Genomic DNA, 121,896 nt, shown 5'->3' on the forward strand with positions numbered 1-121,896 from the left:
ATTTTTAAAAGTGAGGGAAAATAATATGAAATTCAATAAAAATTCATTAAAGGTAATAATTAAAATAATACTAAATAGTTAAAAATAATTACTAAATAGTTAAAAATAATAGGTAATAATTAAAATAATGACGTATTAAATAATTAATCACGTGTCAAATAATTAAAAATAATAAATTAAAAGTGGTCTCATTCCAAACACATGGCTAAAGATACCGTTGCCATAAACATAAACAAGTATTATCGCTGCTACGAAAAAATAAAAACTTTCTAAAATAGGGTCGTTGCCACAGAATCAAAAGGAAACTATTATGACGTCTTTCCAATGTGTCCCTTTTGGAGAAATCCAAGATGGCGCTGATATCGTCACTTTCGGTTTTCACGTGATCCAAGATGGCGGTGGCGGCACAACAAAGACACACCACTTGTTGCGTTATCTATTGTTCTATTACGTCATGACATCCTTTGAGCTCCTGAGAACGATGGCTTACTACTAACAACAAATTTAGAGAGGTGAGTATTATGTAGTAGCACTTTTTTACGTGATGATCACCGTTGACTATTAAAGCAATAATAAAACATAGTACGTAGTATTAATAGTACAATAAAGCAACAGTATTGGCCATCAGGAACAGACGGTTCCTCAACTCAAGATTGGTCACCGGTGACTAACAAGGCGTAAAGTTAACTTCCATGATAATCACTGGTGAGTAACAAGTGTATAATGTACAGTTCTGTGCTGGTCTCCTGCTGCTAATAACCGTGTTATACAGACAGATATTTGTCGCTTTTGGCCAGAATAACATAAAAGAAATAATCTTGTTTCTCTCTGGTGGCAAATATTTGATAAAGGAAAGTTTGGTTTATGTCGCTAGTGGCCTACGTGACTTTAAGGAAAGCCTGGTGTTTGTCGCTAGTGGCTAAAGTGATGTGAAGGAAAGGTGGTTTTTATTGCTGGTGATCTATGCAGCGAATCGTGGCGAACAGTCACCAAAAAGAGAAGCTCATAATTGAATATTTACGACTAATGATCATCGGCAACCAATATGAGGAATAGGAAAGCCACAAAAGGTTCAGAAAATGATAAAGGAAATATGAAAAGTGTTCGAAGTTGCACATTTGGAACAATGAGACAAAACATAACTTCACTATTTCCCTTCCGCCAGAGAACGTTTGCAGCGAGCAAGTAGGCACAACAGCAAGTTCACTATTGATCACTAATTTAAATTTTCTTTACGCTTCGCTGTTCAACGAACGTAAATGAAAGTTCCATTTTAGCGTCGGTGGAATCCTGACGATGATATTAAAGGATTTCCATCTTTTCCTGAATCGGGTTTTTGGTAAAATGCAGACCAGTGATGTCTCCAAGAAGAAAGATTTCATTGAACTTTATTCTACGATATTCGCTAAACCACGTTCGTTATTGTTCTCATATTGTCCATAGCAGGGTGATTGTAGCCGTCCAATACGGCTGACGTGTATTCAACATTCTCCTCATCCAGGGGTAGCCTTCCGCTGCATAGTTTCTCGACGAATGCTGCGACGTAGCTATCCGCCACGACGTTCATCACAGTCCTGAAGCGTTCCCTGAAACAGATAATGACAAATTACAATTTAAGGATGATTACTTACAACAAGAATCTAAGCATCTTCCTGTTTGGCATTACAGAATTTATAAACTTTCAAAAATCCTCTCATGCAGTGTTGCAGTTTGATAGTACACGAACATTTTCCATGTCATAAATATTATGGTATGGTCACGTGTTTTATGGCTGATTATTCCTGGTAAAGAACTTAATACTTTGCATGAAATGGTGAAGATCTGATTATTTTCAGTGTGAGACAGAAGCAAAAGAGACTGCGAGTAAAACAGACGACACAGTACTGTGCACATTAAAATGTCAAGCGACGCCGCCTCTGCAAAACAATTAAGATGTGAAATTTTAATAAACTGAGATATATAATTTACCCCTATAAAAGGGGGTGAACATCGGCCGCAGAGTTGGGCTGTAATTGGAATGATTTTCGCTCAGCACAAGCACATCTACCGACACAAATATCCAAAGTTTCACAGTGTACAGATGGTGTTTACACATTTTTAGAACGAATTCGATAAAGAATTAAAAAGATCATATGTTTTGACATAAAAATTTCTGACAACAGCTTATTATTTGAAATGAGAAATACTGTTTGGTGCTTATAAATTTATTCTTCTTTCAAAATGTTCAAGCTTGGATTCAAGGATATATTTTCGCGCTTTCTGAAGAGAAATATTCCTATTCCGTAATTCAAAAGTTGTGAAATGTATAGTATTATAATTTCAAAGTGTAAAATAACTAATATCATTAATCGGAAACGGGAAAAACAGTCAGTCATTACTTCTGCTTAGAAAGGAGACTCCTAACGAATACCCTAAAAAGGTATGTACTTTTCCTAATGTTTCTTAAGTTAAATCGTTAGTAACAAGAGAAAAATCCACCGAAGTAGAAATCAGTCACAAAGTGTGTAAACATATCTGTAGCAACAATAATTAAAAGAATACACCGAGATTTATAGTTTCAAAAAGCTAAAAAGCGTAATGTTCATCAGCTTTCGCCGAAGCATGTGGTTGAGGAGATTAATGGGAATACACTGAGATACTTCATAAAGCACTAGTTTACCTACATGACTGAAAAATGGTCTATTTATCATCGAAAATGAAGAGAATAAAATGTACAAAACTGGTTCCGTCAATGTAAAGAAAGTTTCAGTAACTGATTTGTGATTGTCGCTGGATTCTTGTATAATGGGAATTGAAAAGAAGAAGAGTAGAAAAAAATGTTAAAATCAATTCAACGTACTGCAAAGAAAAAGTTTCATTTCAAATATTTACAGAAGAAATTCCATTTCTTTATCCTGCTGAATTTAAAAGAGCAAAATTGCATCAAGACAAAGGAACAAATCTACTTCGAAAGAAACCAACGCATTCCTTGAAAAAAATGTGATGTATGTATTGCATATACACCTTTTTAACGTATTTCTGCACAATTCACTGATATTTAACCAACGGTCTATTGTGATTTTGATTTCAAATTTTACGAAAGGCACATCTATTATGGAAATCATGATACAGACTTATAGTTCAGTAAAAAAAGCTATCGGATCGAACATTGTAAAAAAGTATCTTTTACAATTTGAATCTTTATTAAACGGCACTGAAACCGTTCTAAAAATGTGTAAACTTTCTCTGTAACAAGGTCTTCTATAACAAGGACAGGTATATCTGTATGTTATAAGGACTGCTATAACAAAAGACACTCTGTAACAAGGTTCTCTATATTCTTCTGTAACAAGGACCCCGAATTTTAGTGCAATGTCTAGCTCTAGGATATGACTGGAATTTCTGTAATAATTTTCTGATTTCGAAAGTAGTCAGTATGAATTTTGTCAAAAATTTTGATACAGTTTCTCCAAACTTATTTCTTTAAATTTTTTCCTTTTATAAAGTGGGTAGTTCAAAGGCACATTTGAAGAGGTCAGAAATATGTTATAAACTTTCAGGGAATATTTCAGAAAACTTTCTAATAATGGCCGAATTTATGACCGTTGCCTCAAGCACCAAAAGAGACTATTTTGAAAAACAGGAGCTTCACTTTAGCCTGCAACATATCATTGAATACCTTTAGAGACTTTAATGTTACAGGGCTTTTATATTTATTCTGATAAATTTGCAGAATAACAATGTGTTGTTTAATGTGATCAGTTTTGAAAGGCCCCCCATTAATTATTTTCTTTACATATGGAATAATAAAGTTGAGGTAAAGAGGAATCTTTTTCCCAAATACGAAGCAGCACATATTTGCATGTTTTTTAAATATGAAGACCTTTGCTGCCACTTACCGTAGCTTAATTAGCTTTGCTGCCGATGTCTAGCTTGGCGCCATCTCTTACAGAGAGTCGTAATCATGCCGTCGTTGCCTCCGTATCCTTGAACTTAATAAGTGGCCTCGGGACCTTATTGAGATGTTTAAGTTTCAAATAGTCACCAAACTACTCCAGACCGAAAAATTTGGAAAGACTGCTGCGCTATAAGCTTTTTCTAGTCAAAACATCTTTGACCAAAATATATTTTGCTTTTGTAAAGGGAAAAGATACGAGGTCAATGAGGTATTACTTACATGAGCCACTCTGTGGATAGGAAAAGGGAGATGAATTGTGGCCTGTTGATTCCAGCTGCCGCCATTATCGTCAGCAAATAGACTGGATTACCAGATCCCGCAGTTGCTGGTGCCGAAATCAGCAGCAAGATGGCAGTGACGCTGCAAAAGATAACCTCGATTAATTATACTTCATGTAATGTTCCCAATAAGCACTGATGAAATCACATAGTCTAGCGAATTTTTTTCCTCGACTCAATCAGATTCTTCTTTCAGATATTGAACAGATACAATTAATTTAAATTTATTATTTCTTATCTAGTCAATACAGAGTAAAAGACTGTGCCTTTTGTACGGACATCTATGAATTCCAAACTTAAAGTTAAGTTAATTCAGTTTTATTATTCAGAATGTTATGTGCATTTAAAAATTGATGTGAAACATTGTTATTACATATTTTGTCTCTTTCATGTTTCTTGGACGCTGATTGATATCACAAAATTACACTTTCTAGAATCATTAGGTTATTTCAAAGCAGGAGACATGAAACATGAGCAATGCCCTCGCGGGACTCGAATCTGGACCTCTCGCGCCGAGTGTACTACCGTTACACCACGAAGGCATGCTGAAAGGAAGGAGAAAATACCCAATACGTCAAATGGATCTTTAAAAAATGTGCAAAAAGATTCAGTAAATCTCTGAAGGAGTTCCATTATAGCCTTTCGTATTTATAACCCACTCTTAGCGTTTTGTCAGGAAAATTTAAAAAAAAAAAAAAAAAAAAAAAAAAAAAAATCAGAAATTATTGCTTATAATAGGCCTTTTTATCTTAAACTCCGTAAATTACTGAAGATTCTTTAATACTTCAATAATTTTTTCAAGCATCCTTGAAATACTTTCCAAATTTTTATAAATATTTTCATTTGCTTAAAAACGAAGACACAAATAGGAGTCTTCTGGAGGCACTTTTTTACTACTGTAAGGAATTTAATGTTAGTCCCAGTTATTAATATTGCATTTCGAAGTTTTAAGCGCGTTTATTCGCAGCATATAAATCGTGTGATGCTGCCATCTGTTATCGAAAATATAAAACAAAAATCGGACGTGACGCAGATTTTTTTTTTACCATCATGCGAAAAAAAGCACTGAACACTGAAGAGGATGAAAACATTAAAAATCCCAATAAATAATGACACCTATATATTGAATAATCAATATTTTAGCATATGATACAGTATGTTATAAGATTAATGTTTACATTTCATATGAATCAATATATATTAATTTTGGACTCATATATTTTTTATCGAACAATTTCTTTAAACGTGTTTTGAAGAGATAGCTTTATTTTGTCAAATAATGATCAAAGCTATATAAAGTGGATCCCTAAATAACAAAAGCCTCTCATCACAAATAAATCGATTCATTAAAAAATAATCCTAATAAAAAAAAAAGGATCGGATAACAAACGGTTTCTCAATTTACGAATATCAGGTTGTGAAAAAATTATTTTCAAAGGTGTTTCTAAATAATCTCTGATGCAGAATTAATAACCAGGGTCTTCACCATTTTAACAATTTCCGTTGTTTAACTGTGATTATGAAAATCTGCAACAAATGATTCACAGGATTATGAATTTGGTCTGGGGAAAATTATGGTTAGATTGTACTCCAAGAAGAGAACTGAGGGCTTCGACACTGATGGAGATTTTTGTGTTGTCTAAAGCTGCGATTCTCAACCGGTGGTACGCGTACCACGCAAGCGAAAAATAGGTGGTACACAAAGAAACAAAGTATTATAACCATTAAATTCAAAAATTTCGCGAAGAAAAAGAACAACTGATAAAAATTTCTTGTGATCGATCGAATTCTAACTGAAGATTTCAAATATAAAGGCATTTCAAAAAAAACTATTAAATTTTTATTGCCTTTTTACACTTTGTTATTTTTCACAACGTATTTGTTCGAACAAAGATATTCTTCTATGTTATATTTGAAAAACAAATAAACCACCACATTAAAAGTAGATCCTAATTTATGGTTAAAACTAAGTGAAAAAAGACCAGACATAAAGAAAGTGATCTCTCTTAAACAGGCCCAAATTTCACATTAAATTTATGATAAAAATATTATAACTTAAATTTTGATAATTAAATTTTAACCAATTTTTAATCTAATACTTTTATGCGTATATATTTAATACAAATAGCCAATAGGTTGTGCAAATGGCAAAATATGTATTTTTGAATATTTCTATTGAGAAATTAAAAAATAATGATTGTAAAATGTACTGGTAGTACAAAAATTTTTCAATTTTTGTTTAGATGATACACTATAGCCAAAAGGTTGAGAATCACTGGTCTAAAGGATTACGTCTATCGATAAAACCAAGAGCTTGGAAGGTAACAATGAAGATGCTCAGGAGTTACCAAAGAAATATAAAATTTAGCCTTAATGAGAACAAACAGGAACAACTTTAGAACAGTATCCCAAGAGGCGATTATGGTGAAAATTTATCAAAGGAAGAAGAAGCGTTCTTTGATTCGCAAAATTTGTGCAAGATGGGGTAAGTTCTACTTAATGATATCAAATTACTCCGATAAAGCAGTAGCAAACTACAGCATACGCATTTCCAATGACAATGCCATATCTCATTTTTGAAACACTTTAAAATGCAGACGAGAGCAAATAACACGGGATAAATTTTAAATGAATCGCAGGTTCAGTGAGTTGGTTGACTATTCATTGAATCGAGTATTTTTCCTTTAATTTTTGTAGTGTAAACGCAAAAATATTCATTATCTGGTTTCATTGTATCGGGTAAAAGAAATAGATTTTTTGGTACGGAATTAAGTTTGACAGTTGAATTGGGATACAGGATTGATTATTTCATCTTTCATTTTTGGAAGCTGCCTATGAAATGTTTTCAGATGATGGATGAAAACGTTACTATTTAATGGAGGAAAAGAGTCTTCATGACCCATGATGAAGGGCATTAAATTTATCGTGGAGGGAGGGGAGGCACAGTTCGCACAGCTGTCGCAGGGTTGGTGAAAACTCGTGAAGTGTTCGTGGCCACAAACAACTTCGACAACGATATGATAGTGCAGGATTCAGATGTTAGAAAATTTCATGCGAGTATCACTAGAAATGAAACAACAAAATCGCAGACTATTGCAGTACCCGCCGCTAATTAAAATCACTTCCGTTCCGAACGCATTTAAGTTTATTAAGCGCCCATTTTATTAAATAGCGATTTATATATTGCAGACAGTGATTTCAGTTTTAAATTTTGCACGTAGAATAATAACTAACAACTGGTTCATTAATTAATCCTAAAATAATAATTAATAAATAAAAAATCTGAAAGCTAAATATAGAAATAGAAACAATTTTTAGCGTTATAGCTTGAAACAATTCTAGAAAATTAATTTCAATGCCTCTCGACTTTTCGCTTTCAACTGAGACATTTGTATTATTTTTATTAGTTCATCATTAACTATAATTTCTGGTTTAAATATATTACAGAATGTTGTTTGAGAAATTTCCAGGTTAAATGCAGTTTTTTCCTTTCCGCAGTTATCAAGATCATTAAAATCTTTTAATAATTTATCCCTTTTTTTTTCAAGTTTAAGCCCTTTTTGCTTGCCATTTCGATATAAAGTTAAGCAGACAGTATACTAATAATGCGAATTCCATTAAGGTATTCAAATTGCAAAATTTACGTTTCTAGCCAGTAGAAAGATTGCTTTTGTCTGTTTAGTCGATCTGCCACTTCATGATTACAGGCATGACTAATGCTTTCCTTGACTTTTTTTTTTTTTTTTTTTTCAATCTACAGCTATCACTTCCTTTCAATTCAAAGGCTCTTAATGTGCGGTAGTGCTAAGAGGCATTTCATTAATTTTTTTAATTAGTCTTTGTTAATACAACGTGTCTACTAAAAAGGGAAGCTTTTTGAATGTGGAAACAGTAAAAGATGGAATATAGATTTGCACTCCCACTTCCCATCAGCTGGAATTCGCGAAGGAACGCTTCATTTATTTACAGTGGCACTAGAGGATTGTTTTCTTTTAACTTTAAGGTAAGGAAATTCTGTTCCCTTTTTTATTGATTAGTATCTATTTATTTTGGTTTCTGAAAATTTGAACGTAATAAGTGGCTAGGTTTATTAACCAGTTTAATAAGCGGTAGATACTGTAGTATACAGTTAAATAAACGTTGTTATACACTTTTATATGTAATTTACAACTATACAACTTTAATTTGTTGGGATGGTGTTTTTACACACTATCATATATTTTTAGATGTTTTTTTCCCCCATTAAGTAGCATGTTCCTCCGCCCAAAACAAATTATTCGGCATCGAAATTGTAGCTGCATGAGAAGCAACGAAGATCATTTACTGTAATTTCGAGAAACCACCTTTTCTTGTAATCTAGAAGTCCACCAAAACGTAGGGTAGTTCTTAATTCAGATCTGGGTTTTGGAATATGATTATTTTGCAGCATATTTTTTGCACAAAATCTAACGGAAAATAGCATAAAAAGAATTTTAAAAAAATAAAGGTTTCAGATTTTAAATTACGTCCAAAGAGGCGTTTTTTTTTTAGTATTTTCCGTGTTACCTTTATACCTTTATTTATTAAATATCATGTTCTTCGCACTTAAACCATAAAATTCAGATAAATTACAATTATCGCAAAATAATTTTATAATTATTTTGCGATAAAAAGCAATTATCGCAAAATAATTTTAAAATGAGCATACCTTTAGAATTTACAATACAGTCTCGTGCGCTGGAGATAAAAGTTTTTTTTTTTTTTTTCCCTCCCGTACAGTGTTACCATTGCTCGCTTTGAAATCGTTTAGTTTGTTAATCAAAAATTCGTTGAAGTGTTCCAAAATATGAAATCGATAATAGAACAAATGGACTTCCAGATACCCATATTTGCAGGAAGATTACGTCATTCAAAACTGCATGGCTCTAGGTACCGTTGTTTTATCACAATGCGAGAAACATACATACATTTATGCAGATTTTTCGTTACTTAATTTCTTTAAATATAATACAGGGCGATAATATTTGGTAGCAACAATTTGAAAAGTGAAACAACGCTTATCGTGAAACGACACAAAATGCCAAAACGAAATCAATAGTCCTTTTGGGCAAATTGCCCCTTTGAACTAAAAATAATCTAACAGTTGCAACAAAAATAAAAAAAAATGGGGTGAAAAATTTCGAAATTCGCGTGTTTATCCAGCAACTGCCGCAAAATCTGATTTTCGCGAAATCTTAGAGAACGATCTACAGTTCTCGTCGCAATAAAGTTACAGTAAAACCGATGAATTATAACTATAGAGAAATAACATTTAGACACAGAATACTCACCATATGACGACTGTTTCCGCCAAACCGAGGTCGATACCTTCCAGCTGTGCCAGGAAAATGGCCGACAAGGGCAGATAGAAGGTACCTCCGTTCATGTGAACCACCATTCCGAGAGGCAAGACGAATCTTGTGACGCACCGGTTCACGTGGTTAGATTCTTCTGCACACCGCACAGTAGCAGGTAGTGTAGCGGCGCTGTAAAAAACCAAAATAAGTAAACAATATAAACAGCCCCGTTTAAAGGAAGTTAGCTTTACAAAGCATTCGTACTATAGTACAAGTATCATAGTCGGAATTTCATTGTTGGTAACGTGACATTGCTACGTTATCAAATGTGGTATAAAGTATAGTGAACCCTCTCATGGCGATCACCTCTCACAAATGACCACCTGTACAAGTATTTTTGTGGAAAGTTCAGGACTTCTGAAGTTTTTCTTAAGGTAAAACAAATTTTATCAACTTATCATCGGGCCTATTCAATCTATTACGAACTCATCCGCACGCAACAATTATGGGAAGTTACAATTGCTTCCTGCTGTTGCTAAGAACTTCTTTAAGACGTCAGTTTCTTTGGTGACAGCAGAAACTCTGTCATCGGTTTGTCATTCTCAAAAATCTCAAGGAATTTAGTATAAAATCTGACTCCCAAGCAGCTATTCTAGCTATTAAGAATCCCTTACCTTCCTCTCCATTGATATCCGACATAAATTCTCTTCTTGGCAAAATTCCAAACTACAAAATTAAAATTTCATGGATCAAAGGACATAGTGGCCATTTTGGTAATGATCAGGCAGATGAACTAGCCAAAGAAGCAGCTATTAATCAAGATGGTACTGAAATTATCATTCCGTGGCCTCGCTCAAATTTCAAGTACCAACTAAAACAACTTCCTTCAAAATCTTGGCAAGATTTGTGGAACAATGCTCCACAGGGAAGACGCACATGTAACTTTATCTCCAATGTAAGCTTCGCATCTCTGTACTCGAATCCTTCACTAAATTACTTTATAACAGGTCATGGACCCTTCCCCACATATTTCTACGCAAGAAATTTGACAAATTCTGATATCTGTATATGTGGGGAACAGGGAACTCCTGATCATCACACTTTCTCATGCTCCTTAACTGAGGATATTCACATAAAATCCCCAAGAATTGACCTCCTGGCATTCAAAGGTTTTTAATTAAAGATAAACATCAGTATCCAAAGTTTCAGAAAATTATGCAACGACTCCCTTCCTACGGCCTAGATCTCTGTCAAGTGCAAGTCCACATACTGCTTAAACTTAGTGAAGTTTTACATGCTGTGATTATGGACAAAATGTCTCAGCTCGTGAACTTTATAAACTGCAATAATATTTGGACACCCACCTCTTTAGCATTATTATTACAATTCATTTTAACATTGTGTTGCGGTACTAATTATAATTATCTTATTATGTTTATCTGTTTATTAATTATGTTTATCTCCTATTTTTGTTGCACCAAATCAGATATTCAATTTATCTTGTGAATCTCAAATTGTATTCCGACTATTTTTTAATCTACTTATTCCCTACATCATTATTTTTAATAAATACTGGATGCGGGGCGTACTGTGGGATTGCACGATGTACCATAATAGGCAAACTCTAGACTTTTTGGAAAGCTTCAGTCTATGCAAATTCGTATAAAACTTGCCCTTTTTTTTAAGAGTTTGTATGGGAAGGCATTACCAGTTGACCTATGGTATATCGCTGGTGTCCTCCATACTTTTACCTTTACCTTTATCTGTCATCGGTTTGTTGTTTCATGGCTGAAACTCTCTCTTCTATTTGTTCTTTGACAGAAGAAACTCTTTCTTCAGTTTGTCCAACTTTATTCTGAACGGCTCCATTCTGTCTTCCATAGCTTCAAATTTGTTTTCTATTATTTCCATTTCTATGCAATTTTTTCATTTCATTTACTCTTGACCTGCTTTGATCTTTTTTGAACAGCTTACATCTCTTCTTTCAATGCAGCAAAGTCTGCCAGCAGCTGTCTTAATTGCTCCTACATCACTTTTGCGGGTTCGAATCCCACTTCTGGCATCAAATTTGTTGATGCATATGGGTTCGTAATAGATTGAATGCACACAAGTTCGATGATAGGTGATAAGATTTATTTTATCTAAAGAAAAAAAAAAACCCTCCAGAAGTCTAGAAATTTCCACAGAAATACTCATACAAGTGTTAACAGTATCACAAAGTACAATCAGTAGTTACATTTCAAACTACTAAGAATGTTAAGCACAACACAAGCAAAGCGCATTTGAAAGACTAAGCTTCCAATACTCCGAAGTCGCCCTGAACTAGCAGCTCACAAAAACAACTGAGAGCAGATGCTCTCTTCGGACTTTTATAGTTTTCAATCAGCCGCCAAAATATTTCTAGTACCGAGATCGTCGAAGGTGTTGGCCGTTAAACTTCGTGCTCCGATTTTAGTGCATTTTAAAGGTGGAAATAGCTAAAGTTGGTATTTTTCATGTTTTAAAATGTGTGCATAAAGTGTTCCCGATCAAGTAGATACCAATTTTGTGAAATTCGACCTGCAAATTTCAAAGTTATGGTGATTTTTGGATACTTAGTTGTGGTATAGTGTTGCGAGATTCCAGCAATGGGGTCTTCGTTTTGTGAAGTTTTGGATCGTGTTTTGTGCCAAACAGGTGTAGAAATTATGTTCTATAGCTTCCGTGGATTGCATCGATTTGCGTTATATGTATTTTAGATAAGTATTTACTGATTTATCTTCAATTTTGCATTTTTTTACATTGTACTTTGTGTTCATAGACTGATATTAAGCTAAAGACTGTTTTCGAATTAATTATGATCCTTTTAATGAAATTAATTTCAATTTTCTTTTAAATATTAATGTTTTTATGATTTTATGACTTACATAAAATTTTTGGACAGTTTTATCACAAATAGGATAATTAATTAAGATTTTTATACTATGGTACAAAAAGGACGCTATCTTACACCACTGTTCTTCGAAATTTTTAAGAGTCTGTAACCGGAAGTTGCCATACGCATATAAAGTATGTACTAAATTTATATGTTGTTACTGATTATAATATCTAGAGAAGTAATGTTTTTGAACTTGTCAAACTTACGTTCTAAGACTGTGGTTCTTTCCTGGGAAACTCCATAGACTATATGTTAAATTCATGCTTATATTACTACTTGAAGTCAAGTGATAATTGTTTTAATTTCTGTGCTATAATGTTCCTTGGGGTCTTTTTTGTTAATTTAATAATTAAAATCGAACATAAATTAAATAATAAAGATGCAGCGAAACTTAAAAAGTTTGTAAGCAATATCAGATCACATTCAAACAAACATGAATTATACATAGCTAACCTGGAAGGTTTTAACGCCTGCTTGAAGGAAAGAGTCTCTTCATTGGAGGAAAAGAATTCTTTGTTGGAAAAAAGACTTTGGGAACTTGAGTTAAAATTTATTCAGTTAACACAGCTTGACCAAGCCACTGTCTTACCACATTCGGAAATAGCGTCCGATTTACAGGCTTGTCATTCACATAGTTTATACGGTAAATTTGATAAAGTGAATTCGGAGTTATCTTCTGCACAAATTGTTAGGCTTACTTCGAAGCCTTCACAGGTAAGGAAGATTCCAGCTCAACAGGATCACGTTTTGATTATCAAGGCTAAAGATACAAGTAGATCGCCAAACAGTATTAAGATGCAATTAGTTCAGAGTATTAAACCGTAAAGGCTCGGAGTAAATATTTTACAAGTTCGTCAAACAAGAGCCAGAGTTACTTGTTCGTTGTAAAGAGGAAGAGCAATTGGTGACATTGAAAAAAGCCATTTTGGAAAACTCGGATTTGAAGGAACATTTGGACCTGAGAATTCCAAGACTGCCAAGGGCGTCTTTCATAGTTTTTGGGGTTCCTCAGGATACTACTTCTGAGGAACTATAAATAGCTTTTCAAGAACTCTTATCTTCAGGTGAGAAGAATTTTGTTTTTCCCAGGGAACCCAGAACCAGAACAGACGGTACGTGCAACTGGCTTGTTGAGGTGTCTAGAGAACAGGCACAATTGTTGAAGGACCTGAAGAGAGTCTATATTGGTTTCGCATCGTGTTTCTTTCGAAAATTTCATAGTGACGCGTTGTTATCAGTGTCAGGCCTTTGGTCATTTAAGTCGAATTTACAAATATCCACCGGCCTGTGCAAAGTGCGGGAAGGGCCACCTTACTCAGGAGTGCTCCGTAAGCATTGCAAATTGCGTCAATTGTACTCACTCCAACGCCTCTGCAGGAACGAAGTACGAGACATCACATCAGGCTAGCTCATCAGAATGTCCGCTTTACAGGCAGGAGATTCTTCGTCTCAGCAATACTCAGAAGTGACAGGCTTAATGAATATACCGGTTACTCAGAGCATCTAGGGTCTGACTTGTGCACAAGTAAATTTACAGAGATCAAGGGCAGCTACTTTAAATTTTATTGATTTTATGATTAGAAATGAAATACAGCTCGCTCTCTTACAAGAACCTTATGTCAAAGATGGCAAGATCATTGGATTACCAAACTTATAAAAAGTAAGATATTCTTTTCTGGTTCTTTTAAAGCGTTGATAATATATAACGGCCCTCTAAATCCGTTTTTTTGTGGCGAGAACTTTAGATGTAGTGACAATTCGCTTGCAATTTATCAATAGAAGTATTATTATTACTAAAGTTTATTTTCCACCGACGGACGATTTAGATAGCAATTTGACCGAACTTTGTTCACATATTATTCATAATGATCATTTGCTTATTGCGGGTCATTTTAATGCTTCGAGTCCTCTTTGGGGTGGAAATCAAGAAGATCATAGGGCTGCTAAAGTTCTTGATTTTATCCTAGAACACAGACTGTGTGTTCTTAATTCCTCTGATTCAAAGGCAACATTCTTGACTGTCAGAGACAAGGGTTGGCCTGATATTACATTAGCTTCATATCCTTTTGAAATTTCTATAGCAAATTGGAGGGTGTTGACAGGTTTGTCTATTAGTGATCATCAAATTATTTTGTTTGGAATTAGAATCTCGGAAGACATAATTTTGAAACGTAGATTCAAAACTTCATATGGTGGACATGAAAAATTCATTGAGAAACTTCGTCCACGAATTTCTCAATTTATAAATTTATTTGAATCTAATACTTCTCGAGGGGATTTAGAAAATAACTACGACCTTTTAAATGGCTCATTGATGGATGCAGGCAACAGCGTCCTATAAGTCGAAAAGAGTACGGATTAAAACCTCTACATCATGGTGGTCCGACTCGCTCACAATAAAAAGGAACAAAGTTCGTGCTTTGAGGAGACGTATTCAAAAAGAAAGGGATGACAATATAAGGCATTTACTTAAAATTTCTTATTAGAAGGAACTAGCAATTTTTAAAAGATTGATTATAAAGACAAAAAGTGAATCTTGGAAGGCATTTTATGCAGCTATTGAAAATTCTTATGGCATCACTCAAAAGATTGCAGTGAACAGAGTATTTCGACCTCTTCAGCTGCCAGTTAAGATAACTCCGGATTACACTTCTCTGGGAGAGAAATATAAAAAAAATTAGATGAGTTATTTCCATTGGATTTGGAGATTGACAATATGAATTTACATAAAGTAATGCCAGAAAAATTAAAAAATCAAACTTGGAATTCTACTGTGACTCTGCCCTGCTGGAGCTTGAGGAGTTAGAAAATACAATTCGTTCACTACCGTCTAAGAAGGCCCCCGAACCAGACGGTCTTGATAATATTATCATGAAGATACTTTTCAAAGAATTCCCCCAATTGTTGTTATCTTTATATCGAGCATGTTGGAAATTGGCTTTATTTCCACGACAGATGAAAATTGCCGAAATAGTTTTATTTGGCAAAAAAGGTAAAGATCCTGTTATTTTGTCTTCTTATAGACCAGTGAGTTTTCTTTCTTCTTTAAATAAACTCTTTAAAAAATTAATATTGAACAGACTAAATTATTTTCTAACTGAAAATAAAGTGATCAGCGACTTTCAAATTGGATTTAAAAAGGGGTTTCAACTGAAATGGCTGTTTCTAATCTGCTGAACACAGTAAACGGCAACAGGGATTGTAACAGGCACACGTTAATCATCTTCATTGATATACTACTTGGTGCATTTGACACGGTCTGGTGGCCGGACATAATTGATGCATTGGATAGCGCAAACTGCCCTGTAGAAATTTTTAATTTAATTCGAAATTATTTGGAACAACGCAAAATTAAATTAACCCTTGATAATGAAATTTTAATAAAAGATTTTCAAAGAGGCTGTCCACAGGGTTCCTGTTTAGGACCAACCCTGTGGAACTTAGTCGCTAATACGGCCTTTGGTATATTTCAAAATACTGAACAAGTAACTCTGCAAGCTTATGCCGATGATTTTCTCTTAATTATCTCAGGCGTAAAGGATATTGAAGTAAGAGCTCAACAAGCGATTAATAAGTTTGTAGAGTGGGCAGACATGCATAAATTAAGAATTTCCGAAGAAAAAACTACTATGTTGTTTATCGGTAGGAAAAGAAAAATGCGTCGAAATCCGTCAATAAAAATCCATGGAAGGCCCATAAAATGTGCAAACACCTTGAAATATTTAGGCTTTGTTATCAGCAATACGCTGTCTTGGTTTCCACAGTGAAACATCTTAAACAGAGATGTGCCGTTCTTACGAACGGCATGACAAAGACTATGGGCCTTAATTGGGGTACTTCCCCAAAAATCTTTCGGCTGTGGTATAAAACAATCACTGAAAGAGTTCTTTTGTACGGAGTCTCCATTTTGGGTTCTGATATGAACAAAACTATGAGTGGCTTACTGAATTCAATACAGAGGCATCAGCTATTGCTATTTCCAAAGGTTATAGAACAACCTCGACAGGCTCACTGCAGATTTTAGCGGGTATATCTCCATTAGATCTGCAGGCTCAAAGAGACTCTTTCTTAGGACGGATCCTAAGATTACGATTGAATGGGGATTTATGGAACCAACATCACCTAGTAAATGATTATGAACTACGGGCTCCATCTAATCTTAGCCATCCTGCCTCTTTAAAACTAAAATCTGCAGTCAATTTATACTATACGGCTCCAGTAGCCAATGACATTGCTCTGTTTACAGATGGTTCTAAAACTGAACTGGGAACAGGTTGTGCATTTTGTGTATTTAACAATACTCAAAGGTATATACATGGACTCGAAGGCTTAATGACAGAAATACTGTTTTTCAAGCAGAACTTTTAGCGATAAACGCTGCTCTCACTTATGTTAAAAGAAATCTATCGGGCAAGACTAAGATCTTCAGTGATTCATTATCTAGTCTGCAGGCTATCTTAGACATTACGAATAGAAATCCGATTGTACAAGTTATTCAAGAGAAATTGCTAAGATTTAATTCATCTGAAAGACCACTTCTTACCTGGGGTTGGGATACTGGGCAACGAAGAAGCAGATACTTTAGCTAAATGGGCTGCTAATGATATCAACAGAATTGAAAATCCAACGAAATTGCCTTTTTCACACTTGAAGAGCAAGACTTTAACCTTTTGAGGCCGGGGCTTTGGTAGCAGTAAAAGCTACCAAAGGACAGGGAACCTTGAACGGAATGCTTTCCCCCCTTCAAGAAATCACCTTCTATTTGCAACAAAGATTCTTGTGTGTAGTTTAATGGATTCTCATTGGGGTGCATCTATGTCGCAAAAGGAAGAACTTTGAAAGAGATAAGTGGTTAAAACCCCAGGGACGTCAAATTTGACATTTCACCCCACTTTTCAGTCTGGAAAATGGGGGAAAAAGACATGGCCACTAAAGTGGACAACCTCGTGTTTTCAAAGAGAGGACTCTGTGGCCACTATAATGGCCATCCCGTCTTCAAAAGGTTAAATGCACTGCTTGTGAAATGGCAGGAAAGATGGACTAATGACTCCACAGGAAGACGAGTCTTCTCTTTCTTCCCAAAAATTTCACTCAGTCAAAGAAGCACATCGAATTTTTATACTCAATTTTTTACTGGTCATGGACCTTTTAATACATATCTCTTTCGATTTGGACTACGTACGACTGAGCTTTGTTCTTGCGGGGAGTTGGGAGATCCTGAATACTTTATCTTTCACTGTTCATTTACTAAAAAACTTCACTTGAATAAACCTTTAGATCAGGCCAAAATGGGCTGAATTGATATTAGAAAACTCTAGTGAGAGTAAGAAATTTAAGGAAATTATGCTTTTCTATCAGGAAATAAATTTTTCTGTGAATAATTCTCTCAGATCGTCTCTATTGGAAGTGAGTAATTGGCTTTCAGCGACTGTTAGATTTTTACTGCATAATGGTAATTGTTTATCTTATTGTGTTTGATGCTTATTATTGTTCAGTTTTGTTGTTTCCACTACTTAGGTTACTGATTTAAAATTAGAAATGGTTTTACGTAGAGCAGACGTATCTGGCATTGAATGCATCTATGTTCTTATAAATTGTAACGGTTACTTGTAGCCTTCTTATATTGTACAAATAGTCGGTTTTATTTGTGACGCACATACTATTTGTTGTATGGTACTGAAATCGTTCTTAATCATATATATATATTGATTATTTTGTTCAGTTTTGCAATTGTGAATTAAATTTAAGAGAAAATTTTTGTGACAATTTTAATTATTTTGCGTACTTTAATGCATTCTTTTTTAATTGATTTGGTGAATTTGATAGGCATTAATTGTGCATTCTATTATAAAAATTTGCATTCATGATAGTTATTTTATATTAATTTTCTTTGCTTTAATCTTGAATGCATTTTGTATTTAATTTTGAAATTCTGTAAAATTTTATGTCGGCATTTTTCTAGTATTGCATTTGTCTTAGCGATGCCAGCAAACCTAATCTAGAATACTTATTTTGTATACCTTTTTGCACTTTTCTGAATTGAATAGTTGACCTGTTTTTGTGAATTTGATTGGTTTTACTTGAGTTCTCTATTGTAAAATGTGCATTTAAGGCAGTATTTTATAATAATTTTCTTTGAATTATTTTTGAATGCATTTGGTTTTTGAATTTGAAATTTTTCATATCTTTATGTTGGCACTATTCTTGTACTGTATTTCTATCGCGTTGCCAGCAAACCTGATGTAGAGTTTTTACATTACCTGGAGTGGGTTTGTTTTAAAACCAAATTTATGATTTGTATCGTAGTAATATCTCAGGTTCAGTGTATTTTATGATAATATTGTTCAGTTATCAAAGTTATTGGTTCTTAATTCTGAATTCCTATGAAGAAATTTTATTTGGCAGTTTATTATTGTCTTAGTTTATCTCTATGCATTTTTACTAAATTAAATGGTTCTTCTTGATATTGTGAATCTAACTGAAATTAATTGTGTATAATACAGTAATGGATATTTCGTTTGTTTGTACCATAGTTTTTATTTAAATTTGTTGGACTCAGTTTTGAAAGTATTTCGTATTTTCAGTACAAATTATGAAAGTATACTCGGTTTATGGTTTGAATGCTATAGGTACTACTTGTAACATGGTTTCTTTAGGGTTTATTAATGACTATGTTACTTATATCCTTGTGTTCTTGAAGGCCTTGTATGCCACTGTAAACTTATTTAGCTTAGTGATAATAAATAGCTTCTGGAGGCAGGGGCTTTAATCCGTGTAAGGCAGACATCATGTCAGCTACGTAATGGAGTTCCTGTTCTCTGGTTAAGAGTACTTTCTGATTCTCAAAAGAAAGCTGAAATGTCTTGAGCTGCAAGTCTTCGTTTTCAGTCAGATCATTGGTTAAGTCTTTAATAATGACTCCAACGGTTTTATAGAATTGTGTAGGTAAGTATGATAGGGTATATGTTCTTTACTGAATTTATCTTCAATTTTTCTATGATCAACAACGCTGTATAATTTAACTTTGAGAGTGCCAGCTTTAACTTTGCCAGTATGAAGGAGAATATGAAGAAATTCATATGAAGAAAATGCAGAAATTCAATATCAGTATGAAGAGGTTCCATAATTTTTTTACTTAAAAGTTTTTCAACTTCTTTTAGGAACAGTTGTTATTAAGGAGGAGGTCTTCTCAACACATTTTAATTGGCTTCTGAAAATCGCTTGTATCGGATTTAGATTGATTTTCATTACATAGGGGTTTGATGCGTTCGCAATTATCGTTCTCGGTGCAAGTTATGCGCAGTTCGCATAACGAAATAAAAAAAAAAGTAATTACACAAATGGGAGCAGTAGACGTTGTCAAATCGGAAAGGAGCGTACGTAATGACAAATATTATGCATAATTCCAATTTTCAGAGTCCACATCTCTAATATGTACCTTTCGACGTTCAGATTAGTGCTTACTCTCCGGCACTTTGATCACTCAGCTGCAAGCTACTGGCATAAAACTGGATATGAATGCGCATTTCAATAAGAGGTATTTATTGTGTTGGCTTCTTTGTTTAAATTTTAGACAAGAGCTTACCGAATTACAGGATTAATAAGGTGACATAATGCGGATTAGTTTTCTAAATGACTCACTTAGGATTTTGGGAAGGGGTCATAATCAAGTTAAAATGAGGAACCAAAGAACTATTGCTACATTAAAATTAACAGGTTTCTTTCATGTTCAAGCAGGAAACTGACAACCCAATAATACTAATATTGAAGGTGTTAAAAATTGCAACCACCTAAAAATGTTAAAAATTTATAAAGTTTTCTTGGAAGCATTAATGTGTATCATACAATTTATTTCAAATTACGCAAAAATTAGCCGCTTTAAGATATCTACTTAAGAAAAAGACTCGACAAAAATGGACAACAAAGGTAGACTTTCAAAATTTAAAAAGTGCTTTAATTTCCAGACCCATTTTAAAACTAATTAATGCAAAATAACCCTGTCATGTACTGTAGACGCATCTAAAGAAGCTAACTAAGCAAACGAGTTTAAATTAACTATTAAAAAAAGTAAAACGCCTGTTAAAAATTAATTAATTTTTGTTTTTCAACTTATTTAGTAAAATTGATTAAAAAAAAAAACTTTCTAGAAAGTATTTGTAACCCAGATTTATTTTCAGAGTTTTGACACTTTCTCAATCTGGCTGCCTTCCTAGCTTAACCCTTTCCTTCTTAGCAGAATTTTTACTTTCAAAACTTCTTACGTACTTCGCCCAAAGCAAGGAGGTGAGGATAGGAAAATTTCTGGACCACGTTTTGCAAGACTACAATACCAGATTCTTGAAAGTCGAAAGTATATTTTGCTGTGCTCTGACTCGAGAATTACGCAATATGTGTTACTCCTTGCAGCCTCTCCTTCGTGAGGATACAAGCAGTTACAGTATAGGTCTGTTGTCCCCCTTGTGTAATCCTAATACGGAAATTAAAATTTGTTTAGGAGAGTTAGCTACGACCATGAACTGGTTGAGTGTTTCACTAGTTGTATCCTCTAGCCATAGTTTTAACACAAAATGCTATCACACAGATAAGCACCCATACGCATACGCACATTTAATTTTTATTTCCTTGTACGAAGTATAAAGGAAGTATTGTAAACGAGAAAAGTTTCAGGCAGCATATTTCAACGAAAATATCCATTTTGACCGCTATCGAATGCAATTTAACAATGGTTTTGCGTGACATCTGTACGTAAGGACAGAATAAATGACTGTTTTCCTCCAAAAAAATTATAAAACTGCTTTAAAAGGAATTCTGAAGAGAACTTTTCGTGGTGTTTGTAGGTACGTATGTATCTCGCATAACTGCATAACTCAAAAACGAGTAGCCTCAGAACGTTGAAATTTTGTGTATAGGACTGCTATAACATGTAGATGTGCACCTCGTATTTTGGTTACAATCGGCCGCACCAAACGTATAAACGTATATAAATATATTTGTATCTTTGTTACCCGGCTCAATGATCTCAGTTTTTTTTACTCTTATACGTTAGTAAATTCGCTCATTTTTGGCTTTAAAAATGATTGAATTATGTTGTTTTTATCTTCCGGTTAAGGTTTTTATGCCTTTAGTAAATCTGTATGCAATATTTTTAGAATTATCAAAAGTTGTTTAAGTGCCACTAAGCCTTTTTTTTATGGCGGACATTGATTGTTTACATTTGAAACAGCAGACTAGTGGATTTGTTGCCAATCTAGAGAAACTTAGCTTCGCAACAACAAAGATAACGCCTTCATTTATTATTGCCAATTAAATCATGCTTAATCCTTTCCGGAATTTTTTCGAGGAAATAAGTGTTTAAGATTTACTTCGTAATTTTTAATACAGATATTTTGAGTTTTTATATATTTTTGCCTTCTCGCGAAGTGAGATGTTTTTGGGATAAAGCTGTTCTGCAGAGTAAAATTCTTGTGCAGTTTTTTAATTTAATGCTTGTTGTTCTCTTTAGGTATTTTTCAAGTACATTTAAAAGCTAGACGAAGGCTGGCCGCATAGCGGCTACTTAGTGATAAAGTTTTGACTATAGCTAAGATTTCCACTTTACGTTTGGAAAATTTTATTGTTAGCTTCTCTACTTTGTTAATAAATAAGCAACTTCAGTAAATTGTGTGAACAATGTAAAGCAGTCAGTTACTTACCTGGAGGATGTTCCGAAGGCCGTGAGAATAGCGGGCAAGAGGTTGATGTGATAAGGTATCGGGTTTTTCCTCACGATGATGACGTATAACAGCGGCAGGAGAACAAACTGATGAAAGGCTATGCATCCGAGACCCGTAGCCAGGTATGCCCCCAAGTATCCTAGTAGCTCTACCGGCGCCGAAGACTCTAAACCTTCACGAAACATCCAGAAGAACATTCCGATGGGCAATAAGCTACAAAGAAAAAAACAATAGTGGTGTTAAAAGAGGTTGTGTGTGAAACCTCTCGCAAACCAAAATGGGATAAAGCGAAACAGTTACCATTAAATTTATATTTGAAAATGATCTGCACGTTCCCACATCTTATAAAAACATATCAAATCCTACCAAACATCCAGTAAAAGACGAGTAAACAACAACTTTTACAACAGTAAAAGGACATAATGATATTATAAAAGCACAAGACCGTATAAACAGAACTGACATTCGGGCTGTATACATAGTTTCTTCTTCCCAAACCCCTGAAGAGACAACAATCACAATGAAAGGCGTAAGCGTAATGGTTGTGAAGATAGTATGTTGAGTCGATACTCGGAGATTCAGTAATGGAAGATAAAAGGCTTCCATTACTGAATCTCCGAGTATACATGGAGAAAACCACAAAATAACCGTGCAGTCAGCTTGACAGCCAGACTTCGAACCCGGCTTGAACTAGCAATGCTGAGCGGTTTCGGTGCTACTTTGGTAGACGGTTGCACGGATTTTGGCGATTTTTTTTTTTTTTTTGGCCAGCGATACGACTTATGGTAAACCCATTGCTAGACAAGTTATTTATGGAAACCGATACTTTATTGTCATTTTATTTTTAAAATAATGCGTTTTATTATGCATAAATTACGTGTTTTAAATATTATTTATGGCTTCTAAATATTAAAAATCAATTTAATTTTGCATTTTTATTTGAAATAAAAATTTTATTGTTTATGATATTTTATGGAATTTTATGTTGTGGATGATGTAATGAATGACGTCACTTTACTTTAAAAGTAATTCGTTTTAATATCTATAAATTTAATTTAATGTTTTAAGCATTATTTATGGCTGTTAAATATTAAAATACAATTTAATTTTGCATTTTTTTAAAAATGCTTTTATTATGTAGTGTTACGAATTTGGTATTTAAAAAGCTAATGTTAGTTCAATTATAAATTAAATGGTTTTATTTCTCGCGCAGTGCAGCGCGTGACGAATATTAAAAGAAAGCTAAGCCGGAAAATTGAAAATACAAGAGCGCGTGCAATTAAATAAATAAATATCTCTTTTTGATTTCGAGAAAGTACTGGAAAATTCTAGCGCGTGATTTTAAAATCTTATAAAAGGAGGAAAACATCTCAGTTTGTAGTAGTTGCTTAGTTTGTTGTTGTTTAGAAAACTGCTCTTGTTGATTGTAGCGAATTCGCGGATTAGCTTTCTTTAGCTGTTTCGAATTACGTTCTATTGGACATTTGAGTAGTTAAAAGATAACTACTGTGAGGTATTGTAATACTGCATGATAATTTGAGAAGATTTAAGCATTTTTGTTGTGATAATAATAAATTTTTGTTCATTTTGCATCGGACTTGTGCATTCATTTCATAACGAACCCGTACGCACGCAACAATTTTTGGTGTCAGAAGTGGGATTTGAATGCCAATAACAAGAGCGATGGAGGAGCAATTGAGACAGCTCATCAGTGCTTTTGCTGCATTTAAAGAAGAAATGAAAGAAAAGATGGATGCTGGTCAGGAAAAGATGGAAGATTCCGTTAAAGGAGAGATGAGATCTGTTAGGGAGGAAATGAAATTGGGCCAGGAATCCTTTAAGGACGAAATGAAAGCCGTTGAAGCTGGTCAAGAAGAAATGAAATGAGAAATTACCTGCATAATAGAAAATAAATTTGAAGCTATGAAAGGCAGAATTGACACAGTTGAAAATAAAGTTGGACAAATTGAAGAAAAAGTTTCTTTCGTAAAAGATCAAATTGAAGAAAGAGTTTCTTCGATGAAAGAAGAAATAGAAGAAAGAGTTTCTTCTGTAAAAGAACATATAGAAGGAAGAGTTTGTGCCGTCCAACACCAAATCGAACAACAAATTGATGATAGGGTTTCTGCAGTAGCCAAAGAAGTGGATATTTTAAAGAAATTCGTAGCGACGGCAGGGAACAATAGTGATGGTTTTAAATTTTTACCCATGCATGCTCGTCCCTCTCTGAAGTTATCCACTTATGATGGGAAGACCTCCTGGCAAGTGTATAAAACACAATTTTCTATAGTGGCGGATGCGAATGGATGGGATTCCCAAACTAAGGCCTGTCATCTCGCCACTTTGCTGAGAGCAGACGCAGCGGATATCCTGCAGACGCTTCCTGAAAACCAAAGACTTGACTTCGAAGCTCTATCCGGCGCATTGGAGCTGCGCTTTGGCGAGAAATGTTTAAAAGACTACAGCAGGCTGCAATTAAAATCCCGTCAACAGAAGCCCACCGAATCACTCCAGGAACTCGCCACGGATGTTGAAAGGCTGTCCCACCTCTCCTTTACGGAGTGCCCGAGAGAAACGAGGGAAATCCTGTCGCTGCAATATTTCGTCGATGGCATCCGGGACCCTGAAATACAGAAAGCACTGCGAATGGCGGATGTTAAAGATTTGAAAAGCGCTTTTGTACGCCATGAAATTCGAGGCAGCCCAGCAAGCCACTCGTCGAGACCGCCACCCAGTCAGAGCTGCTCAAGTCCAGGAGCCAGGGGATAAAGTCACCGCTCGTCTAGACGATTTAACTAGACAACTGAACGCCTTGAGACGGAATATTGGTGAGAAGAAACTGACCGTTAAGTGCTGGAACTGCAGTGCTGAAGGACACATACGACGAAACTGCAGAATACCCCAGGGTACGGATGTTAAGACCGCTCCTAACAAACAGCAGGGAAACTAATTAGTGGCCATCTCGCGGGGCGGAGGTTGCCAGATAATGAAAAGCCCCAGTTTAAAGCGTTTCAGATTTCTGCAGTGAGAGGCGGCAGTAACGGACTTTTTATAATAGGACATATTCATGGAGTTTCTTGCAATATGACGATAGATACAGGAGCCAACGTTAGCATCATCCGAAAAGATTTGGCTCAACAACTGGGAAACAAACTTATCTGGACGCCGCCCTGCGTTACCCTCCAGACTGTGTCCGGTGAGAAGATCGACATCGATGGAAAAATAAACGTTAACATCACGTTTGGAAGTACCGCTTACCATCACACGGCATATGTAGCAGAGATCACTGATTCTTGCATACTCGGATTGGACTTTCTAAGGAAATACAATTTTTCCTTGGACTTTAAAAATAACGAATTGCGTTCTACATCTGAGGACATAGCCCTATTCGGAATTAATGATGGAGTGAAATCTATCCACAAAATTATAGCTCAAGATGATATCACAATTCCCGCAAGAATCGAGTTTTTACTTCCTGGATCCATAGCCGAAAATAGAAATTTCCACTACGGCATCATAGAATATCACGATAACTGTAATAGCCCAAAAGGAGTACTAGTAGCCTCAACACTCGTCGACCTATCCAGAACGGTTATCCCGGTGAGAGTCGCCAATGTAACTGAGAAGGCGAGAGTTATTAAGAAAGGTGAAGTGGTTGCAACATGTACTCCAGTAACCATCGTTGAAAGAAAGAGTAACATCCAAGAATCCGTGTCTTCAGAAAGCATTACATCAGAGTTACTTCAGAATGCGCAATTAAACGATGAAGAGAAGAATGCTGCCGATCGCGTTATTAAAGATCTTCAAGTTGTTTTCTCCCGCTCGTCTTCTGAAGTGGGTCGAACTAGTTTGACACAACATAGAATAGACACCGGCGATCATCCCCCGATCAAGCAACATCCAAGGCGTCTACCGTTTGCTAAGACGACATTCTAGACACTCTTTCTGGAAGCAAGTAGTTCTCAACGCTTGATTTAAAGAGTGGGTATTGGCAGGTAGAAATACACCCTCATGACCGAGAAGAGACGGCATTTACTACGGGACAAGGGTTTTGGCAATTCAAGGTGATGCTGTTTGGACTGTGTAAATCGCCGGCAACATTCGAAAGCCTCATGAAGACTGTTTTGAAAGGTCTTTCCTATGAAGCCTGTCTGATATACATGGACGATATCATCATCGTCGGAAAGAGTTTTGAAGAGCATCTAGAAAATCTTAGAAAGGTGCTTCAGAAACTGAAAGAAGCGAATATAAAGCTGAGTCCCGCTAAATGCAAATTGTTCCGAAAGGAAGTGACTTACCTGGGACATGTCAACTCTGCAGAAGGTGTGTGCACGGATCCTGAAAAGGTGTCAGCCGTTAAATCCTGGAAACGTCCCGAAAATATCCATCAGCTGAGAAGCTTCCTAGGGCTTTGCACCTACTATAGGAGATTCGTGAAGGACTTTTCTTCCATCGCAAGACCGCTTCACAAGCTGACAGAGAGTAAGCAAAAGTTCTTGTGGACAAAAGAATGCGAGGATGCATTTAACAACTTAAAGGATGCTTTAACATCTGCTCCAATCCTGACGTATCCTCAGCTCGACAGACCATTTATTCTCGACACGGATGCGAGCAATGAAAGTGTTGGTGCTGTTTTGTCCCAAGAAATAGACGGCCAAGAACGTGTAGTGGCGTACTGGAGCAAGTGCCTGTCTAAACCGGAGAGGAATTATTGTGTCACCAGGAAAGAGTTGCTCTCCATAGTCAAAGCTGTAGAACAGTTCCATCACTATCTATACGGCAGAAAATTCCTGCTCCGCACCGATCATGCACCATTGACCTGGCTTTTAAATTTCAAGAATCCTGAGGGTCAAATAGCCAGGTGGATACAGAGACTCCAAAAATATGACATCACTATCCGTCATCGTAAGGGATCATCACACGGAAACGCCGACGCCCTGTCTAGACGACCTTGCCCAGAAAGCTGCCGATATTGTTCCAGGGTGGAAGCGAAATACGAGCTGCTGACTCCGGTCGCAAGACAAATTACAACATCAACATCGGCTGATCGAGACCCGTGGAGTGATGATGAAGTCAGGAAAGACCAGCTGGAAGACCGCGACTTTAAACCCATAATTGATTTAATGGAGTCATCAAACAGAAAACCTACTTGGCAGGACATTTCTATCTGTAGTCCTACAACAAAACAATACTGGGCACTCTGAGTTTCACTTCACATTCGAAACGGCGTCTTATACCGGAAATTCGAATCGGACGATGGGAAGACGTTTCGATGGCAACTGATACTTCCAAGATCCCGGATTCCTGATGTCCTTAAAGAACTACATAACAGCCCTACAGGAGGTCACTTTGGAATTATGAAGACCTTACAGAGAGTTCGTGAGCGCTTTTACTGGAATAATGCAAAGGATGACGTGCAAAAGTTGTGCCGATCTTGCGATGCCTGTGCAGGTCGGAAAGGACCGAGAAAACGCAGCCGAGGCAAGCTGCAACGTTACAACGTAGGTGCGCCGTTTAAACGTATCGCCTTTGACATCTTGGGACCTCTGCCACGAACTGCTGATGGCAACAAATACATACTCGTTGTCATTGATTACTTCACCAAGTGGCCTGAAGCGTATCCTATTCCTGATCAAGAGGCTGTTACAGTAGCTGAGGTGATGATACAGCACTGGATTCCCAGGTTCGGAGTACCTCTTCAGTTACATTCCGATCAGGGAAGGAATTTTACCTCGGTAGTAATTAAAGAACTATGCAAACTACTCGGCATTGACAAAACCCAGACGATGCCGTTACATCCCCAGTCGGACGGCATGGTAGAGAGGTTCAATCGAACCATCCTTAAAAACCTCTCATTAGTGGTTTCCAGAAACCAGCAGGACTGGGACAAGAAATTATCGCTGTTTTTACTGGCTTGCTCTCCACGAGACTACCGGCTATTCCCCGTCACAGATGCTCTTCGGTCGTGACCTTCGTCTGCCTTGTGATCTCTTGTTTGGTCGCTCTCCGGATGCTCCTTCATCGTCTGAGGAATATATTCAAGATCTCCAGGCCCGGTTTGAAGTGATGCACAACTTTGCACGAGAGCGAGTCAACTTGGCGACGGAGAAGATGAAGACCCGCTACGACACAAGAGCTACTGAACATCAATTCCAAGAAGGAGACAAGGTGTGGTTGTGGGATCCGAATCGACGGAAAGGACTTTGTCCGAAATTACAGTCACCTTGGGATGGACCACACACAGTTCTAAACAGGCTGAATGACGTTGTGGTTGGGATTCGTAAGTCTTCGAACTCTAAACCTAAAGTCGCTCATTACGACAGGTTAGCTCATTACTATGGCCATAGTACATAATGTAAATAATTGTAAATAGTATCAGACCATGGTCCTTTTTGTTTTTAAATGTGTATTTGATTTGATTTGTATTTAGTATTTGATTTGCATTTAGTATTTGATTTGCATTTAGTATTTGTTTTGTATTTAGTATTTGATAGCATTTGATTTGTTTAAGTTAGTGATTGCATTTATTGTTCATGTTGTTTGATATTGTAATGTAATGTTTATGCCACAGTTGTAAGTTTAGCTTCCTGTCCAGGGATTGTACTGCCCGTGACGTGCAGTCCTTGGGAAGGGGCCAGTGTTACGAATTTGATATTTAAAAAGCTAATGTTAGTTCAATTATAAATTAAATGGTTTTATTTCTCGCGCAGTGCAGCGCGTAACGAATATTAAAAGAAAGCTAAGACGGAAAATTGAAAATACAAGAGCGCGCGCATTAAATAAATAAATACCTCTTTTTGATTTCGAGAAAGTACTGGAAAATTCTAGCGCGTGATTTTAAAATCTTATAAAAGGAGGAAAACATCTCAGTTTGTAGGAGTTGCTTAGTTTGTTTTTGTTTAGAAAACTGCTCTTGTTGATTGTAGCGAATTCGCGGATTAGCTTTCTTTAGCTGTTTTGAATTACGTTCTATTGGACATTTGAGTAGTTAAAAGATAACTACTGTGAGGTATTGTAATACTGCATGATAACTTGAGAAGATTTAAGCATTTTTGTTGTGATAATAATAAATTTTTGTTCATTTTGCATCGGACTTGTGCATTCATTTCATAACGAACCCGTACGCACGCAACAGTATGATTATTTAAATAATTTTAATTCTATTTGTAATGTAATCAGCTCCCTGATTAGTTACAGAATACTTATGCATTAACGAGCTGTAATCAGCTCCCTGATTGGTTCTTGAATATTTGTGCATTACCGCGCCATTTTAAAATTTTATTATTCATCTCTTCGAATTCCTTCGATTACATTTTTCACATTTTTTTACAAATTTTTTCAAATATTTTTCATTGATAACTAAATAATAATTCCAATTTTTTTGTGGTACTTATCAACATATATACGGCAGTTTAAACATTAAAAAAATGTATGTACATATTTCTCTTTTACTTTATAATTGTATACTTCAATTTTTATTAAAAAAATTAATACACTGTTTTCGAAAATTGCCGAGATATTTATTGCCACATATGTTTTAATGTTAAATAATTATATCCTATAAAACTTATTTAAAGGATTTGAATTCCAGTAATATTTTAATTCTTTTAATTGTTGATGTTTATGATATGATTGGTATGCTATTTTTAATTCGATATTCAGTTTAAGTAATATTTTAATCCAATTAAACGTTGGCTTTTATAGCGGTATTTTTATTCTATTTCTTTGCTATATGAAAGAAATAATAACCTTACTTTAATATTTTATACTCATACTAAATGTATTTATTTACATTTGCCTGTCATCTTAGAAAACGACATTTTCATCAAAAAATTAATCCGTTACTTTTAACGATATTTTTTTTTTTTTTTAAAGTTTCGAATACTTTACTACGCGTAAAATACCTAAAAACAGCGTTTTTCAAAATGGCTGACGATTGTAAAAACTGCGCCAGCGTAAATTTTACGCCAACGTAAATCGCCAAAATTCCGTGCAACCGTCTACCAAAGTTCCACCGCGGTTTTTTCTACTCAGCCATAATAACCGGAGAGGCCTGATATAAAGCAGTATATTTGATTGCTAAGATTATTATGGCTTCGTTATATTAAAAACTAGTCGCTACAGCCCACGTGAAAAGGTTCATCTAACGTTTTCAGATTACTATTTTCTTTTTTCATTCCTTTATGAACTTGGAAATCTGGCTTTACTACTAATCATATTTAATTATGTGATATCTCTAGGGACGCCCTGTGTATGTGTGTGTGTCTGTGTGCATTGCAGTTTGTGCAATTTTTGTTAGTTTATAATTTTCACTCCTTGGTCAATATTAAGTTCTCTTATTAACTGAGTATAGATGGCGACGCAAATATCTATAATTGGTTGCAGTAGATATAACGCATAAGTGCTTTTTAAAACAGATTCGGAGAATAAGCAGGGAGTTTGAAGATGAACTACAACGTATTCTCAGTCTTTTGATTCGTTTTTGCGTCGTAAAATTTGCCTTTGAACGCGGTACATCGTTCGAAGTTTTGTCTTAGTTGTATCCATATTAACTGGTTTTGTTACGCATATTGCCGGACGGAATAAAGGAATTGGCATATTAGTTTCTCTTATTCTGGTATCAATCCTGGAATGTAAAGTGCCCACCAGCGGACGAGCGGTAAAATCGCTGAACACTGGTAGTGCGGTCCGAGGTTTTAATTCCGCGAACGGACTGGCTGCATGGGCGTTTTCGAGGTTTTCCCTATGTGTAACGTGTATACGAGCCAGTTTCCCTTAGAAAGTCCTCCACGAAGGCATCCCCCCCTTAGGCAGATAGCCCTAGCGTGCTTTGCCGTATTCTCAATACAGCACCACCACACCAATCCTGGAATGTAGAACTATAAGGTAGGACATGAGTTCTTGTTTATAATGACTTGTTTGTAATGAAAGTTGCTCAAACAAGTTAGTGGCTAATGACGTTGACTATTGTACCGAGGAACACAATCGAAACTCGAAGATGACATTGGATGTTTGTAAGCGTACAGTACCTGTATGGCAACGGGATACTCAAAATATACGGTGAGCCGAAATCCTCTTAATAGATTGATTCTAGGAATAGAGAGATGGGAGACTGTCGGACTGCACCCTGGATTCTCCCTGAGATTTCCATCCGGGCAGGCAAGGCATAGCGATACCTAATATGGACGCACAAGGCTTGGACTTGATTTAACATATGCCAGATTATATTGAAAGGATCAAATGAGTTGTTCAACATAAAAAAAGAGGTTTAAAATCTTGAATTCATTGCGGAAGACAAACCGTTTTGGCTAATTCTAATAAAGCTCACCAGCGGCCGAGCGGTCGAAGTCGCTGAACACTGAAAGTTCGGTCCGAGGTTCGAATCCCGCGAACGGGCTGGCTGCATGGGTGTTTTCGTGGTTTTCCCCATGTGTAACGTGCATACGAGCCAGTATCCTTTAGAAAGTCCTCCACGAAGGCATCCCTCCCCTTAGGCAGATAGCCCTAGTGTGCGTTGTCGTAATTAAATACACCAATACGCACTACCACTAATTCTAATAAAACTGATATTAATACAAAGGAATATGTTTTAAAAAGTTTACTTTTGTTCCGTTCTGTATAATCTAACCAATATAAAAATATATTTAAAAAAGTGCGGATAAAAAAATTTAAAAAATGCAATTTCATAAAGCTTGTAATATAAAGAAAGGGAAGCAAATGAATGTTATAAAGGTGCTGATTTAAAGATTAAAAAATAAATAAAAATAAGGTGAACTTAAACATCAAAATCAGTTAGATCAGGTGGCAAACTTGATCCCTGCTGTGAATACAATTAAGGATCAAATACCTATCATATTCGCGAACTTTTATGCACTGAAGCCCCATGGGCTAACTCTGAGGAGGGGTAAAAGTAAATAAAGAAGCTTCATTAACTCTTACTAATTTTAAAACTGTACTTATATTTTACGGATATTACAAGAACAAACGACATAACAATATCATTAACATTGTTCTAGTGCCTTATTTAAAATAGGGTTATAAGGTATTTTCTCCTACCTTCTTAGCATGCCTTCGTAGTGTAACAGTCAGAACTCTTGAAGCATATTCGAGATCCCAGGTTCGATCCCCGGCAAGGGCACTGCTCATTTTTAAAGTCTCCTGCTTCCAAATAACCCAATGTCTCTACAGTGGCCCCCGAACTAAAAAAGGTTGTGGATGATAATTCTCCGCCACCAGGATTTGGCGATTGGGTCCCCTAATGCCCAGTCGCCCTTTAAAAGGGGGGTATATAGGGCATTTCTTCTGCTTTCTTAGCATGCCTTCATGGTGTAATAGTCAGCACACTGGGCGCGTATTTCAGAGGTCCGATGTTCGAGTCTCGGCGAGGGCATTGCTCATTTTTCAATTCTTTTACTTCCAAACAACCTAATGTCTCTACAGAGTTAGCTAGCATATAATATATTAGCTAGCTTATTTGAGCTTGTAGTTTCTTCTCAAGCTCTGATAACCTTCTTTTTTTTGGGGGGGGAGAATAATTTGACTGATGAAAGAAATGCGAATATTAAAGTCTGGTTCGTTCGTTAATCGATTACAGTAAAGCATACGAGGCTATTTGCTTTAAAGGTGTTGATATTCTAAGGGAGGATATCGTATAATATTCTAAGGGATATAATATTCTAAGGGAGGATTCTAACGGAGAATATTCTAAGAGATTTGCCTCATCAAGCTATAAATGGGAAACTGTTAGACTGAAAATTATACTCAGCCAAACAATTCGCCATGAGCTATATCAAAAAAAGCTACCCACTCGTTAGTTACCCACCCGGACACTCATGGACGTTAACATTAACAAAAAAACTAGCAGTATAGTGTTATTATATAGTAATTGTTAAGAAAAATTTTCGCAATCAGAAATTTCACTAAAATTTAAAGTTTCAAATTTTGCTTAACATATTTAAAGGAATTATTTGCTGATCTATGTTAAATGTGAAGAGAAGTACAATGAGAAATCTATGAAATTCATTGTATTTAACGAAATTTGAACCAACGATGGTAACATATTTTTGCGTTTGTTGATTTGGAATGATTGATGACAACACTTGCTGAAGAATCAAAACGCAATTTATTCAGCCTGTATTAATCAGGACAGTTCCCACATCATGTTTACAGTCGTCCAAAAACTACGACAAACACACTGAAATAATCAGCAACACAGTTGAAATAATCAACCATCAGTCCTCAGGCTACGACGGTGAAGACAGCTTCGGCAAAACACTAAAGCACAATTCCCGACTCGGTCGATCGCCCTCGGAGCTCAACACACTCAAGATAAAAACTCGACGATACGCTATGGTATACTCACTAGATACACTCGACGACCAACCCGAAAATAGACTGCTACTCGGCGTACAGGCAGATTTTATAAGCTTTTGGCATGCCTTCGAGAACATTCTGGGCCAAAGCAGTAAGAATGCTTTCTAGAATGTTCTCGGTCCGTCTATGGCATATCGCCAACTGAATTGCAAAATGGGATATTTTGCACCAAATCTAGCAAGCCTGTATTCCTTGTTATTTTCTGGCAACCCTAAACCCGCTTCACGAAGCTATTTTACCGCAGTTGGACATTTCGTAACAATATGTTAGGAGAATTTCAAGAAATGCAAATGCTTTTATAATAAAAATCATACTCATTTTCATTCTGTGTTAAGATCAATACAGGATAATCAGTGTAAATTAAGAGTTGTGGATTTTGAGCATAAACTGATTGTGGCAGGAATTTATTTCAAACTTCTCATATAGAAACCCATCTTTTATTAAAAAGGGAAATTTCTGCTCTATAGAACAACACGAGCTAAACAATTTTCTACAGGTATATATGCTAGTGCTGTTGCCTATTAGTCACTTTTAAATTAAATGTGTTATTTCTATCTTTTCTTTCCTTCCTTCTCTATTCTACCCTTAGGGCTTTGTTTTCAATGTGAGTAACACGGATTATGCAGACCACATCAAGAAGAAACGCTGTTAAAGAATTGTATTCACAAATAGCCAAAGTATGTCGGTTATTAAAAAAATTGGCATCAAAATGATAAATCATTGGGGTAAGAGGAAAATATACCATTTGGAAACATTGCAATTTAAAATTTTTATGTATGCTATCTATACGAAATTTAATACCGCAACAAAATAAAGCTTTGCAGTAATCATTACTGTCTAAATCTTTATGCTGAATTACAGGAATTATGTCTTTCTTTACACTAGATGAGAGAAAATAATTCAGGAAGTATTCTTGAGAAACGTAAAAATCGAATTTTACAGATAAATATACCAACAGAATTTGAATAAAAACGAAATAGAAAGATTACAGCTATAAATCGATTGCCAAAACTCAATTAATAAGCAAGCGAAGTTTTTAGAAAAATACTTTCTTTTCATAGTAGAAGTTAAAGAAATACTAGATGGTTTTAGTCTTGAAATTGAGACGGAGATAAAAAAAATTTGTAATAAATTAAAAAATTACGAAATATGTTCCGAACTTCAGTTCGAATTGGTGAAAATTAATGTTATTAGATTTAAGTTATTTAAAAATAAGCAGTTATATTCAAATGATATAAATGACGCAGTATTTCAGTCAAAAATATATAGGCTTAAAAAACATGGTAGTTCAATAATTCTAGACATTAAAGCAGGTAGCTACAAAGTTATATCTTTTAAAAATATCTCACGTGTTAGTTTAGTTCAATCGCATCCGAATTTGGAAGTAGTCTTTTAAATTTGCCAGTTAACTGTTGCTATTGGCGAAAGAAATTTCAGCAAACTTAAATAAGTTTAAGAAAACCGCATAAGATCTTTACATGATGAAGAAAAACTTTCAAATATAAAAATCTGCAAGGTCTTAAATTTTAAATTACGTCCAAAGGGGCGCTTTTTTAACATTTTGTGTGTTACCTTTATTTATTAAATATCATGTTGTTTACACTTAAACCATCAAGAGCAATATCGCAAAATAATTTTAAAATAAGCATATCTTTAGAATTTTCATTACACAGTCTGGCGTCCTGGAGATAAAAATGTTTTTTCTGTACAACGTTGCCATTACTCGCTTTGAAACCTTTGAGTTTGTTAATCAAAAATTCATTAAAGTTTTACAAAATATGAAATCGATAATAAAACAAATTCCAACTTTCAAATTTGGGCTTAAAGATGCCCATATTCGCAGGAGGATTACGTTATTCAAAACTGGATGGCTCTAGGTAGCATTGTTTTATCAGATTGCGAGAAATATACGTACACTGCTAAAAAAAAAAAAAAAAAAAAAAAAAAAAAAAACAAATATGGGACAGTCCTATATCTCCCGATCTACTGGGCCGATTGACAAAATTCAAATTGCGTTCTTCATGTCTCGAAAGCGCGACTTAGGATATATATTAAATTTATATATAGCACTATTCTAACATAGGTATTTTGACACAAAATCTGACTTTTTCTGAAATAACATACCAATTTTTTTTCCATATTTCGATTCTACGGCTCAAATTATGCCAGAATACCAAGTTTTGTAAAAATCGTACAAGTAGTTTTTAAAATATTAGCTCTCAAAATTTTAGCTCCTCAATGTTAATTGAATTTGGCAAATATTTATTAATATCTCTTTTTTTACTAAACTTTTTTTATTTTTTTCTCACATTTCGAAATTTAGGTTCATTCCAAATAAAATTTACCCATTTTTTTGTGTTTTATTTTTTAAATTTCTATTTTTAAATAATTTTTATAAATTTTTCGAAAACAATTTTGAATTATAACCTATAAAATTTTTACCATCATCATAAAGTAGGGGTATTTTTAAGCATATCTGCAAAAAATTAGACTTTTTTATTCAATATTTTCTAAGATATACACGAATTTACATATTTTCGCGTTTTGAAATTTGGCATCTTTTTTTTTTGAGCGATAATAACGCCAAATGTGGTTTATGGATTTTTGTTACACTGAATTTCCACAGCTATTTTTAACCTTAAATTTCAAGTAAAATTTTACGGAGAATTAATTATATGAAATTTTTTCCCACAATAAGGCGTAATAAATATTTATTAATACTATATGAAAATCTATTTTTTAAATTATAGATGATATTATTCAAATTTTTAACAATTTTTTTTTAATTTCTCTCTTTCTTCCTTTTTTTTTTAAAAAAAAATAAGAGTACGTTTTTCTAAGAGTAAATTTTTACCTTCAGCGTTTAATCGTCTGCTACTTTACTTCGTTTAAATCGAATTGTCTAAAACTGAGAATTTTCGTTTAATGTTTATTTGAATTTAAAGAAAATATTTTATGACATTAACTGCATAATTTATTTCTAAACAAACTGTTGCTTTTGAAGTGGCTGAAAGAGCGGCAGATACTATCATCCATATTTTTAAAGCACAGTATATTTTTATAGAAATATAAGATTTAGAATAATCATTTTTATAAAAGTCAAATTATGATATAAACATACAACCCTGTAGAGACTGAATTAATGGAAGTTCAATGGTTATGTAGAAATGATCTGCAGCTACTTAATGGCTGGATAAGTGAGCAGATTCTGTGGACAAGCAAGAATAATTATATAAACGACACCCAACATTCTGTATTTTTGTATTTAATGTCAATTTAATCTGTAAAAATGTATTTTTGTGCGTAGCTTATTTTCATTATATCCTTAAAATTCTAATTTAGAATGTAATTGTCAAGAACTGAATCCTAATCATCAGTAATATAATAAGTAATTATTACGGTTATTAATAAATCCTTTTTATAAAGTAATTGCTAATATTTCAAAAAACTTTCTGTCTAAATGCAAATATTATTCTATGCAAAATTTTTAATTTATATTAATCAAGATTGCACACGATATTATTTATTTGCACTTCAGTTTTTACCGTCAGCTCTAGTAGAAGTTACAAATCAATTATATTTAATTAAGGATTGGATTGGATTATTTAATTATGGCAAAGCACACGAGGGCTATCTGCCTAAAGGAAGGGATGTCTTCATAGAGGACTTTCTAAGGTAAACTGGCTCGTATACACGTTACACATGGGGAAAACCACTAAAACACCCATGCAGCCCGCCCGTTCGCGGGATTCGAACTTCCGACCGAACTACCAGTGCTCAGCGTCTTTACCGCTCGGCCGCTGGTGGGCTATTTAATTAAGGAAGACCATCTAAATTTAGAAACAGCGTACCGTAACAGCAATTCAATTATTGGCGCCGTATCTTTCATGTTACTCCCGATTGGCAAGCTACATGATTTTTAATGAGTATTCGGGTTTTGCTAGTAACTTCATTTGGAAATCGCGCTTAAACTAGGTTAGTTGGTTATTTGAACATAGAAAGAATATGGGAGCTATTTGGTTAAGATGCTTTCCTAGAGAACCTTTGTAAAGAGAACCTAGAAAACTACGAAAACCAACCATGCAAAACCCTGGGTTAGACTTCGCAACAAACAATTAGTATTTAACAATCTTCAAATGCTAGGCAACTGGTGAGGCTCCAATTAAATCTCCAATTTAATATTTTATTTGTAAATATTTAAAATATTGTTGTATACTTAGACACAAAAAGCAGAACTACCAAGCCGTAGTGCAAATGAATATTCATTTTCTTTTGCAATAATTGTATTCACTTAATATTCTTGGAATATGAGCTAAAGAAGGAACGTTCTCGGAAGATTAAAGAAGTGTTTAAATCCAGTGATATAAGGTTTGTCTTAGAAGCTCAGGATCAAAACGATTCTGCAATTGCCCGAGTAGTTGACTTGTAAATGGCTGTGAATTAAGCAGATGACTTTTAATCTTACGTTTTCAGCCAGAAAACGTATTCCAAATGTTTTGTATTGCATGACAATGCATCTTTTCATTATTCAATTACCAGTTGGAGAACCGCTTGTGTTCCGAAAATAAGTATGTGTACTCAGTCGTCCTGCATGTTCTTCAAATTTGCCTTCTTGTGATTTTTTTCTTTCCCAAAAACTAAAGTTGCCTCTCAAAGGAGAGTTTTTTGATATTGAAGAGATAAAAGGAGTATAACATCTACTTCTAGAGGCATGTCAAAAACAGATCTACAAGCCTTCTCTTCCATTACATGTTGTGCATTCAGACAAAAAGTTGCATCAGCGTAAATTCTATAATTTATTTTTATTACACTCTGATTACTTTACTAACATACAGTGAATATATACTAAATCTTTTACATCAGCTTAAGTAATTCGGAATTTTTGACGGAATTGTTGTCGGAACTAGGACTTAGAAGATAGGTCATATTGAATATTTCGATAATCCAATAAATTCAAGGTCAAAGTTTCAATATTTTATTTTCGGAGGGAGGGGAATTTTTTTCAGTTTTGTTCCATTATCCTAAGTATATTTGCTTCGATTCTTTATTTTTTCTATAAAAGCGGAAATCTTACGCATGGTATACATATAACGCATAGCTTCAATTAAAATTTAAGAATACACAGGGTGTTTATAATTAAAGTTCCACATTGAAACGGTCATAAAACAAAAACTACTGGATCAAATGTTATCAAACCTGGTAATCGCATAATTGAGATCATAGGAATCTATTTTCCGCGAAAAAAGGGAAGTTCCAAACCTCACCACCAGGGGGAAAATGGCACTGTATGCAATATTTTTAAACGAAATATGGGTCGGAATCTAACTTAACCTTGTGTTACACGGGTTTAATATGTTGCATACCCTTAAGAAATTTCGAAGTAAGAAAATTACCATTTAAAAGCGTTAAATTCGATAAACGTCGAGTGCGTTGAGTGTAAGTGAGAAATTCGTCCGTGAAAACCACGAATTAGCGATTAGAAAATGTGAGATCGCAAATCACTCGCACAAGTGCGTACAATCTGGAAATCGTTTTCTTACAGATCGCTAATTTGTAATTTTTGAAGCCTGAATTCGGCCCTAAAACATGAAGATACTGATTCAAAACGCTTTTAATCGATTTGGGCCAAAGAAATCCCTCATGTTATCTATCTAGTTCCATTGCATTCTCCTACTGCATTCGATTGCATAGCAGTCACCACACCGTTTGGTGTGGAATGACAGCTAGTTTTATAACTGAACCATTTTTCTCTGAAGAACAGTCGACAGCTGGACTACTGTGATTTCAGCTCACTTAGAGTCAATGTTAAAATGTTTCGTGATACATGAACTGCAGTAACGTGGCATTTTAGATACGATTTTTATGCATGGCTGGGCCCCACCTCACGTGTGTCGCACACTTACTTAGGCAACATTTCACGAATGAACGTCTTATAGGCCAACACTTCCCCTCTTCCCACCAGACCTCAACCTCTGTGACTTTTAGCTATGGGGTTTTCTCAAAAGCACTGTTTATGGTGATAATCTAAACAATTTGGCAGAAATGAAAAATGTTAAACACTGACATGTCCGTAACATTCCTCCCGATATGCTAAGAGCTACTGTTGAGAATGCAGTAACAGGATTTAACTTGCTTTCGGAAAATGCTGGACGCTACATTGAACATGCTTTGTAACACGTTTCGGAAAATATTAAACACATTTTAAGCAGATGTTTTCGAGTCTTATTTCATTTAAGAATCTTGCATACAGTGCCATTTTTTGCCCTGGTGGTGAGTTTTTGAACTCTTTTTTTTCGGCGGAAAATAAATTCCCATAACCTCCTTTACACGATTCCCAAGTTTGATAACATTTGGTACGGTAGTTTTCCTTTTATGACCATTTCAAATTGGAACTTTAATTATAACCACCATGTAAACTTTAAAAATTTTACAGTTTGGTTCAAGTCCCAGCTTTAAAAAAATATATATAAATATAATCTTTTATATTAATCCTCTTAGAAAGAATGTTTTAAGAAGCTAATTTTTCTCTCGCGTTATAGATTGTATAAAAAAATGACCTTTAATATGATTTATATTGTTTCAGCCGACATGAGAATCGGGTCACTCGGTGGTAGAGAATTAACCCTGCTGGACTGTTTTATTTCTTTGTCATTTAGCAAAAATATTTTAATTAAAATATTTATCCTTTGGACTTCGCTTTTTTTTTTATTTATAGTTAAAATGACTAGAAAATGAAAAGCTGTCTTCAGCTGAAACGCAATTCATGTAATTGATATTTTAAAAAATTGACAAGAAAGCAAAATTTATGGAAGTCTAGCAATCGAAAAATCTTAATTTTCTTGTGTGTGCACTGAAAATAACTGTAGAAGGAAAGAAGAAAATTAGGGAGAAAAGTAAGCAAAAATTTGCAGGGAAATTTGGCTGTCAGACATACCAAGATGTTTCAAAAAGTTGGAAGATACTTTCAGGATACTTCAATGAATTTAGGTGTTCAAAGAAAAAACACTTGGACGTGTACACCAGCAAATACCATCAATTGAGCTTGTGGTTAACAGAAAAGACAATATGGTTTAGACTATATGGTTGTATAAATTTAAATTACGTTATAGAACATCATATCGTATCATAAATGGAGAATCCCATGATTTTCTCATTCGAATTATTTGAAGATTCAGGAGTTTATCCAGTGATGTATGTGGATGTCACCTAAAGATGTTTTTTTTTCCTCCTGATGAAACAGCGGCCGAGCGATAAAGTCACTGAACGCTGGTAGTTCTGTCCGAGGTCCGAATCCCGCGAACGGGCTGGCTGCATGAGCATTTTCGTGGTTTTCCCCATGTGTAACGTGTATGCGAGCCAGTTTCCCTTACAAAGTCCTCCACGAAGGCAGCCCTCCCCTTAGGCAGATAGCCCTAGTGTGCTTTGTCATAATTAAATAAACCAAAACCTCTTGATGAAACCAGTCTTTCCTTTCATCTCATACCTTCAAAATGTTTAGCCTCTAAAGACTGATAAAGGCTCTGACCAAATATTGATGAAATGGATTGAATTGAATTATTAAGTTACGTCAAAGCAGGGCTATCTGCCTAAAAGGAAGGATGCCTTTGTGAAGAACTTTCTAAGGGAAATCAGCTGGCATACACTGTACACATGAGAAAATCCACGAAAACGCCCATGCAACCAGCCTGTTTACCGGGATTCGAACCCCGGAGTGAACTATCAGTGTTCAGCGACTTTACCGCTCGGCCGTTTGTGGGGTTTTATGAAATGGAAGGCGATAACTTTATTTAAAATGATTGTCAGAAACATCAAGATATTTAGAAAATTTGGATGCTTTTTAATATACTTGCGGAATGCCTAAAGAAAAAGAGCAAGAATAAAGTAGAATGAAGAAAAAGAGCAAGAATAAAGTAGAATGCCTGAAGAAAAAGAGAAGAAAAAATACATTTTACGGTAAAATTTAGTATTTGTATTTTTTTTTTTTTTTAATTTAAAACTTTTTAATCTTATGATATTTGATTTTTACGATTTAAAAAAAAAATGACTAAAATATGAATAAAATTTAAGAAGCCAAATGTAGGATAAAATTGTGTAAAGCAATGGGTAAGTGTAAAGCAATTCACAATGATAAAATTGTTTAAAGCAGTGTATGCAAGTCATCCTAAGTTAAAATGTCGCAATCCTAAGTTAAATGTCTCTCTTATTTATATATATTTTTTCTGAATGGAACATTGAAAGGCGTGTTAACTGTGCTTTACTGTATTTTCTCTTTTAATACACGCAGTTTTCAAACGCATCGTAGTCTGGGTTACAAAGTATTCCTCCGAAAGAAACGCAATTCAAATAAATAAAATCAAATTCTGGAAAATTTATATTAATAAATATATTTAAAATGCTCAATTCGAAGGAATAAATAGAAAATTTTAAAACAATTATCTGAAGAGACAATGCAACACAAACAATTAAAATAAAAGTTAAGAATTTAAAAATTACCTAAAATAATAACTATGACAAAAAATATATTTAAAGAAAACTATTTGAAAAAAAATAAATGCTGCACCTTTATTTACGCAGTTCGAATAGGTAAGTAGAAATTTTTAAAATAGTTATTCGAAAAAAGAACCATGCAACTTAAACAATTAAAATGAAATTCGAAAAAGAAAAAATTTCTTAAAATAATAAGTTATAATTAAAAATATAATATAAAGAATATTATTTGGAAAAAAGGAACGATGGCGACTTTTTTTCCGCTTACGGGAAAGGAAACTAGGTTGCCATATATTAAGAAGTTCGCCAAGTGAACTATTCTTGGCGCAAACTGACAAAAAAGTGCCAACATAAATTTGTGAATTTCTCCGTAAATTTCGCTCCAAATTTTACAAAATTTCATATTTAAGCGTAATTTGAGTCGTAGAATCGAAATATGTAAAAAAAATTGGTATGTTATTTCAGAAAAAGGTCCGATTTTGTGTCAAAATACCTATGTTAGAATAGTGCTATATATAAATCTAATATATATCCTAAGTCGCGCTTTCGAGACATGAAGAACGCAATTTGAATTTTGTCAATCGGCCCAGTAGATCGGGAGATATAGGACTGTCCCATTTTTTTTTTTTTTTTTTTTTTTTTTTTTTTTTTTTTTTGAGCAGTGTACATACATTTATGCAGATTCTTCATTATTTCATTTCTTTAAATATAATACAGGGCGATAATATCTGGTGGCAACAGTTTGAAAAGTGAAACAACGCTTGTAGTGAACCAACGCAAAATGTCAAAATGAAATTAATAGTCCTTCTGGGCAAATTGCCCCTTTGCAATAAAAATTATTTACTATTTTTGCTTCGCTAAAAACAAGAAAAATTAGGTTATTAAAAATGCTTGAACCATTAATACATTAATTTTATATTAGGTACATTACTGTTCCTAAATTTCAACCATTTATTATGACATCTATCAAAAAAGCCATAATATGTCATTTATGAAAAAAGAAAATTTTTAATGCTTTTATTCCAAAACTGTTATTCATTATACATTTAAAACAATGACACATATAAAGATATGATTAAACATTTCTGATTTGAAGCTTATGGTTAAGAATATAAAACTGTATAGATAGAGTGAACTTGTGTTAAGAGTATATATAATTTTTCTTGTCTCTTTTATTCATTTATTATTAGTGTTTTATTAATTCTTCTAGTTATTTACTTATTCATTGCCATAAAATAACCGGACATTTCGCACCGTAAATACGACGCCCATTTACTTCTTTGCCTCAAATGAAAAAAATTACGTAAGCACTGCTCTGGCTAGCCTCCAGATTCCATTATATGACATATATATATATATATGTATCATATAATGAAAATTAGAAAGAACATTAGAAAAGCTCTTTTTTAGTATTATGTTTTGATTAAAATGATTAAAATTAGCAAAATTGGACTTTAAATTGATGTTGGCTCTATAAAAAAAATTATAAATTTCGACAAGGAAGGGAACTGATCGTCATCGAATTAAAAAATTATTTTCCAGCTTCTTCGCGTGGAGATTTTCTATAAAATCAGCAACAGCAGAAGCTATTGCCTCATGGGTCAGTTAGGTTCAAGGTAACAGAACTTTCAGGGAAAAAAAAAAAAAAAAATGCTACACAACTACACTAAGTTAAAGGGCCGCTACAAGCTCTTATGTCAACACGTTTAAAATATTCCCTTTTTCTATGTTTCTTCCCCTCCTTCCTCACTATTGCGTCGATTAATGTCGAGGACGCATCAATGAGGATGAGCACCCTATTAACTTCTTAAACATAGAAGATTGTTTTCGGTCTGAAGCGCAGCGTCAGATGAGACAATTTTTCAATTGGTAGTTCGTAGTATTTAGATGTGGTCTTGAGTGCTATCTCGCGTAGACAGCCTTCCATAAAAGCAAAATTAGGTCGACGGCCATTGAATTTGAAACAATAAAGTTCCGAGAGAAACGTATTTTTTAAATTCGAACAACTTTTCTTAGACTATGGTTTGGCTAAATTTTTTTGGTAAGCGCGCAAATATTAATTAGGCTTTTAGGACGAAGCATTAACACTAAAGTCGCTACAAATGACTCCCAATTTAACAGGCTAATACCGAAGAGAATGTCAACGGTTAACTCACGATTAATCATAAGGCAATATACAAGAATAAGGTACTGCGAAAAAAAAAATGGAACAGTTCTATACCTCCCGCTTTACTGGGCCGATTGACGAAATTCAAACTGTGTTTTTCATGTCTCGAAAGCGTGACTTATGATTTACATATAGCATTGCTCTAATATAGGTATTTTGACACAAAATCGGACTTTTTCTGAAATCACATGCCAATTTCTTTCCATATTTTGATTCTACGACTCAAATTATGCCTAACTGCCAAGTTTTGTAAAAATCGCTCCAGTAGTTTTAAAAAAATTAGCTCTCGAAATTTTAGCTCCTCCGTGTTAATTCAATTTGGTATATATTTATTAATCTCTCTTTTTTTAATTCAACTTATAGTATTCTCCTTTCACATTTAGAAATTTAGATTCATTCCAAATAAAATTCGCCCATTTTTTATGATTTAATTTAAAAAACTGTATTTTAAAATAATTTTTAGAAATTTTTCGAAAAAATGTTTTTTATAACATATAAAATTTTTAACATCACCTTAAAGTAGATGTATTTCTAGGCACACCTGCAAAACGTTAGAGGTTTTTATTCAAAAATTTCTGAAGATATAATTACGTTGTAGAGACATTAGGTTAATTCGAGGCCGGAGAGATGAAAAATTAGCAACGGCATTCGCCAAGAATCGAACCACGGACATCTGGAATACCGGCCCAGTGTGCAGAACCACTACACCACGAAGGCACACTAGGAAGGCGGGAGAAATACTTTATATACTCCCCCTTTTAAAGGGCGACTGAGGTTTTTAGGGGACTCAATCTCTAAAACCTGGGTGAGGAAAATCATCACCCGACACCCTTTTAGTTCGGACGCCACTGTAGAGACATTAGGTATTTTTTGGAAGTAGACGAGATGAAAAATTAGCAACCGCCTTCGCCGGGAATCGAACCACGGACCTCTGGAAAACCGGCCCAGCGTGCAGAACCACTACACCACGAAGGCACGCTAGGAAGGCGGGAGAAATACCTTATAAAGTGAATTTACATTTTGGCGCGTTTTGAAGTTTGGAATATTCATTATCAGCGATAATAATGCCAAAATGGGGTTTACGCATTTTCTTAAAGTTATTTCAAAGTATGAACGCTCTCGTATATAATGAAAAAAAATAGGGGAAAGGAAAATAGGTTGTTATAAATTAAAAATTTCGCCAAGTAAATTATTTTTTGGCGCAAACTGAAAAAAATGCGCCAAGATAAATTTTTAAATTTCTTAGTAAATTTCGCACCAAATCATACAAAATTTAATATTTAGGCATAATTTGAGTCGTAGAATCGAAATATGGAAAAAAATGGCATGTCATTTATGATTATATTAGGAGATAATATAATCAATATTTCTTTAGTAAATAAATTATATATTGTTGCGTGCGTACGGGTTCGTTACGAAATGAATGCACAAGTCCGATGAAAAATGAACAAAAATTTATTATAATCACAACAAATATGCTTAAATTTCCTCAAATATTCGTGCAGTATTACAAAATCTCACAGTAGTTATCTTTTAACTACTCAAACGTTCAAAAGATTAATTCAAAACAGCTAAAGAAAGCTAATCCGAAGAGCAGTTTTCTAAACAACAACAAACTAAGTAACTACTACGAACTGAGAGGTTTTCCTCCTTTTATAAGATTTTAAAATCGCGCGCGAAAATTTTCTATTACTTTCTCGAAATCAAAAAGAGATATTTATTAAATGTTAAATGCACGCGCTCTTGTATTTTCAATTTTCCGGCTTAGCTTTCTTTTAATATTCGTCACGCGCTGCAATGAGCGGAAAATAAAACCATTTAATTTATAATTGAAATAACATTAGCTTTTTAAATACCAAATTCGTAACAATATATATAGGGGTTCTTTAGTTTCGAAATCACAATTCATGTTCAAACAAAACACATTTAATAAAACATTAATACATCTATAATATAGTTCATCCATTAATACAACATCTATAACATCGTTTATCTATTACCGCGATATCTATAACATCTTACATCTATTAACATGACAACTATAACGTCTTACATCTATTAATAGAGCATCCATATCATCTTACATCTCCTCTCATAAAATAAAGTGGCGAGAGTTCTATCAATTTCACTCGTGCAATTAAGAGCTAAAAATTAGATAGCGCGCGAGGAAAAATATTAAGCTATGGATTTAAAGTCCCACATTCGGCCTTCCTGCGATGCGTCGACCTCGACGACATTATTCTACTCTTGACATCATAAATCATTCGTCATCTTACATCATCGTTGTCTTCGGTAAAAGAACCATCATCAAGAATAAGCCGAAACCTGGAAAAGAATTACGAAGGGAGAGGGGAAGATTGTGTGTGCTAAGGACAAAATTGAAATAAAACATCTTAATTGTCTTTCATCTTTGCAACAATAACATCGTTAACAGTCCCTTCTATTTTTTCAGAAATTTCATCTAAATCGAAAAGTATCTTCAATTTTTAACATTTTTGGAAAAGTTCATTTCATCTTAAAAATAACATTAACTGAAATAAAAGTCATTACTAGGTGAAAAATCACAGTTCGGTTATCACTCCTGTCACTCCAGGTTAAAACGTCATAATCGGTATTATTTTATACATCTTCCTCTGCTTGAGTCCATTGTTTTATGTATTCAACGCATGTACTTGTTTTAGTGGGTCCTTCATGATCTCCTTCTTTTACAACATCATAGGAGTCATTATCCTTTACTTTGATAATCTTATACGGGCCTAAATACTTTGATTTTAACTTAAGTTTAATTCAAATTGCGTTCTTTTGATTGCTACTAAATCATTAATTTCATAACGTTTTCGAAAGTTATATGCCTTCTTGTTTTCTTTCTGTACCTTAAATATTTGTTTCTTCGCATCTTTTCGGAGTTCTTCTTGGTAAGTTTGAAAACTATTTTGAATTACTGAGTCAATTATTTCTTTAATGTTTCCTTTTCCAGAAGTATAATCAGTATCTGCTTGAAAATTAGAAGCATTCTGTTTGGTTACTCCAGATATAAAATTAACAGCTAATATTGCTTTAGGAAATCTTGTTTTGGAAACAGAAGGTTCTTAAAAAAAAAAAAAAAAAAGGATTTACGCCTCTTATATGACGTTGTCGTTGTCTTATGTTTAGTTGATTTGTAAGCTAATGTTGAAGTCGCGCTAGATGGTGTTGGAACAGCATCAGCACCACATAGGTCTCCATAATGGTCGCAATCATCAGCATTAAGAATTTCTCGCAACTGACAAAATTCTTCATGAGAGATACCCATTTTTCTTTCCAATTCTGCTTGTTTAGCAAATAATCTCTTCTCCAAAATTTTTCTCATGCGATCCTTTTCAAAAGGTAGCTTTTCTTTCATTTTCAGTTTAATATGTTGAACTTCTTTTTCTTTCTCAGAGAGGATTTTATCTTTGATGCTCATCTGAAATTTTGTAGTTTCTACTTCATTCTTTTCTTCTGATAGTTGCTTCTGTAATATTTCTACAATCTGTTCTGATTCGGAAACTTTTCTTTCCAAAGATCTAACTTGTTGTTCAGGAGCTTTCAAATCCATTTGTAAAATAGTTTTTTCTTGTTTTAGTTGTTCTTTACCTATAATTGGTAAACGTCTGGGTCTCAAAGAAATAGGTTGGTCATCTTTTAAAATAACATGCATTTCGGTATTAGTAGATTTTCTTTTGGCTTGTGTTCTTTTAGGTTTTTCAGGCATACCAGGATCCAGTTCTTTGGCTGGAAATTTCACTTGCTGTTTACTCTTTCTTACATTTGATATTCATGTTTCAACAGAATTATCTTCAACTAGTTTCTCAAATTCTGAATTCTTTCTTTTTCTATAACTTTTTGGCCTGAAGTGGGTGTTTTGGTATCATTAATTCTTTCATTACTCTTTTTGATTTGCTGAACATTCTTCGGTGGGTTTTTTCTTCTTCCTTTAGGAATGGAGTTCTCTTCCTCTACATTTTGTAATTTTCCTTGTCCACGTTTAACATCACTTTTCTCTTCTTGAGACACTTCTTCCTTTAATTCATCTAAAGCAGCATCTGTTTCTTCTATAGGGTTATCAGTTCCATTAAAAATATATCTTTGAATTAAGTGTTTAACTTCCGACCTACATGCTTTATTAATATTCGAACAATTATCTAATCTATTTTCTTGATCAACACTTATATACTTTAAATTCGATTCATTTTCGTCTTCCTTTTCATCTTCTGCTACTTTCATAGATATGCCGTTCTTGTTTATAATAATTTCCATTTGCGAAAGCAATTCATTTCCAATAACAGCATTTTCTTTCATTGTTCCTTGAGGTACAGCATAAATATTTGATTTAATTTCACAATCATCGATTCGTATGGAACCTTTAAAATAACCAGTAGGTTTTACTTTATTGTTACCAAAGCCTACTAGAATCAAACTGGAAGAATTAATATTAGGTGAACCAATTATTTTATAAATATTTTCCGATACTATATTTATATCACTTCCTGTATCAATCAGAGCTTTTACTTCTATATTATCTATTGATACAGTTTTATGCATATCATTTAACTGCTTCTTTACAAATATATGATTCACTATGGCAAGATATTTTACATCCGTCTTATTGTTTGTACATTCTGCGGCTACGTGTCCAAATAAATTACAAGGAAAGCATTTTTTTCCCTTGCTCTTATTTTTGCAGAAATTCTCCGCGTGACCAAGATTTCCACAGTTATAGCAAAGAATATTTGTTTTTATTCTACTTTTAAAATGGTCGCTTCTGGTTTTAGAATTAGGCTTAACGGATTTGTTTTTATCATTATCTAATTTAATTTTTTCATATAGCCTAAGCTTTTCCTGAAATTCTGCCAAAGTTTTACAACCATAAAGAATAGCTTTATTAAATATAGAATCATTTATACCATTAATAACATATTCCATTAAAGCAGCGTTTTCAATATTACCTTTAGAATATAGATTTTTAATTACCAAAAAATATTCATATAGAGATTCTTTATCCTGCATTTTACGTTTTGATAATAATTCGTGTAATTGAGCAGAGTTCTACTGAACACCGTATTCATTTACTAATAAAGCCTTAACAGCATTCCACGAATTAATTTTCGTTTCACTTTCAATGAATAATTTTGCTTTGCCAGTTAAAGATCTTTTGGCGAATATCAGTTTCTGTAATTCATTTAGTTTTAAGAAATTAGATACATCCTCAATGTTTTCAATCAATTTGTCAACCGAATTATACGGATTACCATCAAATTTAAAAATCAAACTTTCAATATCATTAAAATTTATATACGCATTTGAAAACTGTGAAAATGGAGATTGAACTGATGACTTACTAATATTTCGTTTTAGCTCATGATCTTCATCAACAGCAGCAAAAGAAGAGTCGTTGAAAATTCGAGCAGTTGATGCATCGATTTCACTATTAACAGAAGTATTTCTTCTTTCATCCAATATTGCTTCATATTCCTCTATTTGTTGTTTGTAATTTGATCCCGATTCTGACACCAATTTTGTGGGTTCTTTAGTTTCGATATCTATAACATCTTACATCTATTAACATGACAACTATAACGTCTTACATCTATTAATAGAGCATCCATATCATCTTACATCTCCTCTCATAAAACAAAGTGGCGGGAGTTCTATCAATTTCACTCCTGCAATTAAGAGCTAAAAATTAGACAGCGCGCGAGGAAAAATATTAAGCTATGGATTTAAAGTCCCCCATATATATATATATACTGTGGAAGTATGTAATAAACTGATGTCTTTTAGTTTTTTATGCGCTTTTGCAAAAAGAAATTTTGATAACCATTTTTCAAGAATTTAAATTTTAGTTTTTTTTTAACATTAACATTGATAGTTAGGTTAAAACTGAATTTTCAGTTCTTGAAAATGAATCTAAGACTCAGTTAGAAACCTTAATGGTATGGATAACCTGAAACCAATCATTAAAATCATCATCGAAAGCTTTGTTTCGGTTACAAGTGTTTTCGTCGTTTAGGAAAGATCCGAAGACAGACAAAATTTTCTTTATCCAAAATTTCTTTTTTAAGAGAATAATGTAAATATGAATGCAAAGTAAGAATTTTTTTTATAAATTTCAGCTCACTTCTTTGCAGCTGTAATTTCGTTTCATTTAACTTGATATATAAATCTAGCAAGTATATTATGTGCTTTTTAAACTTCAGTATGTTCTGTCCGTAATGAAACACCGTTACTCGCGGAAATCTCAGAAACTGAATCAAAAACAATGTCTATGAAACTGAAATCATAAAATTACATATGGACGTGACAACACACTTTCAGTAATCTTACTGCTAAAAACAGATTCATGGATTAAACGAGATTAAAATTAAATTATATTTAAGTAAAGTCGCATAATATTAAAAACGAAATTTACCAATAATGTTAAAAAGAATACCTGAGTTTGAAAATTAGCAAGTAAATTAAAGGTTTTAAATTTACTCACAATTTTTAACTTTTTTTTCCCACTTTCTTAAAATTTTTGTTTTTAACATTTTTTTTTAAATTTAAAAATATTATTACCGAATTATATTTTTTCCAATTCATGACGTCAGCCTATAAGGAACTGGGGTGAAGATTTGGTGTCTGTTAATTATTATCAAGAGATTTTGTTTTCAGATATTTTACACAGCAAATACCCTGGAAATAATGAGAATCAAGGAAAAAATAGGAATCCACTTAGGAATGTTTTAATTAATTGCTTTCCAGAGAAACTGACAAGCAGTGATTTCTCACTTAATTTTAGTTAAACACAAATAAAATCAGTTGGAACTTAAAGAGTGAATTTCCGAATTAAAAATTAGATTACGAATTCTAAAATATCCTAATAAAAATTAGATTAATGATGATAAAAATTAAAGTATTTTTATTTGCACATACATATCTAAAAGTTCAGAACAGAAAAAAACAAAAAATTACTTAAAAGTAATATGAAAGTTCAATTTTTACTACAAATCCTGTAAAACAATTTTATGAATACGATATATTGGGCACTTTTCGATCAGATGAACTCAAGTCGCCAAATAATTTAGACCTGCACCAATTTGCATACAAACCCGACGAAAATCTTTCCCAGTATTCATTTAAAACAAGCGACATCTATTTTTACTATTACTCAAATTTGGTATTAAAAAATGCTGAAAATTTGAAACTCAAAGCGAAAAGATAGCCGTCTCGTTTTTTCAAAAAAGAGAGATTATTGGCAACAATTTCAACTTGCAATTGAAAAATCATGAAATGAAACTTCACTTTTCTGATGAAGTTAGATGGCATTGCAATGTTTCTATCTGCCTCAGTAAGAAGAGTATTTGCATATTTTGGAAGAATCGAATAATAGAATAAATATAAAAATGTTTTCTTTGTACGAGGGCTATTTTTTTTTCAACCTCCGATAGGCTATAAAGAAAAGACGGGTGAATATACAAAAAAGATTTTATTACCAAAAGTAATGTACAATACAGGCTATTTCTCTACATAATCACCTTGACGATTCAGCCATTTGTCATATCTGTCAACAAGCCTTGCAATACACTCTTCATAAAATGTCCCCACCAATGATTAGAAGTGAGTTGTGACGGTTTCTTTCAGCTCCACGTCATTTTGGAAGCGCTTCCTGCCAAGCCACTGCTTCAGTTCAGGTCACAGATGAAAGTCACTCGGCGCTAGGTCGAGACTATATGGTGGATGTTCGAAAATGTCCGACTGAAATTGCTGAAGGAGCCGTTGAGTTACACGAGCGCTGTGAGGGCGGGCATTGTCGTGGATCAGAACTATTCCAGAAGTCAGCATGCCTCTTCGTTTGTTTTGAATAGCTCTCCGTAAGCGTCGCAAAGTTTCACAATATGAATCTGCATTAATTGTTGTTCCAGGCTGCATAAACTCCACAAGCAACACACCTTTTTGGTCCCCCAAAAACAGTTGCCATAACCTTACGGTTGTTAAAGGTTCGTTTGAATTTTGTGGGTCTCTTTGGAGAATTTGTGTGCATCTATAGTTGTGATTGTCGTTTCGTTTCGGGCGTGTCATATTGAATCCATGTCTCATCACTTGTCACAATGAATTTCAAAAACTCTTCTTCGTCAGCATTGTAACGGTCAAGAAACTCAAACGCTGCAACCATTCGGCGAGTTTTGTGGTCGTCAGTCAACATCTGTGGGACCCAGCGAGCGCAAATTTTCTGTAGCGCAACTGTTCAGTAACGATAAAGTATAGGGAAGATCTTGAAACTTCCGGAAATTTCATCGATAATTCACTTATGGTGAACCTTCGATTTTGCTTAACCGCTTGGTCAACTCGTTGAACAATGTCGTCTGTAGCGACAGACTTGCGTCCTTGACACCCTTCATCATGCACATCAGTTCGGTCATCTTTAAACTTTCGACACCATTCACGAACAACGCCATCACTCATAAAGCTGTTTCCATACACTCGACTCATTCTTCGATGAATATCCGCTGCACTGTTCCCTTCTGCCTGCAAGAAACGAATAACAGCTTGCAATTCACGCTTGGCGGGAGGATCAATAGCAACAGCCATGTTTACGTGACTGCAACTCAACAGAAAATGGCGTGTTGAATACGCCAGTGACAGAGCGTGTGGAGGGGGAGATGCGCAGTCGCCTACTACGCACACCAACCACCTGCCGCATACCTGGCCATCATACTGTGCAATCGAAGGTTGAAAAAAAAACAACCTACGTATACTTATAAAAATTAATACTTTTTTTTAAAGTAGATTGATGAACGTTTTTCGTTTTGTTTCGGGTAAAAGCCATTTTGTTCTGGTCTCTTGTGCAAGTAGTCTTAAAACGTCGCTAAAAACAAAAGTTTGCACCCGGCTAACCAAAAAAGTACTAGTATATATTGCATATTGCCCGCATTGAAATGAAATTAAGAGGTACTGACTATATATAGTTATCATGATCTCCATAATATTTCAATGAAAACCGCAGTATCAAGAAAAATTTCAAACATTCTTAAAAATTAGTAAAACTGATGGACGCGTTAAGAATATAAGTTTTTTAGAATTTGTTTTGATAGATTTCAGTAAAAAATTTTGTAGGCAATGCGCATAGAAATTTCACATGCGTTCCGATTTGTTCGACGTTGTATCTAGTACAAAATGCTTACGTTGTTTCTTCTGCTACTTTACTAGGATCTGGCTGGAATTCATAAGAGATAGTTATCTTACTTGAGGAAGTACTTCATGATTTTCATCACAACAGCATTCAGTTCTTCAATAACTTTATGTAGGGCGTCACCTTTATCACCCAGCGCGGCGAGGGCACAGCCAAACAAGATGCTAAACGTCAGCAAACCTAGGACGAGAGAAAGAAGAAAAGATTGATTAAATTCGAAAGAACAAACCTTTTATACCTACCAAGTTCTCATAACCTTTGTCATAGCGTTTAAGTATGCATCTTCAGTTGAATTTTGAATTAAGAGGCGAGTTAAGTGGGGGCCAGAAGCGCCAACATACTGCATAGTTTCAAATTCCCTTGTAATTTGTTCCGAAACCGACGACCGAAAATGACTTACCTTTAATATATCCGCAGCATATTAAAGCATTTTCAGTACTTAAGCTTATAAGGTATTCTCTCTCTCCTTTCCGCATGCCTTCGTGATGTAACTGGAAGTATACTCGACGCGCATTCGGGAGATCTGGGGTTCGAATCCGGGTGAGGGCTTTGACGGTTTCTTCAATTTCCTAACATGAAAAAATTCTAAAAGTGCCCCCAAACTAAATGGTGTACGATAATTCGTCACCACCAGGATTTGGCGACTATGTTCCATGATCCTCATTGCCCTTTAAAATGGGGAGTATATAAGGTATTTTTCTTGTCCTTTCGTGGCGTAACTGGAAGCACACTCAACACGCATATTCAGGAAGTGTGGAGTTCGAATGCTAGGCGATAGCATGGCGGAGTTCTTCAGTTTCCTGACACAAAAATTTCTAAAAGGATTCTACAAGTTTTAAATATTTTTTTCTACATAGTGTTGTTTTATGTTGTGACTTACCTCACTTCTCTGAGAGTAACATCAGGACAAGCCCATGAATTTCATCGTGACAGGATTGCGCTTGTCGATGGCAAGAGCCTTGAGCACTTCATAGGTGACAGTACGACTTCGCACAGTTCCGACTTTAATTTTGATGTAGAGCACCCGGAAGGGGGTGGACGCTTCCAGGGTCTCCCAGTCCTCTTTCCCTATCACCAACCTCTCGAGAGGACTTTCGGCTCGCCATGTATTTAGATTGCTTCCATACCGCAAAGACTCAGAAATTTACCAACATCCATGACTTCTCCGGGATTTGAATCCGGTACCGCAGTAGGCTCCCCCTAATCACTATACCGTTTGAGCGGCTTCTAGATAGTATATGTACTCTCTTAATAAAAAAAAAAAAGGTTAGATTTTTATTTAGAAACATTTATATCTTGGCAGCCCACCAGAGGCAATATGATCGCTTTTAATAACAGCGAAGTAAATGCGGTTGATAAGATTCTTTTGTTGTAGTCTAACCTACACAGTCATGAAATAGGCTATGAACATTTTACTGGATAAAGCAGGGTTCCTCAAACTATGGTACATACACCACTAATGATTCATTATATTATTTTTTAGTAATACAGTTTTTACACAAAAGATTTCTATTAATGTAATATGGCTTCCCTTTTAACATTTTTTTTTAAATCTTTATTATTCAGACACATACAAACGTTTTCCTTTTTAGCGCTGTCCTCAAACTGGAACCTATGGCGGCGACCACAGTCCTTGTTGTGGCTGTGGGATTAATATTGAAAACAGTAAACTTTTCTAAGAATTTGGCATCATTCCAATTCGCCTCATCCTTTATTTTGTATTTTGACTGGTAAACGCCCGCTCGCAAACTTAAGGGTTGCAAACGCGCAAACTAAGGGTTTTGACGCCTTACGCAAACTTAAGGGTTTTGACTGGTAAACGCCCGCACGCAAACACCTATCGGCGATATCTGCTAGACGGGCCTTTTCTGAGAAACGCGATTCTGGTAGCACTGGTTTAAACGGGAGGATTCCTAGAAAAAACAGCTCCGCTGATAGCGAAGTCCCCCGCCCCAGCTACGGAAACGTTGTACCGGCTACGAGGGATTTTTTAAAACCTCGCCGAAAATGTTTCGTCTGCAGCTGTGTCCCGTGTAGAGGTCAACCAATGAGACGAAAGTTCTGCTTCTGAAGCATCAAGCAATCCCATCTGAGCGATAATCGATTACTGTTTGGCGTTCAAGTCTGTTTAGTAAGTGAAAATGGTAACCTAGCTACGTAGGTTTCGTGGAAATGTGAGGGTTCTGAGAATTGTCTCTTTCGACGTCTAGTCCTTCGTAGCGAAAACATATGCCATTGGGACTTAAGGCTTGAACACAGTGATTTACATTCGCGTTACAAAGAACGGTAAGGTAGAATAGACATTTTTATTTATTTTATTTATTTACGTTTTAGACCTAATCATGTTATAATAAATGGTTTAAAAATAGAAATATGTCAAATAAGAAATAGAAAGGTCAAACGAGAGGTTAAGAATAGAAAAGCCAAATGCGAAACGGCTGACAGAAAGTACGGGCATAGTTTTAATCCTGAATCTCACGAAGTGTGCAGAAAAAATGAAATATTACTGCTGCAAGAAAGTGTAATGAAAACGATTTAAAATGTAGATTTTTTTTTTTTTTTTTTTGGAACAAGGCTGACGACCCTAAGCTTAAATGTGTTAATTGTTTAAAAAAATTTCCAATCACGCAGAAAAAACATCGCTTCTGCTATGGCATTTTCAAATAAACACACTAGTTTTAATAGGCAAAGATGCCTACGTTTTAAAACTAAAACAAACTGAAATGAAAATTAACATACGTTCGTTATCACAATTCCATCATTCAATGAAAGAGCAGTGGAAGCCTCGAATTTGTTACTTTGAGAATTGCTCAAAATTATAAAATAACTGGTTATTTAAATAATAGTAAGCGTATAGGTTCTAAAGCGTACATCTGTGTAAAGAGCGAGATGTCTTCGTGGAAGACTACCATCTTCCGCGAAGGGCTTAAAATTGGAAAATGGATAAGATTCTTTTGTTGTAGTCTTACCTACACAGTCATGAAATTACGAAAGGGGTACTGGCTCGTTTCGCATCATGCAGGTGTAAGCACAACGTTACATATAAGTACGTTATACCTAAGGTAAATCACGTAAGGCAGCCAGCCCTTTGCTTGGATTTAACACCGGGTCAAACTATAAATATTTAGCCATTTTATCTAGTCAGTCATTGGTGAGGTGAAGAACTCAGAGATGCCTAATTGTGATACGAAACTCATCAGAGGAGATAATTGTTTCTGCACTGAAAAAATATTTAAAGAAATAACAAAGCGGCATCAGTAGCTTCACTTTCTTGCTATGCCTTCCTCATTCCATCGAGACGTTTCAATGAAAAAGACTAGCAGTAACTAACGATCTTAACGACATAATTAAAGAAACGTTTCTCACTGAGAGAGAAATATTTCAAAGTTTTATTTCTGTTACTGCTTAGGAAGACGAAATCGAGAGTTGGAAGGGTAGTCGATTTGAACTTTTACAATTTATTCTAAAGACAATCTCCGAAACGAAATTCCAAATATTGTAATTCTGTTTAGAATTTTTCTCACGATTGCTGCTTGTGTTACTGTTTGTGAGAGGAGTTTTTCTAGATATAAATCGGTTAAGAAGAACCTGAAACCTAAAACAGAGAGGGAAGAGCAACTGAAATAATAAAACAAAATTTGAGGACGTCATCAACGATTTTGTTATATGCAAAGCAAGCAAAAAAACATTTAAAATGTTAGAATTAAACTCGTATTTAAGAAACTAACACAGGGCCTTTCATTTATTTCCCTATATGTCTTTCAGAAATTTTATAGAGACCTTAGATTTTTTCGGAAACAGCAAAAATGGAATATCAGTTATGAATTACCGCTTTAATTACTTAAATTTCCTGTTAAAGTTTTATATTATCTTAAATCTTGCAATGAGGGGCGACGTATGTTGTAATACACGAGCTGTGTCATGTTAAGTTTGATATTATAATAAAAGATTTATTTTAAACCTTCTTCTGAGTTCGTACTTACTTATGCTTTCTCCTTCCTATCTGCGTACCTTCGTGGTGTAACAGTAGCACACTCGGCGCTTATTCGAGAGGTCCAGGTTCGAGTCCCAGCAAGGGCATTGCTCATTTTCACATCTCCTGCTTTAAAAAAATCCTAATGACTCTACAGTGGCGCCCGAACTAAAAGGTGGTAGATGATGATTCTTCACCACAGCGATTTGGCGATTGGCTCCCCTAATCCCCAGTCGCCCTTTAAAATTCTCTCCCTCCTTTCTGCATGCCCTCGTGGTCTAACAGGTAGCACATTCGGCGCGTATTCGAGAGGTCCAGGTTCGAGTCCCAGTGCGGGCATTGCTCATTTTTCGTGTTTCCTACTTCAAAAGCCCTGATGGCTCTACATGCTTTTATTACTTAAATTTGCAGTTAAAGTTTTATATTATCTTGAAGTGATTTATGTTGTAATACACGAGCTGTGTCGTAAGTTAACTTTAATACTCTAATAAAAGGTTTATTTTAAGCCTTCTTCTGAGTTCGTACTTGCTTTCTTTAGAAGGCCTAAGAGGAGACGATAAGTCGCCTATGTGTCTACATGGAATCAGAATTCAGCTTTGAAATACCTTGGTTCCATATACATAAAGAGGAACTCAGAATCTTAAGATCCCAGAATACAAAGCACGTGTGAAAACAGAATCCTGGCTCTAAGGTTATCCCCAGAAGCATGGTCAGCTCTAATTTTCATAGAATCCTGGCTCTAAGATTATCTCCAGGAGCATGGTCAGCTCTAAGTTTCATACTAGAGATGAAGTACTTGTTATAAATTTTTAGTGTATACTCATAAACAAATCTAGAATTTTTTTCTTTTTGAACAGTAAGATTAATACCCCAACAACACGACAGTTAAAAAATTTTTAATACCTTTCTTCTTTATTCCTATTATTCTTTATTCCTATTCCGCTTTCAGTAATACAAATACGATTTATATATATATATTTTTATTATTCCTCTTACCATTATTTGTTAATCTTCTCCCCCATATAGGTGTCCTCTTACATTTCAACAATCATTATCCAGTGAAAATAATGTTTTTGCTATTCAAACATTTTTCACACGTTATTAGATCATTGCAGTGATGAAAGTAAATGAACAAAATAACTATTTTGATACCAGTAACCACCTTTTACTGAAGTATACCGTAATTTGGACGTCATTCTGTAAAACTTTCCTACGGAATTTTCAGGATATGTGATACGACGCATATAGTCAGTTGCTTAAAATATTTCAAACCTAAACAATGAAATGTGATCCATAGTACATGAAAAATATTTTCTGCAATTTATAGCGACTAAGATTAAAGTAAGAAATCCATTGCAGTCTACATTGATAAACAAACTTCCTTCAAAAAAGAAAAATTAAATCATTTATCATCTGAAGATTTTACTATTTTTGAATAGTTAATTTAACAAAAATCTGTTAAAATAATGAATAAATCGTTTAATGTCTTTCATGTATGTAGGAATATCTGCATATATGTAAATAACATTTTAAATAACAAAAAATAACTCAGATAGTTAATAATTTCACAGATAACGACGATAAGTTCTGATGTTTTTTTGTTTTTTTTTTCCATATTTGTAAATTTAGCAGTGTTACAATGAGTTTATCTATGATTCCTAATATTAACACATAAAATACCCCAAACAGAATGAAACATATAAAAGTTAAATATCCCCCCCCCCCTCCGGACTCAGTACCGCTTCTTACATTCACTTAGTGGCAAATGTTTCTGCTGTGTGGTCACTCTTTTACCTGTGACTGAGCGCCACTGGATGATAGAAAGCCACTTATATGCTTTCTCAAACAAGAATTCCGTTACCTCCCAAACTGTTGACATTCCGCGATGTTGGAAGGAGGTTTCGTGTTTCTTACTCTCTCCATGTGTTTAGAGTTTCGGAATCGCTGCGGAAAATTAATTGGCTGTAATCAGTAATGAGCGCGCAACGTCATTACGAGTTCCCTAGTCCTTGTGTTCATAGCACTCTAAAACACACATTCTGCAATGGATTGGTATCCATGGTCTATACTGTACTAATGGCCAAGTGAAATAATTTGCTGTCAACATCGTACAATCCTGTAAAACATCGTATTCGTGCATCCAGGCATCCAGTTATAGAAGCGCGTATCTTGCGATTTCACTTCCTGTGCGCTGTCGACTGCACGTTGGACAAGATAACTGCCTTCCGTCGGCATGGTTACAGGTGGAAGACCGCTACTAACTTTCGGACATTTGGTTTTATACGATCATGTCAAAGGCTTGGGTGACTTTCCGAAGCTTGGGTGGTTTCTTAGGCGGCTTTTGACAATTAATGTCACAAGTTTGAGTGGCTCTTTTGAAATGCCATCTAAGCTTTTGACGTGACGCTGTGTGCGATCCCGAACGTTTCGATCACTTTAATCTTATTTATACCTTCTTCCAGTTTTCCAATGATTTGACCTCGAATAAACTTGTCCAATACTATATATTAGCTTTAATATGTTTCATTATAAGTATGTGTTTTACTTGTATAAGTGTGTGCAAACTAGTATCTAATTTCTATTTTTATATAATAAGCTTACATGTTTTATATGTGTTTTATATGTGTTATATATGTGCTTTTATATGTGTTTTACAAGTGTTTTGTATGTATCTTTATATGTGCAAGTGTATGTACATGTATGTGTATGTATATGCTGTAATTAGTGTTTAACAGTGTCTAACAAACCAAGATGTAACAAATCATCCGCCTATCGATCAAAACTAATGTATTCCTAAGACGCCTCTGTATGGCCATGTACAATTACGTAAAATTCTTCAATAAATTCCCGAGGTGGCCTCATGAGGCTCCTGGGAGTTGCTGCCACTAGATAGGGGAGAGCGCGGGACATATGCCTGTTTACCTCTGTTAAACATCAGGCGTCCCCGTCCTCCGTCACCTGTCACCTGTCTACGGGACTGTCTGTTAGATATATAACATCACGGCAACAAACCTACCTCACTTCACCTGAACGTTTCGATCACATTAATCTCATTTCTACCTTCTTCCAGTTTTCCAATGATTTTGACCTCTAATAAAGTCGTCCAGACAGGACTGTCTGTTAGGCATATCACATCAGGCAGTCACCATGAAAGGGTTTCACTGTATGTATTATCGATAGGATTTGTAACACATCCAATGCTGTTTTATGTACACCTGACGACGACATTTCTAATGCCATATGTCATATACTGATTATAGAATTATTTGGTTTTATTTTCTTCGGATATTCGGGGATGTTATTTTTCTGTGGCGTTTTCGTCGTTGTAGATAAGTTTTTACCATTTTCTGTAAGGTGCTTTGTTACAATAAAGAATTCACAAACGCATAATTTTATCTTACCCATGAAGTTGACTCCCTTCTTCTGTTGGAGGCTTTTTTTATAAATGACCGATCCATTCAGAGCTCCGTTGTTGGAAGTGTTGACGATTTCTACATGTGTGTATTCCTAAAGTGAAAAAATAAATAAATAAAGTGATAAGGTATTATACCGATATTTATTAAATGATATTCAACAAGTTTATTACATGCAAATCGTACAAAATCTGTTTCGTTATATTATTAAGAATTAGTTTATTTTATGCTTCATTTAACTGGGATTAGATAATTATGCCTGTAGTCGAAAATAAGTGCTATTACGTTTTTTACTGCCACTGAGAACCGGAAACCGCCAAAATGAATTGTGATGCAGCCTGTGTGATGTGGCCAAAATTTTACCAACAGGATAATACGTATATATCAAAAGTTTAAAAGGGCCATTAGTCTCGAAACGTGATTTTGCGTTGTTTCCACTATTCATTCGAGTCTATTGCCATTCGGAAAAACGTAAGATACGAACTAAGCTTTTTAAAAGCAACAGATGCAGTTCTTAAGAATATTATTTTGTAACTTAATTTGATTGATTTAAATAAAAATGTATTTAATTTATGATATATCTAATTGAAAACATAAAATATTTTCATTGAATTACATTACATATTTTTTCACTTTTTAACTATACAGAAGATATAAAATGCTCCCGTGTTAGTTTAAATACATATTCATTTAATATCCTATGTAAAATATTTCGCTCTTCCACCTGGGCCATCTCTGTCAATAATCTGTACTGATAAACCGTACTTAAATTTTAAAAGGGCCCTTTTGAGCTATCGTTGAAACCCTGGACCCTTTCAGACATTTTAAAGGTACTTTTCTATTACATATAATGTACCTTTTTCCTGTGTTTTTTAATTGCCTTAGGATTACTGCATTTTGACATATATCGACCAAATTAAAAGAGCGTTAAAATTTTACATTAAAGGGCACGAATCTTACGCTCGAAAAAAGAGATAAAAAAGTCTTCAAACGTTCATAGTTGGACTCGTTATCGTAATTTTTATTTGGCCTGCAAAAACTATTCATAAACCTCCTTCAGTTGATGAAATGGATTATCTTGAAGCTCCTTCCATTTACAAAAATATTATGTTCTTTAACTAAAGACTAATTACTATACAGTTCACCCTAATGTTTTCAAAATTTAGTTTTCCCCTTTTTATTGCAGTTTTCATCAACAGATGGCGATATGTTCACCTTCGCTTTGTTGCATGCGTTGCTGTTGATATATAATAGTCGTCGCTCCTTTCATATTTGCAAATCAGTCTTCTGCCAGTGCTTGGAAAAGTTTTCGAACCAATACTCACCAATAGTGCTCGGCTCACCAATCATCTAGATCGCCTTAATCTAATAGACAAGCATCAATTTGGATTCCGCAAAGGCCACAGTACCACACATCAAATACTAAATTTAGTTGAATTTATTGCCAAAGAATTTACAAAAAAGAACGGAGTAGAGGCATTCTTCCTCGATTTCGAAAAAGCTTTCGATCGAGTGTGGCATGCTGGCTTACTTCATAAGCTATCTAACTTCCTTTTACCAAACAGCTTTATCAAGCTTATGCATTCTTATTTTAAACATTGTACTTTTCAAATGCGCTGTGGTGAAGCAATCTCTTCAAAAAAAGTGATTTACAGTGGAATAGCTCAAGGCAGTGTTTCAGGCCGAAGCTTTTTACAATATTCATAAATGATATCCCTCTACTTTTTCATTCTAATATACTCAAATATGCCTACGACACAGTCGTCCTCACCAGTTCACCAAGTCCAAATAATGCTTTAGAGAAACTTCAGCTCCAAGTCAATATTATTAACAAATTTTGTCAAGACTGGAAAATCAAACTAAATACTGATAAATGCTGCGTAGTTCTCTTCTGCGGATACGGGAAAAATATCCCAGTGAATATAAATATCCGACTCAATAACCAAGATATTCCTGCTGCCAACTCCTATAAATTCTTAGGTGTATATATTGACAAAACCCTAAATTTGAAAGATCATATTCAATATGTTATAAATAAGGCCAACGCTGCTTTCATTGCTCTCTACTCATTAATTGGAAGAAACTCTAAGTTAAACCTCCGTACCAAGAAAAATATCTACATCTCACTTATTCGCCCGATAATCCTCTATGCAGTTCCAGCCTGGGCTACTGCCCGAAAAATAGACCTGGATATCAACCCAATTCACGACCAAATCCTAATTTCTGCACTCAACTTCTTTGAAGATATGAGAAATTCTCCCTATGAAGCTATTAAATCGCTTACAGACTATGACCCTACTATTGAGCACGTAGTGAAAAGACCTCGAACGCTCCACCACAATTCTAAGTTGTGGTAGTGTACATATTGTAAAAAGTTACTATTCAAGAAAGATGTATTTTGCAAAGTTTGGGCTTTATTTTTCATCGATGAATTCTTCGTTTTACTACTTATTTAACCAAGATTTTTACTTTTACTTTTTATTTTTACTATTTCGTATCGTGTGTTTTAAAATCAAAGTTCGTGGTCAACACCAAGTGCTTACTCTCCTAGTGAGCCACGTGACCTCATTTTCGCCTTTTACAATTTCCTATACATTTAATGATTATATCGCCAGTTTAGATGATTTTCAAGTGTTTTAAAAGACATAGGACTCTTAAATTCACAGATAGATGTTGCTTTTAATATGTTCGAACTTTATTTATTTCCAAAAACTACAAAAAACTTCATTTTTCGAACTCTGACTTCTCGACCAATCTTAATGCCGGACGCTGATCACGTGTTTCTGCTCTTCTAGACTCACCCAAGAGCTTAGACTTTCATTTCGCCACTCGCCGCCATTGATATAATCACCCATGATATGCCATGATATGCAATTTAGCAAAACTTATTTTATGAGTTCTCTCATTTATTGATCTTGCCTTCGGGCGCGGTGTATTTTTAAATTAACCTCTTAATTTTTTAGCTTTATAGACTATGGTATAATGATAATATACTGGTAAGAGCTCCTAGTAGCTAAAGCCAGCAGTAAAGATATGATCCAAGATCTATATTTGCAAACTGCTTTTTGCTGCCGAGATAGAGTATCCTCTGTTTGATCGTCTTCGAAATTAACAGTTGACCTTCCCAGTTATGGTTGAGGTTAAGAGGAGTTTTAGTCAAAATCTCCACCAAATTAAAGATTCTTTTTTGCCTAATTTAAAATTTTACATTAACATGTTTCTCTTTCGATTTAAACCTGTATTCATTTGCAAAATTTCATATTGACATTTTCCCTCTTTTAACGCTTAATTAAGCAAGCATATTGATTTCTACATTTCTGTAGTCAAGTAAACGTACGAAACTTATGTCAGAAAATTGTTAGGAACCGGTGTGCGACGCTATCCATGCACCCATTATTACTTATGTACTTGCGTGTGTGACATTTTTTTTTAACGTTAACTCGATTTATATCAAATGTGCCATAGCCGCATTTCGTTGAACCATTCCTTTCTCCACGTTATGACCCATAACCATTTTTTATGGCATACTTAAATTTATGTCGCATAAAATTGGAAACATTATAATGTTTATTACTGTAGGAAGAAGAAACTCAGTGTACCGGTCTCTTTTTATTAATTGCTTAAATTATTATGAAATGTCTTGTTGAATATTTGAAACGAATGTTTGTGTGCAATAATTCAAACAATGTCATTTGATCCAAAATAGCAACATTTATATGAAAATAGTAAAATTTATATGCAAAACAATTAACTAATGCAACATTTCTGTCAGTGCTGCCATCTGTTGACGAAAGAAGGAGTTGAATAGAGTTGGAGCCAAAAACGTAAATTTCTGTGATACCGCAGCACCTAAAGTAACCTTAAGCAAAGTGGTATTGATGAATAAAAATTAAAAGTAATATTTTATAATCGATTACCTATTAGATTAAAATGGTTTCTCTGTTCTCTTTATGCGTACAAATTGACGGATCGATGCAAAATTTTGCATTAGATTGGCAGCGAGTTGGATTATGATATCAGCATCAAGTTCCGCGACTTTCGACTCTCCTCTTTCGAAGTAATGTCCCAAACATGTTCAAACACCATTCAGGTTTTAACAAGTTGGTCAAAAGAGGGACAGAAAGAGACAAATATGAGCTCGTTTTTAATTTAATAATGTCTTTCTCATTTATATATATTCGCATTATGTGTTTTCGTTTATATGAGTATTCATATTTACTAGAATGCACGGAAAAGTGAAATCACATTTAGTATCCCTACACATGAAAAAAATATTTAAAAACTTAAATTATCGATGAAAAATCAGTCGCAAGATTTCACATTTCGATTTCACAAGTGTTCATGATTCATTTTACGACTGGCATTTTTTGCTACTTCTCTTCCGCGATAAAATTACTGTCCTAGCTGCGAGTAATGTGAAATGTTTAAAGTATGAAAATGTTCTTGAGTGACTGACAAACTTTTTTTACCGTACAATTCTTCTGAAGCGATCAAAGAATCTCAAAATTGCCTCAAACCTGTAATGCCTTACTTAAAATTATAGTCACGTTTTCGTCAATAATCCAAATACATAATCCAAATGTTGAACAGTATTTTCGCTTTTCAATTGTCATCGTAAACGCGAAAGTTTTCTTTGGACTTCTTTTCCATAACGGAAAAAGATACTAATTTAAGTATTTAATAAAAGTAATTGCAACGACCGTAAAACGATGGGTACCTATGTGTTATTTTATATAGGGGTGAACATCTAGCATAGAGCATATATTAGCTGTATACAATGCCAGGAAAACCAGTACAACTTAATATTTCAGATCTATCTGATTCTCTTACTCTCAACGTACTTTTGCACACAGTGATCTTGAAGAACAAGTCAGATAGTATCTTTTTTTTTTTTTTTTTTTTATTAAAGTTCTTGTTTGAGTATCTTTGAGGTCAAGTCAGAAAATTGGCCCTAAGAAAAAGGATGCACGCGAGGTATAACCTACAAATTCAATTTGAATGGCCAACCAACTACGAAAATTAATTATTAGACTCTCCGGTAAGTCCCGTCTTACTCCATGGGTCCACTGGTTCTTGCCGGGGGCCCTCGCGATAACAGGGGTCCCAAGCTAAGATCCCAGCACACTGCACACTGGTTTGCCCAGGGACCCATAATGTAATTAAGATGGTATTGGACTCAGGGCCAATTCTAGTATATTCGATATCACAAGCGATTAGTACAGTTGTATCCCGCACAAATTAAACATTCTTTATTTTGCTGTCGGTTATATACCTTAAGTTTAATTAGTTTAGTTGACTGAAAATAAACAAATTAGATTTGTCATCTGCAATAAATGTAACATTTTAAAAATCTACGCCTCTTTCTTGAGGTGTAGATTTAATAACTGAATTCTTGTATTTATTTCTTATTAAACGCAGATTTAAATTTTTCCTTAAGCATTTTTTAGCAGCAAAAAATGCTCTTTTCCTTTTTTATTAATCTTATAAAAGGATTTGAGCGATTTAAAACCGTTTTAGATTTCGAATTCGAGAAATTTTAGGATTCGTCCTATCTCTACTAATTATGCTTGGATAAAAGCCGAACATTTTTACACTTTTCGACATGCCGAGAAGACTGCAGAAGAGTAATACATTTTAATACATTGGGGGTACACTCAGACTCTCCTGGCTACGATGGTTAAAAAAAAAAAAAAGAGTCAGAGAAGATGGCACGTCTTTCCAAACATCTAAGTAAGTTTGCTGACAGCTATTTGGAGAACATCTAACAACCTTGCTCGCAGCTGTATTTTCTTTCTCATCGAATAGATTCTTTCACCTTGAAAATGCATTTACTACTCAGATCTGAAATCGGCTGCCACCTTCCTCTGTTAATTCCATTTACGTGAATTGCGTTTGGCAATCAACCAAGTATTCGAAGTGACAATGAAATAACACAGCGGAGTGACAATGAAAATGAGCAATTGAATGGAAGCATGAGAATGTCAGTGTTTCCGCACCCTACTCTTGCGACGACAGCTGAATATTACCAAAGGTTTCGTCATCGAGTTCCTCTTTTTAACCGAATACAACATGTGTTTCTTTTTTGTTTGAGTTAAATAACCCTTCGTGCGAAAAATTCAGCCCAAGAACTTCCTCAAAATGTCACCTCTGTTATGCGCAACCCACAGTCTGCAGTATCTAGAGTAGTGTTTTCCAACCGTTTTTGTGCTATGCCCTACCTAGTTCTCCCTACAGTTCTTATGCTCCCCCTAGCATATACATAATTTTTAATATTCAAAAATTGAAATGTTCACGAAAGAAACTTGAATGAATGATAAGTTTTAGGAAGAAATCTCTAAGCATTTAAATGTCCATGTCTACAGCGAAAATTCTTTATATATTTAAAATGCACCGTAACTTAAAAACTTTTTTACGTATACATCACTTACATTGTTCTTTATTTTTGGGAATAAAAAGTGAAATTTCGAAAAATTTCAATTTTGAAGGAAATTTGAACGTTCCTTGTCCCCTTAAAGTCTGAACAAGTCCATTTTCAAACTGCAACCCTTAACAATCGAATTGCGCCCCCCCATCTGCGGGGCGTGGGCCCTACGTTGGGAAACACTGATCTAGAGTAACTGTCGCAATTGAGAGATGGCGATTTTATTCAAATAGGCTTTAAAAAGTATCCAGAATTTATTATCCATTCTTTTAAGATTTTCTTTCCTAAAGCGTATTATTTGATTCTACAGGAATTTGTTAGGTTTCAAGTGATATAGTTGTTTTAATATAAGAATTCTTCTGACGCTAGAAATATCTTCAACAAACCATTTTAAAATTACTGGACAATCACGTTATGTTACCACGCATTTGTCAGATTAGTACATGCATCTGTCAGTTGTGCATCATTCTGGGTAAGTGGGGCCAGTTAGCGAGACATAGGATCTTTAATTTATCTTCAACGCAGCAATACAAAATATCCAGTTCTCAAAACGTCGCCATTTGGTGCAGAATAAGGTATTTGTTTTTTAATTAGTATGTAATTGCTTAACAAACTAAGAGATTTAAGAGGAATAAAAGCATTCCTTGCATAATTTGATGCATTGTACCACATCGATAACAGTCAACTCTTAAGTCATTAGTGATGAATTGATCCTGAAGGTCACCGTTGTCCTTCAGTTTCATTTTATTATAATAATCTACCAAAACTTATTGCACTGATGATAATTATTCGATAAACCACATGTAATCAAAGGCTGAGAAGATCACCTTATGTTTAATTTTGTTTAATTTACCTATTGAAATGATAAGAAATTGTAAAATCCATTTCATTTTATCCAACTGATAGTTTTTATGAACACTAAATAAAACATTAATCAAAGATATTTTTAACGCCATACATTACTTATCTGTTACAGAATCATTTAGTTTTTAGAAATATATCTTATTTAAAATGCAAGTCATGCTAAGATAATTCGAAGAGAAAACAGAATATTAACTTAAAAACTGGGCGAAACTTAAATATTAGATAGTTATTAGTTTTTTTACAGAAAAACTGTACATTTCTAAATCTAACACTCCGAACACCAAAATTATTTGGAACTTTTTTCAGATATGCATTAAATAGAGTGGGCATCAGCAAATAAAATTACTTCAGAAATCAGTAAATAAAGTAAATGTGCTGTTTACCTTCACAAATGTCGCCTCAATGATATTGCTAGGAACTCCGTTCCTGTAAATGAAAGAAAAATATTGCCAGAATTATAAAAGCGAATCAAAGAAAACATTACCATTGTATTCAAGATAAAATATTATTTTAATAATGTCTGATGGCACTAAGAAGCACAAGCATTTATAATAATTTAATTTAAATAAACGAAAAAGGACTAAAATACAGTGAAAGTCTTAGTTTGTTTTACAAGTTTTTGAATGGACATATTTTTACAAAGATTAAAAACTACACGGATTCCTTTCACTTTACCGCATTATCTCCGTTATCATATAACGAAGAATCTGTATGTATATATGCAAATATATTTGTTCTTAGCGCTGTGGAAAACAAAGACGGTATCTAGAGCTTCCACATTTTAAACACACGAAATCCTATACTCGAAGCCCGAAGTTTTAGCTGTCAATTTTCTTTTCTTTTCTTTTCTTTTTTTTTTTTTTCCCGTGTGTTTCATATGTTATGCGAAGGGAACAAATTTAAGTTAACAAACTCAGTATTAGTTGTCTTCCTTGCGTTCATTACTTATGTCACCTAAAACTTCTCATCTTTTGGATTATAATGGACATTTTTTGAATTAATATAATTAAAAAAATAAATTATTCGACAAGGATAGTGTAGCTTTGCGGTATCTTAACTTTAAATTAATAAACCTAAGAATACATCACTGCGAGTGGACTGTAAAATTTAACCTTTATTCGGCGGTTTGAACTTTCGAACACAACACAGCACAAAGTAAAACAACAGAGTTACAATTAGCGGTTTTTAAGAATGCAAGAACAAAATGCGAACTACGCATACAATCTGCGCATTGCGAAATAATATCTAACAGACAGGCAGAGAGCTCTGGTGGCTGAAACATTCCGCCCGGCGTTGAAACATCGTTTCAAAATAAATAGCTTTTACAAAATGAAATTATCATAACAATATTAAATTATGCAAAAATGTATCATCAAAATATTCACAAGAAAACATAATATGTAATTATGCAATGAAACTAAATTGTTCTCAAAACAGATGCACAGAAGCCTTGATACAATTCAGGAACTTATATAGCTAAAGCAAAGTACAAAGTTATAATGCTTTAGGAAAAAAACTTAATCGTTGATAGGCAAAACACTAAGTTTGTGAATTGGCCTTTTGAAAACTCCGTTAGCGGTTTTGATCTTCACGATACGCACAATATTATCTGAGCTAGGAAAAAGTTCCTGGTTTTCCTCTTCGAGACACAAAGCGCTTTAAAGCGGCAATAAATGATTCTGATGTAAGATTACCTACTAATTCAATATGTATAGCTCTTGTAGTAAAACACACGAATACACAAATGTAACATTTCATTGGTTTTACTCCTCGACCTTGCCTGGGCTTCACTTGAAATGGCCCGGCGTAGTCAATTCCAACTTTGGAGAAAACCTTTGACGGAACGACTCTAAACGATGGTAACAGACATTATCTGAGTAGATGTTTTAGCTCGTACACGATGACATTTCACGCATTTCCAAATCTGTTGTCTTACAACTGACCTAGCGTGGATTATCCAATATTCTCTTCTAATTACTGATAGCAATAGCAGGGGGCCTGCATGAAGATGGAATATATGAAAATGATTCACTATAATCTGTGTTATGTGATGTTTCTTGGGCAACAAAATAGGATATTTTCTGTCCTGCGCGATGTTGGATTGTCTTAATCTTCCTCCAACGCGTATAAGTCCATTCTTATCGATAAACGGGTTCAAAGAAAGGATCTTACTATTTGAGTTTAACGGTTGATTCTTTTTCAGAAGATTATATTCATTAAAAAACTCATCCATTTGAACTACTCTAACAATTGCATTTCTAGCGTATTGCAATTCTTCGGTTTTAAGGTAACCCTTAAGTCTTGTTGCGGTAGATTTAGCTGAATTATTCGCAAACCGAAAACACCATGCGATGATTCTTTTAAGTTTCAAAAATGATGAAACTTCATTAAGGACTGGAATTTGCGAAGCGACTGTTCCAATTGAACAAGAAATATTTTTCCGTTGTTCCCTTAAAGACTCTTCTGAAAATGGTAAGTTGATAGAGAACGGAATATTATTTGAATTAAGCCACTGAGGACCTGTCCACCACAAGTCATGAGTAGAAAGCTCTGAAGGCAAAAGACCTCTTGATGCGCAATCAGCTGGATTCTCCTTTCCTTTTATGTGATTCCAATGCGATGAAGGTAAGACTGATTGAATTTCTGAAACGCGGTTGGCTACAAATGTTTGCCAGCGTGTTGGTTCTGATTGTATCCAGGACAAAACTATCATTGAATCACTCCATGCGTAAATACTGTCAACATGAATTTGCAATGAATTCTGCACAGCTTGAACCAAATGCACTAATAGAACTGCAGAGCAGAGTTCTAAACGAGGAATAGAGATTACTTTCAGGGGAGCTACGCGAGTTTTTGATGTTAGTAGCTGCACCGAAATTGAAGAATGATTTGAAGACTTTAAATAAATCACTGCGGCGTAAGCTTTCTCTGATGCGTCACAGAAACAATGAAGTTCTACATTTGTAGATTTGGGCAATAATACTCTCCTAGGAATATGAATGCATTCAAGATTTGCGATATCTTCACAATAGATTTTCCATCTTTGATTGATTTCATCTGGCAAGGGATCATCCCACGAGATTTGTAATTTCCATATGTCTTGAAGCAAGATTTTTGCTGCAACTATAAAAGGTGCTAACCAACCAAGTGGATCAAAGATTTTCGAAATAGAAGATAAAATTATTCTTTTAGTAGAACACTCTCTGTTTTCGAGATTTCCAAAGTGGCAAGTAAACTCGTCTTGCGTTGGATACCACTCCAAACCCAATAATTTTATTGATTTAGTATCAACTACTGCACATGAAGAATTTGAGTTCCGAGCACTCAAATCAGTTTCCAAAATCGAGCGATCATTAGTACACCATTTATGCAATTGAAAGCCACCTTTTTGTAAAAGTTCACTCAGTTGTGAAATTAACTCTACTGCGTTTTCTACTGTGTCTGAACCAAATAGGACATCATCAATATAACAATTGTGTAATATTATTTCAGCTGCCTTTGGGAATTTAGTTCCTTCGTCAATTGTTAGTTGTTTGAGTAAGCGAGTAGCCAGGTATGAAGCGGAAGTAGTGCCGTACGTAACTGTGCACAACCTGTAAGTTTTAATCGGCTTCGATGGATCATCTCTCCAAAATATTTTTTGGTAATCGCGATCTTCATCATGAATTTGAACTTGTCGATACATTTTCAATAAGTCGCTAGTAATGGCTATGGGATAGCATCTAAACCTCAAAAGAATAGTAAATAAGTCGTCTTGTACCTTGGAACCATTCATTAGCGTGTCATTAAGCGATATCCCTGATGTAGTTTTGGCACTAGCATTGAAAACGACGCGTAATTTTGTGGTAAGACTGGATTCTTTTAGCACGTGATGATGAGGTATATAATAATGAAAATTTACTTTATCTGGATTATCATCGGATAATTCTTCCATGTGTCCAAGTGATAAATATTCGGACATGAAGTCTTTATACTGTTGATATACTTCAGGAGTTTTTATTAATTTTTGTTCCAGACTAAGAAAGTTGCGAAAGGCTGATGGTCTGGAATTACCTAACTCATTTCTTTTAGGCTTGAATGGCAGTTTTACTGAGTAACGACCCTTTTCACTACGCACGTGATTTTCCACGAAATGATTCTCACACAATCTTTCCTCTTTAGTTAAAGGTTTCGATGTGGGAATTTGTTCCAAATCCCAAAATGATTTAACTAATTCCTCCGTGTTTACGTTTAGCGTATTGACTGAAACCTGCTTACGGTTTGGGAATTCAAAATGTGTAGTTCCAGCAATTATCCATCCTAACTTAGAACAACATGCAAATGGAAGATTTTTGCCCCTTTTAATTACCTCGCCATTTATTAAAGTAAGGAATACATTAACTCCAAGTAAAATATCAATTTCTCCCGATTCATGAAATGTAGGATCTGCTAAAGTTAAATCCTGGAAATTTTCATATAAATTCAAAGGTAAAGTTACACTTGGAATGTTTCCTGTAATTTTGTCTATTATGTAAGCGGATGTTGAAATTCTGTAATTAGTATTAAAATGAGGTGTAAACAACAAGTCAACTTCTCCAGTAGTAGTTGTATTGAAAGTACCTAAGCATGACACTAATATCTTCGAATCCTTTATGCTCAATCCTAAATTGATAGCTGTTTTCCGACGAATGAATGATTTTTCACTACCTGAATCTAGTAAACATCTACAATTTATGAATTCCTGGTTTGAGTTTTGAACCTTAATTAAAGCAGTACACAAAAGTACATGACTACGTTTACCATTAGCATGAGCTACAAAATGTTTATTTTCATAGTTGTTTGCACAAACAGTTGGAGAACCCTCACTCAAGTTGTTTTCTGGTTTAATTTGCGATTTCGGAACAAACACTTGTGCTTCCGGTGAAGGGAATCTAGATGCATTTTTTGGTTTGAAATTATTTTCTAAATGCAAAATGCTATGATGATGCTTAAAACAATGCTTGCAGGTGTTTGCACTCTTACACATTTTAACTTTATGGACATTAGACAAGCAATTAAAACAAAGTTTATTAGTCTTAACAAACTCTATTCGTTTTTGCACTGGTAAATTTAAAAAATTAGAACACCTGTATAAAAAATGATCTTCTTTACAAAATAAGCAGGTAGAATTAGAAATCAGAGAAGTAACCCTATTATACACTGGTTTATCTGATTTATGCGTTTTACTAACTAAAGGTTTACTGTTCTGTAATGTTCTAGCGTAATTCTTCAAAAATTCTATCAAGTCATTCAACTTTGGTATTTCATCTTTTTTTAATTGACGCTCCCACCACAACTTTGTCGAAACGTCAAGTTTTTGCAAAATAATATACAACAACAAAGTATCACTAAAATTATCTATCCTTTGATCTAATATTTCCAATGAGCGAGTTATTTCGTTTACGTTATCTACTAAACTTAATATCGAGGATGCAGATTCCGTTTGTAATTGTGAAACGTTAAGAATTCTTTTAATAAAGGCAAATATCTGTTCTCTCTTATTAGAAAATCTCTCTTCTAGTAAATTCCAAGCAATACTGAAATTTTGATCAGCTATGGGAATTGACTGAATAATGCGATAAGCATCATTTTTCAAAGAACTCTTTAAATATTGTAATTTTTGAGCTCCAGAAAGATTTGAATTGTTGCGAACACTAGCGTTAAATAAATCTTTAAATGTTATCCATTCAGTTAAATTTCCGCTAAATGTGGGTAAAGATAATTTTGGTAACTTTAAACTTTCAGAAATTGATTCAGGTACGACAGGTTTGTCGCCATTTGCATTTACTACCTTGTAAATCTTTAACTTACGAATAATTTTTAAGTGAACCTCCTCAATTTTCTCTAAAATCGACTGTTCTTCGTCAACGAAAGTGTCTATTTTTTCATCATCACAATTTGTATAAATTTCTCTAAATAGAGATTTAAAATCTTCCTTAAAAATTTTACATTTTTCTAAGATTAATTCAGCTTCAGCATTATCTAAGTTATCATAATCTATTCTCTCAATGAATTTAGTTAACTGTGTTTTCAAAATTTTCTTTCGTTTTTCTATATCTGACATTTTGAAAATATTCTAAATTCTCGATTTTACTAATACTTTAAACACAACAATAGTAGCAATAAGGAAATCTCAAATGCAATTAAAATGCGTTAGCTATTTCACTCACCTCGAACATTGTATGCATTCCGTAAGTCTTGAGAATTCTAAACCGAAATTGCATTATCAACTCCATTACGGACACGTAGAATTCTTATTCACAAGCGCGGGTTTTTCTCGAAGCTCCGGCGTATGACGACCAAATAATGTAGCTTTGCGGTATCTTAACTTTAAATTAATAAACCTAAGAATACATCACTGCGAGTGGACTGTAAAAATTAACCTTTATTCGGCGGTTTGAACTTTCGAACACAACACAGCACAAAGTAAAACGACAGAGTTACAATTAGCGGTTTTTAAGAATGCAAGAACAAAATGCGAACTACGCATACAATCTGCGCATTGCGAAATAATATCTAACAGACAGGCAGAGAGCTCTGGTGGCTGAAACAGATAGTATCTTGGGAACAGGCACCGTGATATCTGAACTATTCCAATCCGATATTTATATTAACAAACTCAGTGATTTAAAAACAATGAGTTGTGACTGTTCGAAATAAAACATTTTTATCTTTCGCGCGCGCTTATTATTCAGCAAAGGGTAAGGTTCAAATTTAATCTCTTTGTTACTGATTAACAAAGCAAGCGAATTTAAAGCAATAAATGCAGGTCTTAATAACATTTTTTTAAACTTTTTAATCTGAATGATCTAACTAAAAATGCTTTTAAATTGTTTTCACTAGTTAGACTCGTGCTAATAATTCATAAGGAAATTTTTCAGTATTCATTTAGTCCATCCAATCTATCCTATATCCTATAATATTATCGCTTTAAGCTCCCTTCTCTGAGAAAGGTTCGCTGGGCTATGTTGCATAGGAAGAAAGAAAAACATTTTTACTACGGAAAACATATTTATGATGTTTGTTACAGAATGACCACTGTATCACATGTCATTAAATTCTTCAGTACAAACAAAAGCAACATAAAATAAAATAACTGGTATTTGAAATAATATCAGTACTGCCAACAAATACTGAAAAATGCAAATACTACTACTAATAATAATACATAAATATCATACCAAAAGGAGTATAAATAAATTAGTTGATCCATATTTCACACACATATATATATATGTTAAGCAATAAGATGTTTCTGTGAGTGAGATGCATTATTCCCTAGAGCTCGCTGTCTTATAATTTCCATTGCATCTGAAATCCGGACTAGACGATTGATTAAATAAGTGTAATGTAAAAAAACAATACTTTTGGTTTATTACTACAGTCGTTAAATATTTTTATGAAATTATACTAATGTAAAAAAACAATACTTTTGGTTTATTACTACAGTCGTTAAATATTTTTATGAAATTATACTAACTGGAGTTATTCAAATCATTACATATGTATATTTTACAACCACTATTTTAGTCGGCTACTAAGTTGCTACTATATAATTATTGCCAGTTTCCAAAAGTATGATAGTAATAATAAACAATACTTTTGGTTTATTACTACAGTCGTTAAATATTTTTATGAAATTATACTAACTGGAGTTATTCAAATCATTAAATATGTGTATTTTACAACCACTATTTTAGTTGGCTGCTCAAGTTGCTACTATATAATTATTGCCAGTTTTCAAAAGTATGATAGTTTGCCCAGCCTATATCAGTGTCAAGTTAAAAACTTGACACTAATTGACTGCAGCATATAGGTCACGTAAAATGTCTTCGTTGTAACAAGAAAATAATGGTTTGCAATATCTGAAACCAAGGAAAACTAGCTTGTCGTCAAAAGTGCATCCGAAGATAGGATCCACGCCACGTGTCACCAGACTAATCTTGCTATTTAGCAGAAAGGATCCAACGCGCTTGTTCATCAGACTGATCCTGATATTTAGAACAAAAGATCTGTCAAACTTGTGATTAAACTGATCCTATCAACTGAAATAAAAGATATGTTGTACAATAATTCTCCAACGTTACGCTACGCTGGAATCTAACTTTGCGTATAAATATATATAAACTTGCACTAAATCATATTAAGGGTTAAAAAACACTTGCTTAAGAAATGTATTTTTTATACATATCAATACAAAATAGAATTAAAAATAGGCTATTCTTTACTTCGATACCGATGGCTTCATAAAATTGAAAAAAACTCATCTATTTATTGTTATTCAGCTTCCAACTGAGCGATTTTATTCTGTAGAACATTTTCATAGCAAGCTATTATTTTTTTATTCTATGCCTTGGAGTTAGAGAGTGTTCCTCATCAGGGTCTACGTTCTCCAAAATTTGTAAACTTTTTTTCATTTCAGCTGAGATCTTCTGTCAAGTTTGCAACTGTGATATGCTTTTCTGGCGGGTCTGGGTCTAAGCTATCAACTTCTTCAGTAGCGATTCGATTTGCTAAGCTATCTTTATAAGCCGATCGATTATCAGCTCTTTGCTATGTGCATCTAATAGCTTGCTGATGTCATTACAATCTATCTCTTAATTGTTTAGGAAGCCTGACAATTAGTATTGAATAAACGATTTGATTAGTCTCTTACACTTGTTTGCCTCGCTGTTGAAAAAGAATGGACAAATTAAACACTGGATTATATCCAAACGTCTTTACCAGACAGCTGATTATTTTGCCTTATAGAGTTGTAAGATTCCAAACCTTGGATGCTACTGCAATGTGTCTGGAACGTCGAGAGCTGCTAAGCGAATCATCGCTTTAGTTCAGTAGACAGAGAATAGAAACTCGAGAAGGGTTAATTGCCCTTTATTATTCCAAATAAAGTTTAACAGATGACAACTTTCTTGGAGTTTACATTAAAGCCTCCACTCGGGCTTGAACTCAGGGAACTAAGAAATAAAACTTAACTAATCTTAACTAAAAAGATATAGCCGAAGTTATCAAAATTTTAGCAGAGATGGCTATCAAGGGCCTAGATTACGGCCGAGCGTAATAATAGCTTGTGAGAGAGTATCGCCAAAAGGCATCTGTATCGCGCCTAACGCGCGCTGATCAGAATCTCAGGCTCTCTAGCGAAGTCAGTAGAACTTCACAGTTAAATACTTCTTCCCCCTCATTTGCATTGAAACGCGATTCTGAAAATACGTTCTGACCGGAAGTTGTAAACTGAAATTAAGGCAAGACAGGTTGCCTTAATTTGTTAACTCAAAATCCAACGTTTCGTTAAATGAGCCTTGAATGTTTTGGTTACTTCTGAGTTCATCGTTGACAGAAGATCGTTCTGGTTGGAGGCAAAATAAACCCATCTTTCGCGCCGTGTTGAAATCTAATAAAGGTGACAGGCAGGTTGCAAGAAATTTCCTCCTTCTTTACAGTGTACTTTCGTTACATAATTCAAAGCACATCCGGCTAGCGGTCGAAAGTTCCAGAGTTCGAATCCCGCGAGAACATAGCTCGTTTTTTGTATTTCCTGCTTCGAAAACCTAATAGATCAGGGCTTCTCAACCAAGGGAAAATTCCAGAAAATTCCAGGTGTGGGGAATTTCATAGTTTAAGGGGTTGCGGTCAGCCTTTTATGTACCTGTTAAGTATTAAATTTCAGTTTATTAATATAAAAATATAATTTTATTTATGTTTTTTTATTTATCAACATTTTCTACAGTTTTTATTATTTAATTTATAAAATGTATTAAAATATAATCTAAATTTAAATAAATATAAATGTATTTTTAGAGTCCTGGAAAGGAGACGGAGGGAGTTATCTTCTAACAATGGTGAAAGGGGAAAAAAATGGTTGAAACATGGGAAAAAAAATGGTTGAGGACCCCTGGAAAGGTTCTATGATGTGACCATAAGCATCACTTTATTTAGAAAGAAATTTATTTAGACTGGTTGAAACATTTGACTTCGAGTATAAAGAAATGACCAAGTTAGTCTTCAAAAACCAAATCTTTTACTTAAGCTATGAAAGAACCATGTAACATCCAGTTCGTATAAGTGGAGGTAGCCTAGTGGGATGTTACTCTACCTATCATTACATTAATCTTGCCATTTGAGAGAAGAGGTCCGACTTGTCTGTCGTATCCTACTACTGAATTCTTAGTTCCTATCACATTGTGGAAGAAACGTGCCTTCGCACCTACCGTTAGATTGAGCCTACCATTTAGAGGAAAGGATCCAAGATGCTCGTCGTCATACTGATTCTGTCATTTGGAATAAAGGATACGATACGAATGTTGTCAAATGCAAGTTACGACTTTTTTAAAAGGATCTGTCGAGCCAGTTGCCAGCTGAATCCTATCATTCTAAAGAACGAATTTGTTTCTCTTAGTTTTAGGCATATCCTGCTATTTGGAAGAAAGTTTGAAAGTATTCGTTAGCTAGACCCTATCATCATCGAACGTGTGTTATATCAAATATAGCACCAATTGGATTTGTGTGTTATGTTATAAACATGAAGGATAAGTTTAAAAAGATTATGTCCTGTTAAGACTTAAAGGATAATAGGTTTGGTACAACGCATCGAAATAAAATCTCACAGAATTCCACCTACCATAAGAGATCCAGCATGGAGTCCAGGATGACGCCTTTGCGACCAGACATACTCGATTGCGGCTGTATTTTGCTGGATGTTATCTTCCGGCCAGGATGCACCACATGACCCGCTGTCGCACCCATGATAGCGGAGAAAGTAGAAAGTCCCAAAAAGAAAGCGATGGTGATCGCCACCATCTTTGCATCTCCTCCTTTCCTTAAGCTTGACACACCTGGGTAAAGAAAACGAAAATCAAGCGTTAAGACGCATGAAAAATTAATTTGTTTTGAAGAAACTCTGCCTGTTACTTGCTCATATTCTCACATGAGAAACATTTACAAAACCGTTGTTTATTTTATTTGTTTATTCTATTACATTCAGTTTTATTTACCTTTTTATATATAATAACTCATTTTTCAACGAATATGGGAGAAAAACTCATTTTACTATAATTTGTTTCATCAGAAAAGTAATATTGCTTTCAGTTAATTAACAGTTCTTAGATGTTACAAACAAAGATAAAAAAACACCAGAGAAATTTGTTTCCAGACGAAGATGAGGAAAGTCTTTTATTCGTCTTCAACATTAAGAACATATTAAATCATAAACATAAGAAAGTTGATAAGTTAGTGACGTGACAGACGATAATTGACATGGCCGAGTGAATCATTTAAAATGTTGTTGGCTTTACCATAGGTATTTATTTAATAGCGCCTTGCAACAGTTAATTATTCTATACCATGAATATGATATATGAAATAAGCTTCTAACATCTTATAATTACGTCAGCTGTAGAATTATTAACTTTTCTTTGTATTCTGTCGTCTGCATTAAAAATAAAACCTAATGGTTGTGAAGAAATTTTATAGTAGCATTAAAACCGAATTCATATATATATTTACGCATTTCTAAAACTTTTGTTCAGATAGTGATAGGATTTTCTAATATTTTGATGTTTTTCTTTTTATATCATTTATGTGTCAAAAGGAAATGCAAAATGAAACACCACAGCCTTTGAATTTGAATTCAGTTCTTTCCTAATTGAGATTTAAGATTCAGAAGCAAAGATTTTTGTTTTAGAAGATGACAAAGAAAGACATTATTTTTCTTTAAAAAGCGAAGCAATTCATTTACATGATTTATATATTTTTCATTCAAACTTTTAACATTTTCTTAGCTAAAAAGTAACGGTAAAGTTTTCTCTGAGGCATTACACCCGAAAATGATACTTCCAGATTGCGGATTATTATTATTGTTGTTATTAATTAGTGTTATTAAATGTATGTATACATTTGGGGGCACGCCTAATTTCTTTTCATTTTCTCTATGTGGAAAGCATAGAAATTTAAAAAGAATTAATTAAAATTTGAAATAATTATTCAGTAAGAATTTAATAATTCAGTAGGAACTAATTACAATGAAATAATATTGAGCAAATGACAGGCATGGGTGTATAAGGTGTTTCTCCCGCCTTCTTAGCGAGCCTTCGTGGTGTAGTGGTCTGCACGCGTAGCGCGTAACTGAGAGGTCCGCGGTTCGATTCCCAGCGAAGGCGTTGCATATTTTTCCTCTTGTCTGCTTCCAATGTTTCGGTTCCAGGTGTTTCGAAATTTAGCTTTATAATACACAGAATGTTCAAGAACCAAGTTTAATAGACGGCGAAATGGGATTAAAAAAAAAAAAAAAAAAAAAGAAGTTAAATATCATCACGATTGTTCTCCATTGTTTAAACTACTTTTCTACGAAATCCCAATCATCACCAGGCCGTTTGTCTAGTGATGATTGGGACGATTTTTCTGGACGAAGCCAGATCATAATTCTTGTTATTCTTGTTGTTGTTCAGATATCAAATCTTGGTTTTTTGCCGTTACTCAATTCGGTAATGCCGCTCTTAAATTTCCACTTGCTCATAATCGAAATGTTGTACGCTGCAGTAGTTGAATTTCATGTCAGTAGAAACCACGTGTTAGCATTCAAGAGAATTAGCAAGGAAAAAAATAGTAAATGGTTTTTAAATAGAAAGAACTATTTTGAAGCAAATTCAAAATAATACCACATTTTATGTTATGTTATTATATATAAGCATGAATAAATGATTCTTGTAACTCTTTATTTTGTACTCTGGAAAATATACCACTTTCCACAAATTCACCATGCGATGCGATTCTGAGTTTTCTAACGTGTATTTCCCACTTCATTTATATGGTTTTTATATTAACACTCCAAAAGAGACAGTGAGACTTCTCGCTGCCTTACCACGCGTGTGCTTTTCAGTCAGTTCCTGTCTGCCTTTAAGACCAGAACTTAAGTTCTCGCTGATACTTGAAGACGTATTGTAGTTTCCTACATTCTGCTCACTACATACGTAGAGTTAAAAGGCCAATCTTCGCGTTATTAGTCTTTGTAAAGTATCTTAGTTCTTATTAAGTTAAGTTAGTTTTACTTCTTATTTTCTACGATTTTGACCATAAGTGCTGGTCTTTGTATTCCGAAGTGCGGGAACGGCTGTACGCTGTGAGAAATTAAGGATGACTTTAACCCTTCGTCTTTCTACTGTACCTTCTGCACATACACGAGCATAGTTTCAGCAAGCTCTTTGCTCCCATTTATTATTTCCCATTCAGGATTAGATGTTTCCAAAGGCAATTAGAAGGAATAGCAGTCCTGACACAATGATATGATGAATTAAATTTTATCCCCACAAACATGCTATTTCCTAGAAATAACGCTTTTCTGAAGCTACATATCTGATGAGTTTAACTACTAATAAATAGAAAATTTTGATTGTTTTTTTAATTAGATAAGATAAACTACGACTCAGAGAAGATGACTGGATGATTTTCAACCCTGGTTATTTTCGGCCAGTTTGTAGTAGCATAGTTTATTAAAAACGTCACTATCTTTTTTACTGTTGGCTGCTCTGCAGTTTATGATTTTGGAAACAAGCGAAGGAATCAGCTGTCTACAGATCTTTTCCCAGTCATCCATGATTTTCCGTGCCCACTGATGTTAGTTAAGCCCGGTCGAGAAACCATATCAATTCTAAGAGCAGTTGTGACTGCAACAATTGGGAGGTCAATATTTGCGACTATTTGTACGGTGAAGATTGTATAAAAAAGGAATGACCTGATAACGAGTTAGTGTCCCTTTAAACATCAAAGCTAGATGAGAGCATTGTTCACAAAACGGTCAAACACTGCTTGCGAACGAGTACAGATTTGTGTTAGAATATACAATAAGCGTGTGAGGACCTGAATAGAAGAAGGAACGCAGAATTAAGTCCATAAATATCCTTGAATTCCACTCTCCAGTGTAGTCAAGTGTAATGGTGTGAGCTGGATTTCCCTTCAGATATCGCACTGACCTGCATGTCTTTAAGAAAGGCTGATGTTACTTATGTTACACCTTCATGCTGTTAGCCACAAGAGGGCGCGGCCTTTTACATTTAATTTTTTATTGTTTTTCTTACCGCTTTGAGAATTTTTTGATTGAGATATAACGGCAACTACAGGAAAAAAAAATTGAATGTTCTTCTGTAAGCAAGCGAATTGTAAATAGCTGTAAATAAAATTTTTAGTGTCATAAAATGGCAAAGATTTCCAAGTGTCCTGCAGATGTTTTGAAGGAAAGGTAAGCACAAAGGTTTCTTTACCAAATATTGTTAGACGTTAAAGGTAAAGATAAGAAAATACAACTTAGAAAAGAAGCAAAAACTGGTGGCATCCTATATCAATCTGGTGTTTTATTATATTCGTGCGACGAAGTCACATGGCTTTGTACATAAATTGCTATTAAAAATTTATTACACCATTACCTCATCTTAAAATCACTATGTTTTTAATACTATATCTATTTATTCTCACTCCTGACTCCACCCACTTCTACCAGCCTCCCAGTACATCTACGTCTTCTTCATTTGACGCTTGCCTCCCCACCATGAAGCATCACATTTGAACTTCTGAGTTGGTATCAACAACTAATATGACTAAAATTGCCATGCATATAATTGCTATCACAATTGCTTGCATCTTCATTCACATATCAACATGGGGAAGGATTGATAATAAGCATAACTACAACTCATGAAGTTAAACTAGGATTTATTTATTTACATTAGAATGAAAAGAAAAGTAAAAAAAATAATCGTCAAAAAAGTTTAAACACGTCCGCCCTGAGCATCGTTCACGTCTCATCTCATCTGACCACACCTTAATCTAGATGGCGCTCTTACATAATCTTAGTTACAGTTTCCACATAATTCGGCTGTCCGACATAGTCCTCTGCCCTCAGATGACAAGAGCAAACAGTGAAATTTAACATATAAAAAGAAAAAATACTAATGCTGTTAAACTAAAAATGAAAATACTAAATTAATATAGATAAATGGAAATACTAAATTAAAACAGATAAATGGAAATACTAAATTAAAGAGATAAATGAAAATAATATTCTATCGAGATCTTCTAATATCAGCACCTAGAAAAATAAAAAAAAAATAATAGTTAGTTATTATAATCAAAGAAAAGATGGATAGCATTTAAAGTCCAAAGGTGTAGATCAGTTCATATGAGTAACTGTTCATAAAGCACTAAAATTTAGGTAATATGTTCTGATGAAGTCCGAGGTTTCATAAATTCGGCGCTGGTACTTGTTTTCGTGGGTCCATCGAAGAAACCACATTTTTCAACATCATAAGTGTTAATTTAGAAGTCAAACAACAAAAATCAGCGTTCATTTAAAAGTAAAACAACAAAAATCAGCGAAAATATTTTCAAATTTCACAGGACTAGTTTCGATGGTTTTACCGAATCATCATCCTCAGCTGCAAAAGCGCAAGAGGATGATGGTTCAGTAAAACCATCGAAACTAGTCCTGTGAAATTTGAAAATATAACGCTGATTTTTGTTGTTTGACTTCTAAATTAATATTTGTTCGGCGTGTTATTGTATCTTAATCATAAGTGTTATTTGGCTTGATTTTCACGATTTTATAGGGTCCCAGAAACTTGGGTTTCAGTTTAAGACCAGGTGCATATTGTGTACGCTTGATTGCCACTAGATCATGAAGTTGGAACTTCCGGGATGGTTTACGTCGCAGATTGTAAGTTTTACGATTTTATGCCTGCACTTTCAAAATCTGTTGGTTAGCTTTCTTGCGAAGATCATCACTAGCGTTGACGAAATCTGACTGGATCTCTGCATTTAACAGCTCTGTAAATTTATCATGATTAGTAGATTTCATTTTAGTTCCAAACATGAGTTCGAATGGAGTTGTGTTGATACTCCGTTGGTATGTTGAACTGATCACTCGCTGAACTTCACCGACGTGTGTATACCATTTTGACGGATTTTGAATCGATAATTTGGAAAGAATTTGCACGAGACAGTTCTGTAGTAAGTAGAATATGCTGGGTATTGTTGGTTGAACAATAAACATGAAAATCCTTTGAAGTAAATGCTGATCCTTTATCTGAAGTTATACGCGAAGGATTTCCAAAGACAAATTTTTGATTTTCCAATTTAGATATTACTTCGGCGCTATCAGTAGATTTTGTTGAGTAAAGCCATACAAACTTTGTGAAAGAGTCAACAACAGCAAATATATACTTGTTATTTTTATGAGTACTCTGGAGTGGTCCTAAATGATCAGTGTGATATGTGTGAAGTGGTACATCTTGTTTAGGTATAGAATGCAACATACCTTCTTGTTTACCACACTTACGATTAATTAGTATGCATGGAACACAATTAGTAATATAGCTGTCAATTTTATCTTTAAGTTTAGGTATATAAAATTCTTGTTTGACGAGTTCTTCAGTTCGTTTAGAAGCGAAATGTCCATGAAGATGTGAGTCCTTAATTATGTCACTCTGCATTGATCCTGGAACAACAATTACCTTCTGGAAATTTATAAAGTTTATCAGCTTCAATACAATAGTTATCATAAGGTTTAACTTTTAAGACTTCTTTGATAGCTCGGATGTGATCATCTTGCTGTTGAGCCTTTCGTATTTTCAAAATGAGGCTATCTTGAGTGATGACCATAACAAGGGATCTGCTTAAAATGTGTGTGCTGCTCAACATGTGTCATTCGTGTTCCATTTCTGTGTTCTATTTCGTAGTCGAAAGCTTCTAACATCAATGCCCAACGTGTTATTCGTGAATTTAAGTCTTTCTTGTTCATCGTCATTTTGAAAGCATTACAGTCAGTATTAATTTTGAAGTGTTTTCCTAAACGATACACTCTAAATTTTTTCAAAGCTTGAATTACAGCTAATACCTCAAGTTCGTAACTGGTGAATTTCTTTTCCGCGTCAGATGTCTTTTTGCTCATTTAATAGACAGGATGTAGGCGATGATCAATCATAGATTCTTTGCATGAGTATACAACCATAACCATGTATACTGGCATCGTTTGCTGATTATAGATGTTGAGTACGGGTTTTCCTCATAAACGTTGTTTCAAAAGATTGAAAAGCTGTTCTTTCGTTGTCACCAAAGTGGAAATCATTACCTTTCTTAAGGAGATCAGTTAATGGTTGAGCAATTCTGGAAAAATTGAGAATAAATTGACGAAAATATTCGGCAAGACCAAGGAAACTTTGTAAGTCTTTGTGACTTTTAGATTCAGGATAATTAATAACAGCGGCTGTTTTAAGAGGAGATGGGAACAGTTGCCCATTTTCGATGACATGACCAAGGAATTCAATTCAACGACTTAAAAATTTAGATTTCTTAAAATTAATTTCGAGTTCATAAGCAGATGTGAGAAGACGGATTTCAAACGCTGAATCCCTTCTTCTTCATCTTTAGCAGGAATTATGATATCATCAAGATACAGCAAAACATGACCTTGCAAGATTAAATCCTTGAAAACGGAATTTACAAATCTTTGAAATACAGAAGGAGAAGTACAGAGACCGAAAGGTACACGTAGAAACTGATATTGTCCATTATGTGTGACAAATGAAGTGTAATTTCGGCTGTTTTTGTCGAGACTAACAGGGAAGAAAGCATTTTTTAAAGCGATTGTAGTGAATGTACGAGCATCTTGTAGTTTGTCCAATAGATTTTCTATTAAGGGGTATCGATCTTTAACTGTTTTCTTGATTGATTTCCGATAGTCAATACAAACTCTAAAGTTGCCGGTTTTTTTTTCGTACTACTACAACTTGACTAGAATATTCGGAAGAACAAGGTTCAATTATGCCGTCGGCTAAGCAAGTTTGAATTTGCTTGTCTGAAATTTCTCTTTCGACAAAAGGTATTCGTCGAGGTCTGTGAAAAATAGGTGTTTTATCTTTTACTTGAATAGTCATCTCAATATTCATAGTTTTGGTTTTAAGAGGTCTGTAATCGAAGATAAGATTTTCAATAACTTGTTCTTTTGTAGTAGTAGGACCTATTTCTAGTTTAAATGTTTGATTAAGGGAAATTATTAATGTACACATCTTCCGGATCATTTTGTTTAACATGTTTAGAAATATGAACACCATCTTTGTTTATGTTAACTTCACCCTGTTTAAGAATATCTATGCCAATTATAGCGTCAAGTGGCATTACATTACTGTCTACAACATAAATATTAGGTGTAAACAATTCCGTATCTATTAAAATATCAGCTGTAAAATAACCCATTTGTTTAATTTTGTCATTGCCAAAGCCAGTGAGCATATTATTAAACACACTTAAACCGGAGTTCTCCATTTGTTTATAAATGTCGTTAGACAGAACCGTTGCTTCGTTTCCGGTATCAATGATAGCGGTGAGTGATATATCATTAATTTTGATTACTTTATGGAGTAAATTCTGGGCATGAAAGTTGATTGATGTGACAGCTTTCGTTTTTTCCGATGTTTCACTGTTGTTTTTGTCAGCATTTTGCTTCTGAGTTTTCTTAACACAAGTAAAGGATTTATGACCGAAATTTGATATTGGGTCCGCAATAAATATTTGGGTCCGCAATATTTGTAAAAACTTGGATAAATGACCAAACCCTACAATTATGACATTTCGATGACTGGTAATTACTGGAATTTGCTGAGAAATCTTTTCTGTCACGTAAAGCTAAAAATCTAGATTTCACGGGATTGAATTTTGCATTAAAAAAAAGATCAGAAATTGTTACATCGCATTTTGAATATGTGTTTCGCTTAAAATCTAAAACAAGATTTTCTGGCTATAAATTTAGAACAATTGAAATCAAAAGTGGACCATAGGATTTTGAATCCTCTTACAGTGAATCTAAATTTCGTATAGTGATATCGAGCTCATCATATAACTTTCTCAAAGCTGGAACCTTTTGAAGAATTTTTAACACTTTGCAAGTTTAAAAGTTTACTCAAAAGAATCAATTATAATATTATTACGTTTTCTTCTGACACCAGTTGTTACATTATTTTCTTCCTGCATGTTCGTACAGGGTTCGTAGATTTGGAGTGAATAACGACGACACTTGATGAAGTATCGAAACACACTTTATTTAGACAATATTGTCAGGACAGCTCCAAAACACGTTTTACAGTCGTCGATGAACTACTATAAGCACGCTGACACAATCAACGACACAGCCTTCGGGTTATCAGGCTATCACGGTGGAGACAGCTTCCTGCAAAGCACCCGACTCTGCTTTCCGGAGTACAGCAATCGACTCTGCTTGGTTGTTCTTGGAACTCCACGTACTCTCGAGACTCTGCACGCTACAACTCGCGATGCACTCGACGACACACGAGCACAGCTCCTGACTCTTCGGTTCAGTTTTTCCCGCAGCTCAACACGCTCTCTCGACGATGCACTAACCGCGATACACTAACAGACTCCTTCAGTGAACTCGACGACCCACGCACACACACTCTCGATGAGAGACACACTTACTGACTGCAGACCAGCACGGTTTATATAGCTTTCGGCTTGTGTTCGGGAACATTCTGGACTAAACCGGTAAGAATTCGTTCCAGAAGGTTCTCCAACCGTCCGTGGTATATCACCAATTTTGTCGCCAAATGGGCGATTTTTCGTCAAATGTGGCAACCCTGCCTTCTTTGCCCATTTTATGACAACCCTTAAACTGCTTTGCGGGGAAGCCATCTTACCGCGCCTGTACATTCGTAACAATATCTTTTCGACCAAAACGATCTTTAAGTAGTTTTACACATTTGTCAGTGGTTTTATCAGTTAATTGAAAACCAGATACTACACTTAAAGCTCCTCCAGTCAAGTATGTTTTTTAAATAGGCAAACTTTTAAATTTTCGAAAGTGAATCATTTCGATCGATAGTGGTTTCGAACGAATTCCAGAATTCATTCCACAATTTCGGATCTCCTGAATACGGTTTGATTGTTAACTTAGGAAGTTTAACTGAAGAGGGTAAATTTAAACTGTGAGGTTCACCACTGTGTAATTACAGTCAAAAGGGAGTATCCTTAAGAACTAGTTAGCGAATAATCGCTTAAGTTGGTGTGACAAGAAACAACAAGATGGAAGGGTAACTAACCCTTTATTATTCCAATAAGATTTAACAAAACTCCGCCTTGGAGTGTACAATAAAAGCCGATACTTGGGCTTAAACTTAAGAGACTAAGAAATAAACTAAAACTAAGAATAATTAAAGAGATATAGCCGAAGCTATCAAGATTCTAATCGAGTTGACCCCTTAACTCTATTTGACTGCGAAGCTTATCAAGGGCCTGAGTACGGCCGAGCATAATAACAGCTTTGAGAGAGACTAGTCAAAAGGCAGACGCGCGCAAATCAGAAACTCTAATTCTGTCTGACTCAGCACCTTTACCTTCACTCGCATTTGGTACCAAATACTGTGAGTTGTTGAGTTACCAATACATCAAGTATGCCTTAGGCCTTTCACGTTTGTATCAAAAAAAAAGATGTACTATTGGTACATCTATCACCCAGAGCGCGTAGAATGCATTCAAAAACTCTAAGGTTTGGAGTAATCTGGTCGTGGGGAAGCAAAAGTTTCCATAGATCTTAAGTTGTAAAACAATCTTTTACAAATGGTCGCATTCAGTCTCTGCTAGATATTAATTCGGAGTTATTTAAGAAGAAGCATTCTGAATTGAGAGCACTTTGTCACAGGATAGGAAAATAGTTTAAGTCTGCGTTCAATTATTAATATGCAGCGAAACGTCAAAGTTCAATCAGACTTTGGTCAAAAACACAAAGTTCATAAAAATTAGTGGAATTTGCATTCACACACGATTGTCTTTGGTCAAAAACACAAAGTTCATAAAAATTAGTGGAATTTGCATATTGTCTTTCGTCAAAAACACAAAGTTCATAAAATTTTGTAGAATTTGCAATCACTCAAAAGTCACATCACATGAAGACACGTTAAAAATTTATTCGCAGATACGCCCAAGTGGGCGTGTCAACGAAAAAAGTAGCACAATTTCCACTTCAAATCTTTAAATTAAACATAAAGTTTATAGTCATGAATACAAAATACGTGATTAAAAACGAAGAAAAATGAAATATTTACATATTTACAGTTACCAAGATGCGTTATAATATATTCTGCGGGGTTTTTTTTTACCACGCTTTCAATTGTAGGATCGTAGTCACACAAACTTCGGAGGAAGGCGTATCCTGAGTTACTTAAACTTTCGAAGAAATTATGAGACGAGATTACAGGAAAGGAACTTTAACTTAAAATTTAACTGTCAATAAAATTAACATAATCCTTACAAAACTATGATTCGGAGTACTGAACAGTTTTTCAGATGTCGATGAGTTAGTAAAACTCTATTTCTGTTTTAATAAACGTTTAAGGTTGTTAGTATACCTGACACATTTTTCTTGGTAATCAGTACTAGTGTTTACTTCTTCCTCAATTAAGTTTACATCAATGAAATGTTCAACTTGATTATCTAAGCACTTTAGTTTATTCATTTTCTCTATTAAAACTTCTAGATGTTCGTCAAATTGATGTTCGTCATCAAAGATGAAGAAGAAGGGATTCAGCGTTTGAAATCCGCCTTCTCAGTAGCATCTGCTTATGAACTCGAAATTAATTTTAAGAAATCTAAATTTCAAACATCTAGAATCAAACTTCTAGATAAGATATCACATATAACATTTTCACCTGCTAAAGCAACCAACATCAATTCTTGAAATTAGTTTAGTAGTACTGCTTCTTTCAATACTACATTTTCGTTTTAACTTTTCAAAATTTTCTTCTGAAGACATGTTTATTACTTGAAACAATTAAACAGTCAAAATGAAATTGATAAATGTTAACTGCTCACCTGTAATCCTTTTGTAAATAGGTGAACTTTATTAATCCAGATGTGATGGTGATCAGGATATCACTTCAGAATTTTTTAAAGTCATATGCTTATTAGCAACTCTTCATGAGCTGGAAACAGCGCGCGCGCTATCCCAGCAATAATTTGTCTTGATTGATTGATTGATCAAGATATTTAACATAATCCAGTTATGGGAACGGAATCGAAAACAAACTACTTTTGGCACCAAAATATGGGGAAAGATTGATGATAAGCACAACTACAACTCATGAAGTTAAACTAGGATTTATTTATTTACATTAGAATGAAAAGAAAAGTAAAAAGAATAATCGTCAAAACATTTTGAACACGTACGTCCTGAGTATCGTTCACGTCTCATCTCATCTGACCACACCCTGATCTAGATAATAACGTACTCTTACATTATCCACTCTTACATAATCTTAGTTACAGTTACAGTTCCCACATCAATATGCCATTGTTCGAAACATAATCCAGCATTTAGATGTGGGCAGGGCCTCCGATCCATGATCCCATTGCAACGAAAATTATTTAAAAGCTTGGTATATCACTTGGTAAAGTGATGAACTTGAAAAGATATCTTAGAATGTTTTCGTTAAACGAATTGCAACTTGAATTTGATTAGAACTGATGTTTGGGCTTTCAATTACATCCTTTAACTCAGCTTGAGTCTCTGTTTCTTATTCATAGAACTTACAGCGATATTTCTCACAATAGAACATGAAGCAATTTCCTCTCCTTTCGTGAAAATACGTGGCATGTAGCTTACATTGGCAATTCTAATCAGAACATTTTCTCTTTTTAAATCTATTAGGATAGACACAATAAAAAGCCCTTCCAAATGCGTATTTTCATTAGGGAAATCAGTATTTCCTATGCCTAGCTGTTCATAAATTTTCCTGTTACTTCTAATGCTACATTTTCTTTGAGAAAAAGATAATGATACTGTCATAAACAATTATCCTATAGCAGCACACTTTATGATCATTCACTCCAAATATCGATATCTCTTCATTACAGATGCATAGTTCGTTATTTCTGATATCTTATATATTTAGTTCGTGTGTGTTTAAGGAGAGGCATAGACTATAAGACAGAACGTGTTTTGCATCTCGAGGCCACGTTACTAGGTTGTTAGATAACACAGGCTTTGGAGTCTCCGGTCTTGCATTAGAATTGCCGACAGTTGATATCCATGCCTCTAACTCTTCAGACAACTTTGCGTTAATTGATCTGTGTAGCCTTTGGTTACTAGTTTATTTCAACTTAAATTTTACATTTGAACTTACTGTTATTTGTAAGTTATCTCACCAAATGGTTGGCATAGTTCTAAGCACAAAGTGTGCTTTTTGTTATTATTTAGTTTTAAATAAAAGTTCTTTACATCCTTCGTAAGTTTCACTTGCTACTTACTGATAATTCGCTCAACTAAGAGTTTGGACACTGAAAGATTGCAAAGAATACTAAACTCTACAAAACACCTTAGGAAGATTATGAAAAATGGAATTTTCTATTTCAGTGCAGTCTATACGATTCGGTACATCAGTAGAAACTGCAGCTAGCATTAAACTTCTCACAAAACATCTAAAAAACAGCTGAACCCCATAATGTGCTTAAGGACAAAGGAAGCTCCTAGCGCTTTCAATTCATTTATTATAAAGGAAAAAAGAATTAAATCCATAAAAACTATTCGCAGTAAATTGTCCAAGGTTAAACTACCCCAATTAGTTAGGCTATCAATATAAAATTAAGCGGAAGGAAACTACTGCCAGTCAAAACAGTTGAACTACGTGACCAAGACTTGATGGTTTGGGACAATTAGCTTCTAATGTCCGTCAAAGGGTTGGACATCCGCATTGATATTCAGCGGTCTTCAACCCATATGTCACGGTGAGAGGCAGCGCATTAAATTTACGCAGATCATTGAAAATAAAATTAAACTGAAAGATGAAAACCGATGACAAACATTTGACGTGGGGTGTGTGTCATATGATGTTGTGGCAAGGCTTGCCAAAGAGAGCGGATAATAAACACATGGTAACATAATGTAATATTCCGAATGTTTTGGAATGATTTCGCTAAGGATAATTCTAACGGGAAAAAAAATTACGAAAATACACTTTTTATCACATCAACTGTCGCAATCGTCGTTTTACACAACGCTCATACACCCAAGGGAGCGTTTCCTCCCTTTTTTTTAATGATTCATGACAGCTAGTTTTTTTATCATTAAATATTATTCTTGCTGCATTTTTTTCTTCGTACAACATTGCTAGCAACAAGAAAAGTATTATCCGAATTCCCGCGAGGGAATTTTTTGTCCTGCTTTAAACGTCTGGTGATGAATTGACTGAATATCCGTTTAGAATGTGCGCCCACATTATCTACGAGCTTTATACATATACCTAAAAAAAGAGAATATCGCTCGGATTTTTTAAATAAACAAACTGTTGGCGTCTTAACGATTCTTGTTGTCAGCTGAAGTGTTTACTTTCGCTTCGATAAAATGCGTCAGTATCCCTGATCTTCTAGAAATGTGTTTACATGCAACCCTAATCAGAGCTGAGTTCTTAGAATATGCTGAAGAATTTGAAGTTGTTTAGATAACAAATGCAAGGTTTCTTAAATCATTTAATAATCCAAGAACATGCAATTTCCACACAAAATGCGTAACCATCGGCTCGCGCAAGAATTAAAATTTTTTTTCTTGCACTGTACAGTACAAATTTTTTTTATGGTCAAATATCGCTCGAAATGGATAGAATTTCAGAATTATTTCAATGAATCGTATTAATGCAAATATTGTTACTTTAAAATAAAATTATTTCAAGCCTCTCGAAAAGGTATTATTGTTTTCAGTTAGGACTAAAATCTTATCCGTTAGAAATCATAACCAGAAAGAAAAACACTATCGATGATACCCAAGACTTTTTATTTATCTTCATTTTTAACAAAGTGCATTGCTCATCAGCAATTGCAAAATAAAGCTCTTCGAATGATAGCTAATGCACACTACTACGTGTCAAATCACACTCTACACCGTGACTTGAAAATTGACTCCGTTGAGATGTATTTGCATAATGCTAACAACAATTTCTTTAATAAGGCTCAGGACTGTGCACACATGACTGATCTCAACGTCTTCGATTACATGATTCTTAATGAAGACGCTTCTTTAAGACCACTCGCGGCCCACCTCGCCAGGGACTTAAATTTCCCAACGTAAGAATTTTCATGATGGGTACTCACTGCTCTTGTACATATTGTATATAGTGTAATTATTTTTATTTTCATTTTACTTTTCAAATGTATTTAATGTATTTCCTTTTTTTTACGTTTCAGTAGTATGTTTGTAATAAAGTATATTATGTTTATTTTTATGATGTGTCATAATTTCAAATGTCATGACTAAAATTGTTGGATTTTGTCTGGGTTTCTTGTTGTACAACACAAACATTTCACACAGATCCTCACGGCTCCTGCTTTGTGATTTTCTCATTGTGCGCGCCTTTACTGGATTTGCGACGCATGGTCACCCCCTGTATGCACCTTTGACCTCTCTAAACTTGTCAAGAAACTGCAACGTCATGTGCCCTTTGGGCTTGTTTTCAAGAGCCGGACAAGTTGCGCAGCCGCGCGACATTTCGGCTATAGTCGCACAGACTAGACTAGACTAAACTAGCAAAATGAATCCATTAAGAAATTATTTGTACTTGTGAATAACATTTCGCAATAAATTTTTCTTTATATCACAAATATAATAAAATTAAAACGGGTTTAAATGTCTTAAAATACATCGATTGCGAAATTTTCAACTGTACTTCTTAAGTACATTATCGCCTGTACACCTTGACCGCCCCCAAAAAGTGGGACAGTTCTAATTTCCCGTTCTACTAGACCGATTGTCGAAATTTAACTTGCGTTTTCCATGTCTCGAAAGCCCGACTTAGGATATATATTAGATTTATATATAGCATTGTTCTAACATAGCTATTTCGACACAAAATCTAACGTTTTTTGAAATAACATACCAATGTTTTTCCATAGTTCGATACTACGACTCTAATTATGCCTAGATATTGAGTTTTGTAATTTTTGGTGAGAAATTTATAGAGAAATTTAAAAATTTATCTTGGCGCATTTTTCAGTTTGCGCCAAGAAATAATAATTCAAATAATTTTAACAAATAATTTTTTTAAATTTAAACCACATTTGGCGTTATTTTATTTATAACAAATATTCCAAATTTCAAAACGCTCCAATATGTAAATCCACGTATATCTCAGGAAATTTTGAATAAAAACTGTATTGTTTTGCAAACTGTATTGTCTTAGAAATACATCTACTTTAAAGATGACGTGTAAAAATTCCATAGGTTATAATTCAAAATTTTTTTCCTAAAAATTAAAAGAAATATTTAAAAATACAAATTTTAAAAATAAATCATAACAAATGAGGAGAATGTTTTCGAAATGAACCTAAATTTCGAAATGTGAACGGAAGAATCAAATAAATTTAATAAGAAAAGGAGATATTAATAAATATATATCAAATTCAATTAACATGGAGGAGCTAAATTTCGAGAGCTAAATTTTTAAAAACTACTCGTGCGATTTTTACAAAACTTGGCATAATTTAAGTAGTAGAATTGAAACTTGGAAAACAAATTGGTAATTTATTTCAGAAAAAGTCCGATTTTGTGTCAAAATACCTATGTTAGAACAATGCTGTATATAAATCTAATGTATATTCTAAGTCGTGCATTCGAGACATGGTTGGTTTGGTTTATTTAATTACGGCAAAGCATAATCTGCCTAAGGGGAGGGATGCCTTCGTGGAGGACTTTCTAAGGGGAACTGGCTCGTATACACGTTACACATGGGGAAAACCACGAAAACGCCCATGCAGCCAGCCCGTTCACGGGATCCGAACCTCCATTCTAGACATGGAAAACGCAAGTTAAATTTCGATAATCGGCCCAGTAGGACGTGATATATAGAACTGTCCCCTTTTTTCTTTTGTGCAAGGCGTATATGTAATAAAATTGGCCAAATGGATAGAGTTGTTAAATTTCACTATTTATTTCGATCGACGATCAAATCCGTGCGAAAGTGCTAATTGCATGGCCGTTTTTAAGATTTTACTCACGTATAACGTAAATGTGAGCTATTTCTTTTAAAAAGACTTTCACAAGGCATCCCTTCCTAAAACATATCTTCGCGCGCTGTTGCTCAATAAAACTCAACTAAAATCGAATGGAGAGGATGGAAAGTAAATAGCTGTTTCTACCTCCACAATTCTGCTGAAAGAGTAATTTCCTTTTTTACCTTTCTCGACCATTTTATGTTCCAGAAAGGAAAGGCAATAACTGACTCGACTTTTTTAAACTGAAATTCGTTTTCAGTTGAGTTTTAATATCTTCAATAGCAAAGATTTAGTTTGATGAGTTGGTAACGCTACCATTTTGTTTTTATTATAAATAATTGTAAAATATTTCATATTTTAAAACTTTTTAATTATCGTCTGAACAAACATTTATTTTAATTGTAAACTTTTATTTCAGTTACTGCATTAGAATTAGGAAGTTTAGTTTATAAGTTAAATTTTTTTGAACCTTTCGCCATTAGAATTATTTTCCATTTCTGCATATTAGTTCATCATCGTTTTTTCTTTATTTTTAGGGCGCTTAAAAAACTACGATTAAATTATGGTGGTGAACAAACATTACTGCCTCGGTTCTAGATGATTTTGGTCGGCTATGGAGGTGGTCTCTTTAGAAAGGCAACTTTCAATGCTATTATTTGCTTCTATTTTCATAAACATTGGTATTTATCAGAGGTCTTCGCCACGAAATGATTCACTGTCTCAAGATATACATTTCTACATCAATTCTAGCCCATTGTTTAAGTAAACTTTTGATCTCGGATTCTAGTTCAGAATTCACTTGGTTATATTTCGCAAAGAATATTGCGGTTTGAATTCAATGAATTCGAAGCAAGAATTTATGTACGTTATATTGCACATACATAAAGTTTTAGATACATAGTAGCAGTTTCTAAAAAAGGATCGTTCAGCATTATAATTATTTACCGACAGTGATAGGCAACTTTATTCAATTTCAGAAAACGACTATTTCTCGTACTTTGCAAGTACAGTCAAATTTCGAATAACTCAAAGCTTAATCTTCTAGATTGGATTTTGTAACAGTTTCACTCTGCCGTGTATTTTTTCGCAAATGTTAATGAAAAGTGGCATACAAATTGTTTAAATATAAAAATAATTTAACAACAATAATATAAATTAAAAAGCAGTAGATTAAAAAATTCACATTCACTGAAACATATGGTATTTGCTAAAGCATAGAAACTCCCCTAAAATTCATGAAAATAATCACGGTTCTTGCGCCGCAATAAATTTACTACACTTCAGGTGTTCACTACCAATGTTTACTGATATTCTCAGAATTACTGGTTGCGTTTAAAGCATTGGCTCTCAAATGAGTAAGCCCCCAGGGGCCAATGGGAGGACGCTGGGGGGCGATGAACTTATTTTGGCCGCAGGTATGTTTTGGACGGTAGGGGGCGATGAGCATGTTTTGGCATTCGAACTTAATTTAAAAACACCCCCCCCCAAATTTATTAAATGGATTATCCGGTTTACACTATTTGGAGCAGCAATAAAAAGAACTTACGCGACGGCTACCCTCACGGAAGTCTAAGAATGGTGAGACGAATCTGCAAAAAATTCACCCTGACAAATAAAATAAAGATTTGTTATTTTTTCCGAACATCAGAGACAAGTTTCTGAAGGGACCGTCTGTGTCAAGCTTACTAGCAACCTCATCAAAAAATGCGACGATGGTTTGATAGCAATATATCAAAATCAATTGCTAAATCGGGGAAAGCTCATACCATGGGTGAAGAGTTGATACTGCCAACTGTTTAGGAAGTTTTAAAAACGATTTTACACTATCCAGCCGCATTCAGTATCATAAAATTTGTCCTATTAAGCAATGATACAGTACGACGACGAATTCATGACATGGCTGAAGATGTTGATTCGTTAGGCAAACTTTTGATATCCACCGAATTTTCTCTTCACGTTGACGAATCAACCCTGCCATGTATTAATGAGGCTTTACTGTTAGCGTATGTCCGGTTTGTGAAAGGAGGGAAAATTATTTAAGAGATGCTTTTCGCAAAAAACGTGATTGCAGATACGAAAGGTGTATCTATTTTTAATACTGTCAAAGATTATTTTAATGAGAAAAATTTTCTTGTTGCGAACATTATTATTATTAAGGCAAGTTTCTTGACTGTAATACATCTGAATACATCCACATGTCTTGAAACTTCTGAAGCCACGGTCGGACAAACTTGAGAATGCCTTTTTGCTAAGGTATCTCCATTTTGATAATAAATAAGCAACCGAGAAGCGGGAATAACGCATTTGTAGCATAACATAGCGCCCTGCTGGCAACTGTTCAACTCTAGAAAAATCTACTCTTTCAAATTATTAGTCACTGTTTAAGATATTTCTCCCACTTTCTTAGCGTGCCTTGGTGGTGTAATGGTCTGCATGCTGGACGCGTATTCCAGAGGTCCGTGGTTCGATTCCCGGCAAAGGCGTTGCTCATTTTTCAAGTCTCCTGCTTCCAAAAAAGCCCCTAATAACTCTAACTGAATCCATGAGATGCTTGAGAACTATGAAATAGTACTTCGAAATTCATTCTTTTTTTTTTTTTTTTTTTTTTTTTTTTTTTTCATTTCAAAAGTTTAGTTTTCCTGCACGTTTCTTCATTCTACGATATTTTACAAAGGCTATTAAAATTCTGTAAAATCAATGAATTTCATTATTCATTTTTTTAATTAATTTAATTTTCATTTCTCATCTGTGTCTGGAACAAAAAACTAAAATTTTTTTACAGACAATGTTTATTAAGGCCATTATGGGAGCTCCCTAATACATATATCTGAAATACATGATTATTTGATAACTTATTGTATATCTGAGTCCACAAAAATATCTCCACGTCCGCATGAAGTATCAACGAAACTGATCTTGACTTTTCACGAACTCGAGGATAGTTTACAAAGTCCAGGGAAATTACTGAAATTGACCCTAAAGCGGAACACTGCACTGATTACTCTAGACCAGGGGTTCTCAACCGATGGTACGCAAGAGAAAAATAGGTGGTACGGCAAAAAAATCGAAGTATTTTTAACTATTAAATTCAAAAATTAAAACCCCAACATCCTGATTGAGTTTTTTCTCTAACACTCGTAAATCCGATCTGAGTGAATGCGATCTAAGATTTGTTCAAGAGTTGTGGTGGTAGTAGTACTTTGTAGTGGTGGTACTAAAGGTTTTCAATTTTTGTTTAGATGGTACGCGTTAATCAAAAGGTTGAGAATCACTGCTCTAGACGAAAGAGAGCTATTGGAAAATGCACGATAAATTTAGAAAGCAAGGGTTAACAAGATATATTTCATCACATCTAAATAATCAAGAGCAGCAAATCAACACATCATGGGCTTAGAAAGGAAGGGCTGTAAAACATAGCGATAGGTTCAATACGCAGAGAGGAAAAAGGTAAGGAATGTAAGTATTGAAAAAAGCGATTATGGAAAACATACGTAGACTTAATTCAGCAGGCAGGAAAACTTTTTTTTTTCACTCAGCACGGGGCCCTCGGAAGTCTTTTAAACCGGTTGTAGAGACATTAGGTTAATTGAAAGAGCCGGAAAGATGAAAAATTAGCAACCGCCTTTGCCGGGAATCCGAACCACGGACCTCTGGAATACCGGCCTAGCGTGCAGAGCCACTACACCGCGAAGGCAAGCTAGGAAAGTGGAAGAATTACCTTATGTACTCCCCTTTTCAAAGGGCGACCCAATCGCCAAATCCTGGGTGTAAAGAATCCTCATCCAACACTCTTTTAGTTCTGGCGCCACTGCAGAGATATTAGGTTAATTGGAAAAGCCGGAGAGATGAAAAATTAGCAACCGCCTTGGCAGGGAATCCTAACCACGGACCTCTGGAATACCGGCCCAGCGTACAGAACCACTACTACGCGAAGGCACGCTAGGAAAGTGGGAGAAATACCTTATACGGTAACGGACGCTTGAAAAAGAGACCAACATTCCATCAAGATAGTAAGTTCTATTCGGCGTTTTTTCTACATAACAGTAGTGAAATGTGTTTTTTAAGTTTATTGTCGAAGCATACTCACCGAGTACAAGGTTGCAAAAGAGCAGCGGGACAATGATCATGAGGAAAGATCTGATGACAAGCTGCCCGGGAAACCCGATGAGGGTGATTGTCTGCGAGGAGAAGTTCTGGGGCTTCAGCAGGAATCCCAGGATGTAGCCGCTTGCCGTAGCTACCACTAACAGCACCAGAAAGCCGTTCTCGAGGACCCATGACGAGAACCGACTTCCGCACTGAAACGATATAAAATAGAGTTAAACAACAAACTTCATAAAATGATACATTTACCTGTAGTGTGAATTGATTTCCATCAAAGAGAGCTACATCACATGATAGAAAAAAATACATTTTGGATTCGACCACTATCATCAGTAAAATTAATTTATGATCTGAACATTTCACGGACACAGTTGAAGTAACGGATGGCAGTCTGGCGCATTAAAAAAGAATTCATTATCAAAAATGTCTTGAAAAGAATTGTTTTAATTATAAAAACTGTAATACCATACAAATATTTTACTTCTCAAAGTAAAAATAATGTATACTGTTGCCAAATTCTTAAAAACTAAAATTCTTGAAGTTTTTACTATGGAATACCATTAAAACACGAGTAAATAATTTCTTTTTTAAAATCTGCGACATTTGTTCTGTATTCCTTCTTTGAAAGTAAGGATACAAAGTCTCAGAATATTAAAACAAATATATTACTGTTTGAAAAATAGTGAATTATAAATATGCATAGAGGTTTGCAATCTGTACGTTATTACTATATTTCATAGTCACCGTTCGTTCTGAGTATTGATACAATGTAGGTTTTTCTGGTTCGTTCAATGAATATGAACACCGCATGGATACGAACTATTGGATTGAAACATAAGTAATGGCCGTTTTTTCAGTTTAAAAATTTTTATTTAAACAAAACAAAAAACAATAAATTAGTCAATTTGGACTTTCCCAATATATTTAAGATATCGAATTCTAGTCATTTGGCTACACCCCATTCGTTCGGCTAATTCTGTCAAGCGGTTTCTGACCAGCAAAAACATTACTGTGATGGAGCATCCTCCTTGTTCACCTGATTTGGCTCCATGCGACTTTTATTTTTATTTCCTAACGTTAAATCTTACTTAAAGGGAACCCATTTTACCTCAGCTGAAGAGGTTCAGGCAAAAACGGAGAATCTCCCGAAGGGCCTTCCAAAAACCTCGTTCCAGAACTTTTACCAGCATCGAATGCAGAAGTGTGTGAATGCTTAAACGCCCTTCAGCATTCACACTTTGAGGGTGATAATGTCACGGAGAACTGATTTTGTAAGTAGAATGATTTATTGGACCAGTCTCGTTTTTTTTTTTTTTTTTTTTTTTTGTGTCACATTATATTACATACACGTATTATTTTAGTACGTTCGGCGCAGAATGACAGTTAAAACGTTTTAAAACGTTGCTGTGTCTGCGACAGTGGTTCTCATCCTTTTTTTGCCTCTTGCCCTCCTTTCGCCATTGCTACAAGATTATTCTCCACCTCCTTTTCGAAACTCGAAAAATACATATGTATACATATTTAAATTCAGATTATTTTTTAATGTGTTTTATAAACTAAAAAAGAAAAAGTATAGAAAATGTAGATAAGCAACCAAAATTTGAATGAAAGTAGTTCTTTATATTCATAAACCAAAACAAAATAATTAACAGGTAAATAAAATTCCCTCCTGGCTGAGAACCCCTGGTGTACAATATAAATTATGTGATATGTAATATTTTTCTACGCTCAAACGCAGCATGGTTATCGAAATGGTGCTGTGCCTAAAAGAGGAGCTTTATCGAAAATATCGATAAAAATACTAATCTTTTTGTCAAATTATAGTCGAGAAGCAGTCGAATGTTATCGCAAAGTATAAAGAGGAAGAAAACACACAACATTAATGAATTTTTCGATTAAGGAAATTACTCTTGGTGTCAATGAAAATGATTAACTAAAGATATCGTCTATGTATTTTTGTGTTTTGTTTATATTACATTTATAGTGATTTAAAGCAAGAATTAATATTAATTTTATAAACTATGTATATAATACGAGTACATTTGTGTATATATGCAAAGAAATTGCTTACAAATGTCACGCAAGCTTATACATTCTCAAACCCATTTTATGTTAAATAAAAACCAAATCTATTAAAATATTACCAAAGATGTTAAGGACAAAATAGAATTCCCCGAAGCTTACGACGGGACTGCAAGAGCGGCGCTCCTTATAAGTCGAAGACTACCTGTATTTCCCGACAGAGGTAAGATGATCTATCCTTTTTAAAATCACTTGAATTGTGTTGAAAATTTCTGATCCCACTTTTTCTGAATCGCGCTATTGAAATCTGAAGGGCGGATTCATGCCTATGTTCAGACAAATCTGTGTCGGAAAAAATTGTACTTTTAAAATATTGCAATTGTATTGCATTTTCATTCAAGTCAAATAAATGGACTTGTAAAGAATAAGCAACACTAAAGGGTCCATCAGTTTTTTCATTCTCTGTACAGTACGTACTGCGTATATGTTTAAACACATGTTTCGCATCAAAATTGTGAACTGTAACCACTGTACTACACCTAGCATTATTTTGCTTTTGTGTTTCACCTTTTACTTTATTAACTTCCGGCATAACGCAATAATAAATGTTTTAACAAGTTCTCTGTGATAACCGTATTATAGCCGTTATTATACTTATTGTGAGAAGAAGTTGTAGTTTTGAAATGTCAAGGATATTGGAATAATCGATCCCTCGTCGACTGCTATCTCACTGGAACTCAAAAAACAGAATAATTTTATACCAAGGCGCGTAATAAACCCGTTAGAAACCTATTTTTATTAATTACAGGGACACTGTTAAATGTTTATACAATTATCAGTTAAATATATCGGCTCAATGGGGTACCGCTTAATAGGATGACGTCTGTTCCCACCTTATTTGATTTTATAAAGCGGTTGAGTTTTACATGCGGTGCTGGTCCGCACGCAGGATTTCATTTCAGTTAAGGTATAAGATTGGAAATTTTCGGGAAAGGGTGATATAAGAATAAAATTATTAAAAATAGACTTATTTTATATAAGATTTCAATAAATTTTTATAATGAAATGCACACATACCTGAACCACTCACACGGCCCTGCTATTGATATTAATACTCTTTTTCGATATGCTGCTTCTAACATGTAAGGAAAATTTCATTATTGTTTTCTGTCGATGACAAAAGCTGGCTTAATTCAGACAAACTGTAATTATTTCAATACGTTACACAGATCAATACAATATGTAAGCATATTAAACATTATTTAAAAATTTATCCATACGAGTTTGTTGCATATCTCTTGTTAATAGCTTTTCAGCGGTAGTCTCCAAGACACGACATTTCTGGTAACTTTCTGTGTCTCCACCTTTACGTTCGAGCGTTCTTCTAAAAATTTTTAATGCTTGTCAAGACTCTGCTGTCGTTGGTACAGGATAGGGATTTTCAAATTCGAAGTCATTTTTCATTTTCACTAATTCCTTTGTTTTCCCTGATAATTTCGATGAACTCTGCATCACTTTACTCAAGTTATTCCAAATATTCGATAAAGGTTTCTTCATCGTCTCCATTGCCTTCTGGCACATCTTGAGAAATTTGCATTGAATGGAAGCCCTTATTTTTTTAAAAAAAATTGAAATCGTTTGCGAAATGACTTCATCTCACGCATTTAAAATAACACGCATAGCATTTAAGAGAGTAATCGACTTAACAACAATTTCCTTAGAATAAGAAACTACATCAATCTGTAATGACTCTTGTATGCTTTTATAACACCCTAATCTAATGGATGAAGAATGGAAATTTTAAGAGGAGAAAAGAAAACTAATTTTATGCTCTTCAACGACAGATTAATTGTTGGATGGAAAGCGCAATTATCTAACAAGAGCGTCACTTTTCCTTGAAGTTCGTTATTCCACTTTGTAAGAAATCCACTAAAAATATTGCTTGTCATACAAGCATTTTTATTGTTGTAATAAGTCACGAGCAAATACTTGACGCCTTTCAGACAACGAGGATTTTTACTTGCACCGATGACGAATGGAATCATTTTAATTGTTCCATCCATGTTACTCGTTAATAACTCAGAAATACGTTGTTTCATTTTTTTTACAGCCAGCTGACGACTCACTGTTAAACATTAAAGTGTACTGGGGTAGAGCTCGATGATAAAGGCCGGGCTCATCAGTGTTAAAAGTTTGATGTGGTTTGCATTCTTGCAAAAGTTTGTAATTTTTTCAAAATGATATCGGTTCTTTCTTTACATCATGTGAGCCATCCAAAAGTAGGGATAAACTCATCTCAGCCTTTTGTTACAGGATTTCTAGCGACAATGTGTCGTTCTTGTTCCTGGCATTTCCACTCCAAGAGGTCAGTTTCTACTTCAGTAGACTTTCCACTTTCCTTACATGAGAAATTTGCACTTGCCATCAGTTCCTCCAAAATGAGCTCCCTTCTTTTCAACAAACAACGTACATAATGGAGATTGTGAAATTCCGAGTTGTACAGAAGCTTCATGTTGGCTCCATTTGGTAAAGCATAATATTGCTTCAAGAATTCTTCTTTATATTTTAAGCTTAAGTCCTCACGAAGCAACAAAAGCACGATGTGCATGGGTGAACCGAACGAATTGTGTGAGCAATAAACTATGATTTTTTTATACAGATTCTCCCGTCTTTTTTATGTTTCCCCTTTGCCCCAATTGGTCTGAGCCACTTCTGAAAAACCTCTTGTTACCCACTGCTACCCATGATTGTTCAAGGTAAGAAAATTCTAGCATTTGCAGCTCCACATGTAAAAGTTAATCGACCTTGAATGAAATCACTGACCTTGAAACATTAACTTGGAGTTTTTGACAATTCCAATTAAGAGAATTCTGGCATTTGCACCTCTACGTGAGAAAGTGAAATGATTTTGGAAAAAATCGCTAGACTTGAAACATAAACATGGGGTTTCGACTTTATAGTTTTAAAAGCAGTATAATTTCTATAAGCGGGAGCGTTGTTTTTTTTAAGCGGCTATTTTATAATGCGGTTATTTTTTTAGCATTTATTTTTTATAATTATATAATTAAGCGGTTATTAATTTTAGATTTTAAAATTCGTAATTTCATTTGAGGCAAAATTCAGCCAAGAAGCCACAGACACCTTACACTCTTACTTACAACTTACATTCTCGCTGAAATTAATCTGTAAGACACAAAGCCTTGTGAGTTGCCGGTCACTGCTAATCAACCTATTGCTCACAAGCTTGAATCAGTGCAACAGAGAGATTTTTTAAAACAAAAATTGAGCTGAGAACTTCGTCAAAATAGTGAGTAACCGGTTAGCTACAGTTTAATAGTCACGGATGATCAACTAACAGGTCACTGGTTTGGAGCAGTGCTCTAAGTTTAGCTATATTGTTAAAATAATGAAATTAAACGGAACGATATTATGATCATAGGTGTTACTGATGGGCATCAAAGCCACCAGTCACTGATGACCTATGGTTTGACAGTCACCAGTATGGTGTCAGGCATTGGCAATGCTTGCGAAGGCGGGTGGTTGAGGAATTGCATGGCTGCGTAATGTAAGCAGAACAAACATTTTGGAGACCCTCCTGAGGGTGTTTCGAACTTCATAGTGGTGACATTTACGCTAACATTTTATTAGGATTTGAATGAATTCCAAGTCTATAACACAGTGCTAAGAGATTTCCGTACAGCAAAATGTCTAGACTGTTTCCTCTATCAACTCTCTTTCCCCAATGCTATGCCACCCATTTTTTGTTACATGCCAACGTTTTTCTTAAGTTTAATCTGATTAGAACTTCTTAGTTTAGTGAGAGGGCTGTCTGTAGTACGTGATAAGTATTTTGAATTATTAGAATTTTTATTTCTCGCTAACTGACTTTTGGTTTTTCATTAGCTGGCTAGTTCTAATTAATCAATAACTGTCCCGTCATTTCCACAAAATTTTATGTTTGGTAAGATAAATACTCTTTTTTTTTTCATGATTTACAGCGAAAATGTCAGAAAGCTATAACTGGTTAGGGTATGTTAGGTAAGATAAATACTCGTTATTTCTTTCATAATTTAGAACGTCAGAAAGCTATAACTGGTTGGGGTATGAATGAAAATTTAATTAGTTCTCGCTGTGAATGAAAAGTGTGTGCGAAATATGTGGGTTTGTCGCGAGAAATGCGTTCAAAACTGGCGCTCATACCAACATCATAGAGGCCATATGGAGCTAAATTAAGCGCGAGCTTTCGGAAGTAATGTCTTCGGCAATCGTTGGATGATATTTTGTATTCTTACTCTGCGGAGTTTATGTGGGGTTGTCAATACCGGGAGCAGGATAAGGAGGATCATTTCCGTGACTACATGAGCTGCATTATGTATGTGTAGCAGTCGTCCGACGCTGACAATGAGACATAGCGAAGCACACGCAAGATGAGTATTTTTGTTGTTTTCGTAACATCCGTTTTCGACGTTGTTTTGGATGATACCTATTGTGGAAACATTGCTTTTGGCGCCATTCTTGGTGTTATAAAAATTGCCAAAAATATCAAGGGGCGCCCTCTTCCACTAACATTTTACTAAAATTTGAACGAATTTCGAATCTATGACCCAGAGATCCCGTACAGCAGAATGTCCAAACCTCGCTCACTGAGCGGGATAGTTCCATATTTGAACATACTATTCATCCCTCATAACATCCTCCCAAGAGTACGTACACTGAAAGTTTTAATCTTCTAAGTTTTCCATTTCTGAAAGAAGCCGAATATATATATATGTGTGTGTAGGAAAAGGCCATACAACTGTGACTGTTAACTGAATGATGTAACTATAATGAGCCACCTAGATAAGTGCGCAGACGACTAAGAGCAGCGATGATACATGCAGCCGTGTAATGAATGTTGTGACGATTCTTCTTCTCTTCTTGTTACTTTTAATTCATGTAAATAAATCGTGTTTTAGTGTAATAACTGGATAGTACTAGTGATGTTTTCCCCATATTTTGATGCCTGAATTGTTAATATTCCTGCCACATATATCAGTGTTTCTGTTTCTACTGACTGTGCTTAGTATAGCGTTCATGTTTTCAATGATTAACCCATTAACGACTGACGCTGCGGCCTTGCTATATTAGTCAAAGCATTTTTTTTTCGTCTTCTGTATATTATTTTTTTCTTCAACTTTTTTTGTATACTATAGATAAAACTTCACTGTTTCTTGGCAAAAAAAGCTATTTCTCTCACACTAAAAATTTTTACAAAAATAAATGATCATTTTGATGTATTTTTTGCAAAGTATTTTTCTTTCAATTTTGAGTAGATCTCATAGAAAGCACAAGCAATCAAATAATTTTATGAAGACACGCCAGTCTTCTAGAAACATTAGATTGTATAACGGAGTCCAAAGATAAGGTTATTATTTTTGTTCGTATAAGTGTCCATTTTTTAAAATATTGAATAAAAGCAACTCAGTTCAAAGCAGTGTCTTTGTGAGTATGCACAGAGTTTCGTAAACGGTGGCATTTTCTTTTAGAGATACCACAAAACAGCTGTTCTAAAATAATAAATATCCTAGACAACGGTTTTTAACGTTGAATGAAGCATTATAACTTATGAAGGACTGGCTAAAACCGAAAAATGGCTAAGGTTCCTCTTTATTTCAATTTTTTAAAAGCTAATTTCATGCTATATGAGGTCCTTATTTTGGTAGACATTCAAGCAAAATATTTCTTAAAGTTCGCAAAATGGTTTTAAAAATTGAAACAGTTCGTTTCTAGTAGAAAGTTTGGTGTTTTGTGTCCCTATGTAAAGTACTTATATCATTTTGATATGTATTCAGGAAAATTTTCAAAGGAATTGATTGATATTAGACTAGATGGAGATGTAGTAACAGATATTTTAAGAGTAACGAAAGTTTCTTCAAATCATTACATATATTTCGACAAAATTTTAGGCTACACATGTTGTTGTCGGAATTGAATGAGTTCACGCGGCTGGAGCAGTTGATGGAAAATGGTTCTATTATACCTGTAAATAAAATAGAAAAAAAAAAGAACGTGGAACATATGACACCGCATTTGATAAAGAGCATGAGATCGCAGTAATTCAATGGACCGACTATTCCGTCATAGCTATGACAAATATGATGCATGTTATCCACCCTCAGTAAACAAGAAGTACCCAAGAAAAGAAGACAAATCTGTATACTTAAAATAACTTAAAGTTATCGGAAATTACAATAAAAATTTGGACGCCGTGGACTTTCTGGACAATTTTATTGAGTGTGACAATATAGTGTAAGCAAAATGTAAGAAATGGTGGCGGCCTATTTTTACGAATTATATTTATGCAGATAAATAAAATGCATGGAAACTTCATAAGACAGCTGCAGATCTCAAAGTTTCTCTGTTACATTTTCAAAGAAAAGCTGCATTGGGATTGCTGAAAACAAGGAAAGGATATTCTAAAAATTCGCAGCTTTCATCTTCATACTGATTATGCTTGTTGACCATTTTTCTTTCAGAATTTAACCTCTAACGAAACGAGAAAGGACACCACAGATCACATTATCGAGAAAACTCAAAAATTAAAACTAAAAGGTGCAAGTAATGTGGTAGTCAGACGATACTGTTTGAAATAAATGTTATGTGCCTTTGTATAGCAAATGTTTCAAAGATTTTCATGCATTCCAAAAGTAATCAGTTTTGGCTGACGTAGCGTTTTTATTTGTATCTTCAATAAAAATAAATAATTTTTTCCCTGTTATATTTTTTCTCTTAATTAGGCTCTAATACATCAAAAAATTACCTTTCTTCATTTCTTTCAAGTGAAAGATAGTGCGGTCATTAATGGGTTCAGGATTAGCAGTTGTGCACCATTGTATTTGAGGATTGCAGGTGAGAATTTTACTTTTATAACCTTTGCTTTGAATGTAGCATTCTTTAAGGTAAAAAAACAGATTCTGAAGAAAATTTTACAAAATTTGAAGGAAAAGGAAGTTTTGAACGAACCCAACACTACTAAAACTAATTTCAAGAATTGATGCTGCATGCAGATGTTAACAGATAAAAAAGTTACATGTGATATCTTAGAAGTACATCTAGAAGTTTTAATTCAAAAAGTGAATAAATAAATATCCTTAGATAGTCAAAATCTTTAAACAATGTAAATTTAATTGAAGAGGTCAAGCCGTAGTAGTAAAAAAGAAAGATGGTAGCCGTAGAGTATGTATAGAAACTACCAACAAATTAAACAAGGAGATAGTTAAAGATCGGTATCCTTCACCGTTAATAGAAGATTTACTGGATAAACAACAAGATGCTCGAATGTTCACTAACAGTGTTCTCGAAATAATTAGCGATTCAGCATTATGGTGAAGGTCATCGATCTATGCTTATCTAAAGTGTTGCGTGAGAAATTAATTTGCTTCCAAGTTTCGCCAAAAGCATTACTTTCATCAATTAAATATCTTCTACTGAAGCGAATCAAGTTGATTTTTCGGGTCAAGAAAGAAAATTATGCTGTGAACTCATTTTATTTGGCCTCTAAAATTAGTTCTGAAAGTGAGAAAAGTGTTATTGTTCAGCTTAAAAGACGTAATAATTCAGTACTGGTTTTAAATAATTTTGAATTCATAAGTTTCGTGAGTAATTTTAATGTTATATTATTATTTATTTGTAATGCTTTTAATGTTGTTTTAATATGCTGAAATTATTTTGTCATCATAATGAATACGAATTTTATTGATTCTTTAAAAAACATTACAATTGTTTATAAGATTCAGATAATTATTGTAAGATAATGTTGCAACAAAGTTGAAGTCGAGAAAAATTGCGATACCCTCGCCAGGACTCGAACGCAAGAGCTCTCGAATAGGCTTCGAGTCTGCTTCCAATTACACAACGAAGGTATACGGGAAACAGGGAAGAAAATACCTTATATACTCTCCATTTTAAAAGGCGGCTAGGGATAAGGGAAACCAACCGCTAGATACTGATGACGACGAATTGTCGTCCACCACTTTTTAGTTCGAGTGTCCCTTGCATATCTATTAGGTTTTTTGAAGGAGAAGACGTGAACAATATGCAGTGCCCTCGGCGAAAAAGAAGGAGAAAATATTTGTGTCTAAATTTTAAGATATAATGTGAATAGAAATTATTAGGCTTAATTTTGTATGATATTTGAATTTTCGTATAATTATGTTTTTATTTCAATCATACAATACTAAAGAATATTTATAGCCATAAATTATAATTAATAGCTTTGATATGCACTGCTAAAATCCAATTACCTTGCATGAGGAACGGAAGTTTTTATTTGCTATTATATTTAAGCACTCAACTGCAATCAGCAAGTAATCATGCTGATTTCCTTGTAGAAAACCTGTCATTTTTATCAAATTTCCTTTTATTATTATACTACATTTTGTTACTTTTCCGTTTATTTCTAAATTTTCTAAATATTATTTACATTGCTTTATAATAAGGAAATATTGATTGTTTTAGGTAAATGATTAATATAAAAGAATTTCATGGATGCTTAAAAGAAAAATTTTTTCTTTTATATCGAATACAACAGTTTTGTAAAACACTTTCAAGAGACGGTCTAAAAATTACTAAATGATATTCAAACAAGAATTTTCAAGATCTGGGAACGTTTGCAATTATTTCTTGGAAAATTTAGGACAAATTTAATGGCACTTGGAGAGACATTTTGAAGAATTTTAAACACCTATATTTGTGAGAAAAAGAACATAAACTTCTAAAAGTGGATTGAAGGTTTTAATGAGACTGTAAAGCTTACACTTATAAAAATATTATATACAAAATTTTGTTATTTAAAAAATTATTAAGTTTTATGTTTTTTTTTTTTTTTTTTTTTTTAAATTATAGATATTTTTTTGTTTTGCTAACGCTTTTTAAAAAAGCTTTTTTGTCGCTAGGCTTTTTCTCTTTAAAGATGGGGGGAATGATATGTAAATCAAAATTATAATTTAAATTAACAGCCCCGTAATTCTCCGTTTTCATTTGTGTATCTCTCGTTTCTACTCTAAAAGTAGCAATTGTGTATAATGACGTTTCCCGGAATACATCTTTTCAAAATTAAACCGTTTCATGCTTTCTTATGTAATCTGCAATGCGGTCAGCTCTTATCCAATCACCGATCGAGGTACTTTTTGATTATATCTCTCCCTGCTTCTGAAATGCGCACTTACTTTCCTCTTTTCAATTGTTCGCTGCTTGCTAACACGCGTCGTTCTCCTATCTGCTTGGCCCATTGTCCTAAGATTTAAATTACAAAGAATGATATGAAAACATGATGCATACTGCATTCATAATGATGTGTGCTTGAGAATATGTATGTCAAGAATGTCTCAGCAAGAAATTCTGTCTTGCCTTCGGATAAGTCTCTTTGGAGTGCCATCATTATATCTACACAATAAACCTCTTTAATTTTGTTATAGCTATTGCTCAGTCATCAAGATACTTACAGAATTTAAATTACATTCATACAGTGGAACATACGAGCATTTCTACATACGAGAAATTCGAGATACGAGAAAAATATGAGCGAAACATTTGTCTCTGAATAAGAGCAATGAGCCAGGCTATTGGTATGCGTGGCGCCATTTCTCGATCCGGCTCGACTTAGGAAATCTCCTCGTCAGATCACTCAGTGTTCTTTGATCTACGTGTTTGTGCACTTGTGAGTTGATTGTTTATTACGTTTAACGAGAAAATAATTATTTACCGATGCCTCCCAAGAAAATTGTTGCCTCAGATAGTGCTGCAAAGAAAAATAAGGAAGCCAAGGCCGTTGAAATTAAGGAAGAAATCATAGCATAAGCGTGGTGCATGAGTGACGCAATTGGCGAAGACTTAAGTCTTCGGCCTTTCGATATCGACAATCTGCACTATTCTGAAGAAGGAGGAATAAATTAAGAAACTTGATGTAGGTAGCTAAAGGAGTTACCGTTACTTCCAAGCACCGTCCAAAACTCCTAGAAAATGTTGAGAAGCTGTTGTTGGCGTGGATTAACGAGAAGCAGTTAAAAGATCGGTGTCGGAAGCTATCATAAAGGTAAACTACGGTTATATTATTTACCAGTGTTATTTATTAGAAAAATTGATTTTTATGTTGATATTTTTTGGGGCGCGGAACGGATTAATTAGACTTCCATTATTTTCAGTGGGAAAGGTTGTTTCTAGATACGAGAAATTTGCGATACGAGCTCAATGCTGGAACGAATTAAACTCGTATCTCGAGGTTCCACTCTCTATATAAATTATGAATCATGCTATTTTACGTAACGCTTAATGCAGATGTCTCTAGCCCAATCAAAATAATTGTAAACCAAACTCGAATTGAAGCTTGACTTGCTCCCTTCTTCCTCTGAAGTACTCTTTTGGCTTATACTTTCATCCTGTTAAGACGCTATATTGCAATCATCTATGCTCTGCAGTGATCGCTTCTCTCGCAATAGTATCAAAATCGTTCTGGAAATAGGCACGTTTGGAGTGCCAGGTGATTGTGGCCACAAAATGTGAATTTAAATAAAAAAGAAATTTAATCCGGCTCGACTGCTTCTTCTTCAAAACGGATGGACGCTCTAAGCATCAAGTATCTTATTAGTTCTCCTACGCATCTAGATCTCAACGTTCTTACATTCAGTGCTTCCAAAATTGTGTTAATATTACATTTGTCATACAGGATTGGACTATGTTACTAACCTCAATGGAACATTTATTCCTCAGATGGATTTCTGTAAAATAGTATCTGCAAATTAATCATTCTAAAAGTTAGTTATCATGGAGTATTCAAACATGCTGTGCTATCACTACATATATATATATTAAAATTACATATAATATGAATATATATATGCAAATAAAATGCAGAAACGCGACTGCTCTTCGTAACCAATCAACGATGCATAAAGAGGTTTTATTTAACTTGGCTGTAAACACAGTTCTTTCCTCGTGAATATAACAATAGGAGTCATTTAAAAAAACATTTTTCAACAAATATTATTTTGTGCCATGGTTGGGAACAATAAGTAACATTTCTATTCTTCTATCATATCGGTTACAAAATTTCTAACTTCATTTCTTCTGAACATATTCGTACGCTATTAACGTAAAATCGAACGGTGATGATGAAATTACTTATTCCTCAGCATATATTTAATCCTTAAATTTCATTCAGAAGGCAATACAACGTTATAATATTTTGCTGTTATTTCGTTCACATCATTTAACACTGTAAAAAAAAGGAAAGCAGAAAAGACTGCTGAAGTTTTTAAATCGAAATTCTTTCTCAGTCAAGTTTTAACACTATTAAAAATCATAATATTCAGCATTGAAGATTTAGTTTGATGAAATTGCAATGGCTACTATTACTTTTACCTTAGAAGGAAAAATAAATCTTTTAACGATTTTTTACATTTAAAATTTTTTAACATTGAAATAAATTGCATTTGATTGATTTCAGTTGAAGGATTTAAAATCAAGCGTGGTCGTAAACGGAAGTTCAGTGGAATTCATTTCGGTGTACTGTCATTCAGCTGAGGGAAAATACTTAGCGAGTAGAAATTTAAGTGTTGCAGGTTGACAGAGTTTGAGAAATGTTAGTAAGTCAGCTGGTTTTCTTCTACAAAAGGTGTTTGAAATTTAATAGGTTTGTAGTAGTAATTAAGCTGTAACTTATCAGCAAATGGCTGTTGTTGATAGTTGAGGAGTATTCGCATAATTTAGTCTTTACGTTTTAGGGATATTATCACAAGTCGTGCCTAATAAAATTTTATCTCAGATTTTTACCTTGAAGTTTATTTTGAGATTTAGTAGTTAAGCAGAAACGGAGGAGATAATTGGCTAACTATTAATTGCTTAAGATTAGCCTTTAAGTTAGAGAACAAGCAGTTCCTTATCAATGTAAAACCTTAAAAGTTATAAAGAATGCGACTGGACTTGGATCATCAGTATCACATTGCGTCTCTGAGCGTCCCGCTTTCAATTTTCTGGAAAAAATTTAGCGCGCCATATTGACGTTGATTTACATTCATTCTCGAATTAATCCTTTTCGTTTTACAAATGCTTTGATTTAAAAAGATTCTTGTACACTGTAAACATTCTTAACTTTTTATTTTAAGAAAACCAATCTTAAGCTTTGAGAGTTTTATGTATGTTCTACGTTTTATGCTTAGCCAATAGTATATTATGTAAATTAAATTTTTAACCCCGTCATAAATATCTGTATATTTTTTAAAGCTGTGCTCCTAAATTAATTTTTCATGAAACGCAGATTTGAAATTTTGCTTTAATTTAAAACTTTTAATGTTAATCTTTTCTCTCCTTCTTGTTGTTTTTATTATCAGTCTAATATGAAAGATTCAAGAGGCTCGAAACATTTAACCCGTTGAAACGCTAACACACATTTCCCTGTTTCATGAAAGCAACTGTTAAGAACAAGAAAGACACGTTAAGAACAATTTTCTATCAGATTTACAACTGGGAGAAAAAATTATGCACGTCACTTTTGTTTTCTCTTTTCGCCAAAAACTGCATAATAATCCTATTTACCCAGTCAGCTGTATAAACAAAACTCCTTCTCCAAGGTTATCGCGGTATATTTATTTTCTTTTACATGCTAATACTCAGTGGTTGACCGTTTTGCCATGCGATAAAGCGCAGAAATTAGAAAAACAAAGAGTTTTTTCTTTTCTAATTATTTCTCTGTGTGTCTTTAAAATTAAGATTCGAATTCCAGAAAATTTATGATTCGTTTCTAGTTCGAAGTATGCCATCCAAGAGAATTTTCATTTGTGTATGTATTCGAACTGAAAATTATAAAATATTTCGAGATATTCTTTTACTTTTGATTGTAAAGAAATAGCTTCAGAGAGGCATTTCTGCTTTCGGATGACTAAGCTTCTTTTCTTAGATGCTAATAAATGGTTCAAAGAATGCAATCGGAATGTCACTCACGGGCCCTAAATCAAATCCTACAAAAAAATCTGAAATTCACATCTATTTAAAAGAAAATGCAGCTGATTTTACGCATTTAGAAAGAACGATGTCGATCAAAATTAGTCGCTAAATCCCTTGAGATAGTCCACAAAGTATTAAATACGAAGATATCGGTAATTGTTTGCTTCGAATAGCATGTTTGCGCTCTGTTACTCGTTGATCTGAAGCTAGGACTGGGACTGACACATTAGAGAAAATGTCATCCATAGAATAAAAATTTTCTTGCCTGGAGGGAGAGGCAAGGCAAGATTTCTAGGGTAGTCTTGTGGTGAGTCCTGAAATTTCGTAATGTACCCTTTCACTATATAATTTTCACAATTTTCGAAAAAACATTAGCAGCCACGCTTCTAAAAAAGGAAAAGACAAACTTCTACTAGCCACACCGCAATAACATATACAATAACTGCGTAATTAAATGAACATGACATTACAATTTCCTGTTTAATCCGATTATGTTAATGTCATCAACACCTTTATCTAAGTTAAAGATTTCAGACAAATAAAAATATTGCATTGTATATACAAGGGTGTTTTTTCATTATAGCAATTCTTTAAATTTAGAACACTCCGCACTCGGGAAAAATTTTATATATTTGTAATTTTAGGTAATACCTTCAAATTCATGCATACTCTAGTTATTAGATATTTTAAGAAATAAGAGTTCCTTATCTGAAATATTAATTATAATGCAGAAAGTTTTATTATAAACAAATATATAAAAAAATTATATTCACAAAATGTAATTTCTAGAAAATGCAGAATAAAAGTAGATAAAACTTGATTCCAACTTCATCTAATGACAAGCATTTTATTTTATTGGGTTGGCCGGAAAGTTCGTGCCGACTTTGAAGGAAAATTAAATGCAGGAGATTTAAATTTTAGCATAAATTTATTAAATTACATAGGTGCCATTCTGTTCTACAATGCTCCATCTTTCAGATAACTTGAAAATTCCATTCTTCCAGAATCTCTCAAGCTTTTCCGCGAAAACCTTTTCTATGTGAATTTTTATTATCTCGATCAAACAGTTGAAGCCTTCTCTATCAAAGGAATTTCTTAATGATCGAAATAGATACAAATCAGAGGACGCGAGGTCTGGTGAACATACCAGCCGAGCTCTAACAACTTTTGTCGAGTTATCAAAGACACATATCAAAGCATTGCCCTGATGAAACGCGACGCCCTTCCGATTCGGAGATTTCTAGACGTTTTCATTCAAGTGCTGCCTTTAATTCGTCTAATTTGGGACAACACTTGCCTGCATTTATTGTCTCGGGTTTTGGTGAAAGCTCATAAAAGCTCATAAGTCCCACCAGACACAGAGCATGACATTTTTGGATGTAGATTAGCTTTTGGGGTGGCTAAAGGTAGCCTATTCCGTATTCCCTAAGATAGTTTTTGCTTAAGATTATTATAAATGATCCATGTTTCATTCCCCGTCACTACTTGCTACAAAAATGGTGTCTCCTCATTGAGTTTATACAGCTAATAGCAAATGTGATCCATCAGAATTTTCCTCGTTAAATCGCGCAGAGCTCATACATCAGAACAATTTATGTAGCCAAGATTCATAAAATATTCGTGGATGGTGGACTTTGACATGGTCTTTTAATCTGATCTTCATCTGTTGCGAAGGGCGTATCCGAGCTTTCTTGATATTTAGGTAGAAATCACCTGCTTTAAACGTAGAAATGCACTTCAGCAGAGTTCTTTCAGTTAGAGTATTTTCGCCCTACGCTGCACACATCTTGTTTGCCGCTTGCGGTATATTTCTGCTGTTCCGGTAGAAAAAGCATTAAACGCCTAAAATGAACTTTGTTTTCTTTCAAACTCAAACGCGTATAAAACTGACAAAGATTAACGTATCATAACCAAATGCTTTTCCAAATATGTCTAAAGTACCTTCTTTTACGATATGTGTACGTATGTTAGTTGCTTTCATTCGCTATGATGTATTAAGTCGTATTCTTACGCCACCTACCAAAAATCAACACGAACTTTTCGCACAACACAATAATTAGAGTAATGCTCCTAATTATCAGAGGGATGTTTTAAAATTAAATGTATTTTGAATTCTGTCTGTTAGATAAACTATTCACACTAAAATAAAGATTTCAATTAAGAGATGCATCTATTGATTTTAAATTCCCCAGTTTTTTAAACAATTATACTTTGAAAGACAAATTAAAGACCTTACGTCTTAGCGAAAGGCAGCACTCTGGTTTGTTAAATCTAAAGATTTAAATTCCTAAAACATATGCTTATAGGTTATAAATCGGCTAGTTTATTAAACATTTGTAGTTTGAAAGCCAAATTAAATTAATTCCCTAGCAGCGTAAGGTGATGAAATGCCCTGAAAGATTAGAAAGGCACTTAAGACGTTTTTGGCTTTAAAATAAATTAAAGATTAAAATTATTAACAAGTGCGCTTATTGCTTTTAAACATGTCAATATGTTAAGCAGTTTTAATTATAAGATAAAGATTTTTGTCGTACCAGATGGCAGCAAATTCAGAGACTGGTTATTTTCCAGACAATGAAGAAGCTACCATTAATGATATTTCATGCTTGGCGAAGTGGTTATAGTCTATTACTTTAAAATAGGCACTTCAAGGTCCTTTCATCCACCCTCATTTACGATCGTAACTCGTGTTGTCATTACTGCACAGCTCTTAATTTTTGTCACGTCATTTGAGACAATAGTTCAGATCAGTTTTCGTTTGTGTATTTTTCACGAAGTGAAACACTCTAAGAGGAAATCTAAGAGGAAACACTCTAAAAAAATTCACTCTAAGTGAAGAAAAAACCAAAATCGACCATTTGCCACAGCTGTCGTTACCAGGGTTATGAGGCAAACCGAGTGGGGCAAAATGACTTTAAAATATTTTCTCTAAAGTAACAGTATGAGTGGATTATTGCATAGATAATAAATGTATGGTAGAGACATTAGAAATATTTTGGAAGCAGGCAAGACGAAAAATCGGCAACCGCCTTCGCCGGGAATCGAACCACGGACCTCTAGAATACCTGTTCAGCGTGCAGAACCACTACACCACGAAGGCACGCTAGAAAGGCAGGAGAAATAAATACCTTATAGTATGATCGAATAACGTAACGTACCGGTTCAAAAATTTCATTAAAGACGCTTTAAGGTGAACAGAGCTTAAAGCTCTTTTTTTAAATCAAAACAAGTGTACAAGTGTACCAGGACGAAGAATTTATTCTAAGCACAGAATGCAAAAGAATTAACATAGATAAGCTCTTTATAATATATGCTCTTCAGGAAATTAAAGAGTGTGGCGCCCTAGATAGGTACGATGTGCTACTGATAATTTAGGTACATTAAAATAGCAACAATTGCTTTCTTTTTTAACGCACGCTTCTACTGGATGTCAATAAAAATAATCTTACGAAAATTTTTAATTAAAACATTTAACGGATTTTTAGGTTTTGATTCGAATGTTTCTTATAACATAAAAGCGGAAATTTTTAAATTTAGAATCTTATGCAAATTTCATGGGATTTACTATCCTATCCGTACTTAAAAGCGTCTCTAATTCGACAATTTAAATAAATAAATAGTCAGCAAGTCTAATTTTCGAAAAGCTTCTAGATTCAATCTGAAAACTTCAAATTAAAAATTTTAAAATATAAAAAATTAGGAAAATAAAAAAATCGTATTTTTAACCGTTATGGTATAAGTAAGGTTTCATATTTGCACAGTCTAATAGCTCAGAAAATCTAATATCTGCACAAATATTTTGTTTCTAGTTTCATCTCCAAAATAGTTGTAAGCCAAACGGTTACGAGAAGCTCGTTAGTTTAAGAATGAATCCCAAGAGTTCTAAATGCAAAAGATAAAATTATAGATTTATAATAATTGCTTAAAAAAGCAATACCCAATGCTAAGAGAAAAACAAAATGCTGTTATATTGTTCCAATATAAATGAAAACTACTCTCGCGTATTTCAAGAGTCAGATGTATTACAGAGTTTTGATTGCATTAATGTGTATTGATGATCTTGGACTCTGCATAACGACACTCCGTCATGATAACACCAGCATTGAAGTTGTCGAACGTAAGCCAAGTCACAAATCTTCCCAGAGGTGCAATGTGCCGAGATCCTAGTCTTACATCAAAACTGATCAATTCAAATAGTATTTTTATGCCAGTATGTGAAAGTGAAGGTCCTTACACTGGGTTTCACAGTCTTACCTCGCACTAATCTGTCTTCATAAATCTGTCAGTCAAAATTCCTCTAAACTGTACGCGTGTGCAGCCGTGTATACAATAGAGCACCTATACGGGGAAAAAAAGAGAAAGAAAGAAAGAGAGAACAGAAAATATGAAAGGTTTCAGATTTTAAATTACGTCCAAAGGGGCGTTTTTCTTAACATTTTCTCTGTTACCTTTATTTATTAAATATTACGTTCTTCGCACTTAAACCATAAAATTCAGTTCAAGAGCAATATCGTAAAATAGTTTAAAATTAAGCCTATCTTTAGAATTTACAATACAGATTCTCGCGGGTTGGAGACAAAAATGTTTTTTTCTGTACAACGTTTCCATGGCTCGCTTTGAAATCCTTGAGATTGTTAATAAAAAATTCTTTAAAGTTTTACAAAATATGAAATCGATAATAAAACAAATTCGAAACTTCAAATTTGGGCTTCCAAATGCCCATATTCGCAGCAGGATTACGCCATTCAATATTCGATGGCTCTATGTAGCGTTGTTTTATCACAATGCGAGAAATATGCACACATTTATGCAGATTTTTCATTATTTAATTTCTTCAAATATAATGCAGGACTCTAAAATTTGGTGGCAACAGTTTGAAAGGTAAAATGGACATTTATAGTGAACCAATGCAAAACGAAAACAATAGTCCTTCAGGGACAAAGCTTTCTTTAAAAAAAATCATACATAAAGTCTTGAAAAATGTAACGCGTATGCACAACATAGCAGTCATCTTCTTCAGAGTAACTAACATCAATGAAAATATTGATGTCAGCATAGTTATGAAGAGGTTCGCTATGTTTATTTATCCACAGGCTGATACGGCTTACATTCACATGATCGACGTTACACAGAATCGACTTTGCAAAGGTTCGTAACTGCGTAATATCGATATCGATGCGGCGTTGAATCGATAGCGGCATATACGGCTGATTGTAGTTGTCAGCATACAATCGACACGATAAAACAAAATTTTGATAATAATATAATAATAAATAAGATGATTAATGCACATTAGTCACATGCACAGAGTCATGGCTGACGACTCTGCGTAGATTCAACAGCGGTATACTAGCTAGATGATGTAGAACAGATACCGGCATAGAATCAGCAAAGCGTAGAATCGATCTTGGCATGCAGTTGACAATGGCATAGCATAGTGTCAGTTTTTATAATTAAGTACCACGTATAATTAAGAGAAAAAGAATTCGATTAAATTATTATTTTAAGGTATCTGCATAGGTTCAGTTCTAGCGGAGGATCGATACTGGCATATCATCGAAACCTGTTTCTAGCCAGTGGTACGGATCTTACGCAATGTCGATTCTGTGCTACATGCCCCTCGATACGCATACAAATAATGCGAGGACATTACAAAGTGGAAGAATGGCAACTCACCCCACGCCGCGGGACTTGTGCTTCGCGTAGTTGAGACTTGTCTTCTTTCCGCTGATCAATTTCGCCCGACATCGCTGCGGTAATATCAGAACGAACGCTGTGTAGTCAGAGGGAGGACGGCGTAGACGTAGCAGATGCGATGGTGATCGGAGGTCACGTGACATCCGTCCGCTATTCGATACGTCCTCCTCGGAAAATCTGCTCCGCCGGGAGTTTGTATGTGTAAAAATCTGTGTTTCTTTCAGTTCCACTTTCAATCTTATTTTTTCACTCCCGACTGAAGTGGACGAAGCTGTGATCCTCTCTGCAACAGTTTCTCACTGAGAGATTAGAGTTTTTTTTCCCCATCTCCTTTCCTCTCTCCTCCCGGAGACTGTGTTTCTAAAGGGTTTAAAGTCGTCAGATTCCGAGAAAGATGGTTGTTTTCTGTAACGGAAGGTGATAGGGTTCGCCGTGAATGAAGTAGGTTAAGGCTTTTTAATATCGTTGATTACGCGCGATGAAATGAAATCTGTTTTTTTTTTCTTTCTTTCTTTCTTTCTTTCTTTTTTTTTTTTTTACAGACTTTGTAGCTCACTGTAGTACTCAGACCTTTCAACGATAATAGCCTTATGAACATGCTTAAAAGTATAAGATAACCTCAAAGCAAATTGTTCCTGAGGAGATCTCAAGAAACGTTTATAACCAACCACCTGATCTGATGCAGTTTTCAATTTATTAGAGAAGTATATTGTTCTAAAATATCTGAAAGCTGTTTATTAATCTTATTTTTATTACGTTAACATTAAGGAGCATTGTAATAGATTAAGAAATTGAAAATGTTATTTTAAAATTCCATAAAAATTTTATATTTTGTTTAGAAATACCTTCGGAAACAGAAAGAAAACGAATAAATTATAATGCAAATTTTAATAATATGATTTTTATTCTGCGGCTGAGAGACTACGAATCTCAAAAATGTTTTTTTTTCCTACTAAAGAGTGAGCCTGATGGGTTACCATAGAATTTCTAACATCTTATTATCTAATTGAAACTTTTAAACGAAGGTTGAACTCCAAATTTATCATATTGCAACCTTATTTTACAGGAAAACCATGGGGGTAAAAACTATTCATATGCATATTTTTGTGAAAAACGTCTCATCTACGGAGGTAAGACTGCTGGACACTGCTAGTTGAACCGAAGTTCGAATTTTGGTGGATGGTTGGCTACATGGGCTTTTTCATGGTATTCCCCATGTGTAATGAGAGTTCGAGCCAATTAGAATACACTCCGCGAAATTATCGACAGCTGTAATAAATTATGTTAAACAAACAAAAAAATATCGAGGAAACTTTGAATAGCAAATAACTTCCTAACTTTCTTTAAAATTAAAAAGGAATAGAAAAAAATTTGGTTTAATAGCTTCTTGAGAGCTCTCTGAAAATTCATGTGGACGCATAGGGGGATAATCTTACTCGTACCTCAGTATGAAAACTAATGTTATGCACTATAGAAAGGACTCGATTGCCTGGATCTGTTATCCGAACATGTTTGGACAGACGTCGAAAAAGATTCCAGCGAAAACATTCGGAAATAAAACACGAATGTGGTGAGCTTTTACCGAATATATTAGTTATTGGGAAAACAAGACGATACAGATTACAGAGGACGATACTAACCAGACGATACAGATTACAGAGGACTGTTGGGATTTTAAAGAAGCGTTTTGTTTCATAGTATGTCTGTAAATGTACTCAAAAGTAGTAAATACTCAATATGAATTATAGCTGTTTCTTTCTCCGTTTCGTGGGCTCATGTTGAAACAGTGAACCCTTTATCTTACATTTCAAACGCTCGAATCTCGCCTACAAGTAATTTTGGCCTTCTATGAATGAGATCCTCTTAGAAGGATGGTGCTCGATACCTACGCTCTCAGAAATATTCTGTCACTTTCAATGGTTCTCATTTTCAGGAAGAAAACCGCCATGAGAGAGTTCCTTTATTTTTGTGGGTTCAGATTAGACATGCTTTTAGTAAT

The 121,896-nt window shown here is 34.4% G+C and overlaps 1 protein-coding gene across 1 annotated transcript; it reads right to left on the bottom strand.

Moving 5' to 3' along the window:
- Nucleotides 1–928: 928 nt before the first annotated feature.
- Nucleotides 929–120,202, bottom strand: LOC118187033 (excitatory amino acid transporter-like). The gene is made up of 10 exons (XM_085824133.1): nt 119,877–120,202; nt 99,184–99,394; nt 78,688–78,901; nt 68,432–68,474; nt 60,752–60,857; nt 53,431–53,557; nt 22,140–22,373; nt 9,525–9,719; nt 4,157–4,297; nt 929–1,586 (listed from the first exon to the last, which is right to left on the bottom strand). Exons 1-10 carry the CDS (start codon nt 119,946–119,948, stop codon nt 1,406–1,408), a joined length of 1,524 nt encoding a protein of 507 aa, XP_085680259.1. The 5' UTR covers nt 119,949–120,202; the 3' UTR covers nt 929–1,405.
- Nucleotides 120,203–121,896: the final 1,694 nt, after the last annotated feature.

This window comes from Stegodyphus dumicola, chromosome 1 (genome assembly GCF_044657685.1).
Source record: "Stegodyphus dumicola isolate Sdum_Otavi_A_Nest chromosome 1, ASM4465768v1".
Taxonomy (NCBI): Eukaryota; Metazoa; Arthropoda; class Arachnida; order Araneae; family Eresidae; genus Stegodyphus; species Stegodyphus dumicola.

Excerpts from the sequence above, each read along its gene's own strand:
- LOC118187033 (XM_085824133.1), bottom strand. The coding sequence starts at position 119,948 with ATGTCGGGCGAAATTGATCAGCGGAAAGAAGACAAGTCTCAACTACGC. Across the intron at positions 68,475-78,687 it reads TCCATGCTGGATCTCTTATG|GAACGGAGTTCCTAGCAATA; the intron begins GTAGGTGGAATT and ends TTTCATTTACAG. Across the intron at positions 1,587-4,156 it reads CTATCCACAGAGTGGCTCAT|GGAACGCTTCAGGACTGTGA; the intron begins GTAAGTAATACC and ends TATCTGTTTCAG.